Source organism: Tenrec ecaudatus, chromosome 3 (assembly GCF_050624435.1).
Source record: "Tenrec ecaudatus isolate mTenEca1 chromosome 3, mTenEca1.hap1, whole genome shotgun sequence".
NCBI classification, from domain to species: domain Eukaryota; kingdom Metazoa; phylum Chordata; class Mammalia; order Afrosoricida; family Tenrecidae; genus Tenrec; species Tenrec ecaudatus.
In genome coordinates this window covers 155,644,718-155,747,467 of record NC_134532.1, presented here as the reverse complement: position 1 = coordinate 155,747,467, position 102,750 = coordinate 155,644,718, and the positions used below count along the sequence as shown (strand labels likewise).

The window sequence follows — 102,750 nt, the reverse complement described above, 5'->3', positions numbered from 1 at the left end:
CACTGACTGGGTGGCAGAGCTTCCTTCTTGGGGATCCTGGGACTGTGTGCTGTAGAGTAACAGTACAATCCTGCAGTGACATTTCTACTTGAAGAAAGGGGGGTTTGATTGTGATATCTATCAGTATTTAGGCATGAATGATGAAAGACAATCTGTTGGCTATTTAATGAAAAAAATTGTACTGGATTTGTAAAGATCTCGTTTTTCATAAACTCAGTTTGGCTTACTTGTTAGTTGCCATTGACTTGGCCCCAACACAGTGAACTTCTGTGTAACACAGTCTAGCCTGGTCCCGTGCCAGCTTTATGATCACGGATGTGTGTAAACCCATTGTAGTAGGAGTCAATCTTATTGAAGGTTTCCTCATTTTTGTTGACCCTCTTTCAAATGTTGTGTTCTTTTTTTAGTGACTGCTCTTTCCTGATACCATGTCCCACTCCTTACTTAGCTCCTGTATTAACAGAGCCCTGTTTAACCAGTCTCTTGGTAACAGGGAAGTCAGGGGAGAAAAAGTGAATGACTCAGGGGTTAGGGAGAGCTGTGAGTCCTCAAGAACAGAGAGCCAGCCCCTTGTTATCAAATACCACTTTCTGCCTAAGGTCTCGGTAGTGTGTGGTGTTCCTGCCTCAGTGACACCTTATTTCCATAAGGGGCTTGTCACCTATCCACCAACTTAATACTGAAGTGATAATGTAGCCAGTATGTTGTTAATTTCTGAAAGCTATGATGTATTTTCTTTGTAATTTAATTTTTTAAAAAAGGTTTAATCCCTCCTCCACCCACCCCCAAAAACTTACTGTCTCAGAAATCCACAAGAGCAATTCTAGCGTGTCCTATAGGGTCACTATTGCCCTGCATGGACTCTATGTCAGTGAATTTGGTTTGGTTTGGTCCCCTCATGAGCAACTAGAATGTTTCAGTATGAACAAAAGTAGAAATAAATGGAAACAAAATTTACGCATTATTTATTTGGTTTGATAAATTGTATTGTTAAAGAATTTTAAGAATATGATAATATATCCCAAACCACATTTATATACACATACCTATAGCAAAACTGTGCTCGAGAGTATGGTTCACATTTTAATATATGGCTTCAATATATTATGTAAACACTGCTACTTCATATATAATCACAAGGAGCCCCGGTGGCTTAGTGGTTATGTGCTGGCTGCTAGCCAAAAGGTCAGCAGTTTGAAACCACCAGCCAGCTCCACCTTTTGACCTTCCTTTTTAATCCATAAGCATCATAATCTAGGATGATATCTACACTTCATGAGATTTCCATTGCTGTTTGTATCTTTTAAGGGATAGAAATCATAAATAGAAAAGGGCTTATCATTGGCATAAAGACTACAAATAATCATTTTTCTGTGTATTTTTCATTGCTATTGTAACTGCGATATACCAATATATTGGTCCTTTGGAAACGATATCATTACCTGCAGTCTGGAACATCCAATTTTTATCAATGTCTAATAAACACAAAAGTTTGATAGTTTTTAAATTGTGCCACTCTCAGTAATCCACATTAAATTTCACAAAGGCACATCATTTCTAAATTAAATGTGGTTTGGGAATTGATGTATATAAATTGTGGACTTTAATCTACAAAGGACTTCTGAGTTAGAGACCAGTTTTAGAATAGATCCAATCTCGATAATGTGTCACTCGCGTGTAGACTCCAGGCTTGTTTGGTAGAGCACATTCATCTCCCCAGCTTACAATACCTGCGAGGAACCAGGTACCTTTAGAATCCATACTAACGAGAGGTCCACCAGAGTCACCCTAAAGAAAAGGGATATACACAATTACTGAAATTTAAAGGAGAATATTTCATATCTTTCTCTTCAGTAAACTGAGATTAGAAGACAGAAGAAGAATAAAACTCAAAACCAGATATTTAAATAGTTAAACTATTTGAGTATAGAATATTTTTAGATTCCATAATAGTTTCTTAAAATCAGAGTTCAGTATATGTCTTGGGATAAAATAATAAAAATGTAAAAGAGTTAATAACCAAAGGTGTTACGGAACACAGTTTCACTTATGTAATCATTAAAATGCTGACAAATGGTTTCATTATTTCCTCAAACCCCTCCATTTCCAGGCCAAGGCAAGGAGAAAGGAAAGCTACTCATCTCCATCCCCAGCACTTGGTCAACTGCTCGTCCATTCATGTGCCAACAGTTCTCCAAGTTTTAGTATTGTATCATTTAGCTGAACACCTGTACACTTCTCATAGCTTTCAAACTATTGTTGTTAGGTTGTTTACAAAGAAAGAAGGACGATGTGCTGCATGTTGCTCTGGTGATGGGATTTAAGTCACTGGTACTTCAAGGACCAGCTGGGTCATTTAAAGTGCACCGATTTCAGTTCTACCTGAAAAATCCGGCTAGACCAGAACATGTACACTGGTACAGATAAGAGCCCAACACATGGGACCCAGGACAGATAACCCCTCAGGAACAATAATGGGAGCAGTGATACCATGAAGGTAGGGGGGAGAGGGGTGGAGAAAGGGAGACCCAAATGTAATGATCAACATATTACCCGCCCCCCCAACAGGGTAATAAACAACAGAAACATGGAGACAGCAGATGGGTAAGATATGAAAATAATAATAATGTGTAATTTATCAAGGGTTCATGAGGGTGGGAGGATGGAGAAAGAAGCAAAAAAAAAAAATGAGGAGGTGATCCCAAGGGTCAAGTAGAAAGAAAATGTTTTGAAAAAGATGATGGCAACATATGTGCACATGTGCTTGACACAATACGAGATGAAAGGACCCCCAATAAAGTGATTTATTAAAATAAAAAAAATACAGTGAACATGTTTCAGTATAGTTTCCAAACTAAGGACAGACTACAAAGAAGGAATGGAGCATTATCAGATACTGAAGGCCTCATGAATACAAGCAAAGCGTTGTCACCGAGAATGTCAGAAGATGAGTCCCTCAGGCCAGAAGACACTCATATGGTTGAAGATGAGCTGCCTCCTTAAAAGTAGACTCGAAGTAGAGTCAAACATGACAACGTGAATGGAATCAGACCTATGGGAGCAACATCTTTGGGACCTTCATTTCTTGATGAAGTATGACGCAAAATGACAAGAAACAGCTGCTAAAATTACTAATAATTGGGACTTAGAGTGCACAAAGTGTGAATCTAGGAAAATGAGAAATTGCAAAAAATGAGCTAGATTGCATAAAGATTGATATCTTAGGAATTAGTGAGCTGAAATGGACGAGTATTTGCCATTTTGAATCAGAAATGCATATGGTTTCCTATGCTGACAATGATGCAGTCAAGAGGAATGGCATTGAGCTCATTGTCTACAACGACATTCCAAGAATTATCTTGAAGTGCAAGGTCATCAGTGATAGGATTATATCTAACCACATTCAAAGAAACCCAATCAATACAACTATTATTACAATTTATGCACCAACAACTAAAGATAGTGATGCAGAAATTGAAAGAATTGTACCAATGCATTCAGTCTGAAATTGATCAAACATGCAGTCAAGATGTAGGGATAATTATTGGCAATTGGAATGCAAATGTTAGAGCCCAGGAAGCAACAGCAGCTGACAATAAGACATTGGTGATAAAACAAATCACATGGTAGAATTTATCATGACCAATGACTTATTCATAGAAAATTAATTTTTTTCAACAACACTAAAGATGACTATACACATGAACTTTTCCAAATGGTACACATAGAAATCAAACTGACTATATCCATGGGAGGAGATGGTGACGAAACTCATTATCAGCAGAAACATCAGGTCAGGAACTGTCCATAGGTAAGTTCAGGTTGAAGCTGAAGAAAATTAAAATAAGCCTTTAGTCTATACCAACTGGGTGCCTCAAGAACCGATTTGATACACTGAACACTAATGACAAAAAACCTGATGAGCTGTGGGAGAATATCAAGAACATTATTCATGAAGAAAGAAAAAGGTCATAAAAAAGAGAGGAACGAACCTGCCCTTAATTATAGAATAGTTAGGGAAAAAGAGAGAAATTATGAAGTCAAAGAGCTAAATAGAAAATTTCAAAAGGTCATTCAAGGACAGAGTGAAATATTGTAATGGAATGTGCAGAGACCTAGAGTTAGAAAATAAAAAGGAAGAACATACTCAGCACATCTTGAACTGAACGAACTATAGAAAAATTCAAACCTCACTTGTAATCTTGAAAAAATCTATGGAGGAATATTGAATGATGGGGGAACCACCAAAAGAAAATGGAAAGAATACACAGAGACACTATATTAAAAAGAATTAATTCACATTAAAAAATTTAATAGCATATGAACAACAACCAATGGTACTGAAGGAAGTAGTCCAAACTGCACTGACAGCATTGGTCAAAAACAGTTTCAGGAATTGATGGAATACCAACTGAAATGTTTCAACAAACTAAAGAAGCATTGGAAGAACTCACTAGTCTATGCCAGGAAATTTGGAAGACAGTCACTTGGCCAACTGCATGGAAAAGATCCATATTTATACATATTCCAAAGAATGGTGATCCAACAGAATGCTCAAGTTATAGAATATCATTGATATCACATATGACGGGGTACTCCCACCCAAATGGAAAAAAGCTCCCCTGGGAAGGCCTTTCATAGTACCCACATTTCCTTGCTGGATGAGCATTGAGGAACTTGCTCTGACTTAATGCACCCAGTGGCATCACCAGGGAAGGTTCTCTCTGGTCACAATAAATTCTTTGTAAAAGCAGCTTTGTTCAAACCTCATTTTTTTTTTGTGATGGGCAATTTAAGAGAACAGCCTGAGGCTGTGAAATTTTGTTTCTTGCTCAGGAAAAATACTGCAGAAACTGTTGTGATGCTGAACACGGCTTACCAGAACAGCACATGGGAAGAACTCAAGTGTACAAGTGGTTTTCTCATTTCCAAAAAGATGAAATGTCGATTGGTGAAAAATCTCAATTTGGACGTCTGTCAACTTCCTTGAGAGGAAAGTGTCAACAAGATTCATGCCCTTGTGCTGGAAGACTGACAACAGACCATTGTAGGGAGGCGGAAGTTATCTGGACTATCTTGTAGCTCGGTTCAGGGAATTTTAATGGCTGTTTAGGGAATAAGAAGGTCGCTGTGAAATTCGTGCCTTGAGTCCCGACTGATCAGGAAAAAGAGCGTTCAGTGGAAACATGCTGTGTTTTGAAAGAACAGCTCTGAATTGACCCAGATATTTTCCCCCCAAGGTCATTACTTTTGACCAGACATGGTGCTATTCTTACGACCCTGAAAGCAAACATCAATCAAGTTAGTGGAAGACACCATTGTCACCTCACCTAAAAAAGCTCATCAAGTGAAATCAAAGATCACGACAATGATCTTTTTTATTTTTAAATTTGTGGGGGGATAGTGCATTTGGAGTGGGTTCCATCCGGTCAGACTGTTAATCAAGCTTTCTATTTAGAGGCTCTGAAAAGATTGCATAACAGTGTGCAACGAAAAAGGCCTGACTTGGGGCAGATGGGGACTGGTTTTGCCACCACAACAATGCAACTGCTCATGCAGCCATCTCAGTGCACCCGTTTTTGGAAATAAAAAACAGCATGCCTCTCTTGTCCCAGGCACCTGACTCATGTGACACCTTACTTTGCTCTGCGTGACTTCTTTTTCCCTTTTGTTTCTGTGAATGCTGAGGGACAGGAAAGGACAGTGATTTGATGAGGTACGAAGAGGTGAAGAAAAAAATGAGGGAGGTGCTGCCAGTTATCCAAACAGATGAGTTTAAAAAGTAGTTCCAGGAATGGAATCGCAGATTTGACAAATGTATTGAGTGTAATGGAGAGTACTTTGAAGGTGATAAAGTTGTTTTGTAAAAGTATTTAAAGACAATAACTTTGGGGAAAATCCAGTTTTTGGTGGGTACCTCCTTGTGTAGCAAGTAAAACATTGTTGCTGATCATCAACAATGGTTGCAGCAGTACATTGACAGAAACCTGGCAGAAGTTCAGGCTGGATTCAGAAGTGGACATGGAACGATAGATGTCACTGCTGATGTTGGTGTTAGGATCTGGCTGAAAGCCAAGAGTACCAGAAAGACATTGTGCTTCGTCGACTTTGCAAAGGCCTCCAACGTGGGAATCAGAAGGAACTACAGATAGCCTTAAGAAGAACGTGACCCCCAGAACCATACAGTGTGCGCCCGTGGAAACTGTACCTGGATCATGAGGCAGTTGTGTGAAGAGAACACAGCCCTTCTACCTGGTTTAAAATCACGTAAGGTGTGACTAAGGTTGTATCCTTTACCTGAAGCCAACATAAGAGAAGCTGGATTATATGAAGAAGAGAGTGACATCAGGATTGGAGGGGCGTTTTAACAACCTGCGGCATGCAGATAACACAACCGTTTTGCTGAAAGTGAAGAGGATTTGAAACACTTGCTGGTGAAGATCAAGGATTACAGCCTTCAGTATGGATTATAACTCAATGTAAGTACCACCATAATCCTAATCACTTTAACAATAGCTAACAAAATGATAAATGTAGAAGAGGCTGAAATTGTCCAAGATTTCCTCATAGTTGGAGCCACAATCAATGCTCATGGAAACAGCAGTCAGGAGATCAAAAGACGTATTGCATTGGGTAAATCTGTTTCACAGGGGCTCTTTAGAGTCTTGACGAGCAAGGGCATTACTTTGAGGAGTAAGGCGCACCTGAACCAAGCCATCGTATTCTCCACTGCATCGTATGCACGTGAAAGTTGGACATTGAATACCGAAGACCATAGAGGAAGAGATGCATTTAGATTGTGGTGCTTGAGAAGAAGCTTGAAAGTACCGTGGACAGCTAAAAGGACAATCCGATCTGCATTGGAAGAAGTAAGGTCCGAGTACTCCTTAGAATTAAGGATGGTAAGACTTTGCCTTAAATACTTTGGACATGTTGTCAGTAGAGACCAGTCCCTGTAGAATGGGCTAAACTATAACACTAACTATGAGGATTGTATAGAGTGCTTGATAAAGTGGAGGGGTGGTGATAAAGAGGAAGGCTCTCAACAAGATGGATTGACACAGTGGCTCTATCTATGGCTCAGGCATAGGAGCCGTTGTGAGGATGGGGCAGGACAGTGGCGTGTTTCGATATGCTGTGCCTAGGGTCACCATGGGTTGGGGCCAACTAGATGGCACCTAACAGCCACATGGGTGAAATAGTGAATGAAGCAGGAAGGATAAAAAGAAGAGGAGAGAATGTATAGACACTGTACCAAAAATTTTTTTTTGCACATGTTCAAATGCTTCAAGAGGTATCATATGATCAATCGCCTATGGTGTCAAAGAAAGTATTCCGAGCTTGACTGAAATCATTGACCCAAACCACATTGCAGTAATGTATGGAATACCAACTGAAAACAAACTGATGCAGTGCTGGAAGCTTTCACTAATCTATGCAGAGAAATTTGTGGAAGCGATTTATATTTGTGCCTATATCAAAGAAAGGTGATTCAATCAAATGTAGAAATTACACAATATCATTAATGTCACCTGCTAGTAACAATTTGCTAAAGATAATTAAGAAATGGATGTAGCAGTCCATCTACAGGCAGCTACCAGAAATTCAAGGCAGGTTTAGAAGAGTAAGTGGCTGGAGGAATGTCAGTGCTCACGCCAATGGAATCTTGGTTGAAAGCAAAAAATACCAGAAAGATGTTTCTTGTAGTTTATTGATGATGCAAGAGCACTTGACTGTACAAATCATAACAGACCATGTACAATATTTTGAAGTATGGGATTTCCAGATCACTGCGTTGTGCTTGTGCTTACGGGAATCCTGTACACAGGCTTAGCAGTAGCCATTTGAACAGAACAAGGAAACACAGTATGGTTAAAAAGATTTATGTGCTTAAATCAGACTATTCAACTGTATGCTGAGTAGATAATCAAAGAATCTGGATTATAGAAAGAATTCTGCATCAGGATTGGAGGAAGACTTTTTAACCATCTGTGATATACAAATGCCACCATCCTTTAGACAACTGCAAGCACTTGCTGTTGAAAACAAAAGATGTAGCTTCAGTCTGGATTACAACTCAGTGTAAAGAAAACAAAAATCCTCACTCTAGAACCACAGATACCATGATAAATGCCAAAAAGCTTGAGGGCGTTAAAGATCTTGTTCTACATGGATCCATAAGCAACCCTCTTGGAGGCAGCAGGCAAGAAATCCAACAATGTAAACACTGGGCAAATGGGCAGCACAAGATTTATTTAAATTGCTAATTAGCCAGGATATCACTTTGAGGACTAATGTACGACTCACCCAAGCCATGCTCTTTTCAGTAGCCTCATAAATATTTGAAAGTTGAATATTGAGAAATATTGTAGAAATTTGGATGTATTTGAATTAGGATGTTTGTGAAGAATATTGAAAATATCATGGCTTTTGAGAAGAACAAAAAAATTTGTCTTGGAAAAAGCATAGCCAGAATACTCTTTAGAAGCAAAAATGGTGAAACTTCCTCTCACATGCTTTGGACATATTATTAGGAGAAACCAGTCCCTGAAAAAAGACATCATGCTTGGTTTAGTAGAGGATTATCAACAAATAAAGGTAACTCCTCAAAGAGATTTACCCATTGGCTGCAAGAATGGGCTCAAATATAACAATAATTGGGTTGGTTGTACGGTAGCTAGTAGTGTTTTGTGCTGTTGTACATAGGTTCACTATGAGCTGGGACCAATTCGAAGCATGTTAATAACATCAATCTGAGGAATAGGGCTAGTAATAATATGAAAAAAATTTTGATAACTGTTATGACATTTTAAGGTGTTAATATTTGTCAGGAGCTTACCGTGGCACGTGGGGATGCTGTACAATGGTCGTTAAACAAATGAAAGGTTTAGGGCATGGAAGCATATTAAGAAAGCACCAGGATCACTTAGGTTTGTTGTTGAACTCAGTTAAACGTTTCACAGTGAAAGAAAGTCAAAACGATTTAGGTCACTAATATTAATTTTTAAATTACTTATTTCAAATTGAGTCTCTTCTTCACTCTCAATCACAGCTTCTCATAATAGCAAGGATGATTAAGTTCCTTAGTAGTTTAATGAGATACTGTAGGTATCAATAGAATTTTAATTAGATACTTTGGCTATAAAAATACTTAAGCCTTTAAAAAGATATCAATCCTTTGAGGAACTAGAAATATATATTTTTAATTGGACATTAAGAACTGTAAGAATTTTTTTTTTCAAAAATGGAATTGGTAGATTTACCTGGCAGGCATCCACTTTTCCCTCCAGGTACCCAGCACACAGCATCCCAGGTGTGATGACACCACCATATACCTCTTGATTGTTACATGTCTTATTATCTATAATCTTCACTAATCCTTTTTGGAGTATATTAGGGCTTCTTCCTGAAACAAGAACATGACATAATGTTTGCTAATATCAAATTGATTTTTCAGTTTAGGTGATTAGTGTTTATTTTTTTCAAAATCAATGTGAAGCATCTATTTTAATCAGGCTTTTATATTCAAATAATTGTTTAAAATGACCACGGTGGGAAACCTGTGCATGGGGTGGGCATTCATATGTCAGGAGTTTACACGGTGTATGCATTCATATGTGAGGAGTTTTTTCTTTTAAATTATTTTGGAATTTTATATTTATTGCATATGAGCCTTTGACAGTTAAATGACAGATTAAAATTCCAGAAACTGCATTTTATGATTGCTTTTAGATTTTCTGCTAATTTTGCTACTGTAATTCCAAATCTTTGAACTAATTTTTTAAAATGTACATGATTATAAATAGTCACAAATCTTTACATTGTTAGTGTCAGCAGGATTCATATGTTTGAAGAGTTTTTATGAAGTATAACCTCATCACTCAGGGCAATCCATCTCACTCCATCATCAATTGTAATCTTTATTCTCTTCGGCACTACTCCTACCTGCCCAAACCCATGTAGCCTCAGGATAGCACCTGTATTAGTGAAGCTGAGACTGTTTGCCCATTTTCCTTATTGTGTGTCCAAGACACCTAAAGCAGTACCTGCCACAAAGGTGGTACTCCACATAAATCTTTATAGAATGAATATTGAATGAAGGAGGTAATGAAATGGAGGAAAATACATTATATATTTACTAATATATTCCTGTAAAGCTTCCACTTTTAAGGGAAATGATGGTAAACGATTTCATAAAATGTGTATCTTTAGTATGAATCTTATTGAAGATATTTTTAAAATCATTGTACATTTTCCTCTTTAAAATTACTCAGAGGAAGTATTCTTGAGACTTGCTTATGATTGGGGTCTTTTTCATTATCGTCTAAAGTTAGAATTATGCGTTTGAGTTATGGTGCTGCTGAGGAATATTGACAGTGCTGTGGACTGCCAAAGGAGCAAACACATCTCTCTGGGAAGAAGTACAGCCAGGGATGCTTCTTAGAGGCAAGATGGCAAGACTTCGCCTCAAGTGCTTTGGACATGTTGTCGCGAGAAACCAGGCCTGGATAAGGACATCCTTCATACTTGGTAAATGGAGAGCCAGTGAAAAAGAGGAAGGCTCACAACAAGATGGATTGATCCAGTGGCTGCAACAATGGGCTGAAGCATAACAACAGTCGTAAGGCTGGTGCAGGCCTGGGCAGGCTTTCCTTCTGTTGTCCATAGGGTTGTTGTGGTGGTTAGATGATCTTATGTCAACTAGATACTCCTGGCTAGGGATGAAGTCAAATCCGTCACTCATGTCACAGCCCGATGCTGTTTCTTTGGGGTGTGGCCTTCCCTTTCTCGGACTTCCCCCTTTACCTTTCTGCCTGCTGGGACTCTGCCTTGAACCCAGAAACTTGTTTTCACTGACCTTGGATCCACAAGACTCTGTATCCATCAGCCAGTGACCTTCCTGCATTCTGCATTATTGCACGTGGCTTTTGTGGGCCTAAAGAGGGACTTGTGGACTAGTATCATGTGTATGGACTTGATTTGCATTGGGCTGGGATGCTTTCCTAATACAGAATTATATTTTTATATAAAGCACTTTCTTATACATATGTGAGCGTCACTGGATTTGTTTCTCTAGTTAGCCTGATCTAACCATATTGGTTGAAACTGATTCATGGCACCTAACATAACAACCTAGCCTAGCCAACCTAACCTAACCTAACAACATCACACTATTGGGAAAGGTTACAAACTCACCATCAGATTTTAATGTTCCCCATCCAGTAACCACTGCTTCTGAATTATGAGGGAATCTGTAAGTAGCTTCTGGAAGACATACTCTTCGGATGCTACTTGTGTACAATACTGGTGAAGACAGATGCACAACCGCGATGTCGTGTTCATGTGCAGGGTAGTGGTAATTTTCGTGAATTATTATATTCTTGACACTTCGCTTTGTTTTTTGATCACTTAAAAGGAGGCCAAAACCAACATTCCATTCTTTAGGATCTTTGGACCTATGGAAAACAGAGGTATATAGAAACAGTTCTGTATTTTGAAGTCATAGGAACCCAGCTTTTATTCTTTTTAAAATAAAAATATTTTCAATTCCTATACCTTAAAGCATACAATATTAAAGCTATATATATATGGGGGGGAAAAGAAAATGCTGATAACAAGAATGGATTTTAAACAATTTTATGCTTTAACAGGTAATCATGGAAGCAATATTTCCCCTTGTTTTGTCCAGAAATAGATAACTGACAAAGATAAATACGGCACTGCAAGATTAAAAAATGTGGGCAAGGATACAGGAAAAATTTCGCTCAAGGAAATACAGGAAGTAGTCTGAATTCTTTCTACAGCCATTAAAAACTATAAGTAGGAAGGTTTGTCTGACTTTAGTTATTTTAGTTTAATCAAGAATTTGATTATACGTGCTGAAAGTACTGCAGTAACATTTAAAAATTCTCTAAAATAAGTAAAAATTAGTATTAGAGAGCTAAACAAGCTTAAGAGGGAGTCAAAACAAGCAAACAAAATCGAGTTAGACAAAACCAATAGAAATGAACGAAAAGAACAATCCAAAGGAATATAAAATCATAGTTGAAAAAAACAAACTCTTTTTTGCAATAATGTATAATTTAAAGAAATCATTTTCAATAGGGCTAGCATACACAGGAGGATGCAGGATGAATTAAAACATCTGATGGTCGGATGAATTTAAACAAATACAACTATCAGAGAGATATAGAACCCGTATGTTCAATTTAAGATTTCTAGTTTCTTCATACATTGTAGAAAACGTCTCGGCTAATGGCTCTCTATTCCGCTCCCACCCCCACCTTGAGACATTTGGCAATGTCTGACGACATTTGGTTGTCACAGCCAAGGGGTCACTTGACAGCTTCCTACAAAAAGTAATTATTTGGTTACAAACATCTCATCAGAAGTTTGGAAATGTGGATTTAGCCCGCGTCTGTTGTGTTACTGTTAATTCATTCGGTGATTCTGAGACTGCAGTTCATGATGTTCAACAGCTGGTGGTGCAGCTGAACCATGTTTGTCACACTGTTAGGGATCGGAGTGACTGAAGACTGGAGTTTACCTTAGGAAACAGTGGGCAGCGGTGACTAGCCAGCTGTTACTAATGAGCGTGGCTCCACAATGGTGGACCTTGCCCTGCTGAAGGCTAGCTTGCCAGGGCCACTCGCCTTCCTCGGCATCCTTGCCGCCTGCTATTTTGTTGCCAGAGCGAGTTATTGTGCGTTGTCCACAACCTGTTCAAAACAGAGGTTCATTAGCATTGATATTACTTATGCTTATATTTAAAAAATAAGTAATCGTATATCCTGATAAATTATCAACTGAGGGAAAACTACAGTCTTGGGAAGTTAGAAATGACTGATTTCTGACAAAATTCCCCAAGAAGGCATTAAAATATAGGCATAACAGCTCAACTGATTACTATTGAGTTGATGCCAACTCACAGTGACCCTATAGGACAGACTAACATCCTCCTTTTCTCCTCCTCCTCACTCACATATATACAGACTCTCTGAGACTGCATGTGTTATCCATGATCATATTTGTGATAGGTGGAATTAAAGGTTTGAATGTAGAAGTCGAATATTTAAGTTGGTAAATTGCACAGGAAAATGATCCTTAATGAAAGTAGTTATTATAGAACTATGATTTCTTTGGAGACATTCTTAAGAAGATGTGCCTGAAGGTGAATTAATTATTGATAGGAAGATCTAATAGACAAACAGTTGTTCAGATTCAAGTCAAATACTACTCTTGGATCAGAGGAATGATATAGCTAGCCATTTTTCAGTGCTCCATGCTTGAAAATTTACAACCTTGCTTAATATCTAATTCACCCAGTGACATTGCTGGATTTTTAGAAGCTTAGAAGAAAATCTTGAATAATGGTAAATAATAATAATAACCACTATTATTCTCTCTTTTTCTCTCGGCTATTTCATATTTATTCAATTAAACACCGAGTTAGTGCTATGTCATTTACCTGATTATCATCCTCATCATAAATATTTCATAGAACAGAAACTATACATGTTTAAAGTATTTCCAGAACTTATCACAGAAAAACAAGCACAAAGAATGAGCTCAAGAAACTCCTGTGGAAACAAAAATCTATCCTCTGTGATCCAGGAGACACCTGAATAAAGATGACCCTTGACTGCAAAGTCATTTCCTGTGATGAGATTCCAGGCATCGAGAGAGTGAAACAGCTTACAGTAAGTAGCAACTGCACAGGACATGCAGTGGGCACTCTCAATCAGGGGGACTTTGCCCATCCTTCTCCCATCCCCAGAGGCATTTGGCAATGTCTGCAGACATTTCATGTTCATTCCACCTGCGGACATGCTCTTGGTGTATAGGGGGTCAAAACCAGGGAAGGTCCTAAATATCATTCAATGCATAGGATATCAGCTCAACCCCCAACAACCATTTGCCTCCAAATGTCAAGTGTTAAAGTTGAGAAACACTGGATTTAAAAAAAAGGCACATGTACCAAGAAAATAATTTTTAACTAATTGGAAGGGTTAGCTGGTCAAGAGATGGTACCAATTGTCCACGACTAGATAGATGTACTTTGATGTACTATTTTCTGAGGATGGAGAAGCATTAGAAAAAGGGAGCAACCTTTTCACGTTTGTATAGACCTTTACTGGCTTACTGAAGTGCTTAAGTTTGTACATTGCTTTTAACTCTAGATTATTTTCTTGATAATTTTAAAGGCATCCTATTCTTTAAAAAATAACTTTGCTGACAAGATGGAGGCTTTGCAATTGCTGTGCTTGAAGGGGAGGACTCTCATGTTGACTCACAGAAGATGCTAGGGACCAGAAAGCAAATAACCCAACACCCCAAAGGTAGTGGTTCCTCCCTATCCTGCTTTTTTCTGTTTGGACAACTCCTAAAGGAAGTTGGCTTTTATTCAGCTTCTTTCAGAGGACTATAAAAACAAAGCTGCTTCTTTGTGGGTTAGGGGAACCCCACCCTGAGACTCTGCTTCCCTGTTTCAGCTCTTACTCAGATTTCACATGTAATTCTGACCCATGCATCATCTCCCACTCTGAGTTTTCATTTCATCACGATGGCTGTGTCTGTTTTCAGCTATCATCTCTGAAATATCACCATGGTATTACCTCTTAGGAGGCACACTTATGCTTTTGTTATCAAAAGTGGTCAGATAGTCAATTTCAAGACTGCAAGGAACACAATGAAGAGTTGTTGACTAAGCCTTTGAAGACCACTGGAGAATTTATCAAATTCTTAGAACATCCCCACCGTTCTAACTTTTACTCTAACACCTATTACTGTTCTTTAATAAACTTTATGTATGTTACATACCAAACCTCTGTTTTTCTACTCTATGATAGCTTTCTTGTCTCACTGCCTGTTTATTTAAAGGGTGACTAGGATCCCACATAGGTCCAGGCAAATTGAGGCCAAGGACGAGTATTCCTGGTGGCTGACAGGCAGATGGGCTGCTCTCTTTCTTACATGGCTTTTTTTCCTGTCCTGACGCTTCTCTTCTGCCATCCTGGCATATTCTCATTTGTGTGTTTCAGTTGCCTTGGTCCTCACATTTTAAAATTGGAATAATGAAATTTAAAAATGTTTATCAAGTTTTCTGAGGGTTAGCCAATCAAAACCTATCAAGAGAAATAGAATCTAATGTCACTTTGTGCTGAAGTTTTGCCTAAGTTGTTCAGAAATATCTGTGTTTGTGGGTGAAAGACAGTAAGAGTTGTGTCAGTGTCACCTGGTTCTGACGAGTGACTCTCTTAACCAGTTTACACACTTAATCTCAGCGCCCAGATAAGAGCAGTACTTCTCCGAACAGTCTGCTCCAGCATCATTCATATTCTGGGAACTCTGGGGATCCCTTTGCCCTTGGCAGGAAGTTAGAGAATGGAAACAATGCCTCTGTCTGCAAGGTGACAGCTTGCTTGGATGGAAGGCAGCTTTTTCCTTAAACATAACATCTGGGTTTTAGAATGAGAATTCTACAGTGAGTCCCTAGGCCTAGTGTTTTCATAGGTGAAACGGAAGACACAAACAGGTCACATTTGCTGAGTGTTTACTATGAGACAAAGGAGCCGGATGGAGTCCAGGGTTACTGGTGGCCTGCTAACCCACCAGTTGCTGCTCGGAGCAAGTGAGGCTTCTGCTCCTGCAAAGATGTGTAGCCTGGGCACCTCAAAGGGGCAGTCCTCTCTGTCCATTAAATGTCCCCCTTTAACGGTCAGACTTGACTCAATGGCAGAGAGTTTAGGGTTTGGTTATTATGAGCCATATATTCGTGTGCGTTCTTTACTTGTATTACCTTATTTCATCTTCACCGTAACTTGACATAGAGGCTTTGAGAAGTTAAATAACTTCTGTGCAAATCCATTCCGTTAGTAATTGGTAGGTCTAGGGGAACATTTCATATCTGCCGATTTTGGATTCTAAGATATTTTCATTAAACTTTATATTGTTTTTGATAATATACACAGCAAAACCACAACACTAGGTTTCTACATCTATAATTTCATGACACTAACTATATAATTCCAATTGTGCACCCATTCTCTCTCTCTCGTTCTTCATTGTCATAATCTCACTGTGCCCTACGGTTTCCAGTTCAACTTTCTCGTTATTTTTGTCTATTTCATCCCAGACATATAGTTTTAAAAGCATGTAATACTCAAGACAGAACCTTATGACAAATTAAGCTGAGCTATTGTTTGGTGTTAGGAAGATTTCAGAGGATATCTTTGGCTTAAAGCTTAAAGTTTCAAGGGTTAATCCACGTCAGAAAAGTTTAGCGTTCATGGCTCCAGAAAGTCTAGAGTTCATGATCATTTGAAAATATGTCCAGCATTTCTTCTCTCTTTTAGGATTCTTCTATGAACTTGTTGATTGAAATGTCCGGTAATGGTTGCCTGTCCTTACCTAGTTCTTCTGGATCTCATGGTCAAGGAGGGAGTTGCTCCTGGAGGCAATTAGCCACACATTCCATATTCTCCTATTACTTCTGACTGTCCTCCTTCCTTTATTATTCCAGGAAAATTAGAAAACAAATGTTGCAGCTTATATGGCTGCTTGAAAGCTCTTAAAATCCCTAGAACTCCCCAACAAATTAGAGTGTAGAACAGAAGCACCAGACACATTAGGCCAATTAACTGGTATGCCCGTAAAATCATGACCCTACACTTCCAAACCAAGAAACCAGATCCCTTGAGGTATTTATTTGGATATTAAAAGCCTCGGCAGCTATATTTATTTATTTTGTTGCTGTGGAATGTGTATTTATCATGTAGCTTTTTCCAATTCAATTTTTTACAGGCATACAATAATTATTTTAAATGCTGTATGACTCTACTTCTAATCAATGTAATTCATTTTTAAAAATCATTTTATTGGGGGCTCATACAATTCTTATCACAATCCAGACATCCATCCATTGTGTCAAGAACATATGTATATTTGTTGCCGTCATCATTCTCAAAACATTTGCCTTCCATTTGAGCCCTAATATCTGCTGCTCATTTCCCCCTCCCTCCCCACTCCCCCCTACCTCATGAACCCTTCATCATTCATAAATCATTATTATTTTGTCATATATTACACTGTCCGACATCTCCCCCCCACCTTCTTCTCTGCTGTCCATCCCCCAGGGAGGAGGCTATATGTAGACTCTTATAATCAGCTCCCCCTTTCTACCCCACTTCTCTCCAACCTCCAGGCATTACCACTCTCACCACTGGTCCTGGAGGAGTCATCTGTCCTGGATTCCCTGTGTTTCTCGTTGCTATCTGTACCAATGTACATCCTCTGGTCTAGCCAGATTTATAAGGTAGAATTGGTGTCATGATAGTGGGGGGAAGAAGCATTTAAGAACTCATTACGCTACGTAGATTCTGACTCACAGCGACCTTGTAGGAGGATACAGTAAAACTCCACAGGGTTTCTGAGACTGAAAATTTCTATTTACCCGATCAGATTGCCTCATTTTTTCTCCTTCAGAGAGGCTGTTGAATTTGAACTGCCTACCTTGAGGTTAGCAGCCCAATGCATAGCCCACTGTGTTACCAGGGTTCCTTTTATCCTGCCTGTCACAGCACATACTAATGAGCTCTTTTTAAGTTCATGACATCAGCCAAGTTGGGGCCAACTATAGGTAACTTCCTTTTGTGTTTCTAAAAGCAGAATTTACATTACAGTTAATTGGTATAACCTTGACTTTCAAGTTGCACTAGAAAATAATTATTTTTGATGCACTTACAGGTGTTGAGAAGATTTTCTGCTGCTGGCATTTCCATATCTAAAATTCAAGGGGAAAGAAAATGTAAGCATTTAGCTTTTTGAACACATTTTGCCTTAATATTAACTAACAAGTGTTATTTTGTTAAGGTGCACATCATTATTCTGTATGTTTAGTCATGTTATTTTATCTTGACTTTAATTTCTATGTTAGTATAGAGGTTAATAAATCTTAGTATTCATTTTTTTTTGTTCCACCCATTATAAGCTATCTGGGTTCTAGAAAATACTGTAGTAAAGAAAAGTGATCTTCCATTATATCTTGAATCCAAGTCACCATCAAACGGAATATAGTTGATACTTTTTTGGGATGTATCACTTTAAATATTTTGGGCCCATCGATTACCCGAGCCATTGCTGTGATCCTTTATCAAGTTTGGGTCAGTTTTGCCCAGCGGTCACTTAATAGATGTTCTTCTTAAGTCAGCACCAAGACATTTTAATTCCTGACAGAAGAAACCAACTGAACACTCTTGGATGCACAACCTATAAACGTTGGATTTAATGATGGTCAGGCCATTCATCATCAATGCAAGAAGAGCGCCTGTGGACAAACACTTTTCTATTTGGTTGCACGGGAAGACATTTCTGAGACACAATTCATAGGTCTCAGGAAATGGAGCAACAATTGTGCTTAGCAATGTCCATCTCTCCTACCCCATTTTTCTCTTTCTCTCTTATCAGCTACCAGGAAGCCAGCCGTTTTTCTTGAATTTGCCTCTTTTGCTTAGGGGTCCAGGCTAAGACATTAAAACACTACGTACCATAGTAAATAATTCTGATAACTAGGAGAGAACATATGTTGTTGTTATGGGCCATTAAGTCGATTTTGACTCAGTCACTCATAGGATAACAGAACAAAACACTGCCTGGTCCTGTACCAGCCTCACAATCCGCCTTGTGTTTCAGTGTATTGTTTCAGCCATTGTGTCAATTCATCTGGTTAAGACTCTTTCTGTTTCCTCTAATCCTCTGTTTTAACAAGCCTGGCGTCCTTAAAATGGGCCTTTTTGATTCTATCTCCAAAGCAGCATGTGAAATCCAGTCTTTCCATCCTCTATTCTAAGGAGCATTTTAGCTGTACTTCTGAGACAGATTTTCTTTTCTTCTGATAATCTATGGTATACTTAATATTTGTGTTGACACCATAATTCAAAAGCAACATTTTCCTTCAGTCTTCCTTATTCATTGTTCAGTTTCTGCATGCAGATAAGGCAATTCAAAACACCACGGCTCAAGTCAGGCTGTACTTTAACCCTCAAGGGGACATCCATGATTTTAAACACTTTAAAGAGGTCTTTTGCAGCAGATTTTTCTCAATGTAATAAATACATTATTTGGTTGCTTGGCTGCTTCTTCTATGGGTGTTGATTGTGGATCCAAGTAAAATGAAATCCTGACAACTTCAATATTTTTCCGTTTATCATGATGCAGTTTATTAATTTAGTTTTGAGGATATTTTTTCTTTACATTAAGGTATAATCCATACCGAAGGCTGTATTCTGTAATGTTCATCAGAAAGCACTTTCAGCAAGCAAGGTCCTGCCTTCTGCACTTCACTGGTTATAAGTGATTCTCCAGTCTTTCTGCTGGGCTCTTCCTCATGCAGTCTAGTCTCTTAGATACTTTGCTCATCATGGGCATATCAAATCCTTTGCAGCTGCCTTCCTTAGGGTAATTTTTGTTTCATATGAACTAAATAATTTAGTTTTGAGCTTGGTAAAATATATCAAACCACATGAACATTTGGGGGAAAAAGTTAATTATTTCCCCTCCACTGGGAAAATGGTGATTCTTACATTTTAAGGCAGGCTAGACCAGAAGATGTACACTGGTACAGATAGGAAGTGGAAACACAGGGAATCCAGGGCAGAAGATCCCTCCAGGACTAGGGGTGTGAGGGGCGATACTGGGAGGGTAGAGGGAGAGTAGGTTGGAAAGAGGGAACCGATTACAAGGATCTACATGTGATCTCCTCCCTGGGGGACGGACAACAGAAAAGTGGGTGAAGGGAGACGTCTGACAGGGCAAGATATGACAAAATAATAATTTGTAAATTATCAAGGGCTCGTGAGGGAGCGGGAAGTGGGGAGGGAGGGGAAAACTGAGGACCTGATGCTGGGGGCTTAAGTGGAGAGTAAATGTTTTGAGAATGATGAGGGCAATGAATGTACAAATGTACTTTACATAATTGATGTATGTATGTATTTTTATAAGAGTTGTATGAGCCCCTAATAAAATGATATAAAAAAAAGAAAAGAAAAAAAAAGAGAATGACTTAGAAACCCTCCTGTGATAGAGACATTTTTTCTTTGAAGTTTCCTTTATTTGTACATGAGTTGCTAAAGAGAACGATATTTGTTGAGCTATGATTTAATTTAGTAGCAGTATTATCCCTCAGGAATCTAGGGATGATGTGCTTAGAGTTCTTAGTTGCTAACTAGAGAGTCAGTGGCTTTAACCTACCTGCAGCTCCAAGGGAGAACAAGGCGGTGGTCTGCTTTGTAAAGAGTAATTTGGAAACTCTGAGAGTTTATACTACTCTGTTTTATATAGAGTCGACATGAGTCACAGTGAACCTGATGACTGTGGTATATATATATAATACCAGAGCTTAGTAGAATAACTCACACTTGGGAAAGGTAGAAGACAGTGAAGCTACAATGAACGAGGAAGTGAATTAGGCTGTCACCTCTTTGAACTGAATCACTGCTGTGCCTCCTTGTATTTCTTTCCTTTTAGGCCCTTTGGTTATAGGCAAAGGCTAGAACTGCTCCAGATTTATTTCTGCATCTGGGAATCGGCAAATGTAACCTTGGGTACTCTGTTTACAATGTTCCACCAAAAGGAAGTGACAAAAACAATGGTCCTCTCCCTGCCCAGGAGGTTGTATCAAAGGATAATAAGACGAAGCAGTTTAAAAACAGCTCAGCAAATATGGAGATTATAAAAGAATCTCATACGCTTTCCAAGTGGCACTTTGAAACTGGACTGTATAGAGTTCATGATCATCATTTCATGTTTGATGTCTTTCCTGGGTTCCCTGCCATCCTGTCGATGCCCATTCATCATCAGGACTTTGTGGATGCTGAGTGAAAACAAAAATTCACTAGGAAATTAACGTCCAGTGAATAATTTATTCCTTAAGAGAAGAAATTTATAATGAAACATATTTATAATGAAAATGAAACTGTATGATTCTGAAGTATATGAGGTAATTCTACAGAAGCAGCATATTAATTAACTCATAATATAAATTATATATAGACCAGGGCCCTTGATTTTATTTAAGCGTAAATTTACTAATTTACATGTGTCCAGATACTAAAGTAGTTGATGAATTCTATTTCTCAGATATTCTTTGGGTACAGCATTAAAAATAGATAGGAGTTCTTTTGTGGAATGTGTTTTATGGAATATTTAAATGTGTCTAAGTGGTAGATCTTTAAAAACATTAACACTATAATTGCACCTTGCTTTACTGAGCTAGGTAACTATAACAGAATTGTTTTACAATACAAAACCATCATCTTTCATCCTGGAGGCTTATTTACAATATTTTTATCAAGCAGTGCTAATCTGGAGATTCAATATGACTGCTTGCTTTAAAAGGCAAAGGAAAAGAGCACAGACCTAGACGTGGTTGAATAAAATCGGAATCAGTCATTTACTATAGTTTTTATTAGTCATCTGGTTTCAGGCGGACATATATATATATACAATATATATATTTATATTTCCAATTAGATTGAAAATTACCATTGTGGTCAGACATTACATACCATTTTGTCATTGCTTAAAGTGATAATAGGTTTAATTAAAAAATTAAACCATGACCATCCATACTTCCATGGAAAAAACACTTCCTAAATAGGAAAATTTTAAATTCATATTAAAAGTGGGCACAAAAGTATCTCTTTCAATATATATGCCATTATACTTTAAAGCTAAAATTAACAAAAGTATAAGCTAGTTTTATCTTCAGGTGGTAGATTTTAAGGTAGAACTGTGCTTCGTTTTTTTTACCTTTATGCAGATTTGAAAATTATGAAATTTAAGGATACCTATTTTTGTTTGGATATTATATACAAGTTGCATTAGGTAAATCTGGAGTCTAAGGCGTCTGTAGAATATTGAAAAGCAAGGATTTTGCATTGAGGACTCAGGTGTGCTCGATCCAAGCCATGGTGTTCTCCATTGCATCCTATGCATGTGAAAGTTGGACACTGAATAAGGAAGACCAAAGAAGAGTTGATGCATTTGAATTGCGGTGTTGGTGAAGACTGTTGAGAGTACCGTGTCTTGCTAAAAGGACAGAAGTGCAGTCCTAGTGCTCCTTAGGGACAAGGATGATGAGACTTCGCCTTCCATATTTTGGATATTCTGTAAGGAAAGACCAGTCCCTGGAGAAGGATGTCGTGTTTGGTAAAGTAGAGGAGCAGTGAAGGAAAGGAAGGCCCTCCAGGAGCTGGACTGGTGTCCTGGTGGCAACCATGAGCTCAAGCATGGGAAGAGGGCGCAGCGCCAGACACGGCTTCCTTCTGTTATGCATGAGGTCGCTACCAGTCAGAACCAACTCAACAGCACCTAATAACAATAACGTATCTTGTATTTTAAGCTTTGAAAGATTAACAGAAAGATTTTGTAATGAGAGAACAAGCTGAGGGAAGGCTGGTGAGTGAATCCAATTTGTTGGATCCATGTCCAAAGTACCAAGGTGATGACTGAACATAAACTCTATTAGTAAGAAAAATAATGAAATTGAAAGCAAAAAAATTCTGTAAACCATGACTAAGATAATAATGTGCTGAGCAGTGTGCAAAACATATAACATGTATTTTGTTTGCAACACAAATTTTTTAGTTGGTGCATCTAATGTAGTGTTATGTTCTCAGCATTTAATATTTTTGGCAATGATAAGGAAGTATATCATGCTGTGAGGTCAGTTTGTTTGGTAATATCATTTGTATTGCTTTTCTAGTTCGTTAATTTTTATTTGAAGTTTGAATATAATTATCATATATATGTTCTGTTTTGATTGTTAAGCTATAAAATAGATTGAAATCTAGTAAACATTTATATTACGAAACAATAAAGGTAAAATTGTGTTAGCTAAATTTAACTATTGAAATAATAATTTTCACCTTAAATGAATGTGATGCTTAAACATACCAATAAAGAAAGCAAGACAGCAAACAAGCCTGCGGTTGTTGAATTGATTCTGACTCATAGTATCTTGAAGGATGGAGAACTTCCTCATGGGGTTCTTCATGTGGAAACCGTCAGCCTACATGGAAGTAGACTGCCACATCTTTCTCCCGTGGAGCTGCTGGTTGGTTTGAACACTTCAGTCAATGGGTCACCAGGCTCAAGAATTAACAACAACAAAAATCAGTTGCCATGATGTTGACTGATTCACAGGGATCCCTGTTCATCCAGAGCTCCATCGGGCTTCCATGACTGCTTTTCCTAAAGGGGATATCCAGGCCTTGCTCGGGGTTGCTTCTGGGTGGATTTGAATCTTCAACTTCTTGGGATGGAGCTTGCACTGTCCAGGTGCTGGACTGAGTCATTCTGTGCAATTCATAGTACTAGAAAATGTCTAAGTCAAGTAATCTATATGGGTGCATATATATAATGTAATACAAAGCATGTAGAGCAAATTAAAATGTATAAGGCACATATAGGAAAAATTAGTGACTTTTTGTACATACATTTTAGCATGCAAAAAAATGGTGCCAAGTGCTCTAAATGAAAACGACAACAACAAGAGACCTTGACGTATTTAACGTACTGGATTAACCAAACGACATCAGAATTAGGGCTGTCCAAGAAGATGTTCTGACATCAACTTTGTTTGCCTACATAACCTGACCTCAGATCTCCAAACCAGCAACCCCTTTGTGAGGTGCTGAGTATTCTCCATCTGTTTTTGTAAGAACTGCCTTAAATGTGAGCCTCAGGTCCATTCATTGTGATGACTTTGGGGGCAGTTGCTGATTGGCTGCTAGATGTCATCCTGCACCTGTGAGCCTTCAGTAAGAGTTACAGGCATTTAGCTTCTGATGTAGAGCGAGAAGAGAGGTGACGCTAAGGCAAGGTCAAGACAATACTAAACCATGATCTTTACCTACCTCTGTTACACGGGCTAGTCACTGTTCTTCATACAGCTGTAGGATGGCCATACAAAAATAAAACTACTGGAAAAATGAAAAAGCTATATCAGAACCCCCACCCCCACCCCCATCCCCGAAGGAACTTGTTTTTCTAGGACCCCACATACTACATTTGGAGGAATACTGCAAATATATATTATATTTTTCACACTTGAGTTTATAGTTTAAAAAAAATAGATTAGCTCATAAAAATATAGTGAGGTGACAACTTGTTTACAAATCAGAGGGGTGCTTCCCTTATGGCGTTCATGTGAGGTAACTTCCAGGGTGAACTCTGCAAAGAAAGGTTCTAAAGGGAAGCGAACTTGATGGTTTCTGATCCAGGAGGAGCACGTGTCAGCGTTCCAGTTTTGCTTTTGGACACTTTTGCTGTTCTGTGCAAATGAACCCTTGCCCTACATTAAAAAAATTAAAGTATGAAAAGAAAGCCCGTTCAGGCCTTCCTGTAAGGGTAGGGATACTTTTTTGGCCTTGGTTAAATTTGTTGAGGCAGAGAACCGATAGCCTAGCTTAGCTGTGCCGGGCTTTCTGTGTACTCACATTATTACCAAGATCAGAGAGATACCCATTTTTCCTGGGAACAAATGGAGTGTTATCTTTGCTTTTTAGAAGCCATTTTTCACAATATTGTGATGGAGGGATGCAAAGTTCATTAAGGCCTATTAGGGAGTAAGGTACACATCAATTTTGGAAATGTCGAGTCTGGATTCCTCTGTGGGAAGAATTAAGACGCATAGAATAAGCCATCTGAGTTCCCGGCTGGCCTGTTTTGTAAAGAAATGTTTATTTGGGACCCTGCTTTCTTTAACAGTGGTTAAAAGTAACTATCATTATACACAAACCCCCAGAAAATACATTCAAATGAAAAGATGTAGCTCATTCTGTACCACGCATTAAAAAAGGCTTACCTGACATTTTAAATGAGGAAGGATCTACACATAAAGTCCCAGTCTTACTCTGTAGCTTTTGATATAAAATGGTTTCAATTCTATCCCAAAATTTCGCTGCATTGTTCTTAAAGCAGGATTTAAACTTCAGCACAGCATGCACTACCACTTTCCCTTTAGCTTGGCTGTAAAGAAAAACAGAAGAATAAGTTATGCTTTTATTCTTGTGCCTCACTCCCAGGGAAGTTCTTGTAGCTCTCGCTAATTGCAGCTCCCAGCGGCAGTTTTCCAGGCCCTCACAAGGACAGGGGAATGTCCTGCCACTTTAAGGACAGGGTGGAGCAGAGTAAGGAGAGTTTGATTGTGATGGAGGATCAGGAGAGCCGAGTTTGTTTTCTAGATCTACCATTTGCCAGCACAAGCTGTTTGCATTCTTTGTACCGAAGTTTGCTCATTTCAGTCAAGGGGGGTGGTAATATTTACTGGGCTTTTGTAAACATCTATAAAATAATGGATTTGAGACTCTCAGAGTGCTATGTAAAACATTTCTATTAATATCACTATATCCATGTGTTATAAATCCATTCTGGATTCTGCAGGAAGAACTCATTGGGAAAAGAATGAAACATAGTGGGTAAGACAAGAGAGTCGTTTATTCAGCTGGCTTTCTTTTAGCTCAGACGCTCAGTTATTCACCCAGTGATCTCTCACCTGTCAGACGTCATGGCCGAGTATGGGAAAAACATTAGACTGGATTTATTTTAATTTGTAATTCTCATGTAGGAACTCTAGACACACAGAATCCAGGACAGATAAACCTCTAATGACCAATAATGAGAGTAGCTATACCATGAGGGTAGGGAGAAAGTGAAGGAGAAGGGAGAGAAAGTGGGGACAGATTGTAATGATGGATATACAACACGCCTCACCCAGGGAGATGAACAATAGTGAAACATGGGTGAACGGAGACAGCGGATAGTGTAAAATATAAAAATAATTTATTAATGACGAAGGGTTCATGAAGGTGGGAAGGTGGAGGAGGGATGGGAAAAAAGAGGAGCTGATATCAAGGGCTCATGTAGAAAGAAAATGTTTTGGAACTGATGTTGGCAACATATGTACCAATGTGTTCGATATGATTGATGTACAGACTGTTGTAAGACCTATAAAACCCACCAATAAAATGATTTATTAAAATTAAAAATACTCTGTAAAATTTGTAATTCTGCCATCGAGATGCAAATATGCAAGGCAAAAACCTACTTACCCAGGGAAGTGTTTAATCTGTTCTGACCTTTTCTCAAGCACCTCTCCCCATTTGTACGATTGCCAATCCAAAACAGCCCAAGGCTCTAGCTAACTCGGGAAAGGCCTGAAAAATACCCATTTCCAGCCCTGTATGGCTTGATCCCAAATTACGAAACAATAGAAAGATTTTCCCTTTAAATTTCCATTTTTTTCCAAGATTAAAAATGTGGATTAGTTAATTTCTGATATACCTTACTTAGCACTTTGTGTTCTAGGGGCATAGTTGCAGATGTCATTCCTTTGGAGGGTATGAATGTATTGTTTCAATTTTCTTTGTAAGCTATTGTAATTATATGTTAATTTTGTGCTTTAATTTCTCTTTCTCCACTTTTATGCTTTCTACCGGTGCAATGTTCATTTTGTCTGATCTGCAGCTACAAACCCTTTATTTATTTTCAATGAGGATTATCATGTTACTTTGTTTATTTTAAGGAATGACATGGATATCACCCTGAACTTTTCTCTTGGGTCAAATTGCATATAATCAAACAAAGTATAGACATATTGATTCTTAAGCTGATGTCATTAGGGTCATATGGGCCTCTCTGTTAACAAAAACATGAACTAAGATTGCTGAAATTTTATCTTTTCCTAACTCACAACACTTTTAATTTCTGTGAAAAAAAGTCTGTAATTTTTTTGCCACAGGCAGTTTTCCTTTCCATTCCTCAGCTTCCCATTCATTCATTCACTCACTTAACAAACATACATTGGTCCATAAAATATATCAGACACAGTTCTAGGGACCAGAATTCTATCAGCATATAACATAACAAATTTCTGCTCTTCTGCTATTTATATTCTAGTAGGAGAGACAGCTAGAGATGAAAAGAGAGACATGATACCGTCTTCCAGGAGAGCCATCTGACGAGAGTAGACTGGGAAAGTAGAGGAGAAATGTTATGATACAAGGACCTAATGACAAGAAAAGTGAATCATGCTAAGACTCAGGGAGGAAAATTCCAGAAAAGAAGAGTAGCAAGTGCAAAATCTCTGTGTTGGAAAAAGTTTTACTGAAAAACAGAAGAGACATCAATGTAGGTAGAAAGTGGTGAGGGAAGTCAAGGGTACTGGATAAGACCAGAGAGGGACAGCGTCATGTGGACTATAGTAAAGACATTCGAATTTATGCAAGTTCATCAGAGATCATTAACCAAAGGATTGTTGTGCTTTCCTAATTCACTTGGGTTGCCGTGCGAAGAATGGTTTAGAGCGAGGACCAGAATAAAAGCTGGCTATCAGATCATATTAAATTATAATGAATAAATAAGAAAGAATTTGGGCTGGGGCATAGGAGAGAAAGCAAGTCAGAGGAAGTGGCGAGTGCTTACAGTCTCTGCATTCAATAGTTTGTTTCTTCTATCACATTTATCCAGAAAATCCCCTATATCTACCACTGGAGCCCTGGTAGCAGGGTGGATTAAGCAGTGGGCTGGTAATCTAAGGGCCAGCTGTTTGAACCCACATGCTGCTGCTGCTCAGGAGAAGGATGATGTTATTTGCCATTGTAAAGACTTATAGTTTTGGAAACACTGGCAAACAGTTTTACTGTGTCCAATAGGGTTACTGTGTGTCAACATATCAGCTAGTGATTTTGTCCCAAAAATGACTTACTTGGTTTATGCAATTAAAAATAGCAAGTCAGAACACTCCAAACTCACTCTCTTTGAGTCAATGCCAAGTCATAGTTATAGAATTATGCCTATGCATCATGCAAAAAAAGATATAAGTGTGTGTATGTATGTGTATATATGTGTATATGTATATATGTATGTGTATATATGTATATATATATCATATTAAATGAAGGGGGAAGTGCAGAGTGGAGACCCAAGGCCCAAGTGTTGACCAATGGAGATCCCCTCATAGAGGGGTTTAGGAGAGGAGATGGGTTAATTAGGGTGTGAGGTAGTATCGATGAAGAACACAGCTTTCCCCCAGATCCTGGATGCTTCCTCCCCCCAACTACCATGATCCGAATTCTACCTTGCAGGGCTGGATAGGACAGAGGCTGTACACTGGTGCATATGAGGGTTGGAGGTACAGGGAATCCAGGGTGGATGATACCTTCAGGACCAAGGGTGTGAGGGACGATGCTGGGAGAGTGGAGGGTGAGTTGGTTGGAAAGGGGGAACTGATTACAAGGATCCACATGTGACCTCTTCCTTGGGAGAGGGACAGCAGAGAAGGGGGGAAGGGAGACTCGGATAGGGCAAGATATGACAAAATAACGATGTATAAATTACCAAGGGCATATGAGGGAGGGGGGAATGGGGAGGGAGGGGGGAGGAAAGAGGACCTGATGCAAGGGGCTTAAGTGGAGAGCAAATGCCTTGAGAATGATTGGGGCAGGGAATGTATGGATGTGCTTTATACAATTGATGTATGTATATGTATGGATTGTGGTAAGAGTTGTATGAGTCCCTAATAAAATGTAAAAGAAGAAAAGAGAAAAAAATGATTATGGCAAAGACTGTACAGATGTGCTTTATACAACTGATGTATGTATATTATGAACTGTGAAAAGAATTGTATGAGCCCCAATAAATTGTTAAAATTAAAAAATAAATAAATAAATACTACATATATTGAAAAAAAAAAGAATTATGCCTATGGGTTTCCAAGACTTTTTATGGGAATAGAAAGCCTTTTCTTGATCCAGTGGAGTGGCTGGTGGTCCTGAACTTCTGACCTTGTGGTTAGCAGGCCAAGGTTTAAGCATGGTGCTACCAGAGCTCCTTAAACAGTAGCAAGTAGCACTGCAGAATGCTGATTGACATATGAAAATTTGAAGGCATAACAATTATGGATCAAGTTTTTGGCAAATTATAGCTTCTCAATTATGGCTTTTTTCACCTCTTGGTCTGCCTTAGTTATCTAGTACTGTAACAGAAATACACCAATTTTCTGTCAGTTTGTCATGCTGTGGTGGCTTGTGTGTTGCTATGATGATGGAAGCGATTTCACTGGTATTTCAAATACCAACAGGGTCTCCCTAAGTGAATAGGCTTCATCAAAGCTTCCAGAGTAAGAACAGACTACAAAGAAGGGATGGCCTGTCCACTTATGAAGAATTAATTATGGAAAACACTATGGATAGCATCAAAATTCATAAAATCCCATGAATAGAAGAACATTGTCAGAGACAGTGACAGAAGATGCGCCTCTGATGATGCCTCCTTGGGGGTGTGGCTTAGGAGAGACTGGGAACCATTCCTCTCTCTGGTCCTTTGCCTTCCTGTCCACTGAGACTCTGTCTGTCTGTATTTAAGGGCAGCTCCATGGGACTGCTGGCCCGGGGAGCCACCACTGAGCTGTTGGTGTCCTTCCATGTTCCCACCAACTTTGGATCCATGAGACTCTGCACCCACCAGCCTGTGAGCGCTTTGTATCTGACTTCACTTTCCTGAGTTACAGGCCTGCAACTATGTGAGTCTGAAGGGCCAGAGGGTAACATTGGATCTATGGGCTTAACATGGATGAGGCTGTAATGCTTTCTTGATGTAAAGGTATTTCTCTTTCTTACCCATGTATGAGTGTCAATGGCTTTGTTTCTCTAGACAATCCAGTCTCACACAAATAAGAAAGACCAACGAAGAATCAATGAATTTAAATTATGGTGCTGGCAAAGAATATTGAAAGTACAATGGACTACTGCCAAAAGAATCAACAATCTGTCTCGGAAGAAGTATAGCCAGAATACTCGTTAGAGGCAGAATACTCCTTATTGCAATTCTTTTGACTTTTAAAAGAACTCAAAGTTTCTGTTTTTAATGCAAATTTCCTCAATTTTTATATTGATCCTATTTTCAAATACTTATTCAAGCCATTCCTGGACCAGACATTCTACAAATAGAATGTTTTACCTATCTTTTTCTTACTTTGAACTGCTCTGATTTTGGAGGTTTTTTTTTTTCTTCAAAAAGCTTTCTAACCTGCAATAAAACAAACCCCATATTTCTTCACCTTGATGGGCCTGCGTACTTGGTTCTGGTTTGATAATTCTCTAATAAGAGCTTGAATACTTTCTTTCATACACGCTGGAATGCCAGATCATTTGAAACAAAAAATGTAAAATTACTTCAACTATTTAATGAAACAGCAAGCAAAATGTATACTGTTGAATATGAGATGGGGAGGTGAAGAACTCTTTTCCAACTCTGTGCCTCTTGGGCATTTTACATACCTTGCTTGGACAATATGAGAGTTGACATACTGTCTTCTGAGTTTGGATTCATGAAATGTTTCATTTATCTGTTAAAGTAAAATAGATATTAAGTTACATTTTCTTTCTAGTTTTTACTTTAAAAACCACATTTACACAACACAAGTAGAATTTTATAATGATTCCCATTAACATTATTCAGCTTCACCTGTTGTCCATAGATAGCCAATGTATATTATTGTCCTTCTTAACTCATCTCCGACCCTGCCATATTATTTTAGAGCAAATAATTTAATTCATATACACTTATTCATAATTACCAGTATATATATATAAATTTTATTGGGGGCTCATACAATTCTTCTCACAATCCATACATACATCCATTGTATCAAGAACATTTGTACATTTGTTGCCATCATAGTTCTCAAAACATTTGCCTTCTACTTGAGCCCTTAATATCTGCTGCTCATTTCCCCCTCCCTCCCCACTCCCCCCCTACCTCATGAACCCTTCATCATTCATAAATTATTATTATTTTGTCATATATTACATTGTCCGACGTCTCCCCCCACCTTCTTCTCTGCTGTCCCTCCCCCAGGGAGGAAGCTATATGTAGATTCTTGTAATCAGTTCCCCCTTTCTATCCTACATTCTCTCCACCCTCCAGGCATCGCCACTCACACCACTGGTCCTGGAGGAGTCATGTGCTGCTATGAAGCTAAACTGGCTTCAGCAGAACTTTCAAATTAAGACAGACTAGGAAGAAAGGCCTAATTATCTACTTTTGAAAAATCCACCAGTGACATTTTTGCGTATGAATTCCGGCTGACTCGACGGCAGCTAACTGCAATCAATGATGGGGCTATTTTTACATGCAATTACAATGCCATTATGAGGTGAATAAAATTATCCCTCAATATTATTAATATTTCAGCCTAGGAAAATCTCTGGAACAGTTCTACAGGGTTGTGATGAGTTGGAATCAACATAACAACACACAAAAACAATCAAGCGTGGTGTTCAAGTTTCCCTAGACCATGACTCATGTAAGAAAAGAAAAATGCAATGTGTATTAATGTGTACATTGTGAGAATTATCTGTATGTAAGTAATTTTCAGTAAAAAAGTGTCTGTGGTAGTTACATAATCTGGTGTCAATTTGGGATTTGAGAGGATTAAGAGTGAAGGAGTGGAGTCTAGTTTGTCGATCGGGTCATAGCCAATGAGGCCTCTGGGTGGGCATGGCCTTCCCCTGAGATTCTGGGAATTTCTGAATTTCCCCCTTGGAGGCAGGAGACTTTCTCTCTTGGCTCACTCCTTGAGAGTCGCTCTACTGACAAGACACATGGCACTACGCTGATTGACCATGGGCCCTGGGAACTGGAGAAGCCACATTGAAACCCCTGCCAGCACTGAGATGCTTACAATGCCACTTGATCTACAAGACTTCCCACCCACTTGCCTCTGATCATCCTGCATTTGGTGTCATTGCATGTGTTTCATGAGTCAGAGGACTTTGTAGATTGGTATTGGACATATGGACTAATGCCAGACTTATAGAGTTGATCTGGACTAGACTGGGGTGTTTTTTCAATATCCAATTGCTCTTGTCTATAAACTTCTTTCTTATACACATATGAGTCTCCCTGGATTTGTTTCTCTAGACTACCCAGACTAATATAGTATTCTTAGGAAAAATTAAACTATGTGATTATATGATGTGAAAAATTTGCCTCCATTAATTTTTTTTACATTATCCAGGAACCCTAGAGTGGAAGATAAGTGAAGAGAAATAATGTTTTGATTTAGAAATTAGTCATTATTATTTTCTAAATAATTGTTGCTGTTAGATGCTGTTAAGTTGGTTCCAACTCATACTGACCTACGCATAACAAATGAAACACTGCCAGTCTCATGCCATTCTCACATTTGTTATCGTTGAACCCATGTCACACCCACTATGTCAATTCCTCATGTCGAAGGTCTTCCTCTATCTTGCTGCCCCTCCACTTTACTAAGCATGATGTCCTCTGCAGGGACTGGTCTCTCCTGACAACATGTGCAGAGAAAATATCAGTAATGAAAATCAAAAGACAATTAGAAACAATTAATCCAATGAACTAATGGACTGTGTGGATATCAGTCCCACAACCCTGAGACTAGAAGAATTAGGTTGTGCCCAGGTACAACTGCCAACTTCTCTGAAAGAGATCACATTAGACAATACTGGACAGAGTGAGAGGTTGTGGAAAAGGATGTGGAACAAAACTTAGAAATCAAAAAGAGACCATGCTTCCGCTTGGATAAAGACGTGAACTACTACTGAGACTATGGTCTTTAGTCACCTTTCATGCCTTGGACTTAACTCATCTCTATGGTAGAAAAATAAACCATTTAAGATCAAGGGGGCAGAATTTGCCCAAAGACAAAGATCAGAGGGTTAGGAAAAAAGGAGGAATCGAAACAGGAAACACAAGAGAAAGCAGAATAAGGTGGATTGGGATGGATGAGTTGAAACAATGTGTGAATGATCACTGAAGACAAAATGGGCCCATAAGCAAATGTGGTAAAGAAAGCTGATGGTGCCCGGTTATCAAAAGATACAGTGTCTGGGGTCTTAACAGCTTGAAGATAAACAAGTGGCCATCTAGCTGAGAAGCAGCAAAGTCCACATGGTAGAAGCATACCAGTCTATGGGATCCCGAGGTGTTGATGGAATCAGGTATCAGGTATCAAAGACCCAGAATAAAAAATCATAGCAATGTGAATGAGGTGGTGTGCGGAGTGGAGACAAAACCCATCTGTAGACAATTGGACATCCCTTACAGAAGGGTCACAAGGAAGAGACGAGACAGTCAGGGCTCAGTATACACCGATGAAACATACAACTTTCCTCTAGCTCTTTAATGCTTCCTCCCCACCACTATCGTGACCCAATTGTACCTTAAAAATCTTGCTAGACCAGAGCATGTGCACGGGTACAGATAAGAACTGGAAGCATAAGGAATCCAGGACCAATAATGAGAGTAGTGATACCAGGAGGGTAAGGGTAAAGTGAGGTGTAGAAAGGGGGAACTGATCACAATGATCTGTATATTACCCCTTCCCAGGGGGATGGACAACAGAAAAGTGGGTGAATGGAGACACCGGTAAGTCCAAGCCATGAAAATATAATAATAATTTATAAACTATCAAGTGTTCATGAGGGAGGGAGTGTGGGGGAGGGAGGGGAGAAAAACAAGGAGATGATACCAAGGGCTCAAGCAGAAAGAAAATGTTTTGAAAATGATGGCAGCAAATGTACAAATGTGCTTGACACAATGGATATATGTATGGATTGTGATAAGAGCTGTTTGAACTCCAATAAAATGATTAAAAAAAAACAAAACAATGTGTATATGAATGTTGAATGGAAGACTTATGATCTGCTCTGCAAACCTTCATTTCATTCACAGTATACACACACACACACACACACACACACACACACACACACACATGTTCTTTTGGCCTATCTAAGCCAAACTAAGCCCATTGTCATAAAGTTGATTTCTTCTCATGGCAACCCCTTGTGTTATTTATTTATTCATAATATGGTATATAGAACTTTCATGTGTTAGTTGTTATGGAAGAACCTTACCAGGGCTTTCTTCCATTGCACTACTAGATGGGCTTAACTGCCCATCTTAAGATTAGTTCTTATTAGGTGCTGTTGAGTCAGCTCCAACCGCTTAGCATCCTTATGTGCAAAAGAACAAAATACAGCCCAGTTTTGTCCAATATAGTTTGTAAATAGTGATTAGTTTCCCTCATTCTTTTTCAGATTACTTCAGTTTCTTATCCCATTTGATGCACTAATAGTAGAATGTTTGATCAGTTCTTTAATTGATTTACTGACCTTTACCTATATGTGGTGGGTGTCAATAGTAAATATTCTGAAGGAAGAGTTGGGTGGTTCTGAACAGTGTATGATGTGTGTCCTGTATTTAAGATCTTCTGATAACAAGGAACTGGCAATAGCAAATGAGAAGAGAAAGAAAATATGGAGAGCTATCTTGGAAATCAAAGAAAAGTTGTGGTGAGAAGTTTAAATAAAAAGTGATCATCAAAAAAAAAGTGATCATCATATTTGAAAAGTCTTTAGTGACTTATGAAAGCAGTTCTTCGGAGGAGGCCATGGGATCCCAGCTGGGGAAAGAAAGGTGAGGACAGAAGATGATGATGAGCAAACAGCAGGTATACCTGGTCAACAAAATACTGCCCAGCAGGGGAAGAGGGAAATGATGCTGGAGGAAAACCTTGAGAGTTGTTTGTAAAAGGTAATGGTATGGATTATTGTTAGCACAATACTTAAAGGTAACAAAGGAACTATATGTGCTCGATATAAGCCGATCCAAAGGTCAGCTGAGGCACCTAACTTTACCACAAAGCTGCCTTAAAAGTGTGCTGAAAAACTTGGCTTATACCCAAGTATATACGCTAAATACTATAACATACCAAATCTTGCAATAATAGGAAAAGCAATCCATGAGTGGATACATAGACACTCAAGCAGAACAATGGTAAAGGATGAATGGGACCATACCCATGAATATGAGAATATATAGATTTGACAGAAGATCCTTCTACATATGTATTTATATGTACCATGATACAGTCTCACCAGCTGCCCGTCAGGTTGTCATACTGTGGTGGATTGTGTGTTGCTGTGATGCTACGCCATGTGATTGTTATCTCAAATACCATTAGGGACATCCATGTTGAACAGGTTTCAGCAGAGCTTCCAGACTAAGAAGAAGGAATAGGCTGTCCACTTTGGAGGAACTGGCTACTAAAAACGTTGTAATTAGCAGCAAACATTGTCAGAGATAGTGCCAGAAGATGAGTCCCTCAGGTTAGAAGGCACTCAGAACGACCGAGGAAGAGCTTCCTTCTCAAAGTAGAATCAACCATAATGTCATGGATGGAGTAGGATCTCCATATGCTGATGGAGCATGACCTAAAATTAAAAATAATAATTATAAACATCTATTAAGAATTGGAACATGGAATGTATGATGTATAAATCTAGGGAAATTAGAAATCATAAAAGATGAAGTGCATGTAGATTGATACCCTAGGCATTCTTACTGCCATTGAGTAAATTCCAACTTTTAGCAACCCCACAGGGCAGAGTAGAACTACCCCTGTGAGTTTCCAAGAATGTAACTTGTCAAGGAGCAGCTGGGAGTCTTGAACTGCTGACCTTTGGTAAGCAGTCCAATGTGTAACCACTGTGTCATCAGGGCTCCTCATTAGTATGTCAAAATGGACCATTTTGAATCAGAAAATCATATCATTTTAGGAATGACAAATTCAAGAAGCCCAATGACACATTCATCATAAACAAGGACACTTCCAGATGTGTATTTAAATACAGTACTGTGATAGGATAATATATATGTGTGTGTAAAAGGAAATCCAGTTAATATAGTTATTATTCAAACTTATGCCCCAACCACCAAAGTGAGTGATGAAGAAACTGAAGAATTTTACAAACATCTTCAGTCTGAGATTAATCAAATATGAAATAAAAATGAATTGATAATTATTGGCAATTGGCATGCAAATGTTGCTAATCAAGGGAAAGGAACAGTAGTGGGGAAATATGATGTTGGTGATAGAAATAAAACTGGAGATTGCATGATAGATTTCCTCACTACCAAATTCTTCATTATAAATATCTTTTTTCCCCAGCAACACAAACAGCAACTTGACATGCAGACTTCTCCAGAAGGGTTGCACAGGACGCAAATTGACTACATATGTAGGAAGATATGATGGAGGAGCTCACTTTCAGCAGCTAAAACAAGGTAAGGGATGTGGAACCAGGGATGTTATTGTTGATGCAAGATATAACTTGGCTGAAAACAGAGGATGCCAGGAAAATGGTTACTTGTGTTTTATTGACTACACAACGCATTCCATTGTGTGGATTATAAGAGATCTTGGATAATATTGAGAAGAATGAGAATTCCAGAGCACCTTATTGTGTTCCTGCAGAGCCTGTGCACAGATCAAGAGGCAGTTGTTAGAACCAAATAAAGGAATATTACGTGGTTTTAAAACAGGAAAGGCACGCATCACTGTTGTACTTTTTCACTTATTCCATCTGTTTGCAGAGCAAATAATCAAAGAATCTGGCTTAAATGAAGAAGAATTCTGCATAGAATTGGAGGGAGGTTAATTCATAACCAATGGTAGGCTGCTGACACTGTCTTCCTTGCTGAAAGTAAGGAGGACATAAGGCACTTGCTGATGAAGATCAATGACTGCAGCCTTTAGTATGGACTACAGATCAATGTAAAGAAAACAAAAATCCTCACAGTTGAACCAATAAGTAACATCATGATACACAAAGACAAGTTTGAAGTTGTCAAGAATTGGATCTTGCGCGGATCCACAATCAAGACTCATGGAGGTGGCAGTCAGCATCAGATGACACGTAAAGGCAAAGATATTGCATTGAGGACTAAAGTGGACCTGGTCCCAGCCATGGTATTTCAAATCACCTCATATGCATGTGACAATTGAACATGGAATAAGGCAGAAGAAGAATCAATGTGTTTAAAATATGGTGCTGGTGAAGAATATTGACATATCAAGGCCTGGCAAAATAACAAACAAATCTACCTCGGCAAAAGCAGTCAGAATGCTCTTTAGAAGTGAGTACTTTGAACATGTTTTCAGCACAGACCACTCCTTGGAGAAGGACAACATGCTTGATAAGTTGGAAGAGCGACTCCAACTAGAATGACCCTGAGGAAATGGACTGATCGTGTGGTGGCAACAATGGGCTCAAACAGAATAGGACCATGCCGAACCAGGCCGTGTTCTGTTCTACTGTGCACAGGGTGGCTATGAGTAGAAGCTGACTTGCTCGCACCTAACAACAACACAATAAATAGATTCATGAACTTACTACAGCACACAGGGGCAAACTTATGAAAACCTCTTGGCTATGAATAAATGCTTTGATAGAAAAATCGCTGCATGTGGAAACTCAGCATTATCATTTGGGGAACACCAAGGCCATTATTTCCCTACCTTTAAGATGGTGAGCCTAACAACTCGTGAGTGGCCATATAAGATTGTGAGCCTAACAACTCGTGAGTGGCCATATAAGATTGTGAGCCTAACAACTCGTGAGTGGCCATATAAGATTGTGAGCCTAACAACTCGTGAGTGGCCATATAAGATTGTGAGCCTAACAACTCGTGAGTGGCCATATAAGATTGTGAGCCTAACAACTCGTGAGTGGCCATATAAGATTGTGAGCCTAACAACTCGTGAGTGGCCATATAAGATTGTGAGCCTAACAACTCGTGAGTGGCCATATAAGATTGTGAGCCTAACAACTCGTGAGTGGCAATATAAGGTAACATTATGGATCTCTTTTGGTCTGGAGCAATGACGTGTGAAGAAAAAAAATTCAAGGAAATAATTATCCCGAAGGTTAGTGGATCATGTGAATCCCAGTCTCCAGAACTTTGAGACCAGAACTAAATGGTACCCACATTCCCTTCCGACTGCTCTGAGAGGGGTCGCAGCAGGAAGTGCTGGATTAGTGGGAGGAAAACGTGAAACAAACTCACAATCATCAAAACAAAACTATTACGCGTGCTGGTCTGCTCGTGGAAATCCACAGATTATTACCTTTGGACACCCTTCAGCCTTGAAACCGAGCTCATTCCCGTGGCTAAATTTTCAGCCAAAAAATAAATATTCCTAAAAGATGTACTGCAACATAAATGAGTTTCTTAGAGCAATCAACCGCGTGAGATCAACAGGGCAACAGTTTTCCAGGTATAAATCTTACAGGCAAGGAGGGACTGGAAAGGAGGAGGAAAGCAAATAGCAACCCGCAAAAGAAAGTGGGACGCGTATTGGTGCATTCTGGGAGTTACAATCAATATAGTAATGTGTGTGTATTGTTGAATGGAAAATCAATTTACTCTGTAACATTTCACCCTCCAAGTAAATAATAAAACAATAAAAATGAAAAAAAATCAATGGTAATGTGTATCCAGCTATTTATATCTCTAAAGAAAACCATGAACTATTCAAGAGGCTCTAGGAGAGAAATTGTAATGTGGTGTCTTACCTGATTCCATAAAGGTACACTTCTTTTTGTAAGTACCAGTAGGCCATCACTTTTAGTTTTTCTCATCTTATTGATTATGCCATTTCCCGTTGTCTTTTTATTTTCTCTAAACTTTATATAAATAGTTCTTCATGTTCAGAGAGGAAAGTCTGGTAATGAGCTTTTCCAAAAGATGAGCGTTTGAAACCTCTATGGAGCATTCGTGCACTCTGACGCACACGAGGTCCTTGTGGGTTAGTGTCCACTCAGCCCCCACGGTTAGTGATTTTACTGGTTACGTCCTTCATTCTTCCACATAAAACAAAACTAAGTTTGACACTGACGAGCCAAGAAGGCTGAGGAAGAATGAATGCATTTGCATTGTGGTGCTGGCAAAGGATGTTGAGAGCATCATGGACTGCCAGAAGACCCAACACATCTGTCTTGGAAGAAGTCCAGGCAGAGGCAAGGATGGCAAGACCTCATGTCATATACTTGGGACACGTTTTCAAGAGACACCAGTGCCTGAAGAAGGACATCATGCTTTGTAAAGATAGGGACAGGAAAAAGAGAAAGGCCCTTGACTCAAACATAAGAACAATTATTTGACACAGGACAGGACAGTGATGCCGCCTGTCGTGCAGAGGGTCAGTATGAGTGGGAACAACCTTAGTTCTGACTGGTTTCTTTCTTGGAGGGGATAAACGGGTAGTAAAACACGGCAATTATAAGCCTAGGCACAGAGACAACTCACATTCAATGACAAAATCTGTGACATAGATTTCATGTTCTGTGGGGGTTGAGAGATAAGAAATAGCATTTTGAATTGGGGTGGTTAGATCCTGAAATTGATAACACATCAATAGAGTTATGGAATCTGAAACCTATAAAGGACCTTGAAAATAATCTGATTCAGCCCTATTCTGGAAAGAAGTAAATAGAACCTTGTTGAAGCTAAATAATTAAGCTATGAAGTGATTATTTTAGATATAAAAGTTATGTTAAATATTTGATACTTAACATATAAACATTGTTTTATAATGGTGAAAAGATGGATGACATAGCAGGTGATATAGATAGTTTCCTAACCAAAATATATTTAAGTTTATAATAATTTTAGCTGGGAATTTCCCCCCCAAAGACTGGCTTTTCATATCGTGCTCAGTGCTCTTCATTTCTTTGTCTTTCAATTGTCTTTATCTTCCTAAGTTCTAGAGTAACTTATCAGGTCAACATTCATCTGAAATAATATCAAAGCCTGTGATTGTTAAAATGAATAGACTTATGCTAAGGATGTTCTAAGATACCATAAGGTTGCGCTATGGGAATATTTCCACTAACACTCACATAATCTCTATTTTTAAGAAGGTCAGTCTCTTAGACAATTTTTTGGGTTATCAGGTATTTGATCTGAAATCAGATGCTAACTCAGGAACCCATTTAGAATGATTGGGCAGGCATTTCAGAAACAAGTCTTTCCAAAGAAATAAAGAACATGATTGAAAATTCAAACAGAGGCAAAAAGATAAATATCTCAATTCAGAATGCAGCTTTTCCATACACTAAGATGACCTTAATTGGTCTTCCTCCAGCTCTTTCACTGCTTGCTACCTCCCTTGCCTCTGAAATGAAACGATCCAAATGTCGCCCTAGTGGGTCATTCGTCAGGTGAGTGGGAAAACACTCTGAATTATGTTGCTGGAAGATTTTGAAAATGATGAAGCCCAGGATGGAATTATTAATAGCCAAATGATGATCACTTATGAAGTTAAAATTCACCTTTATGAATAAGAAATTGGTCATCCCAATACTTATCAAATATAAGAGCCTTAAAATATTAGCAATACATATTTTAATAAAGAAAAGAACTTAAAGCACACGTTTAGTTATACTGAGAAAGTACTTTAAAAATACTTGGGAATGTTATTTTGAAAAAATTTCATTTTAAAGTAAAAGTTCTTAAGATCAACAAAATTAGATCACATGAGTAAGGGGAAAGATCCCCAAAGTAAAAAGAGCTACTTTTCTGAAGAATTTCTGGTCTTAAACAAATCGGATTTGAATATGGTGATATTATGTATTTATTTAACATATTCTTTAATAAAGAATGCGTTTATAACTTTCTGGTCTTTAATATTTTCTCTTTTAAATCAGCTCAAATACAGGGAAACTTTCTATTGGTGGTGGCTTTACACTTCAGTTTTATTGTTAATTATGTGACAAAGATTGCAAAGTAAGACAGAAAATGCCACTTCCATATGATAAGTGGATGTAAAGGAGACAGCACGTGGTTGTTAAAGTTGCTGAAAAGTTAGCGCAACGATCCCTTCTGTAGTTTATAATAATACCTACCCTCTCTCCGATGCCAGGACTGTAACTATCCTGAACATCTAGTATTTATTTGCTCTAATTGTCCGATGGAAGTAAAGAAAGCTGGTGAATCAGTAATGCTTACGTTGCCTTCATATTCTTTGAAATGTGAATAGGAACTCACTAATTACAAGATAATAAATTACATAGAAGAGTGACAGCATATTTTCAGGGTGACTTTAAGTAAGTGACAAGATGGACTGACCCTGTGACGGCAACAATGAGCTTGGACACAGGAACGATCACGAAGACGGCCTGCGACCAGGCAATTCCACTCTGTTGTCCACCGGGTCAAGTCAGCATGGACTTGAAATGCCTCCTCTTAAAGTCTGCCTTCCATAATTGAAAAGGTCACTCAGAGTAAAGCACCTCTATCCAGCTCCATCCCTCACACAGTGAATCACCACAAGCGCTCTTCTTGAGAAACCAGCAAAAGGAAAATGGGCCGTAGGTATTAGAGTAACAACCAGGGAAGTTTGACCGACAATCCAGAATTCCATTTGTGGTATGCTATTAGCACCAGTGTTGTGCTTAGGAGTGGTATGCATCTGCTAATAACTGTAATATATGCAGTATCCTTGTCTTCGGTGGACATAGTAAGAAAGGCCTGTAAAAGCGGGCAATCTCATGCCTGTAAATGAAAATGTATGAGAAGCATCCTGTTGCCTGTTTTAATCCAAGTGAGTTAGAAATAGGTTGTTAAAGGAACCTGAGGCAAGGTATCATAAATAAGATTAATAGCTTTAAACAGATAACTTTAGAACATTAATGTTTTGAAGTAAATCCTGGAAAATTATTTTGACTGAATTGGCCTTCATTTACAGTAGAAAGTGTTTTTGGGTTTGTTTTTGTTTTTGACTGTGGGTAAATTTGGATCTATTTTAAAGTCAAATATCAACTTAAATACACCGGAACCTATGAAATCTATAACTTTTCCTTGTTTTTCCAGGTATCCTGAGTTTTCCGCCTTTGTGAGGGAATCTTAACACTTTTCCATTGTTCATTTTAGTGGAAAATATTTGTTTCTCTCTCTGACAGGTTTCTGCCTTACATAGTTTCTGGCTATTGTATCTTTTACTGTGTTTTTATAGTTTATTTAGAATATTAATGCTGCTCTTATTCTAGGTAATTTATTTATTTGTTTTCCAGTAGAGGATTATCATTGTTGTAGAGTTTATTGAATAATGGGATTTCGGTCAAGAGCTGGGCATGGTTTATCTTCTGTAAAAACTATGACTACTGTAAGATGAAGAAACGGAACTATAAGGAGATTAAGAGACTTGTTGAAGGTTATACATCAGCACATGACTAAAGTTAGAACTGAATAAGAACCTCAATGGCCGGTCTTTTAGACATTGTGCTAGATTATTTCCTTTCCACTTCACTTTTATCATGTGGTTACTCTCAAAGTGGTTGTTTTATGTCTCCGTTTTCTATCTTTAATGCTCTACATGTGACGAAGTATGCCAAGACCTCGAAGGGCACTCTCTCGGGTGGAGCTCTGGGTGAAAGTGTCCTGTCAGGAATCCGGGCAAATGGGAGATGAATGATGTCATTAGCACTGCTGTCGGTAGAATTTGGTTTGGTCGGAAGAGTTGCCGGAGTAAATTTTAGTAGTAAGTGTGATAATGAGAGCTTTTGTTCCTGAGCAGTCAAGATTCTTTGTTGAATAATTAATCAAATAAATCAAAGCAAAGAATAATCTAAAATGGACATTTTCACAACCCACACTCTGAGAATCTGCAAGGCACTTTGGGCCAAGTCCTTTTTTATTATTATTCCAGGGAATATCCTTATACTTGATTGCCCTTTTAATTTATATCTAAACATTTGCTTAATTAGCCCATTTTCATCTTTCGCATAAGAGTCCCTTGGCTATTGGCAGAAAGCTTGTGATTTGACTCTACCCAAGGGCACCTTGGCATACATTTCTGGTGATCTACTTAAGAAAAATCATGCAGTCGAAGCCCCGTGAAGCAGTTGTACTCTGACGTACCTGAGGTTGTCAGCGGTGAGAATTACCTTGATGAGATCCCGTTTAGTTCCATGTTTGCTACGTCAGAAAAAGTGTTATATACTCTTTATATACTCGCACAACTTTTGTGCTTATCCTTCATTTTTGTCATTATAATTTAAAATTGAACATAGGTGATTTATTGATTATTATATGCCTTTTTCCCCTACTACATCACTACCTCCATGGGATCAAGGACCTTGCTGGATTTTTCTCATCATAAATCTCTCAGATCTCATACAGAACTTGTCAAGTTTTTGAAGCTTATTAACTATTGCTTGAATTAACTAATAGATATTCTTGAAATGTGTTCCTCTAATATGCTTTCTAACTGTCTTTCCAGGAGGGCTGTCTGTCCTAATATAGAACTAAAATTGTGGTGAGAAATAATTTAAAATTATCATTTTTTTTTTACTTCAGCAATGAGTGCTAGGATCCTGGCATTTCTAAGGCATAGAAAGAAAAGGAGAAATTGTAGGAAACTTTAACTTACCAGAGACACTATCTTATAGTTTAGGTCCATATATTCTTGTGAATATGGTTTTTCAAATTTGTTGTCATAGTCGATGTTACAGGTTTTAAAGCTGATGTGGTAGTAGAAAGGTGTGTTGCCTGAGAAGGAGAGAAAAGGAAAAATAATTCTTACTCCTTTCACAGAGTGAACACATACATTTCAATGAAAATCACATGTAAAATACTCTGGTGTAATTTCAGTTCATGTGCCTTTAACTAGCCTTTATATCTAATGATTGTTGAAAGAGCTTCAGTGAAGTAATGAGAATTCAACTGTAATATTACTCAATAGTATAGTCTAAATTGTAATGTAACCATTTAATGTTTCAAATATATTGATTATATTCTTTACTTCAAATATAACCTGCACTTTGGGAAAAGAGTAACATATATACTGTAGGATCTGCTGTGTTATTTTTATATAGTTTTAAACAATACCAGTCACATTCTGAGCTAGAGATACGAGGTCTAAGGAACCAGAGAATAATTTTTCCCTTTGTGTGTGTATATTATGATATATAAATATATACATACAAAGCTCTAAATTAATATACAAGATTTTGTTCAAGGAAATAAATTTATGTTTATTTTGTAAAGAGATAAAAACATAAGAAATATAATTTTCACTGTTAATTTAATTAAGTCTTCTTTTTGTAACCAGAATCATATATGCATGAAAACCCAAACAAGTCCAGTCATCAAGTTGATTCTGATTAATAGCAACTCTAGACAGGGTTTCTGAGGCTATAAATATTTATGGAAGCAACTTCAACTGTCTCCCTTGGAGTGGTTAGTGGGTTTGAACGGCTGTCATTTAGGTTAGCTGCCCAATGTTTACCTGAAAGGATCCCCACGGTTGTAAGGGGCTTTCATGGAAAATGGAATTAAAAGATAAAAAGAATAGAACTCCATGGGTATTGTTGGAGAAAAATGTGCAACAAAATTCAAAATCATAAAGAGTTTTGGCTTCTTGGTGAGGTAGAAATGGGTGGAATTCCTGCCACTAGGCCTTTAGTCAGCTTTCAGGTCTCCCTCATGGCTCAGTTTTCAGCTCAGCAATTGGAACAATATCATTAAGGACGTATACACACTTTAGAAAAGCAACTTTTACATCAAAGAGCTGCATTCACTCAACAAAAACGTTTTGAAGGCATAGGAGAGAAAGAGAAATAGGAACTAGAGAGCGAAACACAGGAGGAAGTGGGATAAATGATATTACATTTTGGGGATTGCAATCAATAACATGAAACAAAATGTGTATAAATTATTGAATGGGAAACTGGTCTGCTCTGTATACTTTCACCCAATTTGTGGTAAAAAGCTTTTTAAAAGATGAAAAAATGAGCTTTATTTTTCAATATACGCTCTGACAAGTTAAAGACGCATTTGTAACTGATGATTCCAATCATTGAATTCATCCTCAAAGAACAGCAGCAGCAGATCCTGGGAATTTCATCATGTCAATCTAGTCTCCTTTTACTTTATGACCTAAAGAAACACAATGGCCCCTTAAAGCGTTTTTAAGGTTTGGAAACAAACAAAAGCCAGGAAGAGTCAAATCAAGATGGTAATGATTTCCCATAAGAATCCATAAAGTCGCTCTTGTTTGATGAGAAGAATTATTAGGAACATTGCCAGGGTTCCTAGGGAAGATTTCTTTTTCATTTTTCTGGCAAAATGTTGACTAGCCTTCTCAAAACTCTCTCATTATAAGCAGATGTCATCATTCTGAGGTCTTACAGAGAACAAGCACGCAAAATGCCCTACGCGTTCCAAAAACGATTGCCGTGATCTTTGCTTTTGACTGTTGTACTTGAGCTCTGACTGGACCACCTCTTCCTCTTGGAAGCCATTGCTTGATCATGCTTTGTCTTTAGGTTGGTAACGTTACAGTCACACTTCATCTCCCATTACAATTCTTCTAAGAAATGCTTCCTGCTTAAACAATTGATTACTTGTCTAAAATTTTTATTGAAAGCTCAGCTCTTATCAGCTGCTTATCTGGGTGCAACATTTTGGTGCCCATCAAGTGGAAAGTTTGCTCAACTGATTTTTTTTCCAGTCAGAATTGTGTAAGCAGAACCAATTGAGGTGTCTATGGTATTGGTTATTATTTCTGCTGCTAATCATCAGGCCTATTCAACTCGGATACTAAAATCTACATGGTTTTCCTGCCAATGGCTAGGGATGGTCTGCTGCTGTGGTTTCCTCTTCAGCATCTTCTTATCCCTTATTAAAGAGAATTATTCATTTGGAAACTGCTGATTTTCTGTGTGTTATTGTCACCATTAATTTTTTTATCAAACATCAATAATTTTACCTTCTTACACCCAAGCTTCACCATAAATTTGATGTTTTGCTTTAATTTTAGCAGATTTTTTGCTTTTCTGGTTGGGAGTCTTTTCAAATTGATGTCTCGTGCACAGTGCTTCAAACTCTGTCTTGTTCAGGCATGTTATAATAAGTTAGTATGAATTTATTTAGTATAAATATTTTTGCTATTACACACATTGTTCTTTCACAATAGGCATTTTTCTAATGAGCTTTTTGAAGAGTCATCATATGTATGGACCTATCTATATATAAGTAAGTGATATTGACATTAATGAACTTGTTATTGTATTATTCCACCCCCCAGATCTTTTCTTAAAACTAGTTTCTGGCCGCAACCAATATCACACTTCAGTGTAGTTATCTTAGCTGATGGATTGCTTTGAATACCCTCAGGTTACTTCTTGGTTTCCCTTTCTGCTTTTATGTGCTCCAGGCTAGAGTTTCCCAAACTTTTCTCTGAAGAGTTGGATGCCTTTTTTAGCATGGAGATCTGGTATTGAGCCCAGAAAGAGTAATTCATAGATTTGACACTTTGGCCTTTGCCTAAGAAGCAAGAAAGCAAAACAAAGCAATGTAGAGCTTGAAAGGCATTGGTTTTTTGTCTAGATTCTGTTATCTTTTCTTCTACTTCCTATTCCTTGAAAGTTAAGCTGCTTTTTGGGAGACTTATAGTTTCCAATTATAGTAGGCAAAGAATATTTAGAAATGTTATTCTGAATAAAAGTATTGAGAAAGTAAGTAAGAAAGTTTAACTGTCTCTAAGTATGCTCAGAAACTTTATTAGTAATCCCATGTGTCAAGTTCCCCATCAGATACTAACTAGCTAACCTATTGGAATTAAATTTTAACCTCCTAAGGCAAAAGAGTTATTTCTTGTTATGCTTTCTTCTCTTTTCCTATAGTGATAGATGTGTGATTTGTAACTGAACAGGTGCTATATAGAATAAAACTTACACTTTCCAGACTCTGCGATATCTAGGATTGCCCTAGTGCATCTATCTCAAGAACTCAACTCAACTCAACTCACTGCCATCGAGTCAATGCTGACTCAAAGCGACCCCTGTAGGTTTCTAAGAGTATCAGTTTATGGGAGTAGAAAGCCATCTTTTTCCTGTGGAGTTTCTGGTGTTTTGAAATGTTGATCATGTGGATCACAGGCCAGTGTGTAACCACTATACAACCAGGACTATAGTGCTTTTATCTAGGACAGTGGTTCTTAGCTTTCCTAATGCTGTGACTCTTTAATATAGTTCCTCACATTGTGGTAATCCCCAAGCATAAAATTATTTTCATTGCTACTTCATAACTGTAATTTTGCTACTGTTATGAATCATAGTGTTAATATCTGATGTGCAGGATGTATTTTCATTATTACAAATTGAACATAATTAAAGCATAGTGATTAATCACAAAACAATATGCCATTATACATTGTGAAATATTTATTTCTAAATACAAATAAATGAAATTTCGTCTTGAATTACTGACATAAGAATGAAGGCTGAACATAGTAGTGGGACAGGAGGAAAGTGTAAGGAAATAGAGAAAAGGAGTAGGAGGCAAAGGGCATACATAGAAGCCTAAATACAGACATGTACATATGTAAGTATATTTATGATTATGGGGGAAATAGACCTATGTGTATATATTTATAGGTTCAGTAGTAGGGTAGCAGGTGGACATTGGGTTTCCTCGCACGCACTCCCTCAATACAATAGCACCTTGCTCAACTAAATGATCATGCCATGATACCTACCTTCCTGACATTATCGCTGAAGACAGATGTGTGCATAAGCAAACGTGGTGAAGAAAGCTGATGGTGCCCGGCTATGAAAAGATATAGCATCTGGGGTCTTAAAGGCTTGAAGGCAAACAAGCAGCCATAGAGCTCAGAAGCAACAAAGACCACAGAGAAGAAGCACACAGCCTAAGTGAACACGAGGTGTTGAAGGGATCAAGTAGCAGACACCAAGGAACAAAAACCATCATTGTTTGATCACCTTCCCCACATAAACGCTGAAGACAAATGTGTGCATAAGTTAGTGTGGTGAAGAAGGCTGATGGTGTCCGGCTATCGAGAGATCTAGCATCTGGGGACTTCAAGGCTTGAAAGTAAACAAGCGGCCATCTAGCCCAGAAGCAACAAAGCCCACATGGAAGCAGCACACCAACATGTGTGATTATGAAGGGCTGAGGGGACCAGGTTTCAAGCACCAAAGGTGGTGGGGGAGAATCACATCACCGTGAATGAGGGGGAGTGCATGATGGGGACCCAATTCCCATCTGTAGACAGCTGGACATCCCTTGCAGAGGGGTAGTGAGGAGGACATGAGTCACTCAGGGTTCAGTGTACCAACAATGAAACTCAAAATCTTCCTCTAGTTCTTCACCGCTTCCTCCCCTCCAATTATCATGATCCCAATTCTACCTTGCGGACCTGGTTAGACCAGCGGATGCACAGCAGTGCAGTAGGGATCCGGAAACACAGGGAATCTAGGACGGATGAACCCCTCAGGACCAGCGGTGAGAGCGGCGACACCGGGAGGGAAGGGGGTGTAGAAATGGAGAACCAATCTCAGGGATCTACATGTAACCTCCTCTCTGGGAAATGGGCAACAGGAAAGTGGGTGAGGGGAGACGCTGGGCAGTGTAAGATAAGATAAAATAATAATTTATAAATTATTAAGGGCTCATGAGGGAGGGGGAAGCGGGGAGGGAGGGGGAAGGAAAAAAGGAAAACGAGCTGATTCCAGGAACCAAGTGGAAGGATGAATTTTGAGAATTATGAAGGCTATGAATGTATAAGGGTGCTTTACTCAATTGATGTATGTATGGATTGTGGTAAGAGTTGCATGAGCGCCAACAACATGATTAAAAAAAATAAACTTCGTCTTGAAACATGGTGTAGCATGGGTAATAGTCTTCAAGTCTGGTACTTGTATGCGGGTGTGTCCACATGTGGAAGACCTACCTTGAGATGGATAGAGGAGCAGCAGTGTCTTGGTTCCTAAGACCATCAGAAATATGTGTTTTCCAATGGTCTTAGGTGACCTCTGTTCAAGGGTCGTTTGACCCCCAAAGGGGTCGCGACCCACAGGTTGAGAACTGCGGATCTAGGACCTGATTAATGCAATGAAAGGGAAAGTACATTTGCAATGTCTAAGGTACCCTTAGAAGAAGACATACTATTTTTCAGTGTCTTCTGTTCTGCTAGCTGGAGTGTGGACCTCATGGTCAGAACTGGCATAGCCACTGTGGATATTGAGGTGACTTGGTTCTCTAACATTGGGAAGTTATACACTGAATCTTGATCACTGACCTCTGAAAGCTTTTGTGTCTGAATTTTATGTGTGCATGAACTCTCCCTCTAGATCAGGGATTCTCAGCTTGAGGGGGTACAATTGAATCACCTGGGATGGTTTGAAAATTAAATTCCCCTTTAATCCAATTAAGTAAGTACATTTGGGCATGATGTTTGAGTACTAGACTTTAGAAGATCTGTCTAGGTGATCCTAAAGTGCATGGCAGGTTAATATTCAGTTTCCTACATCAGGGGGTCAGTGACTATGGTCAGAGGGTCTAATGTAGCCTGATACATTCTTTACTATGGTGTGTGAGCTAGGAATAGATTTTGCATTTTTGAAATATTGAAAAAGTAAAAAGAATATTTTATGACATGGAAACTATTTAATTTTCAAATTTTAGTGTTCCTACAGTTTTACTGGAAAAAGAGCACGTACTCACTAGTGGTGGCCCTGTCAGACAGGGTAGAACTGCCCTTGTGAGTTTCTGACACCAAAACCTGTGATGGAGAGTAGAAAGCCCTATCTTTCTTTCTCCCGAGTTGTGGTTTCAAATGACTGACTTTGCTGTCCCAGTCCAACGCGTAACCACTGTTCAACCAGCCCTCAACCTACTGGAAAAAGATACACATATTTACACATCACTTATAGATGCTTGGGTGTTATAACAGTAGATTTGAGTAGTCAGCAATTGAGTGTTATATCAGCATCATATCTATGAATTAAGTAGAACATGTATGGGGCAAAAAGTGAAAAAATATGTATTATCTGATGCTTTACAGTAAAATTTTGCTGATTCTCCTCTATATGGAGAGCATTTCTTGAGTGGAGGCTCGTGTGAAGACATACGTGATTATAGCGTGTGTCCAAATACCTGCCACAAAGCACATCTGATTACCCAATTGCTACTATTGAGTTGAATCTGTGGTGTTTCAGATGCTGCTTTGTGTATATTTGTATAAACTTGTTTGAGATAGCTGTTTCTAAAACGTGTGGACAATTTCCATTAACAATAATTCAGGATATGGGTCCTTTAGTGAAGTGTGGTGGAGATATTACATGATGCTGGGCTATCAGAAAGAATGGCATTTGGGGTTTTAAAGACTTATTTGCAAATAAGCAGTCATCTAATTGAGATGTCAATTAAGCCCACATGGAGGAAGCACACCAACACCTGTGAATGAAGGATTGTAAATATAATCCAAATCTGGAGGGAATAGAATCAGAGTTTAATTTGTGAGATGGCAGTGGCTATGGATGACAGTGAAAGCCCAAAATACATTTGCAGGATCTCCATAGGGAATAAGCATAGGTGATTTCTCTCTAACCATAATTGAGGAATTAGAATAACCTGGTGGTCTTATAGAGCGTATTATAGAGATGACTATAAAAGATTAAAATGATAAATCTGACTTGAATGGTCAAACCTTATCATCTGATCACCTTTTTGAGACATTTTGAGCTTGATCTGGTTTTTAATATTTGTTGTGTGTGTGTGTTTTCATGTAGGACTTTATCTTCTTTTGCATTTTTCATTATTGGCAGTGTTCTTTAGTGTGATGTAGTTTTCTATGTTTCTTGGTCTATGAAACTGTGAAAGTTAGTTTTTTGTGTGCCACCATGGCTCCCGTAGGAACACCTGGGTGGAGTTTAGTCTGTCAATTAGGTCACAGCTTGATTGGAAGGCAACTGAGATAAATGGCTTTTTGAGGCCAATCTCCCCCTCTCTTTTTCCCTGGAGGTGGACCTTCACCTTCTGGTTCACTAGGCCAGGTGGAGGCACGCTGAAACCTGCAAGAGCTCTGGAGATGCCTCCACTGCCACTGGATCTACAGGAAATTACCCACTGGCCTGTGATCTTCCTACATTTTGCATCATTGAATGTGCGTGTGAGTCTGAATAGGGATTTAAGGACTAGTATTGGACCTATAGGCTAATATCAGATTTATGGACTTGATCTGGACTTGGATGGGATATTTTCTCAATATACAATTACTCTTTGATATAAAAGTCTTTCTTATATATATGTGAGTGTCTCTGGATTTGTTTCTCTAGCCAACCCATCTTAAGACAGAAACCCAGGATGGATGAATTTGTAGAGACAATAACTTGAACAAGGGTTCCTGGGAGGTACAGCAAGGGAAGTGATGGTGGTGGTAGTGGTGGTCCGGATGGGGTGGGGGTGGTTAAGGGAACCTGATGATATCAAGGAGTCAAGAGGGAAGGAAATGTTTTGAAACTGATTGTGGTAGCAATTGTACATTATAAAATGGCTTGATATGATTGAACTGCTGAATAATATGATGTCTGGATTAGGTCCTAATCAAATGGTTTGAAAGAAAAATGAAAAAAATTCAATTAATTCCATTTTTCTAAGAATTCTTTTAAGATCCTTCATATATATATATATATATAGATATAGATATATATAGATATATATATCTCATATACACACAAACCCAAACTCACTGTATTGAGTCAATTCTGATTCATAATGACTCTATAGGACAGGGTAGAACTTCCTCCATGGGTTTCTGAGACTGTGTTTATTCAAGAGTAGAAAACCTCATCTTTCTCCCTCTGCGTGGCTGGCAGCTTTGAACTGATGACCTTGCAGACAATGCCTTACCCCCTATGTCACTAGGGTTCCACAAGGCAGCTTGAAAAAGTTCATGGAAAAATTGAATAAAAGGATAATGGAATTTTTCTATGAACTTGAAGCCCTTAATTGTATATATGGATCATAGTAAGTGGAGAAAATACTGAAGTTGTCAAGGATTTCCTCTTTCTTGGATACACAATCAATGCTCATGGAAGCAGCAGCCAGGAGATCACATGACACATTACATTGCGTTAATCTATTGCACAAGACATTTTTAAAGTTTTGAAAAGCAAGGTCTAAGGGGAGCCTGATTCAAGCCATGATATTTTCAATGGCCTCCTATGCATGTGAAAATGGACATCGAATAAGAAAGACCGAAGAAGAATCAATGCATTTGAATCATGATGCTAATGAAACTTATTGAAAGTACCATGGACTACCAAAAGAACAAACAATTAATTATCTCTTAGAAGAAGTACAGTCAGAATGATCCTTAGAAACAAGGACGATGAGACTATGTCTCATTTACTTCGGACATGCTCTCAGGAGATAGAGTTCCTGGAGGACATCAGGCTTAGTAAAGTAGCGGAGCCATGAGAAAGTTCCATCCTGAACAAGATGGAATGACACAGTGGCTGCAATACGTGAACAAACATAATTTATAAATTATCAAGGGTTCATGAGGGAGGGGAAATGAGCTGATGCAAAGGGCTCAAGGAGAAAGAAAATGTTTTGAAAATGATGATGGCAGCGTATGTACAAATGTGCTTGACACAATGGATGGATATATGGAGTGTGATAAGAGCTGTAAGAGCCCTCAATAAAATGATTAAAATAAATAAATAACAAGAACAAACATAAGAACAATTGTAAGAATGGCACAAGGCCTGGCAGCATTTAGTTTTTCGACATTGTTTGCTATGAGTCAGAACTGTCTTGATGGTACCTAACAACAACAACAACAATGACAGCAAAAACAACAGCAGCAGTGTGCTGGCATTTTTTGGATGATCTACATCTAATACTTAGTTAAACACATATTAGTTGTCTACCAGATCCTTGTTGATCAAATTGCCCAAGGATACCACTTCTCCTCCACTTAATTAAACAAACACTAAGTCTCTTGATCTTTACATCTTCCAGGTGTGACTCAAACTCCAAACTGCAATATGCAAGGAGCTTCCTAGAGTTGGAATCTTCTTCTTTTTCATTGGCTTGAAGGGAATCTATTCTTTACATTCTGGGTTAGTTGTGGTGGTCTGATTTCTGGTGATACAAACTATTAAACTTCCATCAGAAAGATTGATATTCATGTCCTCCAGGTGCTCCTCAAAAGAAAAATCTGGAAATATATGACTGAAAAATCAGCCACTGAAACACCCTATGGAGCATAATTCTACTCTGGCAAGAATTGACTCAATGGCAGGAGTAAAATTGTGGAAGAATGAGAAATTATAGTACACCAGTCTGAAAACATAACCCTGTCAAATACTTGTATCTCTAGTTACTCTCAATTTATACCCTTGGTTAAAAGCAACAGGTTCTTTGTCTCTGGCACAATGGCTAAAGCACCCAGCTACTAAATGAAAGATCAGTGATTTGAACACTTCATCGGGCATACATATGAGTCTGCTTCCGTTAAGAATTACAACCCTAGAAACTGTATGGGCAGTTCTATTGTGTCCTATAGAATTTAAGGGAGTCTGAACTGACTTGATGGCAAATGGTTCTGTTTTTTCTCGACCTTTCAAGTGAGCAATTTATCTGAAATTGTATGGATCTATACTATGACTATGACTCTTGATTTGGTAGTGACTCTTCAGTTGGTAGTGACATTAAAACCAATCTAAATCCTAAATATCTTGTTCATAGAAATTATCTATCTGTATTGATGGCAGAGTGTAAATGGAGGACAGAGTATGCTCAGTTTTATAAACAATTAGTTCCTGAGCCAACTGCTTAGTGCAGCATGCACGGTATTTGTAGTTATGTAAATTCTTCCCCCCTTATAAAATGAAATGAAGGTTTGTTTTAAAAACAGTCTTTTTTTTCTAAATGTGATTATATTTTCACAAAATACTATTGTGTTTTAATACAGTAATACCCAACCAGAAAATTTGATATGAAGTTTCTTTTAAGAAAAATTAAACTTAGGAATTTCATTTAAAGAAGTTTTATTTGAAGTGGATAGAAAAAATATGGAGTGGTTGTTCTTTTTTACTTTACCCATAATATGAGGTAGTGCCACAGCTTTTAGGGAGAACTCTATAAGGGAAGAAAACATTGTGTAGAGAAAAAGAATAGATTTGGGAATAAGAAATTTTAGTTTCTGCCCTTCCCCCCAGAAGAATTTATTTCAGAGGACAGCACTGAATCTGCAGCTCAGGAAGAGAGACATGTCTGATAAGAGCACACGGGAGCAAATAAAGGGTGAAGAAGAGAGAGTGGAGCACTTCCTGACCCAACAAGCCTTGACGACGATATTCCCACTCAGAGCTGCCAATCCCCACGATGAGATACAACATCCCTCAATGACCCATAGCCCTACAGGGGACAACACTGGAGACACATTGTAGGAACTGCGCCCGACCTGATGCCACCACACTGAGCTAAGAGCGTTGCAACAGAACAACAAGGAGAACAGGGAAAACCAAAAATAGACTTTGGGGTCTGGGCATGGCAGTCCATCAGACTCGACTGGAAAACACTCCCAAAGGCCAACAAACAGTCCTTGAACTAACTATAAGCTTTTCTTTGTTGTTGTTGTGTTGTGGTTTTTTGGTTTTGTTTTGGCTTTGGCTTTTTGTTGTTGTTTTATTTTCTTTTGTTGCTTTGTTTTGATCTGTCTTGTTTTTGTGCGTGTTAGTATCTCCTCAGGTCTGTCTAAATAAGATAGACTGGATGAACAATCTGGAGTAGAAAACATTGGGACTGACAGTTCCGGGGGCACGTGGGAGAGGGGGACATGGGTGGAAAGGAAGAGGTGTTAACAAACCTAGGGAAAAGGGAACAACACGTGATCCAAATTGGTGGTTAGGAGGGTGTAGGAGGCCTGGTAGGGCATGATCAAGGGTAATGTAACCAAGAGGAATTACTGTAACCCAAATGAAGGCTGAGCATGATAGTGGGACAAGAGGAAAGTAAATTGAAGTAGAGGAAAGAGCTAGGAGGCAAAGGGCATTTATAGAGGTCTAACTAAAAGGCATATACATATGTAAATATATTTATATATGAGGATGGGGAAACAGATCTATGTGCATATATTTATAGGTTTATTATTAAGGTAGCAGATGGACATTGGGTCTCCACTCAAGTACTCCCTCAATGCAATAATACTTTCTTCTATTAAACTGGCATTCCATGATGCTCACCTTCCCAATACAATCACTGAAGAGAAAGGGGTGCATAAGCAAATGTGAAGAAAGCCGATGGAGCCTGGCTATCAAAAGAGATAGCATCTGGGGTCTTAAAAGCTTGAATGTAAAGTTGCCATCTAGCAACAAAGATCACATGGAGGGAGCACACCAGCCTGTGTGATCACGAGGTGCCGAAGGGATGAGGTATCAGGCATCAAAAAACAAAAAATCATATCATTGCAAATGAGGGGGAGTGCAGAGTAGGGACTCAAAGCCCATCTGTAGGCAACTGGACATCCCCTTATGGAAGGATCTCAGGGAGGAGACGAGCCAGTCAGAGTGCAGTGTAGCAATGATGAAACATGCAACTTTCCTCCAGTTCCTAAATGCTTGCCCCCCTCCATCCTACCACTATCATGATCCCAATTCTACGTTGCAAATCTGGCTAGACCAGAGGATGTACACTGGTACTTATAGGAACTGGAAACACAGGGAATCCAGGATGGATGATCCCTTTAGGACCAGTGATGAGATTGGTGATACTGGGAGGGTGAAGGATTGGGGGAGAGAGGGGGAACTGATTATAAGGATCTACATATAACCTCCTCCCTGGGGGATGGACAACAGAAAAGTGAGTGATGTTGTCAGACAGTGTAAGATATGCCAAAATAATAATTTATAAATTATCAAGGGTACATGATGGAGGGGGAAGCAGGGAGGAAGGGGGAAAATCTAAGGAGCTGATGCCAGGGCTTATGTGGAGAGCAAATGTTTTGAGAATGATGAGGGCAACAAATGTACAAATGTGTTTTATACAACTGACGTATGTATGGATTGTGGTAAGAGCTCTATGAGCCCCCAATAAAATGATTAAAAAAAGAAAATTTTAATTTAAAATCTCAAATTAAAAAAAAACAATATCCTTGGCATGCTATAAATTCAGCAAGGATAGAGACTGTGAATACTTTATTCCTCAATGCACACCCAGCACCTACCCTTACCTAGAAAGAAAAACAGCAAGTTCAATGAATGCCTGGTATTACAGTGCCTAAAGCTAAAGGTCCCTAGAAAATGACATTTGTGTGAACGTCATAGTTGCCATAAGGAATTCTCTTTTTGTAAGATATCCTATCTGACTCCATTCCTTCCTCAAATATCAAGCTTCTCAGCTATTCCAATAATGGAACTGACAAGTCCATAGGACTGAAAAAACCGACATCAGGAGTACTTACGGAAAGCAACAAAATAAACAATGAGTCCAAGGGTTACTGTCGCAATCACCATCATTATGATACTCAGGATAATCTTCCCACATCTTGTGAGTTTTATTTTTGTGTTTGCCTCTGTTCTGAGAAAAAAGGACAAGAAATATAAGTGTTATAATAAGAATGATATAAAACTTTCAGAAATAAATAAAACTTTAAAAAGCATATTTTTTCCATTAATTATGGAATCCATGGACTGTTGAGCTTAAATAATAGAGTGCAAAATTATTGAATATAATATTTGACATGCAATTTTCCAGCTTGGTAAACGATAATGGTAAAAATTAAAAAATCCGTGTATTTTCTTAGCAAATATTTATAAATGGCCTACTCTCTCTCGTGCCCTCTTTGTCACCCAAAGATCTCTTCTTTACAAAATTTATAATTTACAGAGGGGAGACAACATATAAAAACATAGTGTGTTAGTTAATAAATATGAAGTTATAATCAAATTGAACTCATTTCCATGCAGTCAACTTTGCCACACAACTGTGGAGGCTGCAAAGGCTTGACCAAACCATACTCAAGCATCAGGCCAAAGGCTCTCGTCATTCATAAGACTGTCACTCACTCACTGTGACTGAGCTGATGGTGACTCACGGCAACCCGATCGGACAGGGTAGACCTGCTCTTGTGAGTTTCTGAGACTGACTTTATGTGAGTAGAAAGTCTCGTCCCTCACCCAAGAATGTATTAAGTACTGTGAAAAAAAAAAGTGAATCTGGGTCAGTGATTCTCAAAGTGAGCAATACCACTTCCAGGGGTGGGAGGTGGGTGAATTCTGGAATGATTCAGAAGGCTGCAGAAGCAGATGTGGACACTTTATCCTGGATTATGGGCTCTAGTACCAAAATTTATAATTATTAGGGGGCAGCTAAGTTAAATAAATTTGCAAACTGTGTTTGTTGCATAATTTTATGTCAATTTGAAGATATATAAGAGGGTAGGGGTGGTATCCAACCTGTCATTCATGGTGCCTCCTTCTTCGTGTGGCCTTCTCAAAAGGGGGGCCCTGGGAGCCTCCTCTTCTCTCTGCCTTCACCTTCCTGCTTGCTGGCCACTTTGAGAGCTGCGGGAGCCCTGTCAGCCCTGACCGTGGATGCACGTGACTTTGCAATCATCAGCCTGTGATCTTCCAGCATTCTGTAGCATTGCATGTAACTGAGTGAGTGTGAAGGGGGATTTATGGACTAGTATCAGATTTATAGACTTGAGTTGGACTGAGCCAGGATGTTTTCTTGATATATAAATACTTATTGATATAAAGTTCTTTCTTACACATATACATGAGTGTCGCTGGATTTTTTTCCCTCTAGCCCACCTGGTCTAACACAGGAACCAGTGATCTAAGTAAAGCTATTATAAACGTTGTGTACATGTGAGGTGGTGGCTGTTGTTAGATTTCATCAAAACACCTCCAATGTATAGCAACCCAATGCACAACAGAACAGAACATTGTCCTGTCCAGAACCATTTTCACAATTGTTCCTATGCTTGAGTCATTGTTGCAGTGGCTTTGTCAGTCTGTCTAACTGAGGGGGACTTCCCCTTTCCACTGTCTCTCTACCAAGCCTAATATGCTTTCCAGGGACTAGTTTCTCCTGACAAGTTCAAAGTACATAAGACAAGTCTCCCCATCCTTGCCTCTACTGAGCATTCAGGCCATGTGCTTTCCAAGACAGATTTGTTGATCTTTTTGGCAGTCCATGGAACTTTCAGTATTATTTTCCAGTACCACAATTGTGAGGATTTGGGTTTTCTTTACAATGATTTGTAATGCATTCTAAAGGTTTTGATCTTTGATCTTCATCAGCAAGGGGTTCATGTTCTCCTCACTGTCAGCAATGTTTTGTCATCTGTATGTTATAGGTTGTTAATAAACTTTCCTCCAATCTACTGAAAACTCCCTGTCAATTTACGGCTGCAACTGTAGTTGGATGATCTTCAGCGAAATTTTGCTTGCATGTGATATCAATGGTATCATTCTATAATTTGAATATTGTGTTGTGTCACTTTCTTTGGAATGGGCACAAATATGATCTCTTCCATTCAATTAGCCAAGCAACTGTTTTCCAAAGTTACTGACATAAATGAGTGCTTCCAGTGATTCATCAGCTTCTTGAAACATTTCAATTGGTTTTCCATCAATTCCTGGAGCTAATGATTGTTTTTGACTAATGCTTTTAGTGCAGCATGGAATTCTTTCAGTACCATTGATTCTTGCTCATATGCTACCTCCTGAAATAGTAGAATGGAGCAGGTTCTTTTTGTTACAGTGACTCTGTATTATTTCCATGTTCTTTTTATGCTTTCTCCATCATTCATTATTTTTCTCATAGAAGCTTTCAAGACTACACATTTTCAAATTAATAAATCATTTTATCGGGGTCTCTTACAGCTCTTATAATAATCCATATATCAATTGCATTAAACACATTTGTCCATATGTTGCCATCGCCATTTTTAAAACATTTTTTTCTGCTTGAGCCATTGGTATCAGCTCCTCTTTTTTCCCTCTCTCCCCCACCCTTCCACCCTCATGGACCCCTGATAAAGGATTATTATTTTCATATCTTACATCGTCTGCTGTCTCCCTTTGCTCACGTTCCTATTGTTCCTCCTGGTTATATGTTGATCATTGTAGTCGGTTCCCCAATTCGTTCTCTTATTCCCCCCGCCCCCTACTCCCTGCCATGGTATCTCTACTCCCATTACTGTTCCTGAGGGGTTTATCTGTCCTGTATACTGTGTGTCGAGAACTCTTATCTGTATCTGTGTACATGCTTCTCTCTAGCCGGATTTGTAAGATAGAACTGGGGGGATAGGGGAGGAAGCATTAAAGAACTAGAGGAATGTTGTGTGCTCTGTCAGTGCTACACTGCACCCAGGTTGCCTTGTTCTTTCTTTGTGACACCTCTGTGAGGGAATGTCCATTTGTCTACAGATGGGTTTTGGGTTTCCACTCTGACTCCCATCATTTGCATCGATATATTTGTTTGTTTGGGGTCTTCTGATGCCTGATCCCATCAGTACCTTGTGATCACATAGGCTTCTTTCATGTAGGCTTGTTGCTTCCCTGCTAGACGGCCACTTATTTAACTTCAAGCCTTTAAGACCCCAGACGCTATATCCTTTCAAGCACCATCAGATTTCTTCACCACCTTTGCTTATGCACCCATTCTGACTTCAGCAACTATGTCAAGACTATACTGAAGTTTGAATCTTTTCTTGAGTTCTTCCATGTTCAGCTATGCTGTGTGTGTTCTACCTTTTTGGGATTTCTAACTCTACATCTTTGCATATTTAATTATAATGTTTTACTTTATCTTCTTGAACTGCCATTTGAAAATTTATTTTCAGCTCTTTGACTTCATCATTTCTTCCATTTGCTTTAGCTGCTTTATTATAGAGAGCGAGTTTCAGAGTCTGTTTACATTCACTTGGTTCTTTTCTTTCTCTCCTGTCCTTTTAATTACCTTTGCATTCTTCACGAATGGTGGTCTCGATGTCCTCTCATAGCTCATCAGGTCTTCTGCCATTAGTGTTCAATGCATCAAATATGTAATGAAGATATTCTTGAAATTCTGATGGGATAGATTCAAGGTTGTAATTTGGCTCTACTGAACTTGTTTTATTTTTCTTCAGGTGGTGGTAGTGGGAGTATATAATATTAAATATGGTAGTCAGCTTATGCATATTTACCAGAAAACCCTGTATATTTGAAACAGATTAGAACATTAGCCATACCAATTCATGGAGTGTTCCACCTAGTGCCATTCTGACTGGAACAGCGAATGGGAGGAAGAAGGGAAATATGAGAGGTACTAAGTCTGAGACATTGTAAGGCATATAGATTATGGCAGGAATTTGTCTTTTTTTCTTAGTGGAGGGATTCAAAAAGTGGACTGCGATGAGCTGGTCTATCATCTAAATAAAATCATCTTAACTGCTGTGTGGAGAATAAGGAGCAAGGAAGGAATGAAGCAACAAGATGGGTGTCATTTGTTGTCATTCATTGTTAGGTACCATCAAGTCAGGTCTAATCCTTAACGTATGGATGCCGAATGAAATGTTGCTCAGTCCTGAATTATCCTCACACTCATTGCTATGTTTGAGCCCGTTGTTGCGACTCTTATGTTAATCTCATTGAAGATCTTCCTGCTTTTCACTGACATTCTACTTTACCCAGAATGAGGTACTTCTCCAGGGATTGGTGGTTCCTTCTAATGAAATTACTAAAATAGGTGAGACAAAGTCTCACCATCATCAATTCGAAGGAACATTCTTGCTGTACTTCTTCCAACATTGGTTAGATTAAAAATATCATTGCAAAATGATAGTAGTTTATACTAGTTATCACTAGAGTGATAGACAACATGAAAAGAGGTTGGCATTTGGATACATTTTGAGTATAGAATTGGTAAGATTCCCTGGCTTATTGGGTGTAGAATGTGAATGGGAAATAGAAGGTAAAGCTTTATGTGGAACAAATTTTCAGGGGCCATAATTATAAGGTAAATTTTGTTCATTTTATGTTTGAAATATTTACTAGCCACTCAAGTGACAATGCCAATTGGATATGAAAATCTGATGTCTGGGAAAAGGTAGTTTGGTACTGTCAGCACATAGACTCTCTGAAGGTAGGTGAGGTCAACAGAGTTGTAAACAGAGCAAAAAGTCAAGATATGCTAACTGAAGTATCTCATTTTAAGAGAGTAGGGAGAAGTGTAAGACCTAGAAGTGTAAGACCTGGTGATTCAGAGGGAACAACTAGTAAGGTCGGAGTAAAGTCAAGAAAACTAGCATCTTTTGAATCAATACTAGTTTACCAAGGATAAAGGAGCACTTCAACTGTGTCAAATGAGAACTGAAAATTGACTGGAGTTATTATCATTGAGGTAATTGACAACTTTGAGGAGAAATGTTTTAAGAGTGGAAGGGAAGCAAGACTGAATAGAGAGCATTAAAAGAGAATGGAAAAATAACTAAAGACAGTGACTACTAACCACTGTTTCCAAGAATTTTACTAAAAATTCTTTTCATGATGGAGGAAATAGAATAAAGAGGCTATGTTTTATTATTAAAAAATAAAAATAAAAACTTAAAACTAAAATATACATAAATGTTGACAACATAATTTAATAAATTTCCAAATGCACTTTACATAGATTTAACAACTATTAATATATATTTAAAAATAATTTTACTGGGGACTCATACAGCTCTTACCGTAATCCATAAATATATCAATTGTATAAAGCACATTTGTACATTTATTAGCCTCATCATTCTCAATCCATTTACTCCCCACTTAAGCCCCTGGCATCAGCTCCTCATTTTTCCTTCTCTCTCCCCACTACACCCTCCCTCATGAACCCTTGATAATTTATAAATTATTATTTTGTCATATCTTACACTGTCTGAGGTCTCCCTTCACCCACTCTTCTGTTGTCCATCCCTCAGGGAGGAGGCTACATGTAGATCCTTATAATCGGTCCCCCCTCTATATCCCACATTCTCTCCACCCTCCCAGTATTGCCACTCTCACCACTGGTCCTTAATATTTTATAGTATTCTCTTTATTTTTCTGTATTAAATGACTTACAATAATTACATCGTGACATTCAACCCTAAACATTTCAGTTCCCATCTAAAAACTAATAAGGACTTTCTTTTATGTGACCATGGTTGTATTTCATGAAATTATCAATAATATCTTAATATCCTCTAATGCAACTTCATATTCAAGTATTTCTACTTGTCCCCAAAATATCCTCTATATTTGGTTTGTTTGAACAAAAAATAAAATAAAAATCTAGGAAAAGATTATTAAAAAAATCAATAATTGAATTTGGGGATTTCAGTTCTTAAGTCTCTATTACTCTCAGCTTCCATATTCTATTATTTTTTAAATCTCTTTAAAGCGATGGACTTGTTGAAAATACTGAGTTAGTTGGTCTGTAGATTGTACAACGTAAGAAAAGAAGATTATGAATTTATTTAATGAAAAATTAAGTATTAGTTTTATACAATTGTAAATTCACGTGCAGTTGTAGGAAGTAATCAAGGGATCCTATGTACCACTTGAACAGTTTTGTTAATGGTAACAAATTGGATAACTACAGTACACTATCACAACCTGTAATATTAACACTGATACAGTCAAAAAACATAACTCTGAAGAACCCTTCTTGGTTTTTTTTATTGCCTCATCCACTTGCCTCCTATCTTCTCAACAAGCTGTACTTTGGGTAACTATTTGTGGTCTCTTTCTATAGCTTTATCACTCCAGGACTATTATATAAAAAGAAGCATATAGTATATAACCCTTTGTTTTTTTTTTAGCAATTGGGTTAGTTTTTTTAAAAAAACAACAATTTATTAGGGGCTCATACAACTCTTATCACAGTCCATACATATACATACATCAATTGTATAAAGCACATCTGTACATTCTTTGCCCTAATCATTTTTTTCTCCTCTTTTCTTTTTTTACATTTTATTAGGGACTCATAGAACTCTTATCACAATCCATACATATACATACATCAATTGTATAAAGCACATCCATACATTCCCTGCCCCAATCATTCTCAAAGCATTTGCTCTCCACTTAAGCCCTTTGCATCAGGTCCTCTTTTTTTCCCCTCCCTCCCCTTTCCCCCCTCCCTCATGTGCCCTTGGTAATTTATACATCGTTATTTTGTCATATCTTGCCCTATCTGGAGTCTCCCCTCTCCCCTTCTCTGCTGTCCCTCTCCCAGGGAAGAGGTCACATGTGGATCCTTGTAATCAGTTCCCCCTTACCAACCCACTCACCCTCCACTCTCCCAGCATCGCCCCTCACACTCTTGGTCCTGAAGGTATCATCCACCCTGGATTCCCTGTGTCTCCAGCCCTCATATGTACCAGTGTACAGCCTCTGCCCTATCCAGCCCTGCAAGGTAGAATTCGGATCATGGTAGTTGGGGGGAGGAAGCATCCAGGATCTGGGGGAAAGCTGTATTCTTCATCAGTACTACCTCGCACCCTAATTAACCCATCTCCTCTCCTAAACCCCTCTATGAGGGGATCTCCATTGGCCGACACTTGGGCCTTGGGTCTCCACTCTGCACTTCCCCCTTCATTTAATATGGTATATATATATATATATATATATATATACATACACACACACATATACATATACATATATATATACATATACACATACACACACACACATATCCCTTTGGATAGGCTTTATTCACTAATCACAATTCTCTTTAAGATATATTTAATACAAGTTGTTGCATATGTCAGTTTCCTTTTTATTGCTGAGTTGTAATTCATGGTATAGAGCTAATAAAGCTGCTGTAAATATTTGTGTATATGTTTTTGTGTGAACATAAATCTTCATTTTACTCAGACAAGCTTCTGGGAGTGAAATTGTTGGGCTATGGCAATAGCATGCTTGCTTTTAAGAAACTGCCAAACTATTTACCCGCAGGATTGTAAAAGTTTACATTTCCATCAGTCATGTCTGAGAGATAATTTATGAGTGACCCAGCTTCTTCACATTCTCCTCAGGACTAATTTTTGTCACTCTGACAGTGTGTGGCTCTTTCTGTACTACTAGGCAACTTCTAGAAACGTGGTTTAAGATGGTGGAGGGGACCCGCATACTATGAGAGCTCTTTCGAACAAGGCGGGTTTGGTGTCCAGGTAGCCGAGTGGTAGGAGTCTGGTGAGTGAAATATCCCCCAGGACAGCACCCCACCCCCACCCCATGCATTGGTCCTGAGCCGGAGCCTCAGTGATCCAGTATCCAATTCCTGGGACATCTTGTGTCAGTAGGCTGCTGCCACCATGGCTGTGACTAGCAATAGGCCCACTCCATCCCCAGACTGGAACCCCACACCCAGAGTCGCTTGCCTGCTCTGCTGAGACATGCACAGTGGTGGTGGGACCCCCTACAGCAGCTGCTCACTCGCGGGACCCCACTAGGAGAGAAGCTTCCCTTTCCCGCGGTTCCCCTCTCCCCACGCAGCTATCTGTCCTTGGGCCGACGTCCCTCCCTCCATCCATCCAAGTTCCGGGTAACTAACCTGAAATCTGGGGGCTGCTGGGCGACTGAGATGGGGGACCATCCACCCCCATTGCTGTCTGGGACCTCTCCCCTGGCACCCGCTTGCCTGGTCACCCGCCCCAGTCATCTTAACTCCTGCTCCACTCCTGACTGGGAACCTGAGCTGTGCACTTTCCGCCAGTGCAAGCTGCACCAGAGCCCATCCCGCTTCTACCCGCGACACTGCGATTCTGCCACAGCCACTTCAGGCTGGCCTGCGCCACCGCAGAGACCTGTAGCCATGGCCCGGGGTGCTAAGGCTGCCTGCCAAGGGCGCCCCTTCCAGCTCTGACAGCACCAGGCGGAACAGTGGGCACTTGTGCCTACTGGAAGCACGAGTGACCAGGCTGTGTACTGCCAGAGCAGCTTTACCTTCCGGCCAGCTGCTCCGAACTCTGAGGTTGTGGTGACACATTTCTTCCAGGACAGAGGGCAGGCGCCATTGCCCCTGCTTCCTGCCGCAGCCACCGCTGTTTGAAACTGCTTGGACCATGTCCCTGAGGAGCCTGCGCCGCTCACAGGGCCAGCGGTTCAAGCGATAAACGCCTGCCGGCTAGGAAGCCTAGGACACAGCTGTGCAGTCCTCACAGAGCCATCTGTGTGGTCAGTCGGCTCTCACCACCGCGGTGCCCTGCGGGGTCCCCAGTGTCAGCCCCTAAGCCTGCCACAGCCCTTCCCAGCTGGCATAGGAGGTGGGTGCTGCGGCCTGTGTCTCAGCACTCCTTCTGGTGCCAGCTCTTTCTGGCCGGTGCAGGAGGCCCGACCCTGTGGGGCTGCTCCCATCTGTGTAGCCTCTACCCATAGGCTCAACTCTATAGGCCTGCAGGGACCTGGGAGGGCTTGCTGAGCTGAAGAGCATTTCCTCCCCACGTAACCCGGCTCCGGAGCCCAGATCAGCACCATGTCTCATGACAGCGAAGCCTCACCCATCTCCACTTTCTCACCTTCTATTAAGCATCGCTAGACCTTGGTGGGAAAATAAGGGGGAAAATTATATATATAAATCTTTTATCTCATGCAGGTTTTCCTCTTTTTTCTTTTACTTTCTGTGTTTTCGTCTCTCTCTTCTGTCTTTCTCCTTTTTCATTATTACTATTACCTCTCTTATGCCCCTTTTCTATAGGTTTTCCTTCTATCTCTTTTTTCTCCTACCACTTTCACTATTTTCACTTCTTTTCACTCCTATTTTATAGCTTCTCCTTCTTTCTTTCTCTCCATTTTTCTTTTTCCTCCCAAATTAAAAAAAATTATCAAATTTTTTTTAACAATTTCCTTTTTTAGTACTAAACACAAAAAAGGGCTGCTAAGGGTACCCTGACAGACCAGGTCAAAGCAGCCTGGGAGCACTCACTGAGGCTCCAGCCCCCACTCCATTCGCTAAAACATCTCACCACTGTGGGTCACTAAGCCTTTGGGGAAATCTGCCTACATAGTAGTATGACCCATTATTATAGTAGGTCATTGGTAGTCGCCTGAAAGAATACTTAACAGTAACACAGACAAGGCTCCCATGGCCTCCTAGAAATATGGGGCCTATGAAAGGATCGAGGAAAAATCAACAGAACACATCACTCCCAACAACAAAACCAGAGAGACAAAACATACTAGCAGAGCTAATGTCTTTCATAGAAGAAATATATACAGATCTGTCACAGAAGGAAATCTTCGGAAGTCTGCTCACAGTAATACAGGAGGTGAGGGAAGCAACCCAGAATAAGGATGCAATGATAGAGGAGATGAAATCCACAATAGAGGGGATGAGGTCCACAATAGAAGGGATGAAATCCACCCACCAAAGGGAACTGCAGGAGCTAACATAGGAAGTAGCAGAAGCCATACACAAGGTCACAGAATGTACAATTAGGCTTAAGGAGGCAGAGAACCATGTCAGTGATCTCGAAGACACTCAAACAGACCCAAGCAAGCGAGAAAGACAGTCAGATAGGAAAATTAGAGGAACAGAAGATAGCCTGAGATCAATGACAGATGCTGTAAAGAGGAACAACATTCAAATAATCAGTCTACCAGAGCACAACACAACACACAAATCAACAGCCAAGATAGCAAAGGAATTTCTGGAGGAAAATTTTCCCACCCTAAAAAGTGAGAACCAGGCACTCATACAGGAAGCATAAAGGATGTCAACTAGACTAGACCCCAAGAAGAACACACCAAGACACATATTAGTAAAAATATCCAACTTTGAGGAAAAAGAACATTTTATGAGCAGCAAGAGAAAGGAAGACAGTCACATACAAAGGAATGCAGGTAAGAATATGCTCAGACCTATCAGTAGATACCATAAAGAAGTGGAGAGAATGGAGCAACATCTCCCAAAAGCTTAAAGAAAAAAAAAGCCTCTCTCAGAATCCTGTACTCTGCCAAGTTATCCATTAAAATAGATGGTGAGATAAGGGTCTTCCAGGACAAGGAAAGACTCAAAGAATATGCTGCAAGACACCCCACCTGCAGAAGATACTGACTGACTCACTATGGCCAGAGGATCAAGCTCTACCAAGAACAAACAGGAGACCACCATATAGCCCATCTGCATCTAGAAGCCAACATGCCAGCCACAATTACCAGGACAAAAGGGTCTCAGATGGAAAAGAAGACAAGATAGAAACTCTCCACTCAAACACAGAACACTGATATGAGATAGGTAAAGACTCCAAACACAACTATGAATCCACAGATAGTGGATGGTATGACAACTATGAATCCACAGATAGTGATAATAACTCTGAAATCAAATGGGCTCAATTCTTACATTAAAAGAAAAAGGCTTGAGTACTGGCTCAGAAAACATAATCTATCAATCTGTTGCCTGCAAGATACATATCTTAAGCGCACAGACAAGAATATGCTAAGAATAAAGGGTTGGCAGAAAGTTTACCAATCTAATTGTAACTCCAAAAAGGCAGGGGTGGCTATCTTAATCTCCGACAAAATGGACCTCAAGATCCAAACCATAAAAAAAAGACAAAGAGGGACACTATATAATGCTAAAAGGTTCAGTAAACCAAGAAGCAGTTAACATATTGAATATTTACGCTCCAAATAATGGTGCAGTGAATTTTGTCAAACAAACTATTAAAAAGTTGAAAAAGAAATCATGGAATCAACAATCATAGTAGGTGACTTTAACACGCTACTATCAGAGAAAGACAGATCACTGGGAAAGAAGCTCAGCAAAGAGGCCAGACAGCTAAACAATGTAATTAAGTAACAGGGCCTGATAGATATTTATAGAGCTTTCCATCCAAATGCAAAGGAGTTCACATTCTTCTCAAGTCCACATGGATCTTTTTCAAAAATAGACCACAGGCCTGAGTAAATTCAAACACATAGATATTATCCAGACACCTTTCTCAGATCACCATGCCATAAAGCTGGAGATGAATAAGAGGATGCCCAGAAAAGCAAGGGTAACCATTTGAAGGATGAACAACGATCTCCTACTACAGGAAACCAAAAGCGACCTCCACAAATGGAAGAACACCCCCTGCTTGTAGATTGGAAGGCTTAACATAGTAAAGGTGACAATCCTCCCTAAAGCACTTTATAAGTTCAATGCTATACCAATTCAAACACCATCAACCTTCTTTAAAGAATTGGAAAAACTGACCACCAATTTCATATGCAGAGGGAAGAAACCCAGAATTAGCAGAGAACTCCTCAAGAAGAAGGACACAGTTGGAGGACTTGCCTTACCCGACTTTTAATGCCTATTACAAAGCTACAATGGTCAAAACAGCATGGCACTGGCACAACAATAGACACTCAGACCTGTGGAAAAGAATAGACAGCCCCAGAATAAAACCATCAGCATACAGACAACTGATCTTCGACACGGGTCCCCAAACCATCAAGTGGGAAACGGATGCCCTTTTTAACAAGTGTTGCTGGAAATAATGGATATCCACATGTAGAAAGATGAAACCAGACGTTTACCTCACCCCATGCACAAGAATAAACTCAAGGTGGATCACAGACCTAGAAGTTAAACCCCAAACCATCAGGACCATCAAGGAGGGAATTGGGACTAACCTCAGAGCACTGGCCCAGGGAACTCATAGACTCACTGCAATAGGGAAGGGTCAACATGCAGGTGAACTGGTAATCGACAAAGGGATTTAATAAGAATAAAATACCTGTGCACCTCGAAAGGCTTCACCAAGAAGGTGACAAGACAACCCGCAGACTGGGAGAGGATTTTTAGTAATGACATCGGACAAAGAGCTCATTACTAAAATCTATACCATCATGACCTGCAAAAAGAGGAAAACAGTTAACCCCCTAAGGAAGAGGGCAAAAGAACTGAAAAGAACTTTCACTAGGGAGGAGACCCATATGACCAGTAAGCATATGAGAAAGTGTTCCAGGTCATTAGCCATAAGAGAAATGCAAATCAAAACAACCATGAAATACCACCTAACACCCCTGAGACTAGCCCAAATCAGCAAATCAGAGAGCAAGTGTTGGAGGGGCTGTGGTGAAGTAGGAACCCTCCTCCACTGCTGGTGGTCGTGTAGATTTGTACAGCCACTGTGGAAAGCAATCTGGCGATACTTAAAGAAAGTGGAAATTGATCTACCTTATGACCCAGCCATCCCTCTACTGGGCATATACCCGGTGGAAGCAACAAATAAAACACAACCAGTCATCTGCACTCCAATGTTTATTGTGGCACAATTCACAATAGCAAAGGCTTGGAAACAGCCTAAGTTTCCATCAATAGACGAGTGGATTAGTAAACTTTGGCACATACACACAATGGAATACTATGCAGCACTGAAAAGCACGGGTGATCACATGAAACATGTCGTTTCGTGGGAAGAGCTGGAAGGAATCATGTTAAGCGAGGTAAGCCAGACTCAACAGGACAGGTATAACGTGAGTCCCCTGAGGTAAGTACAGGAATAGAAGAATAAACACCCATCTCGCAATAAACGGGGGGAAGCACAGGTAGTTGGAGGGAGGGCAGGCCACACCTAGGGAGGTACATGAGAGGCCAGCATAAAGAAGAAGCGGGGCAGGTGGAGGGAGAAGTGGGCGGGGAGAAACTGAGTTGATGGCATGGGGGGAACAGAACACTCACCCACCCAGGTGGAGAGTATTGGTTGTGTCCTCACAGAATTGGAACGTGCATATAGACCCCACCATGACTCACCAAACCAGGAGGGCAACATAACACACAGAGGAATCCACAAATAGACTGGACCAGTCGCCAGCCCTAAACAGAATTTGACTGACCCCCACCATGGAAGGGAGTACCACAGAAAATGAAAATAGATCGTCGTGTGGGAAAGGAACTGACCTACTACACCACACCCAGAATGAAGCTGAAGCAACACAAGGAGGAAGAACGGAGCAGAGCACACCTGGGCCCACCAAGCTCAGAGGACAATAGCCCAGCTCATAGGGCCCACTGTACACCGAGGACCACATAGCTGGTCCCATGATGATATGCAACATCCTGCACTGTCCCATGGCCCTACACAGGACAGCACCAGAGACAGTGTGGGATGTGCGACTGAGTTGACCCCACCACACTGAGGCAAAACACTGGGGGTGTGCAATGGAACAGCAGGAGAAACAGAGCAAGGAGGTCCTGAGGGAGGATAAAGGATGGACTCTGGGGCCAGGACATGGCACCCCATCAGACTCATCTAGAAAACACTCCTAAAGGTCAACAAACAGACCTTCAACTAGTAACAGGCCTTTTTTCCCCTGTATTTTTGTTCTGTTTTTTTTTCTCTTACATTTTGTATGTCAGTGGCTTTTTTGTTTGTTAGCTTGTTGGTGTTGCTGCCATCATCGCCATGTTCTTATGTGCCACTTTGGTGCTGTCAAAGACATCCCCAATTTTATGCACTTATTAATATATCTGCAGGTCCACCTAGAGAAGACAGGCTGGACAAACAATATGAGAAGAAAATAATGGGACCAACGGTTCCAGAGGGACATGAGAGTGTGGGAGGTAGGGGAAGGGAGGAAGTATTGGCCAACCCAGGGACAAGGGAACAACGCGTCATTCAAAACCAATGGCAGGGAGGGGATGGGAGGACTTGTAGGGAGTGACCAAGGGCAAGGTAACTGAGAGGAATTACTGAAACCAGAATGAAGGCTGAACATGGTAGTGGAACAGGAGGAATAGTAAGGAAATAGAGGAAAGGAGTAGGAGGCAAAGGGTATACATAGAAGCCTAAATGCAGACATGTATATATGTAAATATATTTAGGATTAGGGGGGAAATAGACCTATGTGCATATATTTATAAGTTTAGTAGTAGGGTGGCAGGTGGACATTGGGTCTCCTCGCGTGCATTCCCTTAATACAAGAGCACTTTGCTCAGCTAAATGGTCATTTCAAGATACCCACCTTCCCGACATTATCGCTGAAGACAGATGTGTGCATAAGACAGATGTGCATAAGCAAATGTGGTGAAGAAAGCTGATAGTGCCCGGCTATCAAAAGGTATAGCATCTGGGGCCTTAAAGGCTTGAAGGCAAACAAGTGGCCATCTAGCTTAGAAGCAACAAAGCCCCCAGAGAAGAAGTACACAAGCCTGTGTGAACATAAGGTGTTGAAGGGATCAGGTAGCAGACACCAAAGGACAAAAACCATCATTGTGTGATCACCTTTCCCACATAAACGCTGAAGATGAATGTGTGCATAAGTAAATGTAGTGAAGAAGGCTGATGGTGCCTGGCTATCAAGAGATATAGCGTCTGGGGTCTTAAAGGCTTGAAGGTAAATAAGTGGCCATCTAGCCCAGAAGCAACAAAGCCCACATGGAAGCAGCACACCAACATGTGTGATCATGAAGGGCCGAGGGGACCAGGTTTCAAGCACCAAAGGTGGTGGTGGGGAATCATGTCATTGTGAATGAGGGGAGTGCATGATGGGGACCCAATGCCCATCTGTAGACAACTGGACATCCCTTGCAGAGGGGTAGTGTGGAGGAGATGAGTCACTCAGGGTTCAGTGTAGCAACAATGAAACTCAAAACCTTCCTCTAGTTCTTAAACACTTCCTCCCCTCAGCTATCATGGACCCAATTCTACCTTGCAAACCTGGTTAGACCAGAGGATGCACAGCGGTACAGATGGACACTGGAAACACAGGGAATCCAGGACAGATTAACCCCCTCAGGACTAGCGGTGAGAGCTTGGAGGGAAGGTGTGGGAGTAAAAAGGGAGAACCGATCACAAGGGTCTACGTATAACCTCCTCGCTGCGGGGTGGGCAAAAGAAAAGTGGGTGAAGGGAGACGCCGGGCAGTGTAAGATAAGATGATAATTTATAAATTATTAAGTGTTCATGAGGGAGGGGGAGTGGGGAAGAAGAGGGAGGGGAAAAAGAAAAATGAGGAGTTGATTCCAGGAACCCAACCAGAAAATGAATTTTGAGAATGATGAGGGCAACAAATGTATAAGTGCGATTTACACAATTGATGTATGTATGGATTGTGATAAGAGTTGTATGAGCCCCAATAAAATGATTAAAAAAATAAATATGGTTTATGTTGGAACTTTTTTGATCTGTTCATTGACACTGATGTCTTCTGTTTCCATGGAGGGAGACACAAGGGAAAAAGAGGTCCAGAGAACTTCTTTGTGCTGTTTTTCAGAGCCCAAGGTCTCTTGCTAGTCTCTTCATTTTCAAAATATTCTTATGTGTATGTTTTATATATAACAACCACAGGTTTTAGTTCTGCATTGTGGACTCTCTCTCTGTGCTACCCTTGTTTTTGAAGATGGGAAAAAATAATGGCATGTGTTTATGCTATTGGGAGAATTTTTTTGTTTATTTTGTTATTTATTTGGCAAGAAATATACAGTTTACTTTATTTGTTAATTGTATGTGTCTCTTGTTTTCATGAGGGCAAGGACATGATTTCTTTCATTAAATACACTAGAATAGTTCCTGACACATTAAGAATCCTCCTTAAATAGTGGGGGAAACTGCCATTGGGAAAAACATTACTAATATAGACCCTAAGGGGAGAATATGCCCTGCTTATGTTCCTAATTGGATATTTTGACTTAGTTTCTAAACAGCCTTTGGTGATACAGGCTGTGTACTCTAGACCACTGGGACATTAGACTGTCCTTAGATGTGCCCAACATCCTTCACATCCACAACAGTAAGACCTGCTTTGGAAAACCCACTAAATAAATGGAATTTACCTTAAATTTATCTGCAGCAAATTTGAGGAACTGATATACTTCCTTGGACTTAAGGCCAAAATCCCCCACTGTGAGGAGTAGATAACTGCTATCTATAGACTATGGAGTTGGTGGCTGTTGAACTTTGATTTGGATCTCTTGCTTGATGGGTGCTCAAGGAACAGTGGTCCGGGATTACCATATATTTACTTTTAGCTGTACTCTCTTTGCCTTTTTATGACATGTATTAGTCTATAGGCGTGGTTCTGCCTTTGTCAATGAGTGTTATTGAAAGTTTTTCCCTATTCCCAACTCTCATTGTTTGTGTAAACAGTGTCCAGTCACTTAAGTTTTTTATCTGTACAAGTAAAATATCCATGTTTGTGGTCTAAGGGTCTGTCCTTACATGTGTTATTCAATTTTCTCCTCCAAGTTTTAAATTTGATATTATAGGCTAAATTAAGACTTATCAATAGAATTATCTTATGCCCCATGGGATGATTTATTAGGTGTACCAATAGCAGGATAATGATGTCTCTAAATTGAACCAAAGACATATATAAACCATAGATATATAACCCATATTAACTTTATCCAGATTTTCACATCTCCTGGGATTTTTTCTATTGAGTTTATTCTCTATTTTATTTTGTTGTTGTTTGATTGTGGTGATTATTACACAACCCTTCTTACATGATTGAGCTATTTAATTGTATGATATGTGAATTGTATGAGAATAAAGTTATTAAATACTCAGTAACTATATTTAAATATATTAATTTAAAAGTTCAAGATATATAAAATTTTGATACATCTCCTTCATATTGTGAAAATGTAAATATTAACAAAATTACTTTACAAATTTAAATAATTTCTGATCTGAATTACACTTATTCAAAGAGATAGAATAACTAATTACCAACTTTATATGTGAAGGAAAATAATATATGAAACACTATTTAAAAAAACAAAAACAAATTAGGAGGCCTTTCACTCCCAGACCTTAAAATTTACTATATAGTCAGGGTAATAAAAACAGTTTGATACTTGTACAATGATAGATACTAAGACCAATCAATTGGGATTGAAAAGTCTGAAATATAACCAATTACTTATAGACACCTAATTTCTAATAAAGAACTAAAACATATTAAATGGACAAGAGATAATCTTTTAAACAAATCGTGCTGGAAACACTGGATCTTCACCTGCAAAAGAATGAAACAAGACCCATACCTCACCATGTACAAAAACAAACTCAAGGGGACCAGAGGCCTGACTATAAAGCACACAATTATTAAGACTATCAATGAAAAAATATGGACAAACGTAAGGACCTTAATACAAGGCATAAACACACTACCGAACATAAAGCAAATTATCCACACAGTAAAAGACAAATAAATAACTGGAACCTACTAAAATATGACATTTATGCACAAAAGACTTTATCAAGAGTCAACAGAGATTCCATAGATTGGGGGAAATATTCAGCAATAATACATCAGATAAAGAACTGATGTCCAAACCTATATAAAACTGTAAGATCTTAGCAAGAAAAATTACAAATAATACAATCAACAAATGGGTGCAAGACATGAATAGACAATAGAACCTAAAGGCTGCCAACAACCATATTAAGAAAGTTTGAGATCATTAGCAATAAGAGAACTATAAATTAAAACGAGATATCACTTCACACTGACACTTTTGGAAAAATTCAATAAAACAGAAAATAACGAATGTTGGAGAGGATCTAGAGAGATTGGAATGATTTTACATTTGCTGGTAGGACTGTAGAATTATAACAGCATCATGGAAATCAGTAGGTCACTTCTTAAACAAATGCAAATCCAAGTACCTTACGATCTAGCAATCTCTGTAATGGGTATATACCATAAAGAAATTAAGTATATAACGTGAACACGTTATATGTACACGTATGTATATTACAGCAATTTCCACAATAGCAAAAATGTGGAAGCAACCCAAAACCCCAATTCTAGAGGAAGTTCTGGTATATTTATACTATGGAATTTTCTTCATCAGTAATAAAGATGGATAACTCTCATAAACACCACAAGACATGGAAAAAACTAGATAACATGATGCTTAGCCAAACTGAGTCAATCTTACAATGATAAATATTTAATATCACCATTGTTGCAAGGAGAAATAAAGAAGAACTGTGGTTTGTTGATACACCAATAGACAAGACTTTGATGATGGCGAGGAGGCCAGGGATGGGGAGGGAATTGGGAGAGGGAAGAATTGAAGGGGGAGCAAAAATGGAGAGTTTAACAGGATATTGTAGTTGATTTTATTTCTTGGGCTGTGTAATATATATGTACATATATATAATATTTCTATATGTCTTTAAAAATAGAACAAAAATCTTTCTAGATTCCATATCCCTCCAACTTAAATGGTGGTTTGAGTGACTTAAAAACAACAAGAGCAGGAAAAGTAAAGTTGAAATTGACTTCGAGTCTTTATTGAAAAACTTATCACAAACAAACACACAAATGATGTTCATCCTAAAGTGAAGAATAAGTTGTTACAGCTGGTCGCTCTCACAACTAAAATGGAGACACAACACCCGTGGGCCTCTTTAGAGACTGGAAACAAAAATCTCTCATCTGGGTATGCTATTCAGTATTTATTTATTTATTTATTTATTTGTTTGTTTATTTATTTATTTATTTATATTTTTGTTGTTGCTTTAAAAATTTTTTTTAAATTCTTACCTCAGCGGGCTCATGTTGTACTTGTCCTTTTGTGCCTGACTTACCTCGCTTAGCATGATTTCCTCCAGTTCTTCCCATGCCACTATGTGCCTCATACTTTCATCACTGCTTTTTAGTGATGCGTAGTACTCCATTGTATGTATATACCACAGTTTTTTAATCCAATCGTCAGTTGATGGAAATTTGGGTTGCTTCCAACTCCTTGCAATTGTGAACTGTGCCGCAATGAACATTGGAGCACAGATGTCTGGTCTTGGTTTGTTTCTTGCCTCTTCTGGGTATATGCCCAGTAAGGGGATTGCTGGGTCATATGGTAACTCTATTTCCATCTGTTTTAGGTGTCGCCAGATTGATTTCCATAGTGGCTGTACGTACTTACAGGCCCACCAGCAGTGGATGAGAGTTCCTGTCTCCCCACAGCCCCTCCAACACTTGTTGCTTTCTGATTTTTTGAATTGGGCTACCTTTGAGGGTGTCAGGTGGTACCTCATTGTTGTTTTAATTTGCATTTCTCTTATGGCTAAAGATCGGGAACATTTTCTCATATGTTTGTTGGCCATTTGGATTTCTGTCCCTGTAAAATTTCTGTTCAAGTCCTTTGCCCACCTTTCAAGTGGGCTATTGGTTTTTTTCTTTTTGGAATCTAGCAGAGTATTGTAGATTTTAGTAATAAGGCCTTTGTCTGATGTGTCATTGCTAAAGATGTTTTCCCAGTCTGTGGACTCTCTTATTACTCTCTTGGTGAATTCTTTAGATGTACACAAGTGTTTTATCTTCAGTATATCCCATTTGTCAATTTGTGCCTCCTCTGTGTTTGTGTCCTTCCCTATTTCTGATAGCCTGTGTATTCCCTGCGCCAAAGTTCTCAAGTTGGTCCCAATTCCCTCATTGATGGCCCTAATAGTTTGGGGTTTAACTTCCACATCTGTGATCCACCTTGAGTTTATTCTTGTGCATGGATCAGTATTTATTATGTGAACAAAAAATCTGCTAATTTTGAGTGGGGTCCCAAACAAGAGACGATTCTGTGACAGGTTCAGGGTGCTGTATGAATTGCCACTTGGGCTAGATGATCTGATTCACCAATGGTTCTTACGGTATGAGTGGCAGACAGCAATACTGTATACATTCTTTTGCAGGCCTCTGTTGGTTTGGTTTCACTGTTGGTAAACATTGGACAACCGGCTTCCTGGTAGGAGGTTCAACCCACCAGCTGCTCCATGGGAGAAAGATGAGGTTGTCTGCCCTGTTAAGATTTACAAAGTCTTGGAAACCATGCATAGTTTCACTGTGAGTCAGAATCAACTGAATGGGGGTGAATTTGGTTCTTTGCGTTTTGTATTGGTGAATTACAGCACAAACTCTTAGGATTTTGGAGCAAACATCTGTCATCCTTTTCAAACTGCTCTCCTTTTGAAAAACAGTGATTTGCTTGTTTGCTTAATGGGGACCAAAAACAGCATGTGTCACCTAATGACTACTGTCCTAGCTGCTCATCATGCGCAGTCGTGAAGTCAGATGTACCCAGCAGTTCTCCATTATTGAATGGAAGAGATTTAGATGAGATCAAACTTGAGCAGGTCCTGAAGGTACACGAAGAAGTGGCCCAAATGCCCAAGGTTCCTACTCGTGTCACATGACCCTCCTTATCCCAGTCTTATCCTATATATGATCCCATGGGAAGTTTCTCACAATCAGTTGATTGAGGAACAGAAAAAACCCTGGTCTGGTTTAGAGGCGGTTCTTTGTGTCATACAGGTACCCCTCAGAAGTCAGTGGAAGCACCGCAGCCTCCTTCTGGGAACGCCCTGAACGTGAGTGGTGAAGGGCATTCCCTTTTCAGTGGGCAGACCTTTGAACAACATACATACTTGGTTATTCAGTTTGCTTTAAAGAAAGATGGCCAGATGCACGAACACACACACACACACACACACACACACACACACACACACACACACACACACTATAGCCAGTGGCTTGGCTGGATGGTCAAGGATTTGGATGGTGCATAATTGGAAAAATGGTGACAATAGGATTTGGGGAAGAAGAGATGTGTGGGTAGACATCTTTTCGTAGGCCCAAATTGTAGATATTTGTGTCTGATATGAATGCTCACGAAACGTTCACCTCAGCAGAGGAGGATTCTAACAGTCAAGGAGATGGGCTGAAATGTTCTGTGTAAACCAGTCATCTTTTTGTCAGCCACTCCTGTCATTGCCAAGGGCTTACGTACAAAACTACCATGGGAGCAGGGATGGAGGACATACAAGGGCTCAGTAACATGGATGTCCACTCGCCAAGGCCAGCTTGCTTTAACCCACTTCTAATTGCCCCATCTGCCAGCAGCAGAGACAAGCACTGAGTCCATGATATGGTAACATTCATCCAGGAGATCCACTGGCATCCTGGTGGTGGGTTGATTACATAGAACCACTTCCATCATAGGAACGACTGCGTTGTTTTCCTTTCTGAAGTAAATAGGTATTTACTTTGGATATGGATTTGTCTTCCCTGCAATGCTTCTTCCAAAAGTACCATTTACATTCTTACAGAATGCCTTATTCTCCACCATCAGAATCCCATACAACATTGTTTATGAGACTCACTTCACAGTAAATGAAGTGCAGTAATGAGCCCATGCTCATGGAATTTCCCATGTTCCTCATCATCCTGAAGCACCTGGCGTAAAAGAACAATAGCATGGTTTTCCAAAGAAATACTGCTATCCAAGTAGTAAAGGCTCAGGCAGTGTTCTCCAGGAGACTGCACATGCTCTAGACCATAGCCCAATATGCTTCTTCCATAGCTAGGATTATTGGTGTAGTAATCGAGGTTTTTAAATGTGATTGGCATCTCTCACTATTACTCTTAGTGACCGACTACAACATTTTTCTTTCTGTCTAGTCAGCCTTATGCTATGCTGATCTTAATTTTAAAGAGAGGAATTCTCTCTCCAAAAAATACAACCCTGATTCTTTAAAAAATCATTTTTGAGGGGCTGGTACAACTCTTATCAAAATCCATACATACATTTATTGTGTCAAGCACATTTGTACATTCGTTACCCTGATCATTCTCAAAATATTAGCTCTCCACTTAAGCCCTTGGTATCAGCTCCTCATTTTCCCCTCTCCCTCCCCGTTACCCCCTCCCTCATGAACCCTTGATAATTTATAAATTATTATTATTTTGACGTGTCTTACACTGTTCGATGTCTTCCTTCACCCACTTTTCTGTTGTCTGTTCCCCAGGGAGGAGGTCATATGTAGATTCTTATAATCGGTTCCCCCCTTTCTACCACACCGCACCTTCCCTCCACCCTCTGGTGTCACCATTCTCACAATTGGTCCTGAGGGATCATCTGTCCTGGATTTCCTGTGTTTCTGGTTCCTATCTGTACCAGTGTACATCCTCTGGCCTAGCTGGATTTGAAAGGTAGAATTGGGATCATGATAGTGGGGCGGAGGAAGTATTTAAGAATTAGAGGAAAGTTGTATGTTTCATTGTTGTTACACTGCACGCTGACTGGCTCATCTCCTCCCTGAGACCCTGGTGTCCTGTTACCTACAGATGGGCTTTTGGTCCCCACTCTGCACTCCCCCTCATTTACAATGATAAGATTTTTTGTTCTTTGATGCCTGCTCCCTGATCCCACTGACACCTTGTGATCACACAGGCTGGTGTGCTTCTTCCATATGGGCTTTGTTGCCTTTGAGCTGGATGACCGCTTGTTTATCTTTAAGCCTTTAAGACCCCAGATGCTATATATTTTGATAGCCGGGCACCATCAGCTTTTTTCACCACATTTGCTTATGCACATATTTATTTTCAGTGATCATATCAGGAAGGTGGGCACACAATTATAGAATTTTTTGTTCTTTGATGCCTAACTCTGATTCTTTTAAGCTGAAGTTAAGAATGATAGCAGGCCATTTTGGGTCCCTCATGCTGTGCTATCAATAGACCAAGAAGCAAAAAAACATTTTGGCTGGTGTGCATGATCCTTATTAGCATGGAGAAATTTGATTGTTTTGCATGCTAAAGTTCGAGAAGAATATATCTGCAATTTAGATGATCTCTTAGGATATCTCTTAGTACTATGATGACCTATGATTCAAGTCAATGTAAACCAATAGCAACTCAATTCCAACATGACTAACAATGGCCCAGATCCTTTAGGAACAAGATTTGTTACCTCACTTGGCAAAGAACCATAAGTAGTGGAGTATGGAAGCGTGGTCGAAGAGTCTCAGCTATGTCCACTTGACCAGTTGCAGAAATGAGAACTGCAGCTGCTGTATTTATTTCTGGTTTGTAATACATATATGTGTGATGGGGCTTAAAAACTTGTGGGAAAGATTTCCCATTTTTCAATTCAATTTTAAAAGAAGTATTTGAAACCCCTTCACACATGCATGTGCATATTCTTGCATACCCTCATATGGAATAGTACTAAGGCACATGTCCATATTACACTCAATGTAGCTTGCCTATGTGATAAATTGAGTGTAAAATTTGATGTAGCAGATATATGAGGTGCATTTCCCCTTGTTTTCAACTCTCTTCTTGTAATAGGTGAACCATATGAAATTATTTATCTTGAGATTAAACACGTTGAATATTGCCAATTTAAATATAATTCAATTGATCTATATAGATACACCTTATTTATTGTATGACTTTCTTACTCTAAAACAGTGGTTCTCAACCTTCCTAATTCCACGACCCTAATTGTTACTTCATAACTGCAATTTTGCTGCTGTTATGATTCGGTCTAGCCCTGTGAAAGGGTCTTTCGACCCCCAAAAGGATCATGACCTACAGGTTGAGAACCAAGGTGATATTCAAGTAATTTTTGTATGTAAATAATACTGGATGTAAATAATACTGTATGTAAATAATACTGTATGTAAATAATACTGGAGAGTATTATTTGGCTTTAAAATCCCCGCCAACATAAAGGTCATTTTAGATAGATAAGGGATTTGCAAATAACCCTTTTTTGGAAGACTTTGTCTCACATACTTTGGACATGCCAGGAGACACCAGTCCCTGGAGAAGAACTTCATGCTTGGTAAAGTAGAGGGGCAGCACAAAAGAGGAATGCCCTCAAAGAGATGGAGTGACACATGACTGTAACTGTGGGCTTAAGCATAAGAGCAATTTTGAAGATGGCACAAAACTGGGTGTTGTTTCAGTCTGTTATACATAGGGTCAGAACTAACTCAATGGCACCTAGCAACACCAATTTTAAAGGACATTTGTAAAATCTAAGGATGATTTGCATCCTACGTAGGGATATATCAAAAATTTCTATCATGTATTTAGGGACAGAATTGGGATTAGGACCCAACTTTTATGATTTCCAGAAGAAAAAGTAAATAATTCAGACCATTCTGGCTCACATCTATCACTTATCTGAAAGTCCAAATCTCGTACCTCTGTACTCACTGCCATCGAGTTGATTCCGGCTCATGGCAACCCTTTCGGACAGGGTGGAACTGCCCCTGTGAATTTCCAAGACTAACTCGGACAGGGTGGAACTGCCCCCTGTGAGTTTCCAAGACTAACTCGTTATAGGCTCCCTTGGAGCAGCTGGTGGCTTTGAACTGCAGACTTCGTGGTTGGCAGCCCAAAGTGTAGCCATTACACCATCAGAGCTCCTAAAACCACTATTGTATATAACTTAAATTGCAAAGAGAAATACTAATCAAATTAATTGCAAAGGCAGTTGGACAAAGTGTCTATTTCTGCCAATATCAGTTTGCTAAGATGTATATATTAGCCAGTTTAAAACCATTCATTTCGAAATTCAATAAGATTCTACTTATTAAATTCCAAATTTTTAGCACACTTTCTAAAATTGTCAGACATATGGATTGCATTTTCCAAAATGTTATTAATAGTTAAAATTTATTTGATTTTTAAAACTAATACGACAGGATTTGAATTTTTGCATGAAAATAAAACCACCTACTTTGATTTCAGTAATGCACTTTATTTTCTCTACAGCAAATTAAGCTATCAATATAAATATTTAAGTGAGCAATGATTAAAATTGCTCATTTGAAAGTTACACTCCACCAAATATTATACTGTTCACTTAGAATCTAGGTTGTGGCAAAATATAAAAACCAGAAAAAAAATAATTTTATTAAAAGTAAGGGTCAGACTAAATGCATTTATACATTTAGTTAGAGTCCTGGAAAAACTGTATTGTGTATATAAAATTTTGTCTTTCTAAATGATGATTTCAGTAAAAAAATCAAAATTTGAAACACATAAATAAAATTTATACTCATCTATGCGGTAGTATATAGCATATTTGTTCGACTTTCTGACCAATTGTTATCTGAGTACATTGCACTGATAATGGAGAGGATAAAATCCTCTGTTGCTTTCAACTAAACTGCTAAATTACACAACAGAAATATATATCAAGGAAGCATTGTGATGTTTGGTAATTAAAACTTAAAATTAGATCTACGTCTTCCTATAGTTACAATAACATTTTGTGAACAAATACTACGATCTCTATATTTTGACATGTACATATATCAAAGCAAATTTTCAAATTTAAAAGACAATGATCTTTATAAAAGTGAAAATTATGTATGTATCAAAGCAAAATTTCAAAGTAAATAATCTTAATAAAAGTAAAATCTACCAAACACTGAACTTTGAGTAATACACATTATTTTCCATGAATATTCTAATTGTGATTTGTCACAGGTGCACAAATTGTAATGATTAAAACTGATGAGGCTTAATAATTTTATTTATTTATTTTTATGTCTAATGAATGTATTTCCATGATCAGATGGATGCACCAAATCCTTCTAAAGAGATTAATGTCCAAAATAAGGGACCTTGGTGTACTTAGTCCTCTTAGAAAATACCGGCGGGTCAGTGTCAAGCCCCCCTGATGCACACTCCCTTCAAACCGACCTGTTCGGCAGAGGTGTCCATGGCTGCTCTCTCCGCTGAGGCTGTCCCTTTGCCATTTCCTCCTGGAGTGCCGCACAGCACAGTCATTCTCCACTTATTTAGCTTACAGGATCCTGTGGCTTTTATGTGCTTAATGATAATGGTGTAATGTTAATACTGCTCCCTGACACAACTTCAAAGACCTTTTCAAATATTTGCTAATTAATTTCACATTAGTAAAGCACGAGCTGTGTAGATGCTGCTCCATAAAGAGTAAATAATTACATGACCCAAATGGAGGCAAAATTTAAAACTCTTGGCTGTTCAGACTGAGGACGCAAAAGGGTCAGCTCGTGTGAGAAAAGCAGTGAGCTTTTACTTGGTTTCACACTTTTGTGAATTTGGAGGTATGCTGCTGCTTTTTCCCTAGAGTCACCTGCAAGAAATTGTGGTAGTTTCTTTTTAGCTATTTTGTGGAAGACCAGTGCCTCTTGTAGTGCGATCCTTCAGCAGTGCACAAATGCTTTCCAATGAATAGCTCGCCTCCCATCTCCAACCCTTATGTCATCCTTACATGAATTCCTCCCAGAAAATTTTATTTCTATCCTAGTGCTCATTAAATAATTTTTGATCCCTTGAAGATACAAAGAGAGTTGCTTTTTATTAAAAAATGTATATGCTTTAACCAGTAATTTTCTAAGATTTTGGACAGCATTCTGGTTCTTGGCAACCAACTTTGATATAGGTGTAGACACTAGATAGGATGCAAACTATGTTTAACTTCCTAGAAGAGAAGAAACTTGCCAGAGGCCAACAATAAAAGGGAATCCAGTTACCAGGTCGGAAGAGAGCAAATGCTGGAGTGACATAACAGTCTTTATTAAAGACACCCAACCTTTTTATGCAAAGGCATTAGACTGTGTGGATTATAACAAACTGTCAGTAGTCTTAGAAGAACAGGAATTCAAGGTTCACCCAGAGTCTAAACATGGTTCAAGCGAAGCTAGAATATATGAAGAAAATTGTGCTATCAGAATTGGAGGAAGGCTTATTAACAACCTATGATATGTAGATGACACAACTTTGCTTGTAGGAAATGAGGACTTGAAACCCTTGCTGATGAAGATCAAGGATTGCAAACTTCAGTATGGATTACTCAGTGGAAAAAACCCTGCAAATCCTCCCAACTGGACCAGAAGGTAACAAGATGATGAATGGAATTGAAGTTTTTAGGGGTTTCATCTTGCTTAGATCCAGAATCAATGCTCATGGAAGAAAGAGTGAAGAGATAAATCTGCTGCATGAGGCTTCTTCAGAGTATCGAAAACCAAGGATGCTTTTTTGAGGACTAAGGTGCTGACCCAATTCATGATATTTTCCATTGCTTCATATGCATTTGAAAATTGGGTTTTGCATAAGGAAGACCAAAGAAAAATGGATGCATTTGAACTATTGTTTTTGTGAAGAATATTGAAAACACCATGGACTTCCAAAAGCACAATCAGATCTGTCTTAGAAGTACAACCAGAATGCTCCTTAAAGGTAAGGATGGCAAGACTTCATCTCCTGTACTTTGGATATGTCAGGAGAGATTGGTCCCTGTAGAAGGACATTGTGTTTGGTAAATAGAGGGGAAGTGAAAAGGAAGGCCCTCAAGGATTGACACAGTGGCTGCAACAGTGAGCTCAAACATAAGAGCAATTGTGAAGATGGCTCAGGGCCAGGTAGTGTTTCAATCTGTTGTATGTATGGTCAGTGTGATTTGGAACCAACTCAATGGCACTGAACCACAACAAAGCTTTTTCATGATCAAGTAGAATTAGTGTGTTATTATTTGTCTGTTCACCCTAGCTTCCAAAATAATATAAAGCTAAATCATATTTTTATAAGAATGGCCAGAACAAAACTCACAATTGTATTAGTTACTAATAGAAATCTGACAAATTGGCTTATAGTTACCTTGAAAGTTTCCATTTTAATAGAATTTATTTGGGAATTCCTAACTCTAAGTTTATGCCTGCGCATTAAACATTTTTTACATAGTCTTCCCACGTTCCTTTATTTATGTAAAATCCTACTCAATCTTCAAAGTTAGTTCAGCCCTACTTTCACATTGTGAGGTTCTCCAAACTTATTGCATCTGAGCCCCATAAATTGTGACACTCACGGGACTTTGTATGCACATGGGCTTTGGATATTTAAGATCAGGACCCAAATTAGATAAATCTTACTTATCCTTTGTTCACCTTGTGGATTTCTCTAACCATATTTTATCAATTGAAAATCATAATTTCTAATAAACACACAGAACTTTTCACCAAAATTTACTTTGGATTTGGATATAAAACTAGGGCTTAAAGGAGAGATTTCATAAATTATTATCCTAGGATGTTTTTTGGAGATTAGAAAATAATGTATCTTACTACCTCGTTTCTGTCTTTTTAACAAATGCTTTCTGCACATCTACTATGGGCATGCTAATTGTAGAGATAGAAACAATACCCTAGAGTGTTTATCGTTTATGGTTAAAATAGTTAAAGAAATTGGCAGTTAAATCATATAATAATGAATACCAGATGTAGCATCCACCCAGTCATATGATGATAAATCTCATCCCACTGTGGTGGAAGAAGTCAAAGAAGACTCTCAAAGTATGTGGCATCTAACTTGAGACGTTAAGGATGTGTGATGTTGTTATGTGTCAGTGAGTCAATATCCTACTTAACATAACCCCATGTGAGAGAGTTAAAATACCCCTGGAGCTTTCTTGGCTGTATTCTTTAAGGGAACAAATTACCAGGTCTTTCTCCCATGAAGCTATTGAGTGGATTTGAACCACCAATTTTCCCATTGCAGCCAAGTAGTTAACTGTTGTGTAAAGAAGCCACCAGGGCTTCTTTAAGGATGAATAAAAACATAATATTTAGACAGGTGAAGGTAATGAGTTAGGTGTAAAGGAAGAGGTAGGATTACAATTTTGGGCAAGTCAATAATATTTCTCTCTCTCTCTCCTTTTCTTAATTTATCCTAACCCTAACATTTCAAGATAATTTGACCAAGATGTTGATATATAGGACTTGACATGTGTGTGAATGGCAAGGTTATTTTGAGGCTGGTAGCAGATGAGATGGGATGTCAGTAATATCAAGATCCTGTAGGTCTACTGATGTCAGAGCAATGTTGGCTGAAGAGTTTAAACATGATCACAGTGACCATCTGTTTCATATCATCATGTGGGAAAGAGACGGGGGGATGGAAAAATGGGAGTTAGAAGGGACCATTTAAAAGCTATTTTTGTCATCCCAAATGAGTGTGGTTTGAAATAAGGCAGTGAAATGGAAAGATTTAGACTTGGTCATGAGCTTTAATAGAATTTAATGATTGATAAGAAATAGAGGACAGCCAAATAAAAACACAAAAATAAGCATGTTGCCATCAAGTCAATTCTGACTCACAGCAACCGTGCAGGAAAGAGTAGAACTGCTCCTGTGGGTCCCCAGACACGGAGTTGACAGATGTCTTTCTCCCTCAGGGTGACTGGTCGTTATGAGCCACAGCTGACCCCGTGGTTAGCAGTCCAACATGTATCCATGACACCATCAGTGCTCCTGTAGCACTGATGCATGAAAATGGCTTCAGGAGGATTCATATTCAATGCTTGACCAACGATAGATGTACAGAGTTGCTTAACAGGTTTAGAAACAACTACTACTTCATCGTAGATCCTTGTTCCTCATGTTATATTCAAGAATACAAGAAGTACATTAGGGTTAGGGTTTCATCCTTCACTCTTCATATCACTAAGTCCTATTTTAGACAATCAAAAAATTAAGAATGCGCTTTTGCAGTAATAATGAAAATGCCAGAGTTCAAATCAAGATTCAAAATAACACTGACAAGTAAAATTTTTCCCTTCTAAGGAAAGTACTTGATGATATGCGTTATGCACACCTGTAAACCAGTTACTGTAGAGTTGCTTCTGACTCATGGTGATTCCAAGTGTGTCCAAGTAGATCTATGCTCAGAGGATTTTCAATGGCTAAGTTTTTTGGAATAAAGTGCCAGACCCTTCTTTTAGGGACTTGTGGGTGGACATGAACTTCCAGTCTTTTGGTTAACCTAGAAAGTCACCCTTTTGCAATTTGTACCATTAGTATATTTTAATTATATGGTATGTATTTAAGTTAAAACAAATAAAATATTAGCATGGCATGAGAGGAACATTAATTTTTAGAAGTGTGAGTACTTATGAGTCAGGATTTAAGTCATTCTTTAAAAGACCACAGAAATATTGACCTTCCACAACAAAGGCATACTTTTCAAATCGCTGGAAGTAATTTCCCCACTGTGTCCCATAGCAATTCTGCCACATCTGGAGTGCTGCTTGTTCAATGGCATAATGGTTAAACAGAAGAGAGAGGATGGGATTATGGTGTAATTCGTTATTATAAAGTGAGCTTCAAGGGAATGCTTCTTGGTTTGGGGACTCAGGAGAGACAAGTCCCAATGCAATATAGTTGAGGAAACACCATGATGAACTAATTAGCAAATTCCCCCTTCTTCTGTATGCAAAACATTGGGGTATAACATTTTGAAATATTATCTGTATTCTGATTTTACTGTCATTTATTGTTAACAAATGCTAAAAAATTATTATTTAATTAAAAGAGCCATTTTTTCTCATTGAAATACTTGTAAGATATAGATCACTACATTAAGAGAGTAAGCATCTCTTTGTTTCTTGTGGTAAAACATATTTCACACAAAAATTGTCATTTTGACCATCCAATTGTATAATTCTGTATCATTTAGTACATTAATCATATGCACAATGGTTCCAAAGATCTATGTCAAAGTTACAACTTCCCATTCTTCCTGCCTCTCCAGCCCCTGGTAACTCTTAATACACTTACATTTCTGTGATTTTGCCTATTCTAGACATTGCATATTCATGGGGTCATGCAATATTTGTCTTTTTTGAGGCTGACTTGTTTTAGTTATAATCTTCAGATGCACCCCTATTAGGGGGTCCTTTTTAAGACTGAATAATATTCTTTTGTACAGATACTCAACAATAGATTTAGTACTCCTCCTGTAAAAATTTATTTTCAGAAGCTCACAGGGGCAGTTCTGTTCTGATCTACTACTCCACTCCAGAGTCACTATGAATCAAAATAGAGTTGATGGCCGTGAATTTAGATAGATACATCACATACAAAGAAAATCTATTCATCACTTGACAGTAATGAGTTTGGGTAGATACACCACATTAAAGAAAATCTGTTCATGGACACTTGGATTATTTTCACCTTTTGGATAATATAACTAATGATCAATGAAAATTTACGTTTAAATATCCTTAGTTGTCTGAGTTTGAAAGTATCATATATTTATATCTGTGTTTAAACCATCAGCACTTTATCTTTGAATGATTTAGACTGTCTACCTAGGATAGCTTTAAAAATGTTCATTACTATTTAGAACAAAGAGATCCTGGCTGTTTTATAAATTTATTTTATTTTGAGAGTCTACACTAAAGTACAAACGAGTCCACTGCTGTCGGCTCAGGCTTGCAGGGCATCCAGTTTGCTGCCAGGGTCTCTAGACAGCCTGGTAAAGAGCCTGGCTGGTGCCAAAGAACCACACACCATCCTCTCTAGGTGTGTATCTTGAAGGGCACTTCGCCAAAGGTGCCTCATGGCAGCTGGGATCAAATTGTTAAGCAGGAGAAGGGAATGCTGTTTACTGAGTGGTTGCCATACAAAGCTCTGAGGAGGGCCCGCCACCCTGGACAGGGAGGCGGCCCAATCAGAAGGCCGAGGGATGCTGATGGGAAAATCAAGTCAGAAGAGGGGAAAGGGAGCAAACATGTCTGAAAAGCACGATGAGCTACACTGACCCAGGCTTCTAGGTGCATCCTGGGGACCCAGGCTGGGAGCCGTGGAGCGCTGGGACACTGAATCTTGGATCTTCAGGGCACCTGGCACACTCCTGAGGCTGCATCTGTTGGATCTGATGTGGAAAAGCCACTGGGTGAATTGGACTTTACCATGGACACACTTGTAACCTGAGAATTTAAGATAGAAAGTCATAGCGTCTTACGAAGCAGAAGACAGCTGTACCAAGATTATTGAACTGTTGGTAGGGGACAAACATGATCTTGCTACATCAATGCCCTAGATGCTGTATAAAGATATGTTTTATTCCAGCAAACCTGTGATTGATATTTTCAGTGAATATTATTATAAAATTCCCCCCGACAATAAACTCTTATGGTTTGTGTAACTAGTGTCTGCCACAAAAGCATTGATTCCGTACAAGTGAATAATTCAGGTATTGCAATATGGATCTTGTCTACAGTGTCCCAATACCCCTCTCTAAACAAGGCTTTAAAATGTTAGTACCAGGGGCTAATCGAATACAATATTAACAGAAGTTTGTTATGTCTCGAGGGGATGATCGATTAGACGCTCTACCATAAGTCAACATGGAGGTTTTGAAAGGGAGCCAAAGACAGATTTAAAACAAAACAAAATATAGTTCCAGGAATGGGTTTGGGGCTTGCACTTAATCCTAGCTCCAATTTAAGAACAATTAGTTCTCACGTCGTGGTCCTGCTCCATACGCGCCCTCAGGAAGAGAACACCGATGGTATGGCTGCTACAGGCGTGTGGTGAAGAAAATAGACAGTGCCCGGCTATCAGATAAAATAGCATCCAGGGTCTTAAAGGTTTGTTTCCAAACAAGCAGCCATCTAAGTGAGATGTCAACTAAGTGCACATGGAAGAAGCACATCTTCAACAGTGACCGGAGGATTGTAAATAATACAATCTGAAGCCGAAGAAAGGAAGAGTACGGGAGCTTAAAGTGTGAGAATCTGGTTTGCAGAACGCCATGGTGACAGTGGAAGCCCAAAATGCACTTGTGGGGGCTGCACAGCAAATAAGCCTGTGGAGAGCTAACTGTGTGGGGTGAAACTCAGCATGGCTGGTGGAACTGTGCTCCTTGGTGTAACGCTTTCTCTGGCACATCGATGAGTGTCTCTGGATTTGTTTCTCCAGTCCACCTGGCCTACACAATAAACCTGACTTGCACAGTTAAAACCGTGTCAGTTGATCCCCATTCAGAAGCACATTAGACCTGATCTGATTTTCAACATTCTCAGTATTTTTGCTTGTTGGTGCATATTGGGTTTATCTCAGATGTGATATGTCATTGAGAGCCACCCTTTTGAATTTTGGTGATATGGTTTTCTGTTTGCAGCACATGAACCCCAGGATTGATAAACCTGTCACGGCAGCACATAGAATAAGGGCTGCTGGGGGTGCAGAGGTGATGGTGACGGTGGGGGGGGGGGCAAAAGGGACCTGAGGTCCCGCAGTTCAAGAAGGAAGAGAATATTTTCAAACTGTTTGTGGCAGAATTGTACAACACTGCCTGATGTGACTGAACTACGGATCTCATATCTGGATCAACTCCCCATAAAAGGATCTTTTTGTTTGTTTTAAAAAGTCCACATTCCTTCTCCACTATGGGAAGAAATTAAACTTCCCCTTAAATGCTTCTTTGTTTTCTGTTGCAATGTTTATTTGTTCATTCATCTACTAGAGAAATATTCAGTTAATGCTTGTTATGTTCTATGTGTCATGATGAAGGTACTGAGATAAGTAAATAATTTTAATATATTGACATTTTAAATCTGCATAATGATATTATGAAACGTTTGAACACAAGTTGTGTGTGATTGCATATAGCTTAAGTAAAAGTTCTGAAACAGGCTGATCATAAGGCTCTGTTATGATCTATAGTATATGGGTCATATTATTATTCTATACATTCAGTCCTAATCATATTGATCACATATAATTTTATTGCATTCCATAAGAAGTCTACTCTGTAAATACTGGCATACTCAATCTTTTGCTTTTTTAAATATTAAAATCTCTCTGAACAATTATAATCCAGTATGTCAAAATGCAGACTCCTACTTAACTTTTCATATGCACACAAGTAATTTAAAATATTTGCTCATATATGATACAGTGTATTATTTTAACTTATTGATAATTTTAATTTCAAAATTGCTTAAAGCAAAAACATTTCATAAAGAATAAATATTATCTCATGTTATGGGCCCTGTAGGTCAAATTCTTTATTTTTTTTGTAACTTACAGGGCTTTTGAAATTTGGTATTATTTTGTTATTCTTAAAATAATTCCATTTTTACTTTTAAAAATTAAAAAGTATATTTTAGAGAAGCATAAGAGTCCTTAATTTCCCCTCTCTTTCAAAGAATACCTCTAATCACAGTGATCTTTCTCATGAATGTTTAAAAAAATTTTAAAGCTTGCCATTGAGGAAAATCCTACAATTGTGATATGCACTACATTGCCATTTTGCCCTCTAGGTCAGATGAAACTACAAAGAACTGAAAGCCTGACTGTTTCAGGGTATCTAGAATTTCTGAGGAAGAAGTTTAAGTTTTTGTCTTAGCCTCATGCCGTGGATAATTGTTACTGTAAATCTACAAACCAGGTTTTGGGGAAAATGACAGCTTAGATTAAACAGGTTTGGCAAGTTTTCCACAGACAGCAGTGTTAGAGAAGGGATTTTCAAAAGCGTAGAGAAGAAAAGTTTCCTTGTTCTCTTTTAAAGCTGCAAACCAAACAGCGATTACTTCCTTACTCGTTCTCTCTCTCCCTCCCCTCCCTTCCTCTGTCCCTCTTCTTCTGTTTATCCAGAAAAATATATTTAATGAATAGATGACAACATCTGCAAGAAATTTTTATTCTTATATTGAATGAAGTTGGTGGGATGAATAAACAAGGGGACATCAAAAAGTGAATGGAAAAATAGAATAGGAAGATACAAGAAAATATTCACGAACTTTCTGAAGTTTTCTTTTTCTTTTACTTCTTTATTTTAATGAAATACTTTTATTGAGGGCTCTTACAGCTGTTGTCACAATCCATGCATCCATCTATTGTGTCAAGTACATTTGTACATACGCTGCCATCGTCATTTTCAAAACATTTTCTTTCTACTTGAGCCCTTGATACCACCTTCTGCTTCCTCCACCCTCCCTCCCTCAGGAGCCCTTGATAAACTATAAATTATTATTTTCATAACTTACATTGTTTGCTGTCTCCCTTCACCCACTCCTCTGCTGATCTTTGTGTTCGATTTCCCCTTTCTCCCCGCACCTTCTGAAGTTTTCTTGTATCTTTGGAGCTAGGGCTGGATTTCTAATGATACTATTTTTATTGCTTATGATTTTCATTGTGAATCAAGTTCATGGTGTCACATTAACATTTATTCTAACTCTCAAAACTAGAGAGCTGGTTGCCTTTTAATGATGATAACAAGATTGCATCCTAAATCTGTGCAGGACACAAAAACATCAGTGAAGGGATTTCATGAAGATAAATCATCACAAGAAAAGCAAATATCAAGTGTTTTTTTAACCTGGCCCATAATTAGTATGAGTGGATTGAATTTGGACAGCATTAGAAATAGAAAAGATGCTTAAGAGTTACAGAAATGTTTGATTCAGTTAATCATGCGTACAGAGAAACAAAACAGACACAATAATAATACTTTAAAAACCATGGCACATTTCCTCGACTGGCTCACCTAGAGCCCAGATGCTTTGAAAAACTTCTAATTTAGGTGTGAGTTTATATTTCAGGTTGTTAATTTAGGATTCCACAATATAAACTATTACCCCGCCTCCACCCCCACTCCCACCCCATTTAGCTGCTAACTGAATGGTCAGCTGTTCAAACTCACCAGTAGCTCATGGAGAAAGGTGTGACTATCTTCTTCTGGAAAGATTTATAGCCTTGGAAATCTTATGGGGAAGGGCTACTCTTTCCCAGAAAGTCACTATCATTTGGAATGGACGCATCTGTAATGGTTTTGGCCAGAACTTTAAGTCTACACGCACTGCAGCATCTGTCTATTCCCATTAACCATTAGTTCTCATTCCTGGGTTGGAAGATGGAGTGGGAAGTCGATGAGATGCATCAGGCCCTTTCTATTAAGTGTCATCTCTTAGTGTTTGAGAAGTGAAGGCTTGGTGAGATTTTAAGGAAAAGGTAAGTAGTGCAAAATGAATGAAATACTCAGGAAAATTTCTTCAAAATTTGGACTTTATCAAAATTGTTTATTGTGGAAAGTGTAGACCATGTCTTGAGAGAATGATAGCGTTTCTCTTCCTGCATCGAGATCTGTATTTTTCTCCAGGGTTGGAGCCTTAGGAAGCTTCTAGAGATAGAATGCTTGCCCTGGGTGTTGGAAAACAGGTGGCTACAGTGGTGAAGCTTATGTAAGAGGCTTTATGGGAAAAGTCTTTGAATATGAATAAGCCTTTAATAGAAAGGTGCTCATGTGGTGCCCATTGCTGGAAGTTGGTGTCCATAGCTGGAAGTGGCATGGTACAAAAATATGTGTGTGGTATATCATCAAACAAATGAAAAATATGCTGAGGTAATCATGTTGAAGAACACAGATAAACTTAATCCAAGCTTTGTTTGTTAGGATTATGAACATTTCAATTTGGTAAGGACCAGTGGATATCTGTCATAATAAGGATGCAGCTCACATGGATCTGTTAGTTTGCCATGTTGTGGAGGTTTGAGTGGCACTGATATCCTGGAAGCCATGCTGCCAGTGCTCCAAACACCCTCAGAGTCCTCATGGTGAACAGGGTGCAGCTGAGCTTCCAGACCAAGAGCGGACTAGGAAGAAAGAGGAAGCAGTCCACTTCTGAAAACCAAGCCACGGAAAACCTTAGGAACAGTAGTGCCACTTTGTATGCTACAGTAACAGAAGCTTGGAAGGCACTCAAAATATCATCAGAGAGCTGCCTTCTCAAACTAGAGCCAACCTAGTGAAATGGATGGAGCAAAGCTTTGGCCTTTTCATTTGCTGATGGGCCATGACTCAAAATGAAAGAAACAGATGTAAACATTCATTAATCATCTAGATAGGAATGCACAAAATACAAATCTAGGAAAATTGGAAGTAAAAAATGCAACGGAATGCATACAGATCTCTGATCCTTGTGTAATCCATCTGAAGAGAACCATGTGTACATTCAGTATTTATGTTGTTGAAAAGACATTTGCAACGAAGAAGTTATTTGGTCACATAAACTTCTGCCTGAAGATTTTCAGCCTCACTCGTGTAATTAAGGCCATATTTTTCCAACTATCAGCTCTTCTTCTTTGTTTCCAACTTTTGCATTCCACTCACCAATAACTAAGCAACTCAATTTCATGTGTGATCAATTTCAAATTGAAGAAGGTGGGCATTTCTTGATCAGTGTTTTCAGTGGTTGGTTTGTAAATTTGAATACTAGTTATCTTAACTTGTCTTCCTTGTAAGCATATAGACATTCATTAGACTGCACAACAGATATTGAAATGTACTTTTTGATAATGAATGATATGCCATTTCTCTTGAATTTGTCATTTTCGGCTTAGTGAATCAAGATTGTCCAATTCTAATTGGCCAGTGCCAGCCCATTTTAGCTCACAAGGAATGCTCACGGGGTAGCGTAGGAGATTACACAGCGACCTGGTAAACTCTAAGTAGCAGTTTGAGACTACTAGTTGCTTGGAGGGAACAAGATGAAGCTTTCTACTCCCATAACAATCTGCACTCCTGGAAACTCACAAAAGCAAATCTACTCTGTCTTCAGGGGTCGCTATATGTTTAAATACACTTGGTAGCAGAGAGGGTTAGGGAGAAATGCCTAGAACAGATCTGATGCTTTGCATACTAATGACCCGAGACCAGATGAGTTGTAGAATGACATCAAGAACATTAAACAAGTAGTACCTAACAAGAACATGTTGTAAATGCATCACAACCCTAAAAATCTACAGTATGAGAACGTGGTATTCTCATAACGTAGGGGACGCTGATGAAAACATGACTATCATTATACTGTAAAGGTAATTGTGTTTAAATAGATCATTTCTTAGTGTGAGAGGTTATATAGGTTGAAAAATAAAAATAGTATTTACATGTGAGAAAGTCAAGTAATGAAAACATGTAGTTAAAAAAATTAAGCACACAGGATGTAGAATCTGATAACCTTGTTTCTAATCCTAGCTGCAATTTGCTGTCTATGATTTAAAATATCTTACTTATCCTTTTTTTTTACCTCAACCTGTTTCCTCTGTTACTTATCTTTTCTAAACTTTGCATTCTTCCCCTTAAAAGAGCAGTCAAATCTCTCATGCACTTATTACATGGAGTGTCAGATAGCAAATGTTTCCTTAATGCCAACTATTATCATTCCTGGCATTTCTGGGTGGCATAAACAGTCCAAGTGATTGGCTAATAACTGTAAGATTTGTGTTCGGCACCTTCAAAGGCTCCTTGAAAAGAAGGCAATCCATTTCTGAAAATACAGCCCGCGAAGGTCCCCTAAACACATGGGGCTACCATCAATCAAAATAGAGTAGATGGCAATTGCTTTGGTCTTTTTTGTCTGGTTACACAGTTATTACTTTTATTAGACAATATTTTTAATGATCAAGGCTTTGAGCTACAAGAGTCTAAGATTTGAGGGGTATTCAATTTTGCTGGTTCAAGTTTCTTTTATCTACTACTAAAGTGAAATTTTCTCATATGCTTGTCATCACATTCCTTGTTCCTTAATATTTGATGTACAAATGGACTTGTCAGGGCTAAAGGACCAACAGCTAGCCAGGCTTAACAAAAGCCATCTCAAGAATCAAAGAATCAGGCTTAAAACCAATGAGTCAAGGGCTCTTTGTTTTTTATTGAGCCCAAACAAAATCTGGGCTTTCTGATTGGAACCTACTTGACTGACTTCATTCATTATTTGGGTGTTGCAGAGGCTGTAACTTCAAAGAGCTGAAGCATTTTAGTCACCTTTGCTTTGTTCACTGTCCTACATTATTCCCCATTATTTAATTAGTCTAGTTTGTATTTTTTAAAGACAAATATCCTGATAAAGTTAAACAGTTATGGAAGAAACGTGTAAATTTTGAATTAAATTTAGTTTTAATTGTTGACGCATAACTTCAAAATTGGGCAAGAAACAGAAATCAGTTTATATAGGAGTACTCTATCAAACCAGTTTTATATGGGAGTATCCTAATAAAACCATTGCCAGTAATAACATAGATATCCTTATAAAGCTGTTTTTTTCTGAAACATGTTTTAACAGATTGAAAAGAGGAAGTTATGGATAACTATATACTTTAATTATAGACGACCTGAAAAGTGGAATACCATGCTTTCATTATTTTAATGAGAGCAGAGAGATTTTACCTACCTCACTAATTCTATCCAAATGAGTTCTCTAATCTTATAACAGAAGCTTCTTTCATTATATGTATGTATGCTTTGGTTTTATGAAAGAGGGAAACTAAGAAGAAAATTTAAAGAACATTCCCTCACTAATTAAGAAAATCACTTTAGCTGAGCTGTGTATAAAAAGGTTTAATGGTAAGTTCATGCGATGAGTAAATGAAAATATTGGCAACAAGAGTGTGTGAATGTTAACTTTCATCCTTTAATTTTTCTTGATCAGGTCTAGTTTGGCACAAACTCCAAAGGAGAACTCAATAAAATTCATTTAATAAGGAAAACAAGATATTTATGTAAACATATCGTCAGATTGGAAGGAACCGAACTCCTTCACCTGATAAGATCAGAAGCTCCAAAGTGAGAGGATTTTGTAGTTTTTCTAAAAAGTGGCAAGCATTTTACAAAAAGGCAATTTTGCATATCATTACTAAAATTAAAGAAGAGTTAAAAATAAGTTTTTAAAATATATAGCTATTTATGAAATAAATTAATGGCAATCATTTTCACTCATTTTAAAAATAAATATTTGACTCACAGTTATTCTCTATTTATAATTTTTCTTAGGAAAGGAATTTTATATTTTCTATATTCTGGTGGTGGAGTGGCTTACACACTGGATAGCTAAGTGCAAGGTCAGCAGTTTAGAACTGAGGGGACAGAGGAGTCTTTGTGCTCTTGTGAATATTCATCACCACAGGAACCCAAATGAGCAGCTCTATTGGTCTGTCTAAGCTCAGTATGCGCTGGAATCAACTTGGTGCTGGTGGTTGGCGTGGGTTTGGGATAAGTTGTGCCATCATGACACATACATATTTTACAAGTTTTATGTTTCCTTCAATGGTTGTTTCTGAGAGATCCAGGAATTATGGATTGCATTCTCTCAGCAAATATTCACAGAATTCTGCTAACGCATCATCAACCATGCTTGGTACGTTCACAAATGTTCTGAACAGAAATGTGGATTCTCTTCCCTCTTGTTTGCTGAGGAGGTGAAATTCATTCCTGGGCCATGCCTTTGCCCATCTGACTCTGACTTAGAATGTTCAGTCCTTGATTTGGTGTTTAGTTAATACTCAGTGATCTTTTAAACTCAGCTTTAGCACCATCCAGACCCACATTAGTCTCCATTTCCCCACAACTTCTCCAGCCATACCCCAAGAAACCATGAATCCAGCTACAATCGCTACAGATTTACCTCTCCTGGAGTTCATATAGAGAAAAATATGAATAACAACCTATTTTTAAATGGCCTCTGGCGAATCCCCTGTGATTATAGATCAGGGGTGCTAATAGTCTTGTTATCATGTAGAGTGCATTGGAAAGTGAATGTCGAAGATGCAATTAGGTTGAAATTTAGCACCTTACTATTTGATCTCTCTTTTGACCCATTACATTCTTTTCTAGTCTTTAATATTTTCTGCATTCTTTTTTATTGAGATTTTTCTCAGTTTTACTTTGTTGATACCATTGGTTCTGGATCATATGCTACTTCCTTAATATTGACAAATATATAATGTTTTCAGTAGTTAATTTTTCAGAAATGGATTGCCTCTCACTTCTTCCTAGTCTATCTCTAAAAAGTGTGCAATGGTGTATATTGTTATGATGTTCATTTGGCTTTTCTGTGTTCCTAGTAAAGATGGGTGAACCCTTTTCCTTGAGTCTATTGTCCATTTGCATTTGCTTTGTTCTGATATGGCTGTTCAGATCTTTTGCCCATTATTTTCTTGAGTTGTCTATATTTTCCTCATTGATATGTAGTTATTAAAAACTTTAAATATAAGCCCTTAGTTGCTTGTGTGTATTGAAAATATTGCCTTTTTTGGGTCACTTTTGGCTTTTTATTCCCTTCATAGTGTGGCAAAATGTAGGGTTCTGGGCTGTGTCCTTTTATCCAATTTATTCAATCTGTATGCTGAGCAAGTAATCTAAGAAGCTGGATCATATGAAGAAGAGTGAGACATCAAATTGGCTTCTTGACAAGCTGTGATATGCAGATTACACAACTTTGACAGTTGAACTGAAGAAGGACTTGAAGCAATTGCTCAAGAAGGTCCAGGATTTCAGTCCCCCGTACGGATCACAATTTAGTGTAAAGAAAAGTCAAATTCTTATCACTGGATCAATAGGTAGCATCATGATGAGTGGAGAAGAGGTTGTCATTCTCAAGAATTTCATTTAGTAGGATCAACTAACCATGCTCATGGAAACGGCAGTCAGGCAATCAAACAGTGTATTCCATTGGGCAAATCTGCTGTGTGAGACTTCTTTAAAATGGCGAAGAGAAAGCAAATCACTTTAAGAACTAAGATGCTCCTCACCTGAGGTGGCATGCTCCATAGACAAAAGAATGACAAGATCTGGCTGCACAAACTCTGGACAAGGCATTAGGAGAGACCAGTCACTGGAAAAGGACGTCATGCTCAGTAGAGCAGACCATTGGAAAAGGAGGACCGCAGTGGGTTCAAACGTAACAATTGTGAGGCTGGTGGAGGCCCAGGCACTGTTTTACTGCCGTCCACAGGGCCACTACAGGTCGATGGTACCTGGTAACAAAACCGTCGTGTCTTCTGAATAACCAAGGCTCTTAATTTTAATAAAATGAAATACTGCACAATTTACTTTAAATCCTTTTATTTTGAAACTATAATATTTTTCTTTCTTTTAAATATACCTCTTTATTTTCACTGGTTACTTATTTATTTAAATCATTCTATTGAGGGTTTGTACAAGTCTTATCGCAATCCATATAGACATCCATCGTGTCAAGCACATTTGTTCATTTGTTGCCATCATCATTCTCAAAGCATTTGCTTTCCACTTGGACCCTTAGTATCAGCTCCTCATTTTTCCCCTCCCTTCCTGGCTCACCCCTCCCTCATGAAGCCTTGATAATTTATAATTTTTAAATTATTTTATCATATCTTACACTGCCCGAAGTGTAAATATACCTTTTTAAACCTTAAGATTGTAAATACACTCATGTTTCTAAATGATCTATTTTTTATACATACTCAAGTTTATTGTGAACCTTCCTGAAATAGCAAAGGGATGGAATCAATGACAAGCTCCATCTGTAGAGGAATGGATAGACACACTCAGGCACACACACAATGGAATATCATGCATACTTACAACAATAATGAGTCTGTCAAACTGAATGATCTAGTTTTTCTTCTCTCTTTTGGGTAGTCCAACTTGACATCTGTTATTGTATATACTCAAGTATAAGCTGAGTTTTTCAGCACATTTTAAATGCAGTTTTTGTGGTAAAATTAGGTATCTGGCTGATATTTGCGTCGGCTTATAGTCGAGTATATGTGTTTTTTTTTTACTTCCTGAGATTGTTTTGTACCACCAAGCATATATTTATAGCTGTAGCTGGATGAGTTACATATATGTATTTATAATAGTTTACTTAATCTATTTAGCTGTTTATTTCAAAAAGAAACTCCTGGTTCTCCATCCCTTAAACCTGGTCATACCCTAAAATGTTTCCTATTTAGTTCAGTTCTAAAACATGAGTCAACCTTGATCTTCCCCCTTTTCTCAGTTTCTAAGTCTGTGAGAAATCACCATAACTTTTTACTGCATATTTCTCTAAATGCACCTATTTCCAACATCTTTACTTCTAGTTCCCTAATCCAAGTCACCATCATATTTTCTCTGAGTTACTCAATTAGTCTTCTGACAAGTCTGCATTCTTCTGTTCCTGTGTTCATCTAGTTTTTCTCTTTGAAGTTGTTAGATGCTATTGTGTTGTTTTGATGCATAGCTACCTTACATACATCGGCATAAAGCTCCTTGATCCTGCGCCATTCTTCCAATTGCTGTTATGTCGGAGCCACAGTGTCAAATAAATTAACCGAGGGTCTTTCTCTATTCATTGATCCTCCACTGCCAAGCTGTCCTTTCCCAGAGACCGACCTCTCATGATAACGTGTCTAAAGTGTATAAGACAAACTTTCCCGTTCTAGCTTCTAAGGAGCATACTGATTTGTACTTTTTTAAGAAAGGAAAAAGCTTTATATGGGTTTTTAGGGCACTTTCTCTGATTTTAATCTCCCTCCAAAAATCATTTTATTAGAAGCTAATCCAGACATATATAATTTCACAGTTAAATCACATCATGAAGTATTGTCCAATTGCTACCATAATCAGATTAAAATTTTTTCTTCCTTCTTGAACTCCTTGATATCAGCTCCTCTTCCCTGCTCCCCCACCTCCCCTCACCCCCCAGGAACACTTATTTAGTTGTTTTCTCTGTAGGTTCACCAATCCCAAGTTTCATATTTTGAAAAACAGACAAACACATAACAAAGATTCAAGAATGCTACTCACAATGACAGACTGCATCAGAGATAAGTCTAATATGCAAAACAAATAAACACACACAGAAGATATTGAAAGCCAGACATAACCCAAAGTGTCTCCGAGGGCAGATGCAGTGACTTGTGCTTCTTATGACACAGACTTGTTCGCTCTTGGGCAGTCCGTGGGGCTTTCAGTGTTCCTCACCAGCACCATCATTCGAATGCACACTTCTTCTTGGGTCTTCCTTATTCAGCTTCCAGCTGCAGCATGCATATGAAATCATGGAAAATAACATGGCTTGGGCCAGGCACAGTTTACTCCTCAAACAGTTTACATCCTTGCTTTTCAACCCTTGAAAGGGGGCGTGAGCAGATTTACCCCAAACAATGGTGTGGTTGTCTGGGTAGGCTGGAGAAGCGAGACATAGTTTCTCTATGTCTTATGCACATAGACACTCATATGTGTATGAGAAAGAGCTCTATACATAAGAGCAATTAAATATTGAGAAAAACATCCCAGCCCAGTCCAGATCAAGTCCAGATGTCCAATATTGGCCCATATGTTCGATACCAATCTAGAAAGTCCTTTTCAGACTCAAGAAACACATGCAATGATGCCGAATGCAGTGAGATCACAGGCCAGTGGGTGGCAAGTCTTGTGGATTCAGTAGTGTTGTAAGCATCTCAGAGCTGGCAGGAGTCTCCACATGGCTCCTCCAGCTCAGGGCACTAGTGTAGTTCCATGTGTCTTGTCCCAGTGAGTCCCAGGAGTGAGCGAGTGTCCCACCTCAACCAAGCTATTTATCTCCTTAGTGCCTCCAGATTAGGTCATCAAGCTGCCACCTGATTGACAGACTAAACTGCAACCCTTCACTCTTAATATCTCAAATTGACAACAGATTATGTAACCATCACAAATGGGTTGTGTGATTTCTTGACTGCCACTTCCATAAGCGCTGATCGTGAATCCAAGGAAGACGAAAGTTTTGACAACTTCCTGCTTATCATCATGTCATTTTATTGCTCACATTGTGAAGATTTTTGTTTCCTTTCCATTGAGTTGCAATACATACTGAAGACTGAAACGTTTGATTTTTATCAGCAAATGCTTCAAATTGTCCTTGCTTTCGGCAAGCCAAGCTGGGTCATCTCCATGTCGCAGGTTGTTAATAAGCCTTCCTCCAATCCTGATGCCTGGGTCTCTCAGAGTCCACCTTCTCAGCACACATACAAATCAGTGTGGAAAAAGCGTCCAATGCTGACACCTTTCATTCTGTGCAGTAGTTGGTTTAGAAAATGGGAAATTGCTCCGATTAGAGCCTTTCAAAATATTCCCTCAGTGTATAATAAAAAACTTCCTTGTTTGACTTAAATGCCAATTTCTTTACCTTCATCTAATACCAGTGTCTTCTTTATTAGCTCTTTATTAGCACTTGGCTTTAATTCATATTGACTGTTCATTAAACCCACTAAATTTGTAATTACATCAGTACCTTTATACTTTTTCTTCTCTTGCCTGACTTTACCCATCTAGAATATGGTTTGGATGACCTAGAAAGATTCTTAACACATACTAAATGCTCAAAATAGGTCAGTGAATAAATGAATGGGTGGATATAAAAATGTATGAATGGATAAATGCAGAAAATACTGATTGATAAAACATGAATCAATGGATAATACATGAATTTATGGAAAATATATTACATAATATATAAGTTGCTCAGTCTTTATCAATGTTTCAAAACTATGCATATCAAATGACACATTGTATTGGATAAATCTGATGCACAAGACCTTGTGAGAGTGTTGGAAAGCAGAGCGGTTACATTGAGGGCTAACCTGCGCCTGAGCCAAGCCATGATTTTTTTTCAGTTGCCTCATAACCATGTGAAAGTTGGAGCCCTGAATAAGGAAGACAGAAGAAGAATCGGTGCACTTGAATAATGATGAGTGGCGCTGGTAAGGAATTTTGAAAGCACCATGGATTGCCAAAAGGCCAAACAAATCTGTCTTGCAAGAAACACGGCCTGAGTGCCACGTAGAAGCAAGCCTGCTGAGAGTTCGTCTTACATACTTTAGATTTGTGGTCCGGAGACACAAGTCCGGTGCTTGGGAGAGGAGGGATGCTGAGCAGAGAGAGGCCCTCAACAAGATGAATCGACCCAGTGGCTGCAACAATGGGCTCAAGTTGAGGAACAATTTTGAGGATGGCTCAGGACCAGGCGGCGTTTTGTTCTGCTGTGTGTAGGCTCTCTATGGGAACCTGGAAGCAACTTGATGGCACCTCACCACAACACCAACAACCTTCTTCTCTTACTCTGGACTGAACATTGTACCATCCATTAGGTTACATTGTCTTCCTTGTTTATATTTGTTAAAACCCCGATTCTATGAATCCCGTGGGCCTGGAATGTAGTAGGGTTCCATACATGTATTCAAAAAATAATTTCTGCTATTAAGATTTTCTAAGTAGTGAAAACATAGCCAATTATTTGCTACCAGTGTTAGATACTCTGGCTCTGTTCATTAGATGTAATCACTGCTTTAGACCCAGCAGGATTTCGTCTGAAATCTCTTTACCACTCTTTTATTAGCACTGTGAACGACGTGCTGCAAAGGTTTCTATTTGGTGTTAAAATTTCATTTTTGGACCGAGTTAGAATACTGGGCAGTTTTTGCCAAAGTCTCAAGACTAACGTTTTAAGGACTGAAAGGATTTATGGAAACCTCTAGCTCCTTAAATATGCAATCTTACTTTCATGAGTGCACCTAGGTGTCAAGAAAATGGAATCTATCAATTTGTACATAAAAATCTTTAAAATATGTCTCCCTGGGTTTGGTGTCTCTTAATAAAATTATGCACCTATTTCATACTGTACTAAATAAATTATATTTGCTCTATGTTCCCTTCCTTTACATGCCTTTCAGAT

At 38.8% G+C, this 102,750-nt stretch overlaps 1 protein-coding gene across 1 annotated transcript; it reads right to left on the bottom strand.

The window, feature by feature from the left end:
• Window positions 1-1,626: 1,626 nt before the first annotated feature.
• On the bottom strand, window positions 1,627-64,747 carry LOC142442430 (transmembrane protease serine 11C-like). Its single transcript, XM_075543573.1, has 10 exons — window positions 64,677-64,747; window positions 56,165-56,280; window positions 43,319-43,437; window positions 30,339-30,406; window positions 24,866-25,029; window positions 17,744-17,782; window positions 12,548-12,719; window positions 11,193-11,456; window positions 9,264-9,402; window positions 1,627-1,788 (listed from the first exon to the last, which is right to left on the bottom strand). The coding sequence occupies exons 1-10, from the start codon at window positions 64,745-64,747 to the stop codon at window positions 1,627-1,629; spliced, it is 1,314 nt and encodes a 437-aa protein (XP_075399688.1).
• Between the last annotated feature and the right edge of the window lie 38,003 nt (window positions 64,748-102,750).

Bases quoted from the DNA above. Each gene is read 5' to 3' on its own strand.
- LOC142442430 (XM_075543573.1), bottom strand. From the start codon at position 64,747: ATGGCGCCTGCCCTCTGTCCTGGAAGAAATGTGTCACCACAACCTCAG. The intron at 56,281-64,676 runs GTAAAGCTGCTC...CTTTTTTCTCAG, and splicing joins TCGGAGCAGCTGGCCGGAAG to AACAGAGGCAAACACAAAAA. The intron at 11,457-12,547 runs GTAAACTCCAGT...TGTTTTCCATAG, and splicing joins GCTGCCCACTGTTTCCTAAG to GTCCAAAGATCCTAAAGAAT.